Genomic DNA, 115,433 nt, shown 5'->3' with positions numbered 1-115,433 from the left:
GGGGTTGGTCTTTGAGAATTTTGGAAGGATCATGATAATTTCATTCTTGTAGAAATGCCACAGTTATAATTCACCTGACGTGAACTGTGCCACACAAAAAATGAACTTTTGGAGTTTTGTCAAATCTGTGTGAAGTAAATGTTAAGTGAAATTTCCAAAGAACTCCAGTTCTAGGCAAATATTATATATCATATAATATATGATAATATAATAACATTATAATATATGATAATATAATAATATTATAATATATAATATCATATTATTACTTGGCTTTATCTTAATTGTGCAGGATGGGCATAGGCTACTGCTTCCCACTTCTCTGAAACCTGTATCTTCTATTACCTCCTCTCTGCTGTCATCCAAGTGATTTTCTGGTAGTCAGAAGTGGGAGATGGCTAACAACAATACAAACTCAGTCACAGACAAACCCTCTGTGTGAGAAAAGACTTTACAAGATGACAACTTATAGTGGAGCAGTTGTTGACACCCGGATAAGTTTAGGAAGAAGAATTACGAGTTCTGCTACTCTACTCCTAGAATTGTAATAACATGTTTTATATTGATAAGTATTGTTGCTCTGCAAGCTTTGAGGCAAACAAGTTGAAAACAGTACCTTGATGTTAGGATGAAGTTAACCATGCGTTAATTGTGCCTGGGCCCTATAGTCATTGGGTGCAGAAGCAAATTGGTACTGGGTCAGATCGCAGGAATGACAATAGAATTGGGCCTTTTGCACTATTACAGAAAGTACCAGCTGCAGGATGTGAGCAGTCATTGATGTACTCTGCTGATGCCTGGTTACTGAATATTCAAGTTGTCTTGAAGCAATCCTCTTCACTGAAGAACCTCACAGTTCTGCTTACGAGATTGATTTTCTATAATGTTATTATTATGTATTATTATTGTTTAATGAGAAAGTCTTGCTTTATAGCTTTTACCCTGTGATTAAAAGCACAAACTCTACAAAGAGCCTCTGGTTTGTGGTTGTCTGTGCTGAGCTGCACCCACAGGTTTCCTTTGTGCAAGTTTCCATCTGACACTAATATCTGACATTCCTTGCAGTTCTTCCTCGGTCTCTCTGCCCCATGTCCTCTCTATATTGCACTATTGTCCTCCTTTTCACACTGCTAATCCTGTGATCAACTTTGTTTTTATTATCTCACAGGGTTGTTTTGCATCAAGCTTAATCAATGATAATTATAACCCTTCCAAGGTCATTCATTATGCATCACCTTTCTTATTATTTCAGCTGTAGGAATTAATTCCACCCCCCCCCCCTTGGGAAATAATTCCCCCCCCCCCCCCCCCCCATCTGTGACACTTCAAATATTTTCCTTTCCTAAATTCACTGTATATTTTTTTGACATTTGTCTTTTACTAGTACTTGCAGGTAGGATATAGGTTCTGTTGTATGCAGGTATAGATTATAGTCAAATTTAGTAGTCTTGTTTCATATGTAATTTTATAATGATTTTCTGTAAACCAAGTATAAATAAAAATCTTGTGTTTTTCTCTTTGTACTCATGATCTAGTGCTTGTTTCTAAGGTAGTTATCAGTGCTATTTCTGAATTGGCACCAGTTTTGCAATGCAACCCATCTTGATTTAGATCTGTACTTTGGATACAACTGAAAAAAATATTGTAATCTAGTTGCTTTCCTTTTTAACGCTGTTGTAGCAATTTCTCAAAGTACTCAGGTGATACCTGCCACGTCAAATTTCCCAAATATATGATGTGTTTTAGGTGTTTTCTTTCAAATACATATTAAATCAGCTTTCCTCCTCTCCTTTAAATCCTTTGCTTTCTTGCAGGAGCACAACTTTGGTAAATGACTATGTTTCCAGGGCAGTTTCACCTAATTAATTGTTCATTTTTTTCCTTCTCTTTAGAACCTGTTTTAAAGTAAGACCTAAACCTTCAGAAGAGCCATCACTGTGATTAAACATTTGTGGGATCCTAAGAGCCAGGTGCATTTGACATGGGGTAGATGATGGTATTCTCTCAGGACAGATCTTTGTTCAGAGACACAGACCTCAGGTGCTGTACAGGTACTCAGGAGACCTGTGCATCAAACCTAAGTGAAAGCTCTTGACTCTTTCAGGTATTCTGAATGACTCAATTTATATACACTTGTCCTTCACAAAAATAAACCCTCGTGAGGCTGCACAACAACACCTTGACCACGTGAAGAGAAGAAAATTGACAGAAAATAACAGAGTAGAAACTTTGAAAATGACCAGCTTAAATGAGCAGCTAAAGCAAAATCCATGGCCTTTGGAGAAGAGCATATTTGAGAGTCTACCTCCCAGACTTCGTAAAGGTGCATGCTTCAGGCTGTTTCCTGTAATTCTGAGTGGCAAACTTTTTTTTTTTTTTTTTTTTTAACATTAATTCTTAGATCTATTGCTTAGAAGTTCTGGATAGTGTGTTTTGTCCTGTGCCATGAGTCTGTGTTCCCATATTTTAAAATATCATAGAGAAAGTTTATGGTAAGAGTGCTCTGAGAATTTTTATTTAATTTTCTAACTGAGCCTTATTCAGTAACACTTGATAATGTTGACTGGATATTACAAAACTCTGAGAAAATTATTGAAACTGCTTTCAGATAGTGTAACATCTTTTCCCTAATAATTATTCTTAAGCACTGCAGGAAGCTTGTAAAGAACAGAATGGATTCTATGCTCAGTTCTCTAAACTCTTCCCCATGCGGGTGATATCCTACCTGATGTTGCCGTACACACTCCCAGTGGAGTCTGCTTACTCGGTTGCTTTACGGTAAGAAACTTGTAAAGAGCTCTTCTATAGAATTATCATCATTTTGGAAATGTACTCATTGAGAGCTTGTTCAGTGTTGGAGGCATTCTGGGACTCAATAATTCAAGTGGTAACTGTCAAAAGACCCTTATTTCTACCTATGTGATGCATCCTAAAGCCTATATAATCCAAGGCTAGATAAATAAACGTATTAAGAAGATTCTTAAATAACACACTCATGTTACTAAAAGCTACCTTGTTATTGCTCAAAAGAAGCAGCCTTAGTTGTGCTTTCCAGGAATACATTCTTCATTACTATATTCTACAGGGGTATCTGAACTCTCTTCACATCCTTCTTGTGCTTCTTTCTGAAGTCTGGAGTGAAATCCACTGTTTAATCACCATTTAAATTCTCAGTTTTGTTTAGGTTGACTGAAAGTTGTGCTCTTGAAGTAAGACTTAATTTGAGAAGTTTCAGTTCTTGTCAAGGAGAAGTTATGCTCTATGAATGCACCATGAATACTAAGCTTTGTGCTTGCTTAAGGGAATTCCAGTCCTTGAGCAGCAGATGTCATGACTGTCTTTAGAAAATCTTGAAAAAACAGTTCTGGTAATCAAACCATATAGAATTCCAATGAAGTATTTTGCTTCTGTGCCAGTGAATATGGCACTTCTGTGCCATTTTTGGTGGATAGGGAGGGAGCAGGTTTCTCCAGATGTCTCTGTGGGGTTTCCTCCTTGTCCCACTCTGATGTAGCTGACTCCTGTTAAGGGGTATCATAAGGAAAAAAAGTACATTTGCTACATTGTTCTTGTTTTGCCTTCTCTTTGTTCTTCCATTGTGCTTTTCTTTTGTTCTTCCTTCCTCTTCCACCTTGCTATAAACTGAGCAGAAAGTTCCTACCACAAAGGTCTTGGAGACAGGAATATTTTGCAGGAATGCACACACTGGTCAGCCACTGAGAGATGCAGTGATATGTGGTGCCTCTTCTCTTAGCTTGTAAAAGAGAGATGAAAAGGTTAGATGGGAATTCAGGGAGGTTGGGAAGAAATGGACACCTTGGTTAGGGGAGTTGGTTTGGGGAGAAAAAGCTGTTTTGGATGCGGGACAGGGTGTGTAAAAACATAACTGAGTTTAAATCTCCTGCTTGCCAAAGCTGTGTGTTGGTTTTGCCTGCAGGTTGATGAACTGGTTTCCTGACATGCCTGCTGATGTTCGATGGATGCAGGAGCAGCTTTTTCGGATTGCTGCAACAGTTTATGCCCAAGCTAAAAGCAAGCTGTTCTGTACAGCCAGGTAAAGTGCAGTGCTGCTGCATGCAAATGATGCAGTTTTAGAAATTCTCTCTTTTTCAAATCAGTTAGTCTTTTCTTCAATAACACTAGTTGGCTTTTGGGGCATCTCTCTGAGCAAAAATGTAGCTCTTGGTATACATTTGCTATTCATCCTACTGTCCTCTCCTCAGTTACTTGATAGCACACGTAATCCAGTGTCCTTTCTTCCTTCTTAGTGATATTTTTGATTCCTTTCCACAATATCTATAGGTTGGATAGTAGGAAAAAAGTTTTTCACGGAAAGAGTCATGAAGTTCTGGAATGGCCTGCCCAGGAGGTGGTGGAGTCGCTGTCCTTGGATGTGTTTAACAAAAGACTGGATGTGGCAGTCGGTGCCTTGGTTTAGCTGAGGTGTTAGGGCATGGGTTGGACTTGATGATCTTGAAGGTCTCTTCCAACCTAGTGATTCTGTGATTCTGTCAATAAATTTGGGGATTGCCACCTTCCTGCTTTTAACCCTTATTTAGCAGTCTCTCATATTCCAGTTTTACCAGTCTTGAGTCTCTTCATCTGAGACAGGCTTTGAGAAGACATAGAATGACATGTTTGTCTCAGAAATAATTTCTAAGAGGGGTTCTTTGCTCATTGCATCATGATTAAACAGAAACATGGTTTTCCTTGTGGAAAAGTAGCTCAAACAGTGTTGAAGTGTCTGTGTATGGCAAGTTGAGGTAGTTTTGCTTGTGAGAGGGGTTGTGGCATATTGTTTTGTTGGGTTTTTGTTGTTTGGAGTTGTTTTTTTTTCCCCAAAAGCACTGCAAGAGAGAAGAGAAAACTTAAAAAAAAATAGGATGTTCTTGGATAAAACTTTGTTTCCTGTTTCTCAAATTGAAAAGGGCTAACCTGGTGATTCAGGTGCTGGTTTAGAGTGTAGACAAGTTCTGTTCCAGTTATTCAGGTTGGTGATAACAAGCTGATTGTAAAGTGGAATGCAGAGATGGCCTTTGGGGAGGTAAACAACTGTATTTACTACTTGCAAACATGACAAAAATGCCATTGAAACACTAACAATCTCCTTTTCCTTCCTTCTTTTTTAAACAGGAAAGACAATTATGCATCACTAAGAAAATGTCAAACTGTCCCATCTACTGTGGAATTTCGTTCTTCATACTGCCACCTTAAAATGCCTCACTCTTCTGCACACATTGAGAGCTGGCTCTGGCAATCTTCATGCTTCATGCACTCAGCTATGAAAAATGCTCCTGCTGATGTCCAGGAGCAGTCTGACTTAAAGTTCTATCCTAATTTCCTCCCAAATCCTGATGAGTCTGCATTGGAAATAGATGTTGACTCTTCCTCAGAGACAAGTTTCCAAACTGCTCCAGAGTATTAATAGGAAAGTAGGTTCCACAGTTTCCATAATTGAAATTGGGCAGAGAAAATTAAAACCTAGACTAGGAATCATTTTGTTTGTTGCCAGTAAGTCTTGGCAAATTACTGTTTACAGCTTCCTGAGAAATCTGCCTTGGGACTCTTACTGTTTTAAGGATGATAAAAACAGTGGCTGCTATACTAAGTAACAGATTATAGCTCTGTCAAAGCACCAGCTCAATCAGCTGTACTAAGAATTGTAGTTAAACAGTGTCTCTCTGGAAATAAATCTTTTTAAAAATTACTTCCAGCATAAAAATGTAAATTCTGTAAACAGATTGTTAGACAAACAAGCATAGATAACAGAACGTTTTTAAAAATGTAATTCTTAACAATATTATGTGTTAGGATTAGTTTTATAGCACTTAAATGGAATTGGATTTTTACTCCCTTAAGAGGAATTGGATTTTTACTCCCTTAAACACAAGTGAGTTTCTTAGTGGCCTCCAGTGTCCATTTGCCTTATATTTAAACATACTTTTGTGTTTATGGAAAGTTGTCTGCAGAAGATACTGTGCAGTATCTTGTGGAGGAACAGTATTATTTTAGGTTGTTATATGTACTCTGCAGTTCCTGTTACCTTTCCTCTGTGTCTCTTTCTCTCCTGAAATACTTCAGGTGAAAATGGCATGAGAAATGGGACACCTTCCCCTGAAGTGTAAACAAGTACAGTTTCAGTGACTTCAGAGGACTCTTTTTTTTTTTTTTTTTTTTTTTTGGAACTTCAGATAAAGGCTTACTACTTGATCAAGTATTGAAAAGTCGGTAAAATAGTGACTGTGGTTAGTAGCAAGCAGTATGTGGAGAAGGTGTTAAACTTTACAGAAGATGTTAACAAAACTCAGTGTATAGCAAGTGGTCAATGATGTTTAGCAAGTGGTCAATGATGCTTAGGTTGTCTCTCTAATTGTTACCCGATCATTTTGGTTTTTGTTCCACTCCAGTTTCAGCGATTTTTCTTTCCTTCTTTCACTTCCCTGTTGCTAAAGAAAGAAAGGTGTCCCTCTGTCTCAGTGAGGTAGGATGACCCAAAGGAAGTTTCCCAAGATTGTCAGGCACAGCAAAAGCATAAGGCTTGGTGGAGGTGTCAGTATTCAAGGAGCTCTGCAGAGGTCTCAGATAATAGGTAGAAAATTTAGCCAAATCATACCTCTATTGAGAAATGGCAGCTTAAACCATTTCCACTACAAAGGTTCTGCATGATTTGAACAAAGACAATGCATTAGTGGATGAGGGCATCTGGGAAGGAAAGTGATGTTAGGATTAGTTCTGTTCTCATGGCTTATCAGGCCTTGTACAATTTTTGAGTAGAAGGAAACAATAATGGCTTTAAAATTGATTTGCACGTGTGACCTTGGGAAGCTTCTCATTCAAGAGAGGGAATTCTGTGCAACCCAAGGAGAGAGCTGCTTGAGGGCCTCTTGTCCAGGGAAAGCAGTTGGATTGTGTTGCTCAGGAGCTAGGATGTGGGAGTGTGAGCTTTGGGCAAAATTTAGCACTTCAGTTGGGCTTGCCTTTCAAACAGTCTCTCAGTTGTGATTTCCCTAAGCTTGGAGTGCTGCATTTTACAATATACAAATGGATTTCAGGTTGGGGAGGAAGTGCTGAGCTCTCTATTTCCATGCTCTACAAGGCTGGTGCTACTTTACTTCAACTCTTCTGTTCATTTTTTGGATGCATATATCATCAGACTTGCAAAAAAAAGAAGTTGGAATTGTTACTCTAACTACAATTAAAATACACAAAATCTCTTCTAAATTGTCTTCATTCATTAATTTACCAATGTTTTAGAATTAAATCAGGAATGCCAAGTTTTGCTTCTAGTCTTTGTTGGAATACTTCTATTAACTACACGTAAATCAACCTTAACCACTTTTTCTCTTGGGCACAGCTCCCATTTTGTCTCCTTTTTCTAAAATAAAAACCACAATCTCTGTTACCATGGTCTCTGAGCTTTCTTGAGTGTAATTCACCCTAGTGCAAGTTAAATCAGAATGTCTTGATGTCATTGATGGTTCTGAGGTGTTTTTTTTAAGAGTACTACTCTGAAGTTTGAGAGATGCTTGTGCATACTCCGGCTGGGCCTAAATGTCACCTCAGTTTGAAGTTCTGTGTTTTTCTGTCTTTTTTTTTGGTTTTTGATGGGATTTTTGCTTTCTGCAATCAGTTATTTTACAAATACCTTGTTGCATTTAAACCGAAATAATTAAAAACCAGAGAAAGTTGGGTGTGAAGGGAGAAAACAAAGGGTGCATTGTTTCTGAGCTAAAAACTAACTTAGCAGATAACTAAATATAAATAATATCATAATAACCTATTAAATAATTTGTTCTATGAATAATAGATGCGTTAAAATATTTATTTATATTTAATACAGATATTTTAAAACATATAAATATATCAGTTATGTAAAGTATAACTAATATATAGTAACTATACCATCTATAAATATATAATACAAATATAAAAATGAAACACAGAAATATCTAGAGATAATTTAATGCAATGTAAAATAATAGTAGTAGTAATAATAGGAATAATAATTACAATACCAACAATTTTAAGTAAGTTACAAGACAAGTTTTCAGTTTCAAGTGCCCAATCTGCTTCCCCGGGTTTGGGGTGAATTCCGTTTCGGCTGACAAACACACACGTGAGTTTGGGGTGAATTCATGGGATCTCGGTGAAACAAACACGTGGGTTTAGGTGAATCTCCTGCGTTTGGGTTGAATTCCCCGGGTTTAGGCTGAATCCCGCGGGTCCATGGTGAATTCCCTGGGTTTGTGCGGAATCCCGCAGCTCTATGGCGAACTCCCCGGGTTTCGGTGACCCCCGGCCGCAGGAAGCGCTCCCCTGGCCCTGCCCCTTCCGCCGTCTCGGCCAATGGGCGCCGGGTGGGGCCGCCTGTCATGGCCGTCCCCGCGCTGCGGCCCTGAGCGCCCCGAGCTCGTCGGAGCCGCCTAGGCCGCTCACGCGCCGCCGCCACCGCCACCATGGGCACCGTGCATGCCCGGGTGAGCGCCGGGGCCCTGGGGATCGGCCGGGGCGGGACCGCCGCGGGTGGGACCCGGGGCGGCTCGAAGGTCGCAGGGCCCCGCGCTCCTCGCCTCGACCTTCGGGCCGGGCACGGCGCGGCCGGGAACGGGGCTGGGGCTGCGATCGGGGGCCGTGTCCCGCCTCAGCCGCTCCGCGCCTCCGAGCCCGCCGATTGTGGCACAGTCGGGCCGGGGCAGAGAGAAGGGGTCGGAGCCCGTGTCGGTGCTCCGAGGCGCCTTCCCTTCCCAGCTCATTTCTGGTGGTTTTATAGAATCATTCATACTGGCGGCTCGGAAGCGGCCTTTATGGTCGTGTGGTGACACGTCCCCGCTCCCATGGGCAGGGACACCTTTCACTATCTCAGGTTGCTCCAAGCCCCATCCAGCCTTGCCTTGGACGCTTCCAGGGATGGAGCAGCCACAGCTGCTCTGGGCAATCTGTGCCAGGGCCTCAGCATCCTCCAAAGCAGATAAATTTCTTACTGATTTTCTTCCTATAGAATACCTGGGTCTTTTTCAGGTCTTTCCTGAGGCTTTCCCAGAGCTGACCTCCCCAGGGGGTGGGCTGGCAAGAACGATGCTGGGGGAAATGAAAATAGAATAAAAACGACTCAAACCAAACAAAACCCATAACCAAGCAGCTGTAAAAAACACGGTGCAAAGAGAAGCACCCCTGGTGAGACTTGGAGGCTGGAGCCTCGTATTACTTGGAGAGGCTGAGGGACCTCACATGCCTGAAATCATCATGAATAGATGCACAAATATCCAATCCAGCTACCAGTGCCTAAAGAAGAAACATAGAGGTCTAAGTGTTCAGTTTTAAGGCTGAAGAACAACTGCAGGGAGCTGCCTCCAGTTAAGGCTCTAGAGTATGTAAATACCGTGACTAATGTAATTTCTGTTTCAAGATTTTTTGCTTGCATTCTCTGTTTTGTGTCCATCTGTGGTGTGAACTGCTAGACAATATTGTGTGGAGACAGAGTGTTTCACACTTGTCTGAAATTTGTGGCAGTGGTAGAACCTTCTGTCTTCTTTTAAATGGATTTTGATGTGCAACAGCAATTTACTGCTCAGGAAAGCAGCTATTCTGATAAGTCTCCTTTTGGGACTCTTTCAGGTATAATAAACAAAGCCATGCTGTGTTTCATTAAAGTGTTTACCTCTGATAGTCAGAACCTGAGTTTCTCAAGACGTATTTGAAAAGAATAAGGCTTAAAATAAAAGAAATACTGAAATACAAAGGCAAATAAATACATGCAAAGCAAACTAACATTCTGAGAACACCCTTTTTATTTTACTGTTTGGCATTCATAGTTTTCTACCTACTAAAACCCAAACTAGAGAAGTGACAGCCTGAGCTTTTAGATTTTTTTTAAGAAGGTGGAATTCATCTTTTTACTCAAGAAGCCTGTATTCAAACTTAAGGCTATTTTTTGGAAGAATGCAGAGTATTTTTCAGAAATCATTCAATGTGGAAGCTATTTAGCTTTCATTAAAAATTTCAGCAAGCAGTTAGGTGTCACATGTTCTGGTAATTCCTTTCATTTTAGTTCTCTTTTGCTTTTTTCCCTTAGGATTGGATAAGCCTTCTGTTGAGAACCATGGGTTTTTCTTATTTACAAAAGCCACCAATCACAAATCTGCATACTGTATTAAATGCTGTTTTCCTTTATGCTTTCAGAGTTTGGAGCCTCTTCCAATGGCTGGGCCAGACTTTGGTGCCTTGGGAGAGGAAGCTGAACTGGTTGAAGTTGAACCTGAGAGCAAGCAGGAAATTCTTGAAAACAAAGATGTAAGTGCCTGACCAACATCCTGAATTTTTTTGAGAGAAATAAATGCCTTGGCAGTTTTTTCGGCAGTTGGCAGTAACAGAAGGTTGTTGTTATTTTGCTGTTGTATTATACATGAATACACAGAGTCATACAGATATTTCTGATAGAGTTATTATAATCTTCATAGTCTCTTTTACAGACTCTGGTATAGAATCATAGAATTGTTTAGGTTGGAAAAGACCTCTAAGATCACAGAGTCGTAACTGTTAACCCAGCACTGGCAAGTCGAGCACTAAACCATGTCCGAAGTGCCACATCCACATGGTTTTTAATCCCCGCAGGGGTGGTGACTGCCCTGGGCAGCCTATTCCAATCCTTGACAACTATTTGAAGCAGATTTTTTTTGACATTTACCCCTAAAATTATAATTCACTTATAAGATTGGAAAAATAAGGGAAATGCAATCACTGGACTCCGTTTGTACTGAGTAGTGTGGAAGGTGCTGTGATTTTTACAGTAAAATTGTCTCAGGTGATTATGTATCAAAATGAAAGTATAAAACCTCATAATGGGAGTGATTTTCAGCTGCATTTCAAACTGCACTGCTTCTGTGGTAGTGATGATTTTAAAAAAGAAGTAGCAAATAACTATGACTAACTACATAATTCTGTCTTATGTACTTACTACTTGTGTGATTTCTGCAGTTGCCTCTTTGTCCGTACAACATTTATAACTAAAACCCCAGCAGCTGCAGTCTATCAGTGTTTCTTCTGCTACAACCAGTGTTAACTTTGGTGTTAGAGATCTCTTTTCTTTCATTTTTGTGTTACGGGAACAATGTCCCAGAATCTTAGAAAGCAGTCATTTCTGATGATGTAGGTTAGCAGGAATTAGCCCTAGGAATCACCAGGGTTTCTCACAATAATTTTTATGCATTGGTGACCTTGATCCTCGTTATTAGATGCAAATCCAGTACTTGTGTGTAAAGATTTGTTGTGTTTAGGTGGTGGTTCAGCATGTGCACTTTGAGGGACTTGGAAGGACAAAAGATGACATCATCATGTATGAAATCTCTGATGTTTTCAAGGCAAAAAATCTCATTGATGTAAGTGTTGCAGCGAATAACAGACTTGCTGTTTAAAAGTTAATTAATTTTTTTTCTCTCTTTTTCTTGCTTTGGGCAACTCCCTTCAGACAAGGGGCAACTCTGTCAAGAGCAGGGGTCCTCTATAAGGTGTAACTACTGGAACCTATTTGAATAACTGTTTTACTATTAAAGTAATTAGGAAGCAAACTAACAAAAGGTATGAAGGTATTGAGCCAGATGCTCTGGCTTAAATGGTTTAAATTATTTCTGCAGATGCAAGTGTTAAAGTCGTTGTGTTCTGTTTTGAAGGTGCACATCTGTTTCTTTATATACAAAATCTGTGAATATTTTACAACTTAGCTGCATTTTAACTAATATATCCTCATTATTTTTTGTTAACCTGAAAGACTGAAAAGGACTAGATTATCTTGAAAGCCCCTTCCATCCCAAATATCCTCTGATTCTATGACTGAGCTACTTTTCTCATGCTGTAGGTGATGAGAAAATCTCATGAAGCTCGTGAGAAGTTGCTTCGTCTTGGAATCTTTAGACAGGTGGATGTTCTGATTGATACCTGCCAAGGTGTGTATTCCTTTCTTTATCCTCACCTTTATTCTCATATATTCATACCTGTAATATATAATTCCCTATGTAATAGGTTTGACATTTTTTGTGTGTGTAACTTAGTCTTGTATACCTTTACATATATTTTAGATGAACAGATGGGTGTGCTGTGGATACAAATGTATCTACATCAGTTATCCCTATGAAGGAAATCTGTTAGCATGTGTTTGCATATATGTGTATGTCCATGAGTGAATTTTCAGCACTTACAGTGATTACAGTAAACTTTCCTTAATCCACAGTTTCAAGGAATGTGTGAGGGGAAGCTTGAAAATGTGTCCTGTACTTGTATTGCATATCACATTGGCATGAAATTATTAAAGCCGTAATCCTGTGATTGGGTCAAATTCTGCACTTACATCCAAACATCCTTTTCTCAAGCCATTTCCCTTTGTAGCATGGACTTCTTTATGCCTTAACTCAGTTTTCAAATAATTCAAGTAACCTTCTGTCTGCAATTTTTAAAATGTCTGTTTACAGATAACATGCACTTCATTTATTTCTTTAGGAGATGATGCCCTTCCAAATGGTTTAGATGTGACCTTTGAGGTAACAGAATTGAGAAGGTTAACTGGGAGCTATAACACCATGGTTGGCAACAATGAAGGCAGCATGGTATGGATTACTTCAAATTATTAGTAATGCCTTTTGGTATTCCTCTTACTTTCAGTTTCAAGCCTGGCAAGGAATGTGGTGATCCAGTCTTGATCCAGCCTTACTAAGACTTTGTCGGGCCTTTGTGCCAGGCTTTTATTCAGCAAAAGCCTGTTTTGAGCTGGGGGGCAATGTTGTAGCTTCCAGCTCAGCATGTTAGTTTTTTAATTCTTGAAACTTCTTGAATTATTTCTTGCTACTATTTAAGATGTTTCATCTACTGGAGAGATTAGTAAGGAATTTGGCACTTTCTTTCTATAAGATATACTTGAAGTATTTTTCTTTTCAGCCAAAATGATTTATATTTGACTTTGAAATTTTTCTTGTTTTTCTTTTTTAGCCTGGTATGAATTATTCTGGGCTGTAGGTTTTCATGAATTCTACAAACTTTGGAACTTATTTTTGTATGACTCAATTGAGGATGCATCAGATTAAAATCTTGTATGAGCCAATATTTACCAATTGCCCCAGGAAGTACCAGCTGTACTGCTGGTCTGTGAATGTGCTTTTACCAGAAGTGCTGCTGTAAGCAGGTTGTGCTTGCAGGTGCTCATCCTGCCCCCTTTTTGCCTTCTCACTTGCACAGGGCAGCTGTGCCTGGGGCTGGTGGATAAGCCAGATCAAGGGGCTCATCCTTTTCCTCTTAGGGGTATTTTTAACCTGGATAAGATCCCGCATGACTCAGGTGATGGTGTTTTGCTTGTGCAAGAAGAGTTGGAACTGGTTGAGTTGAGAGCTGCTTATGCAGCTCCACTGCCAGGAGCCAGGTCCACGGTGTTGTGGCCTGAGGGAAGCCAGCAGGGAATCCTGCCTGTTGCTTCCAGTGCTGCTCAAAACTGACTGAAAGCTGCTTGGGTTTCTCTTTTTTTGCTCAGCTTCCTCTTCTGTTTGATTTTAATTTATCACAGAGCAGTAAAACTTGTGAATGCTCTTAAAAGCATTACTTGTATACACTGATATTGGCAACCCAGATTGTTTCCTTAAGAGTTGAATAGATTTATTTATTCTAATCCCTTTAATTCAGCTGAAGTTTATACATCTAGTACTTCATACTAAAAGCCTTTTCTTTTTATGGCATAATAGCCATCATTACAAAGCTCAGGTTACTGGTTTGCTTCCAACAGCTGTCAGACAAAGGCAGTCAGGATTTGGTAGTTTTTTAGTATTCTTTTCCAGTAGAACACACAACAATAGTACAGTAGTGGTGTCTGTGTTGGGAGGAAACCTACTTCATCTTTTCTGTCACAGTGCCAAGAGCTGCCTGAAGGATGCAAGGAATTTGTGTCAGAATAGGCAAAACTGTTTCAGCAGTTTCTGGAGAATTGCAGAATTGTGTTGTGTCATCATCAGGTCTGGTTGCAAAAGGATCTTGGTGCTCAAAACAAAACTACAGGGAAGTGGCTCCAAAGGGATAATTTTCCCTTGCTTTGGTTCTGATGAACCCTCCCTGACAGGAGTTTTTCCTGAGGATCAGTGGTAGAGTCTGCAGTTGCAGAGCAGCTGCTTGTTGTGCCAAAGATGTGTTCTCCAGGGCTTTGAGACGGGCTTGGAGATTTTGCTGGAAATAACATCAATACTGATGGCTCAGTGATTATGTCAGTAGCTACTAAACAGCAATAAAAATTGGATGTTTGATTGTAACTTGCACTGTTGGCTTTTGCTGCCAGTGCAGAGAGAAAACTAACAGAAAAAAAATGCATTCAGTTGCAAGTATTTTTAGATATCGTAATTTCTAATTCTTATGATGTCCCTGTCTTCAGCATATGATTTAGATTCAAGACAGCAAACAATATAAAATGTTATGGTGTGGGGACGTTTTTGTTTGTTTGTCTAGTATTTTGGGGGTTTTTTAAATTTATTTTCCGTAGGTGCTTGGGCTCAAGTTCCCAAATCTCCTTGGACGTGCAGAGAAGGTGACCTTCCAGTTCTCCTATGGAACAAAAGAAACTTCATATGGCCTGTCCTTCTTCAAACCACGGCCTGGAGACTTTGAAAGAAAGTAGGGGATGTGTTTTTCACTACTTCCTTTTTTTAGTGAAGGAATGTAAAACAATTAATAAGATCTTTCATTGAGTAAGAATTACATTTATTCTTTCCTGAGGGTCTGGTAATGATGTAGCAGAGCTGGTTTCTTAAATTTTTGTAGTTATTCAGAGCTGTACCTTAGATAGTTTCCCTTTCAAACCTGCCAGTAATGTTGTGTTTCAGTTTTTCAGTTAATGTATACAAAGTAACTGGACAGTTCCCTTGGAGCTCCCTTCGAGAAACAGACAGAGGAATATCAACAGATTTTAATGTGAGTGTAGCACAAGTGTAACACATGCTTCATTTACATTTCAGTTGGGCTCTTGGAAGTACTTGTTTTACTTTTTGAATAATTGAATAAGTCATGCACAGGGCTGACTTGACTTTATTTGAAAGAGGTCAGTGATTTGAAAATGACAGAGGTCGTGCATCTTGGGTTTTTTTGTTACAGTTCAGTCTCATTTTGGCTGTATAAAAATGCCAGTATGTTTTTCTTCAATTTTTTTAAAAGTATCATTTCAGAGAGGCAGCTAACTGCCTCATTTACTGTATCAGCTCAATTCAAGATATTTTTCATTTGGAATGGATTAATTAGTGTACATCTAACTCTCTTGGCTGGAGCAGAATTAGCATAACTCTGAAATGGAAAAGGGTTTCTCTCTGTTTCAAGAAGTTAGGAAAGAAAGCCATAGACTCAAATATAAAAAATACTTACTTTAATTTTGTAACAATTGTTTTAATGACTTTCTAAATTCTTTATTGTAGTTTCCCATCTGGAAGACCAATCACACAGTGAAGTGGGAAGTTGTGTGGAGGGAGCTTGGCTGCCTTGCTAGAACAGCATCCTTTTCTGTTCGAGAGGAAAGTGGACACTCTCTAAAATCTTCTCTCTCTGTAAGGCTTTTTCATGGTAATATTTTAAAAACACAGGACTTTGAGTCATCTCATACTTAGGAGTGATACCAAAGGAGCTTTTTGTCTTTGGAGGGAATGTGTTTTCCTTCAGACATCTTTTGCTGTGTCTGGTCATTGCCATGGAGTAATCCAGGAGGCCCAAAAGGAGAACAGGGAATTAAGGGAACTATAGTTGACTGTTAGGCTTTGGCTTGTTCTCCCTCTGTCTCACCTGCTATCTCTTTTTGCAGAATTGCTTTGTTTTGTAGCAGACAGGAAGAATTAAACTTCCTCATCTTAAGCCTTTTGTAAACATTCTCTCCGATGCCAGCTTCTGGTCTCTTGACATCTTTCACTTACAGCTTACAAACTGTAGGAGATAAGCTCTTTGCAGACTGGTGGGTTGCAGTTGGGCTGCTGTTCTGTTTCTGGTGCGTGCCATGGGCAGAAAATATAAATGTATGCATTTCATGTGGCCTGTAAATGTCAAACAAAGCCAGTCTGTAGGAGTATTGTTCCCAAATCCATGCAGCTACACTAATCTTAGCTGGAGCTGTGCTTGTGTTCCACTGTTTGCACGGTTTTGGAAGGAAAATAATGGTGTCACTCCGAGGCATTCAACAGATATAAGAACCTAACCCAAATTTTTTTTCTTCTTTTCAGCATGCCATGGTAATTGATTCCCGGAACTCCTCAATCTTGCCAAAACGAGGTGCTTTGCTGAAAATTAATCAGGTAGCTTAAAATCGCTTGTGCTATTGTTGGGGTTTATCTGTGTGTTCAAATAAATCTTAGTTTATCTAATTGACGTTCATGTTAAAAACGTCTAAAGTTAGAAATTAATCCAAAATTGACTAGAAGACAGTGCAGCCTGGTAATTACCTTTTCTGTTTACCCAGTGTGCCTTTTAAAATCATGAAACGTTTTTTTATGGTGGAAAATTTTCATTTGTATGGCATTAATCAAAGAGCACAGCCTCTCCATCAGCATTAAATTATTTCTTAGCTGAGAGATACTATCCCTGACAGTAGTTGCACTACACTTTCAGTGGGTATTAATCAGCCCTTCTTTTTTTAACACTGTCATGCACAGACTGCCAGGCTGTAGTCCTGTTGCTACTTACATAATTTCTAAGTCTGAGAGTTAAAAATGAAAGACTGGCTAAAAGTAACTCTCCAAGGCATATGCATGTATTATTTTGGCTGAGAAAATATTTTTCCCTCTTGTTACAGTCAGAGCCTTTCTAAAAGTTGGCTTTTCTGCTGTATGAGTAATACTTCAGAAGCATTAATTTCTCTAGTGCTTTAGAGGCAGATTTGAAATGCCACTGGAATTAAAAGTAAGCAGCAGTGAACTGTTGTGAATGAGAAAAGTGGTTGTAATTCAGGGTTAAGGTACTGTGTCATTTGTTAGATCCTGCCTCTAGCACTGATCATGAGAGCTGAAAATAACAAATTGTGTCATGCCCTTCTTCACCACATGAAATCTTCTCAGATCTAGGAAAATACAGTCTTGATTTTGGATGCTGTATTTTCCAGCTTTGTTCTGTCTTTTTTCTATCTTACCTTCATTTACAAAATGGCTTGGAAAGCAATAGATCGGTTTAAAGAAAAAAAATGCAGCTCATTATTCTGAGGCTCAGAGGTTCATGCATGGCTCAGTCCAAAAATCAGCTGCCTCACCATGCTAATGTTTCTGTTTTTCTTGTAAAGAAAAATACTGCCTGTGCTGATGCAGACATGCTGAACTTTTAAAGAAACATATAGTATCTGTTACAACTTCTATAAATTTATGTCTTTGCAGGAGTTGGCTGGCTATACAGGTGGAGATGTGAGCTTTCTGAAAGAGGATTTTGAATTTCAGTTGAATAAGCAACTTCTCTGGGATTCGGTAAACTTTTTAAAGATATTTTAGTAATTGACATGAGGTTTTTCTGGGGCTATTAAACCTATGTTTTATGATTATTTTCCACTATGGATTATGAATAAAATTGTGAAAAATGGCTGGAGTAGATAAATTGATTCTGTTTTCTGGGAAATGGACTATCTGTATTTTTAACTTTATGTTCGTGCTGTGCACAATCACTTGAATAGTGGGAATTTTGGAGAGAACTTGTTTCACAGTTAACCATAAAAATTATTTTCCTTCCAGAAGTGACATTGGTCATGTCTGTTCTTTGTGGTCTTCCTTAGGAGGGATTTTTCAAAAACCTTGGAAGTTTTTGAAAAACTTAAAAATTTTAAACCTTCATGAATATTCTGTATAATCTTGGTTTAATTTCCTTTTTAATTGAAATGTTGAATATATAACTATTCATCTTGGTATCATAACTTGTAATTGTTTCTTGTGTATAAGGTTATTGGGAAAAAATGGGTAGGCTGATTTCAACAGCATTGATTTAGTATTAGGTGGAAATAGGATTTTGAATTGAAATACTGAAAAACTGAAATAAGAATTTCAGCATATCCCAGGAATGTTTCTAACTGAATTTAGAAAGAAGTTTTTTATCACATGAAGATAGTGCAATAAATTCTTCCCAGAGCTGAATGGGGAAGTAAACAGCAACTTGCATCATGAAGATTTAAAAGTCAGGGGTTACAATAATTTCTATCCCAAAGGTATTGACAAGAGATGTCACTGTCTATCAGTAATACTTTTATCTGGCACACAGACAGCAAGCAAATTATTAAATCTATTTATTTCAGTGACTTGAATTGCAAGAATTACTTTTTATAGATAAAGAGTAACTCTGTAGTTTATTTGATATTAGTATAGTGAGTTGCAGGAGGTGTTTCACGTAATTATAATTTACAGACAGGTTACAATTGTACGTTTTTGGTAAGTGCTTGTTGGACACAGTATCCTGTGGGTTTCAAATTGCCAGGAATAATTGATGGCAGTGTTGTCTTAATTCAAGACATGAAAATTCTCAAGACAAGAAGTGCTGGATGAGGTTGAGTGCTCTCTTAAGCTGTTGTGGAAGCTATATTGACATTTTCAAGGCACAGCACTGCATAAAAGAAAGAGGGCGGCAGCCATCAAGAGTTTCCTGAAAATCCTGTTGCAAATCTGGCATACAGGGTGTGATATCCACAGGATGTGAGCAGCTGTAACTCTGGGAGACTGATGGGAGCGCTGCCTGAGGAATAAGTACTAATAAACAACTTGTTTTTCTCTCCAAAGGTTGTTTCAGCATCATTCTGGGGTGGAATGCTGGTACCTATTGGAGACAAGCCATCCAGTATAGCTGACAGGCAAGTTTTTTAAATATTTGGGGGTTTTTTTCCAGTCAAAAGAGGTATTGTGTATAGAAAACTCTGCAGAAAGTTTAGAGAGAAGAAAACAGTAGTAGTTCTGAGGAGAATAAAATGTTTGTAATTAGCTGTAATTGCATGTTCGTACTGAAGCCATTTTCGTATTGGGCTGGTAAAAATTTATAAATTGCTGTGTAGTAGCTCTGCCTGGTCATATTTATGGTTGCAAAATGGTATTTAATGCCTGCAAAATTCTGTAACAGGCATGGGTTTATTCAGACACAAAGCCATATTGTAACTCTGTAGCCAATTTTACCTTCTAATGCTGGTGTTTAAAGATCACATTACTAAACCTGTTACAAAATCACCTTTAAGTGAAGCATTAAATTAAATTTGTGTATTCACTAGGTTTTACCTTGGTGGACCAACAAGTGTGCGTGGATTCAGTATGTACAGCATTGGACCCCAGAGTGAAGGTCTGACACTTTTAAGTCCCCCTCCTCTGACAATACTGTAAATATTAGTGTTTCACAGAGAGTCCTTAAACCTTGTATAAGCTGAAAATAATTACACTCGTTCTCTACTTTTGAGAAGTGTTATGGCTTTGATATGTTGTTTACAGATCAGTTCACAATGGGATAAAATCAGGCAGTTCTTAGTTAAGCTGTGATTAATTACTAATTTTATAAACTGTGTGTGTGTGTGTGTTCAAACTTGCACACTTCCAGTGTGTCATTTTAATTCGTAAGCAACCTTCAGGCTGGAAAAGTTTCCAAAACGTGGTTATAGCAACAGTTTGTTTGATACAGCCTATGTTCAGGTAGCTTAAGGGAAAGATAATCTACTCAGCAGAGGTGTTTGGAGTGCCAGGAGCTTCCTCAGTTCTATGACTTACTCTGCAGTTATCAGTGGATTCAATATCCAGTATATCTTGAAATTTATAGTTCAATTGTATCAATTGCCCATTTTTATTACCAAGGGAAGTATTGCAAAGGTGGTCAGGAGTAATTCTCATGAACTGTCATGCTGTTCTCGTGAGGGAAGGAAGAAAAATGTATTTCCCTTGGAAGGTTTAAAGAAATGTGGAAGTTCGAATTTTTCAAACTAATAGTGGTGAGTTTGGAGTGAGTCGGAAGCAAATGGGAAGAGTTGTAAAGGGTAGAAGTGGAATATAAACTTACGGAATGTAAAACAACTTACGGATGTGTTTTTGTACCTTTAACAAGTGATTCCTTCCATATGTTCCACAGTAAATGAAAATGTTTATTCCAACATTATGCCCAAACAGGTGATTATTTGGGAGGAGAAGCCTACTGGGCTGGAGGGGTGCATCTCTACACCCCTCTTCCTTTCCGGCCTGGCCGCGAAGGATTTGGAGACCTTTTCCGAACACATTTCTTCCTTAATGCTGGAAATCTCTGCAACCTCAACTATGGTAAGACTCAACAGAATTAAAAAACCCTCTTCTCTTCTTATGAAAGCAAAAAGGAAAGTTGTTCTGTGTGTGTTCAGTCAGAGGCACTTTATTTACTACATATATTTTGGTGCCTGTCAAAAACCTGCTGCTTTTAACATATATTTGACAGATTGCCAGTAGTTTATTTAGCTCTCTCCATAATTTGCCGCACAATTTGCAGGAAAGAGAGCCAGGAGGGTAATGGTAGTGTTGATGAATAGGTGATGTTTGCAGACCAGTGTGTAACTAACACTTGCTATCTTACACCATTCTGAAGGGAGAATGAAAGATGATGTTTTAGTGGGGTTCTGGTGTTTACTGGGATGAACTATAGAAAAAGCAGCGGCATTAGATGAGGGTGTGGTAGCTGATGGGACTCTTTTTCCTCCCATGCCCTAACTCTATTCAGGATACATTTCAGTGTATTAATGTATGACTTTTCAATATGATTTCCGTCAGTTTTAGAATGTGATATTTGTGATATTTGATGTCTGCCTCACTAGATGTAAGAAAGGTGACATCTGTATGGGAGGGAGATGATTCAATCAACTTAAAAATAGTAGAGACCCACTAAATCATAGAATAGGGTCCCAGAATGGTTTGAGTTGAAAGGGACCTCAAAGCTCATCTTGTTCTCCCACCTGCCATGGGCAGGAACACCTTCCACTATCCCAGGTTTCTGCAAGCCACATCCAGCCAGGCCTTGGACAGTTCCAGGGATGGGGCAGCCACAGCTTCTCTGGTCAACCTGCGACAGGGCCTCAGCTCCCTCACAGGGAAGCATTTCTGTCTCATATCCAATCTAACCCTCCTCTGTCAGTGTGAAGCCATTCCCCCTTGTTCTGTCACTCCAGGCTTTTGTCAGTTAGTCTCTCTCCATTTTTCATGTGGGCTCCCTTCAAGTACTGGAAGAGAGAAGTAAAGACATTGAAGTCTTTAACACTCATTTCCTCCTTCTCGCTAGTAGGTGCCCTATAGTGGGACATAGAGGCCAGCCAACAGTGCAACTGAAATCACAGTATTTTTATTCTAGTTATGTTCTCTTGTTATGCTGCTCATCCATTGCTGTTTGAGTGCAGGTGACGGTCCCAGGGCACACCTGCAGAGACTGGCAGAGTGCATCCGCTGGTCCTATGGCACAGGAATAGTGTTGCGCCTGGGAAACATCGCCAGGCTCGAGCTCAACTACTGCTTCCCCATGGGAGTACAGGCTGGAGACAGGTTGGTTTGGTACACCAGCTTCTGCAGAGGTTCCTGCACTCCTGTCTGCTTTCTCAGAGAGAGTTGTGCTGTGTGGGTTTGTTTAGTCCATACCAACAGAGACATCTCAGTGCTGCTTTCCCAGCCCGCTTTATTCACTTTGGTTGCACAGTTGGGTTAAGACTTTGGCTCCCAATTGCTACAGTTCATTTACCTTGAAAGCAGCTCTTGATAAGTGCAAATACCTGTGCAGCAGCTTCATTTCTCATGGGGAAGTGATCACTTAAACAGCTTGTGGGGTGTTCTTAAGCCTTCTAAACCCAAATGATTGGATAAATACCTCATTTGCTGTCTTTGATAAATACTTAGTTTAATGTGTTTGCTTGAAAAACAAAAACAAGTTTATAGATAAAGAGAAAAGAAGAACAAATTCATTTGTTAGCAGCCAATTATCCTGCATCAAGCAAATACTATAATATGCAGTAAAAAGCTTCGGGAAGCCTTTTCTTGTCTGTGAGTATTGTGTGAGATATCCAGTCTTTCATACAGGAGGAGGATTGTTTCTGTGAGCAGTGTAAATATATAGTAGCAATTCAAAATTATGGGCTTTACTTGGAAATGTAAATGCTCCATGCAGATGACAAATTGTCACAACATTTATTTTAAAAAAAACTTTGTCAGCTAAAACCTTTGGAATTTGGGGATAGGGAGAATTTCTTTTCATTTCATTAGTAATTTATATATCACTTACATTGTTTATTGTTTGTTTCTTTTCAGGATATGTGATGGTGTTCAGTTTGGAGCAGGAATAAGATTTCTATAATACAGAAATATTTTACATCATGGAATGAAATTCTACTTTGGAGATGAAATCAAGACTATAACATAATTCAAAATGGTCCTTTTTCCTTGAAATGCAGATACACAGCTGAGTGATTTACCTCTTGGACTCCACAAGAAACTGTATTAAATAATTATGCTCTAAAGGTTCATTGTACTTCTGATTCTTATCCAAGATGGGAGAGTGTTTGTAGGAGTCTATCTTACAGCTTTTAGTTGTTAGTTTTTACTTGAAGTATTAGAGTTGTGTCAGATATTGGTTCTTGGATATAGTTCATATCATTAGAGTTTTATTGGTCTGCACAGCCTTCCCTCCCCCAACCACAAGTCCTTGAAAAAGCTGTTACAAGTCAAAAATTATACCATTTTAATGGTTCTAAATGAATCAAAATGTTCTGATTTGAATACATTTTCGTTATAAATAATTTCTGTTTAAATGCCTGAAATGTGAATTGCATACTATAAAAATTCAAGTCCTCTGTCTAGCATAGTAAATACTAAAATTAGAATTTTGAAAGGTTCAGGACTCTCAACTTTGAGTATTTTAATGCTCTCACCAAAGCTGTTGATTTATGTCTTGCAAAAGCAGCTTTTTGTAGCAGTTGCAAAAAGTGACTCCAGACATACAAACGTGTGGAACTACCTGGTTTCTCTTTGTGTCTTTCTCCTGGCTTGTTGAGATGCTAATTTCATCTCCAGGTCACCTCTGACTTTATCACTTGGGGTATAATCCACTTTATAAGGACAGACTTATTCACTACTTCAGTCCTACCATCTTTGGAGGTAGCTGCATACTGATTATTTTTATGTGTATCAATCTGTGTGGTCATGCTGCAAGAATATGAACTTGGGAGTGCACTTTCCCTGTATCTACATTCACTTTTGTTGTTAAGTGTTGGTAGGTTTAAAATCACAATACAAAGAAGATTCTGGGGGAGCAGAACATAAGTACAGGAGCTGTTAAACTCCTGGATTTTTTTTCTGCTCAGCTAAAGACAGCTTTGGACATGCTGGTGCTCTGCTTGAGTTTTCTGAATATATCAGGACTGCCATGAAAGCTCATTCCAATCAAGTCAGCACTCAAACTCTACCCTTTTTAAAGAGAACACAGTTTTATACATTGCTTTAGCATTGGTATGTGTTGCTGTTGGTGTAATGCAGTAACTAAATCTGGTTTAGTAGATAATTCTCTAAAATATGAAGGTTACATACTGGACTGTCTGAATTTGCAGAGCTCTGCTTGATTAAACATCCTTCCCCTCTTAGCAGCACTGGGCTTACAGATGTTCAAAATGGTATGAATGACAGAAGTCAGCTGTTTCAAATAGCAAAATTTAATCTAAAAAAACCATTTTCAGTGTGTTTTATCTAACAGATACTGTAGCAAGTACATATTTAACCTAGCATTTTTTGATGATTGTTTTGTTGTTATGAGATAAAATATGAAACTATGTTAAGAATGTCAACAAATGTTACTCATTTTTTCCAGCACTATCCACATTTTGACATATAAAAGTATTTTTAATGTGAATGTTTAGATACTAAAATACTGTTAGGGTTTTTTCCTCAGAGTTCAAAGTTATCTGCATTCTGCTGCCTTAAGAGTTCTATTTTGTGCGCACTGTGTTTTACTCAAGGCTGCTCAAGTGCCATACTTTATTATGACACAAGACCCTCAGCTCAGCTGGCTGCTTGAGAGGGCTCAGTAGTGTTCTGAGTTGAGCAGGCCTAGGGAGAGCCCCGAACTCAGTGTGCACACCACACACCAGCCAGGCCACAATGAAGCTTTGAGAGAGCTCTGTGGGCATCAAGGGAGGAATGGAAGAAACTGCTGAAGACTGAAGAGATCTTTTGAGCACATGTTCTGACAGACCTCACTGTGCCACTCACCAGAGAATTGTCCACTTGGACAACAAGAGCAAAATCATGTTCCATGAGGCTCCACCTGCAGCACTGCTTTCCTACTGGCATTGCACTTGGTTGAAAAGTAACATTTTCTCATGGCATACCACAAGTGCACAAAAGCTATCCAGTATAGCAAGTCCATCTGAATTCCTCTGGAAAAATCTGGATTATGTGGTTACTTCTATGGAATATTGTATGATTAATATATTTCCATTTAAATTTTGCTGCAGAGGCCCAGATACTTAAATGGATAAGGTAGGAATCAGAATGCCAGTAAAAGCTGCCATAGTGTTCAGTGGGAGAACAGCTTTGGGCAGATCTGAATCCATGTTCTTTATGGTTGTGTTTCTGGACAGAGTAGAAAGGATAAAAGGAGTAAGGCCTACAGTCAGAACTGTGATTCAGAAGCTTGGTGTTTGTTTAAATGGACAGTTTTGGATATTGGTTTACCTGTGGAGTAGTGAAGGTGCTCTTGCTTTTCAGGCATGCCACTGTTAGGGAGAGCAAGGTGGCAAGGAGTGTCCCCAAACTGCATACCGGGAATGTGCTTGTGGCCTCCTGGTTTCATGTGAGCAGTGCTGAGGCTGTAGGTCCCACCAGGCTGGCAGAGTCCCTTCAGCTGTGGTCTTAATTCACTATTTGCAGCCCTTTCTGGGAGCTGAGGGAGGCCTGGGGAGGAGAGGATTGTTTTGGAACAAGGTTTGAAGGGGTCTCAGTGATGTGTCAGGGCACCCACAAGCCTGTGAGAGGGTGGCAGTAGCATATCAGAAGTATGGGAAATATTTCCATCTCCACTTCTGAGACCGTGGGTGGTTTCCAGCTGTTCTGCTTATAGAAAAAAGTTGAAATTGCTCTTTATGGAAGATCTGGTGTTCTCAGGTACTGGTAATGAGTAAGTTTCTATAGGGTTTAGGTGAAGGTGGAAGAAGAAACTGGGAGGCTGTGAGAATGTATAAGGGGCAGGTTTGCTGCCATATTAAGGCCATAACTGTATTTGATTTGAAAATATAAGCTTTAAAAATAAATTCCAGTGCTGACCTCAATAATACAGAAGCGTGCTTCAGCATAAGTACCTTTGCTGTCACTCTGTGCCTTTTTTTCACGTGTGGCTGCTAGTCTTTGCAGAGGTGTAGCAACTAAGGTTTAGTACTTCCTACCTTTGCAAAACACCTGCTGGTTTTGTCAGGCATTTGTATAGAAACAACTGTCCCTGTCATGCTCTTCGAGAGAAGTGTCCCAAGACTTTCCCATGTGTGATCAAACACAGAAAAAGTGAGCGGAGGTCAGGTTGGCTCTCCCTTCTCTGGGCTGGGTGAGCACTCACATGAAAAAGTGTGAATTTTTACTGTGGTGTTAGGGGGAAAGAAAACACCAGGAGTCTTTGTGGGACTATTAAGAATTGGTCAGATAATAATCCCAAAATTACAGAAATTGAGTGTACACTACAGTTCTGCTATTCTTGACTTGTTTTCAAGAGGGCTGGAACTTGCAGCCACAGATTCAGTAGGAATCTTTTCCAGGAGAATTTTTTCACAGCTTCTCAACCATGGCAAACTTGTAGAGATAGTGGATGTGTGTTTTGTGAGAGCAGTGCTAAATCGCTGTTAGCAACTGCAATGCTGTTGGGTGATTTTACTGTAATTGGGATGAGACACTGTGCTGAATGTATCCTGTGCTTTCTTCTCATGTCAAGCAAAAAATGCAACCCAGAGCCAATGTCTGCATGGGATAAATGGTCTTTGTAGAAGCTTTTCAGTTAAATAGAATACATAATAGAAGGCGCCCTGAAGCAAATCAGTTGCATCAGTTAGGTGGTACATTCCTGCCTCAGTATTTAATAAATAACATTATTAACCCTGCCCCCCCCCTCCCCCACCAAAAACCCCAAACAACACACCAAACCCAAACACCAGTCACACCCCCAACACATTTTCATTTATGTGGCAGACCAGGAAGAAAAATTAACTGTGTCTTCTGTCTTTAAAGTTTATATCCAAAGTCAGTACAGGTGGTCTTAGAGCAAGACTTCAATGATTTGCTGTTTTAAGAAGTGGCTGGGTTTGCCTTCAATATCTGATGAAGAGAGACCATATATTCAATGTCACTGTTGTTTTGTGATATATCTAATTACAGTAACCTCAGGTGGTCTAAAATTTTGAAAGCAGTATAAAGTGCTATGAGATTAAAATAAAGGAAGCAACACCTCTATCAAAAAGGTGAGCAATGTTAAAATGAGCAGATGTGGATTCAGACTTTTCAGTGTTCAGCTAAATATTAAAGTAGCAGTTCAGTGCTGAAAATAAAAACAGATTTTAAACAAGGCATAGTTTTTTAGTGTAATTGTCTCACATTACACGTTTATGCTCTGGCAGGTTTTTTAATGAGAATATACTCATTATTGGAATATTGAATATATTCTTAAAGAAATACATAGGAATCTCATCCCTAATGGGAGGAAGGTACCAGAGAGAATTTTCTGGCTGCAGAGGGCTGGTATCTCATTCATTATGGAGAGTTTAAACCATGTAGCTGGGCTTGCTCTGAGCTGCAGGCCACTGACCTGGTGCAGCAGCGGCTGTGTCCCTGTTAGTGGCCGTTAGCCAGTTAAATCACTGCACACTAACACTGATCAAAGCAGGCGTGGAAGCTCTTCATTTCCTGTTTACAAGAGCCCTATTTATTTGATGAGTCTTTACAAGGCTCCAGATTTTGTTTTCTTGTTTCTGAAGTGTAATTTGACTTTTTGTTGCCATGGGCTGTCTATTGTCTCAAACAACTCCACCTCCCTTTTTACTTTGCAATAGGCTGAATGCTTTTTCTACTTAACTGTACATTGAAGCATTTTATAAATAGGACATCAAAGTCAGAGGTGAATGGATCTATCTGTGTGGCTTTATTTCAATTATTAAAATACCCTTTCTTTTAAGTAGTTACATCTTGAGTGCTGTACTGGAATCAGTAAAGTTTTATTTACCATTTGTTCCATCTATGTAAATTAACCAGTTTGCTTTCTTGCTCAACGTTTGCACTTGTACATTTTCTGATTGTAATTTCATTTTAAAAAATCTGGTATGAGAATGGATTGATTTTTATGGGCCTTTTTCCCCCCAGAAGTTGGATAAAATACCTTTTCCACACTGCCTTAAAGCTAAGGCTTCAGTATGCATTTTATGAAATGAAAATATCCACTCTACTAGTCCTGTTGGAGATCCACATTAATGTGTGGGTTTTCTATGAATTCAGGTTATTGATAAACTGAAAATGGACCTTGAACTTGTAAAAGATCTCATGTGGCTTATGCCAGGAGAATGCTGTTGATGTCCTTTCTAATTATTTAATTTTGCAAAGTGGTTTTGTAACTGGTATTGATCATACCCCTGGTAAATTCTCATTTGCAGTCTAAAAGCCTCTGCTACAGGCAACACACTGTTGTCACAGGAAATGAAATTTATTTGTTGTTCCAAAGGAGCAGTTTCAATAAAGTTCACAGAAGTGTGCACTGCCATTCAAAAGAGCCTTTCCAGCCTGGTTCTGTGTGCCCTCCACTTCCCTTCTGCTGGCACTTGCCTTTGGGTGACTTCATGCTCAGTCACACTGGAAAGCTTGGGCTGGGTGATTGTGGGTTTTGTTTGTTGGGTTTTTATTTTAGTTGCCAAAGTGACTGTAGAAAAGCAGCTGGCGGTGAGGGACACAGTGGGTCTGGGTGAGAGAGGGGATTGATTAGCTGGGGTTAGATCTCGAGTGAAACTCAGAAAATTGTCTCTGCAACATTCTGCTCTGCATGTGTCCTGCCTCTGTGTCAAGTCAAGCCTGCAAATCTGCCCCATATAAGCTGGGTGTGTGTGAGTGTCTGTCTGAAATTTCCTGCATTCTTTGCCTCTCAATCGTCATGAAAGCAACGCATTTTTTGTTATAGTTATTCAATAAAAAGTACTTTTGTTTTGATTTTACTGCAAATCCCCTTGTCGTGTCAGTTTTTGCACCCTGAGATCAATGAAAAGAACCTCCACGAATCTTGTCCTCTAGGATGGATCGTGACATAAATTGGCGTCACGGACAGTGTGCAGCTCCTGAGCCAAGCTGTGTTGGTTTGAATGCAGTCCTTTGTTGGGGCAAGGGCTGCCGACAGGGACACTGCTCGCAGGAGCACAAAGGTTGCATGTGACTTTGGGACCCAGCAGTCCCGTTAAAATCAGTGGGATCACTTCAGGGGCTTTAACAGGACCAGACCCTAACACTATAAACTCCTCAGGACCTGTTTTTAACGTGTATTCCACAACCCCCTTATCATGCTGCTGTGAAATTATACGGAATAAGAAAACTCTCCCTGTGGGATCACAACCGAGTGTCTGGTTTGGGGCGTTTCTGTGCACACACACCGTGCTGATGGCAGCAGCAGTGCGGGGACACCTGGGAGGTGGTGGTTTGGCAAACACAGAGCCTAAGACCCCTTCTCCTCGATCCTCCCACACAGGAGAGGTCAGACCTGACCAACCACATGCCAGGAGGAGAAGGCAGGCTGGTCTGACAGAAGAGGCGCATGGCTGCAAAATCAGGCGGCACACCTGAATGAAGCCAGCAAGGAATTGCGGTGCCCTGACAAATGGCACATGCTGAGCGTTTGCCTCCAGTTGTGTCCAATTGTTGCAAAATGTGGACTATAGAAAATTGTTCTTAAGAAAGGATGTCATTTCAAATTTGATCTTTGTGTACTTTCAAGTCTTACACCACTCCGGCTGCGGTGGGACCGGAGGCGTTGTTTTGCCGCAATTTTTACCCATTTTTCCTGGCACCCGCGTGGGTCCGCTGCACGTGAGGGCGCCGCCCACGTGGCCGCAGGTCATGCTCGGGTGGGCTCGGTGCCCGCCCCCGGCACCCGGGGGTGTCCGAGGCTCGGCCCGCCCCCGCCTCCCGCGGACTTCCCGGCCGTGGCAGGGCGCTGTGGCCGCGGCGACTCCCAGCCCGCCCCCAGTGCTGCGAGCACACACCGCGGTCTCGCCCCGCTCGCTCGAGCGAGTGATTCCCCGTTGCCGGACTTGGTTCGGCTCGGCGGGCCCCGCAGCCGCCGGCTGGGATCGGGCAGGGCCGGGCGGGCTCCGACGGCGAGCCACCGGCAGAGCCGATGTCCGCCGCGCCCGTCCGGTCCCCGACGCTGCGGCTGCACAGGATGAAGAAAGAGGAGTCTTTCCTGGGCAAGCTCGGCGGGACCCTGGCCAGGAAGAAGAAAGCCAAGGAGGGTGAGTTCGCCGGCGCGGGGGAAGGAAGGAACGTGCTCGGGGCCGGCGTGACTCGCGGCCACTCCGCCGTTCCGTTCCGCCCCGTCCCGTCCCGTCCCGTCCCGTCCCGTCCCGTTCCTCCGCGGGAGCAGCGGCGGAGCCTCCGAGCCGCGCTTTGTTCGGCGGCCCCGCGGAGCGGCCGTGCCCGCCCTCGAGAGTCACAACGCGGCTGGGGACGGGCGTGGGGGGCGGCTGGAGCGATGGGAAGCGGCTGGCCGGGATGGGGGAGACTGGAATCATGGGAGATGGATGGCAGCGATGGGGAGCGGCTGATAGCAGTGGGGGGAGGCTGGCAGCGATGGGGGAGACAAGTGATGGAGGGCGGGACATCAGCCCATGTCGCATGTCCGGGAAGGTAAGCCCAGCACCCGTTTCGTGCTATAAAATAAAATCCTGGTGACCAGCGAGACTGTGGCTGTCGTTTTCTTGTGGTCTGGGAGTTGAGGACTGGGAATGGTTAAATCCGCCCATGTTTAATTCCAGGTCTGCTTCATCCATAGTCTTTATGTTGGCTTAGGCACTGTGCCCAGAGACCAGACACACCCATCCCACCCACCTCACTCTGAAGGATTCTGAATGGGCACACACAGCCCCGCATGGCTGTACGAGTGTGTCCGTGTGGGATGTCACTGCTGGTGCTACCTGGGCAGGGAGACAAGAGCCTTCCCTTCACTACAGAGAACCTGGAGAAGCTCCCCAGCACGAGCCCAATGGACCAGCACCTATGCTGGGGAGCTCAGCCCGTTTCACACCCTGACCTGGGGCATGGGCACATTTGTGAGGCGTCCCCATAGTCGCCGGCCCTTGCCAGGGCTGTGCAGATAGCAGCCTTGTTGCTGTTGGAAAAGGGAGGTGTCTCATTGCTGGACTTGATAAAGCTGGCCCAGACCTGAATGCTCAAAGTGTGCCCTTCCTCTGAGTGCAGTGTCCTCTGGCGATGGTGTGTGCTGTTCCCCCCAGCTTCCCTGACTCACCAGTACTGGCTTCTGTGGAAAAGCTGTGTCCGTGTTATCCCCAGACTCCTGGCATCTGCCAGCAGGAAATATGTGTATCCTCACCCTATGGCTTAACAAAACTGTGATTTGATGGCTGGTTAAAACTGGCCTTGATTTTGTCCCATTGTCCCCTGTGTGCAGGGTAGGGATGTAATTCAAGTTTCAGCCTCCTTTCAGCTGGCTGTTGAGCATGTTTTGCCTATATTGAGTCTATGAATTGCCAGCAACATTCAGAAGACAGCTTTTTAATTTTTAAAAACACAATATTTGGCCTTGAAACCTGGTTCAAGGAAATTGCTTTCCTTCTGCTGCCTGTTTTGGTGTGGCTTACTGGCGTTTCCTTTATTATCTATTTTTAATCAAGTTTCCCTGACGTGGTTCTACTGAGGAGCAGCACAAGCAGTTGTGCCTTCCTGAGATGATCTCATTTGCTTCCAAAGGAAGATGGTGTAAAAAACTCATCTCTGGCACGGAGGCCAAGCACGTGCTCCAAAAAAGTTCATGTCAAAGGTGGCTTCAAAGCTGAAACAGGTTGGCAGCTTCCCTTCTTAGGCATTTCAGCATCACTAGGCCGTATTCTTGAGGTAACCACTTCCAGCAGGGGCCACCCACTGGTTTTGCTGAATTTGCCTGTGGTTTTACCTACTTGTGTGGCCACAGCTCCTGGTGGCAATGGAAGGGCCTCTTCTGGTCCCTGTGCCTGGTACTTAGTGGGGAACCACACTGATGCCTCCCAGCCCTGCTTCTGTTGGTGTGATGGGGGGAAGCTGCAACACAAGGGGCAGCTTTTTGTGAGAGCTTTCCATCCAGTCTGAAATGCCACTGTCTGCAAGCCTGAGGAGCCACTCAGGTGTGACATTCCCTAGTGCTGCAGGGGCCCAGCCCCTTTGTTGTGAAGGGAAATGGCTTTTTTCCCTTTGTGGAGCAGCTCTCCAGTGGAGGCTGTCCCAGCCATGCCTGTGCAATGAGAGTAGGCCAAGGGGTAAGAGTGATGAGCTGGGGGGTCTGCACCAGGGGGAGTAAGGCTGGAACATGGCTTGTGGAAGGACCTGGGTAGCCCCAGGAGCAAACTTCAGGGCTAGAAACTAAATTTTTTTTATGTGAGCGTGGAGCAGAAGTAAACTGGAAGGAGGTCGTATGAGTGGCGTTCCTTGAATGAGTTGGTAGGAGCAGACGTGGTCAGCGTTTCCCCATGTGCTCAGCCCTTGGGAATTCCTGGCCTGCCTCCAGGTTTCTGCTTGGTTTGCCTGAGGGGACCAGCAGAGGTCAGAACGATCTTCCCAGAGTCAATCCTGTCCTCTCCAGGGCAAATGAGAATGTTGAGGCTGCCACAGCCTGAAATCATCCTTGCCTCCTCTGCCTCCATCAGCTCCAAAAGCTCCAGCCTGAGGGCTCTTTATACCTTCTGCTTGCTTTCACTGCCTGCCTGTGTATTGCAGCTGTCACTGCCCCAGCTGTGCTCATACAGTGACCTTTAACGGGGTCTGTGTGAGAGCTAAAATCCACTTTTCCCTTTTGTGCACAATCCTTTTCCCTTTTGTGCACAACTTCTGAGCCACAGAGCTCAAAGCTACTTGTAATGATACTAAAAAAGTTCTCATTTGTGGTTTTCATTTCTTTAATCACAGGTTGTAAATAATCATGATGTGCGGCTGTTAACAATGAGCATCTAAATTAAAAAAAAAAATTGGTTAATTACTTCATAACTTGCTGCAATGTATTTTTGGGGAGAGTTTTTAGGCAGCCTTGACTTGAGAGAAAGAGCAGCTCGTGGGGAAGCCGTTTTTACCCTTGTTTCCTATGGAAGGCTGGTGAGTGATCTCAGTGTCTGGCTCCTCCCTTCCTCTTCCTTCCCAGGAACATTTTTAACCCCTAGTTTGGGTAAAAATGCTCCAGGGAGAAAAGTCTTGCTGATTATTAATGCCTGCAGGCTATGTCAAAATGGGTCGCCAGTGTGTATAGGAACACTTCAGTGGAGCTCTGCAGCAGGAAAACCAGCAGATGAACTCAGCCATACCATGATAGTACTAGGGAGCCCACAGGAGAGGGGTTTGGCCAGAGAAGGGAAAGGCCATGGGATAGCATGGAGGGAGATGAATGTTCCTAATGTTACAATCAGTCATGATGCACATAGAAAAGTGGGATGTGTCAGTTCCTGTGCTCTGCACTGCTTTGGTTTTTACTTCTCTCCCTGTTCCCCAGTTAGGCCACGGGGAAATCTGCAAATATCTAAATTTGCCTGATGTTTACTGTTCCACTGCTCTGTCTTGGCATATCTGAGGGTTACATTAGGCATTAGGAAGAAATTTTTCACCGTGAGGGTGGTGAGGCCCTGGCACAGGGTGCCCAGAGAAGCTGTGGCTGCCCCTTCCCTGGCACTGTCCAAGGCCAGGTTGGATGGGGCTCGGAGAAACCTGGGCTACTGGAAGGTGTCCCTGCCCATGCCAGGGACATGGAATGAGATGGTCTTTAAGGTCCCTTGCAACCCAGACCATTCAATGATTCTGTGATTTTGGTCTTTCAAAATGTGCCACCTGTTCAAGAGCTCCAAAATCTGCTTTAAATACCTTAGAAAACTGTTAGGGTGCTGGCAGGGCCCATAGAGGTTATGTTTTTTAAGCCAGATGATTCCTGAGCTTCCTTAGCTTCTTTTCAGATTTTGTAAAAGATACTGGTTCAGGTAGTACTGAATTTCAACTTAATCTGCAAAAGGAAATTGAAAAAATCTGCCCTTTCCTGTTTGTCAGAGTGATGCTGCTGTACTGAAATAAAGGAGGGGGCTTTGCTGCAAGCTTCACTCCCAGCCTCGTTGCAAAGCTTGGTTTTCTTTTCCTCATGACACGCTGTATGGAAGATCTGGGCGGCAGGTGTTTGGCTAAATAAGCTTTCTGTTACTGTATCTCTCTGTGTGTGCAGCCAGTATGGGGGAGTCAGTGAGAGAAATAAAACAGAGTCAATTGCTTAGTGCTGTGTCCCAGTGACATGATGGAGGGTGGGCGCAGGGGTGAGGAAACTGCCCTGGAAAAGTGCCATTCATTTGTGCCTGATGAAATCAGTAGGAGAGGGCAGTGAAAGAGAGGATGGCACTGCAGAGGGCAGGATAATTGCAACAGGAGCTGAATAAAGGGAAGGTTTTTTGCATCAAGGGAGGCTGAAGTGCTGTTCTTGGGATCCCTGTCTTGGTGTTACAGTGAGATGTCCTGACGGTGTCTCACCCCCTTCTTAATTTACTTTCTGCACTCACAGGATGTGGCAGTGAATTTTTAGGCAGATGGAGAGACAAATACAAAATGAGTGTGGTCTAATTCTTTTGTCTTGCTTCACTTGAGTACATTAGCTGCAGACTGAGAGGATGCTTGGCTGGAGAAGTGTGTCTGTGCATTGTGATGTGCTACTGCTGCTGAAATACCCCCACAGAAGATGAAATGAGTGCTGGTTAGGTAGAATTACTTGCTCTTTAAGAAAGGAATTTGCAATTCCTTTCTGCAGTAGTAGTAGTTATGTTAAAGCTACATACTGTTCCAGATATGTGTGTATATATATAAAGTCTGTGCAAACACATGTTGATTCATATTTCAACCTCGATTTATTATCCTTTCTACCACTGATTTAAACAGACCTAAACTTCCAGTTGGAACATGTATAGCCTGATTGCTGTTTCTTCTGTAGAGCTCAGGCCTGACCAGGTCTGGTTGCAGTCTTGGTAGAGCAGTGCTGGTTTGGGTTCTTTGTTCTATTCTGGCAAAAGCTGTACTGGGAATATATTTTGTGCCAATGTCTCAACTGAAATGAACTTTACATGCACAAGAACTGTGCTTTTAACAGTATCATAACCCCCACGTTTTTCTCCTGTAGCTGCACTTAGGCTAGGATGCTTCACCCAGTACAGCTTTAGGCACAGTCTCCTGGTGAGATAAGAGAGTTTGGAATTACAGCTCCAAGTTTTGTTCCAGACAGGATGCAGCAAGACACACAAAATAGCTCTGTAGTTCTTCAGTAGTGTTGAAGGAGTGCCTTGCCTTCCTTTAAGGAAACCAGACATTTAAAAGTAATTTTATTTCCAGAGTTGCAATCTTTAAAATAAGATTCATTGTAAGAATACTGTTGAACTTCATTCTAAAACCTTAGCAGGGTGGTTATCAACACTTCCAGTTTTCCAAAACCAGAATTCCAGTCCTTTTCTCCCTAAAGTCTACCCTTATTTCAGAGCAGTTATTCAATGATACCTGTTTTAATTTTGGATTTATTAATTATGACACTGGAGAGAGGCTTTTAGAAGGGGGCATCTGGCTGTGTCCAAGGAGTGTGTGGGTGAGCCCTGTGAGACTCTGATGTATTGCAGAGCTGCACATGGACTTGATGGGAATGGGGGAAGCTGCAAAGTCACAACTCACAAAAAGTCTGTATGAAGGAGAGACTCCTGATTTCACTGGTGAATCTGTGCAGGGACATCAGCCTGTCTTCTGCAGTGCATTATCATAAATACATTAATCCTACTGATTATGTGCTCATGTTTGTAAGAGTTGGGATATGTAGATCACTTCATTAATATACATGCATCCTACTGATGTGCACACTGGCAACAGGGCCGTCCAGAAGAGAGAGTATAGTTATGTATAACAGTGCTAAATGCCTTTTTATGTACTTCAAGGACTGTTACAGGCCAGCGGATCTGAGAACAGATGGAGCTGGTGGAGTTTTGCAATGCACTGCTTTGAGCTTTGGATTGTCCTTTGATGTTAGGAGATTTGGGAGATTAGCTGGCAAACTTTTTTCATTGCAAAGGCATGTCAGAACAACTTGCTGCTGAGGGATCCAGGCTTATGTGGTCTGAGGCAAACCCAGGGCAAGGCAGAGTCTGCGGGTTGCAGGAATTGGTGTTTCAGTAGCCACAGCTTTGCTGTTCAGCTGGAAGAAGCTTTGGTGTGTGTGCCTTGTGCACACAAGTTTCACCGTCACAGCTGAGGAGATTCAGGTTTGTATCTGTTGAAGTCCAGCAGAGCTGCTAGTTTAGAGCTGCCCATGTGGGATTTGGATGCCAAATTGCTGTCAGCTTTCAAATGCAGCCAGTCAAGTGTACAAATTTCTCGGGCAAATCACTAGAAATCTCAGCCTGCAAGATTCCTGAGGTTGTCTCTGTCAGGGTTCCTGGGATATGATGTCTCAAAGGGGAATGTGACCATACAGAGACACTGGCGTGTATCACAAGGAGAAGGAGTTTTCTGCCTCACCTGTACCATCATTGGTTTGTGATCCTTGTTACTACTGCAGTGCAGGAGGGGCTGTGTGTGCCTTCTCAGCCCTGGAGTCTTGTTCTCTTTTCAGCCCTCCAGCTCCTCTCAGCCCTTTCAGGAGACCTGGAGGTCAGCAAGGAAGAAGGAAAGGAAATTGACCATGTTTCTCAAAGGCTCCTCCTTGTGCTGACCTCTGATCATTAGAGCATTTGTAACTTCAGCACACCTCCAGGTTCTTTGAACTAACAGGATCCAGGTATTTTGTTAGAGAAGCAACTACCTTAAGGTCATGGAGGTGGCTCCAGAGAATGATCTGACCTGTGCCAGTGTCAGGATGAGGCTGATGGCACAGGCTCTGTTCTGCTGAGCTCTCACAATATCCACATGCGTTACTCTGCCCAACCTTGAGCTCTTCTGCATGGTGACCTTGGTAGTTGCTTATCCCCACCCTTGTACACTCACTGCCTGCTCTGTGAGATGTGCTGTGGACATGCACTGTCATTGATGAAGCTCAGCTTTTCTGCTCAGGGCACAGCCCAACTAACTGAGTTGTTAACTCTCACTCACAAGGGATAGTGTGGACTGGCCCTTGCTTTGCCTGGTGGAGGCCTTGTGTCCAGAGAAGGGCTACAAGAGGTGCAGGGCCTTGAGGGGAAGCCACATGAGGAGCAGCTGAGGGCACTGAGTCTTTTCAAGTGGAGGAGACTGAGGGCAGAGCTCACCAGGGGCTGCAGCTCCTCTTTAGGGGCAGCAGAGGGGCAGGCCCTGATCTCTGCTCTGTGTGACCAGGGACAGGACCCAGGGAATGGCTGGAGCTGTGTCAGGGAAGGATTAGGTTGGAGTTTAGGAAATTTTCTTCCCCCAGAGGGTGCTGGGGCACTGAACAGGCTCCCCAGGGAATGGTCACAGCCCCAAGGCTGCCAGAACTCCAGGAGAGTTTGGACAATGCTCTGAGGCACTGTCCAAAGGGTGGGATTGTTGGGATGTCTGTGCAGGGCCAGAGTTAGACTTTGATGCTTTGTGAGTCACTTCCATCTCAGGGTCTTCTGTGATTCTGTGGTAGCTATAGCATACCTGTCTCTGGTTGCTGTCAAAGGCGTCAGCACTTGTGCCCTGCTGAGGGAGGTGTGAATTGTTGTGAGGAGGATGGAGGTGGAAGGGCATGATGAGGAGTGTGACCAGTAGGACAGCACTGCTTATCCAGGGGTTCTGCCAGGCTGCCTTCAGGAGAAGTTCCTGAACCTGGATGCTGGAGCTCTGCTTAGGACAGGCTGCTCGGTGGCTGTGGGCAGGGGGTCTAAACCAGCAATTGTGTGTAAGCAAACCCTGTTTGCCTTTGGGAGTGGGGGAGAGGAGAACAGAAACCTCTGTGTTGCACAGCTAGTGGACCAGTGATCTGTGATCTCTCCAGGGTGAAGCATATTGTGCTCAGGTGTAGATTCCCTAATTTGTACTCTTCTGATGGCCAAGTAGAAAGCTGCAGCCTGAGATTTGTGACTTCTGTTGTGTATGTCTAGTTTGGCTGCAACAGGATGATGGAAAACATGTGGTGTCAGCCTTTTGTTACTTGAATCCGGTGAAGCCTTGCTCTGAAAACCAGATGTGGAGAGAACAGGCACACCTGGCAGCATGTCCTGGGAGCAGTGGATCTGTATACTCCGGGCCCTTAAATCACTGTCACTTCCTCCTGGAGGAACAATGGGGCTCCTAATTATAAATCCTGTACACTGATTTGTTTCCCTGCACTCTCTGCAGACCCGTCTCTTTCCAGAGGCCTTAGGCGGAGAGGGGAGGACATGGGATGAGAATCTCATTTTGGCTTTTCTGATGGTGAGAAAACTGGGAATTCAGTTCTGCCTCTGAATGATTGTTTCTCCAGGTCAAAAAAGGTTTCTTTATAATCCCCAAGACCTGTCTGGCAGTCAGATAGAGATTTTTATAAAAACTCTTTTCAATGTATGCTGCATGTTGGTTATAAAACAAGCAAACTGGTCTGGCTCCTGGAATCCCAGTTCTTTCTTTAGTACTACTTTTGTTGTGTGGTTGAATCATAATGAAATCCACTGAAAAAAGAAATAGTGTATTTTCCATTATAACTGCCATATGGCCTTACTGCTAATTTTTAATTAGCTGTGGGATGGTTGCATACACAGTTTATTTGGAGTAAGGAAGGAGACTGAGAGCTGGATGAGGAGATGTCTGTATAGAGGCATGGTGTCGTGTCTCTTTTAGTGCCTTTAAATAGAAGAATGTGTAATCCTCAGAAAGTGTTGCTCTACTAGGTCTGTTTGGCAGATGCATGCATTTGTGCATTAAACAGATGCAGACACTTCTGTCATTTTAAAATAGAATAGTGTTGTTTACTCTCTGGCTTGCCTAGTCCAGCAGATGGATCTGGAGGCTTTGCAAAACTGACAGGATTTTCTTCAAAAATTATAGGAAAAAGTAACTGCTTGCACTTCCCACTTAACGTTCTCCCACAGGAGCAGGCTTATGAAATTGTACCTCAGGATTCCTATTTGCCTTCTTTCCCATGTATGGCTCCCAGTATTGTTACAGGGAGTTGGTTCCACTGGAAATTTAGGCATGGTAACTCTACAGAATTTGGTCTGACAGGAATCTTGATGCTCTATTTAGAATTCTGGAGTTAAGTTGCAAAAGATCATAAAGTCCAATTGTTCCCCCAGCACTGCCAAGTCCATCCGTAAATCATGTTCCCAAGTACCACATATACAAATCTTGTAGGTACCTCAAGCAATGATGACTCCCAACACTTCCTAGGGAGCCTGTTCCAGTACTTGACAGCCCTTTCAGTGAAGAAATTTTTCCTCATATCCAACCTGAACCTCCTCTGGCACAACCTGAGGCCATTTTCTCTTTTTCATCATTTGTTCCCTGGGAGCAGAGCCCAATCCCCCCCAGCTGTCCCCTCCTGTCAGGGAGTTGTGCAGAGCCAGGAGGTCCCCCCTGAGCCTCCTTTTCTCCAAGCTGACACCCTCCGTCCCAACACCCCAGCTGCTCCTGGTGCTTGAGACCCTTCCCCAGCTCCTTTCCCTTCTCTGGACACATTCAATATCTTTTCTGCAATGATGGGCTCAAAACTGATTCCAGGATTTGATCTGTTCCCTGTCCCTGTCTTCCAGCTCAGGGACTGGGTACAAGGAGAACAACCAGTCTGACTGTTACGAGTGAGGCAGAGAAGGCATGAGTACCTCTGCCTTGTCTTCAGCCTTTTTCACTATGTGTCGCCATTGCATGCAATAAAAGGTGGGGCTTTTCCTTAGCAGATGCAGATGCATTTGTGGAAACATTTTTTTATTGTCCTTTACAGCAGTAACCAGATTAAGTTCTAGTTGGGCTTTGACCCCCTTAATTTTCTCACTGCATAACCTCATGGCATCCTTGTAGTCCTCCTGAGTTGCCTGCCCTCCTTCCAAGGTGATAAACTCTTTTCCTGAAGAATGTTCAACCTTTCTGAACCCATTTGCCTTTCAGAGTTGCCTCCCAAGAGACTTTGTCCCCCTTTGAGACGGATGTATCCCATCTGTCACCATAAGGCTTTGTGTCATGCAAACTGATCCATGATCAAAAAAATCCAAAATTCAAGACCCTAAGCAGACTTGGAGCCAAGTATTGATCTGCTGGCTCTTCCTGCTACTTCCCTTGTTGTTCTCTGAAACTGGAACGATAGGTGATGAAATTAGGTAATTAAATAAGCTTGTGTAATGGAGCCATATCATTGGGAAACTGGATTTTAATTACATCCAGGATGTCGTGCTGCAAAATGGCACTGCCGTGCCAGAAGCAAACCAGATGTGCTGCCTGTGAAGCAGATCTGATACTGTCTACCACACAAACTGTGGCTGGGTTTTATTTTTGCATGTGGAAGGGAAGAAGCTGTTGTGCCTGACCTAACCTAATGCAGCAACAGTCCAGCTTCAAGCTGAAGTTTTTTTAGGTCCTTCCAAGGAAGGTTTCTCTGATTATGTTCTCCTAGTTCCTGAGTTTCACTTTGTTTCTGAGTTTTTTGTGGGTCCCTTTTCAGAAAAAGAGACAGATGGTAATAAAGATGAGAGGGACTGGCCTTAGTGTCCACTCTCTGCTGTATGGTTGAGGGAGAAATTTATATATTTGTTTCCATCTGATAAAAGAAATTGTAACTTTTAGGGAGGGACTTTTCTTCTTGTGAATGGCATTAGGTATAGGTGCCATACTACCCTGAATCTTGGTGGAAGGCATCCTTAGTGGAGTGCTTCATTTGCTGTTGATCCAGTGGTTGGTAGGAAGTTTGTTTAGGACTGCAGAAAGAATTTGAAACTGTCTGAGCTGGGGAATTTCACTCTTGTGCTGAATGCACAGGAGATGGGCACTCTTGTTTCAGGGGGTTGGGTGGTTTAGCATGCTGCAGCGTAGTTGGCCAGGTGGCCAAGTGATTCTCTGTGGGGAATGTGATTCCATATCCATTCCATTCCATTCCATTCCATATCCATTGCAGTCATGGACAGAGTAAGAACAGATGCAAGAAGACGAGGGAAAAGATCCTCCTGGCTACACATGCACTGCGTGAGTTCTTTGTCTCATGTTTTGGGGTGTGTCCCATTCCCTGGTTTGGGACTGACCTGTAACTGAGCTTGAAAGTCTTCAAGATGTCCAGCACCACTGAAGCACCACCTTTTCTAGCTCACAGGGCCTGGTGTTACCAGTGCAAAAGCTTTGAAAGGGACTACAGAAAGCTCTAACTGCAAATCCTGTGAAACTTTGTGTGCTAAGTAAATGAATATAAACAGTGGCAGGTCTTTTTGATACTTTGTGAAATGTGCTTGTGCTTTGGACTTGTTTTGATTTGATTCTTTGGCTGGCTCTTGTTTCATGATTGCATTTGGATGTGCCTTGAGGGCTGTGCTTGGGAGACTAGACTGCAAAGTCAGCTGAAGGGCTCTACTCTTTCTATGTAGTCTTCAGTGGCTCCATTAGGAAATGCTGGGGCTATTTCTTACTTAAACCCAGCAGAGTTAAACATCTGAATGCTTTTATGGCAGCCACTATCTCCACTGTACCTTCCCTTCATGGACTGGCTTTTATCTGGTTGTGGGCTCTGAGTTCCAGGCTTTTACTGCGAGGTCTATAGTGCTTTTCACTGAAGTACTTGTCTTGGTAAGTACTTCTGCTCAAAGCAACAAGTAAAATAATTTCCCTCATATGACATGTCTGGAAACCACTGAGAAAACTCCCTTATATTTTGTAGCTTTTACTTACACAGATCTTTCATCTCAGTTCTAATACACTGCTTTACTGCCCTGAGTGCAGGGAGGACACAAGAAATGTAGAGCTGGACATGAGCAACCTCAGGATATGGTACACTGAAAACTCTGTGTTGAGCATTTAGGGTAAAGCTTCTGGTTTGGAGTATGGCCTGTCCCTCCATTGGTCCTCTGGTAGTTGCTAGCAAACTCTCAATGTGTGTGTTGCAAGTAGAGTTGCTGCATGTAAGTGTTTTTCAGGGTTTTCCTTGTCTTTCTGGGTGACATTTGGGCAACTGCAGCAATGAGGCAAGTGCACTTTTTGTGGTCTGCAGAACCATTTATCTTGGCTTGTTCTTCCTGTAGAATCATGTTCCACAAGCAAAATAGTTGCTTTTTTTGAAATGCAAGTCATATGTGTAGCCTCCTTTCCATTTCCCTGGAGTCTGGCTGTTGAGCTCTGTCCTGTCAGCTGTGGAAAACGGAGCCTTGCTGCTGCTCACCTGCCATCAGTGCCTTTAGAAGTGAGTCTGTTACTCTGTACTTCTCTTGGCATGTCCAGAAGAACAAACAGCATAAAATGTTCTCATATTTGCACAGTAGATTACTTGTGGTGGTGGTGGTGACCTTATCATTACTGGGCAAAGGATATGGGGAGAGCAGGAAGCTGAAGCAGGTGAAACTGGCATGGCAGATAACTAAGGGGTTCATTCACTTACCTACCTACAAATGAAGTGCCAAACCATGTGGAAGAGGTGGAAGAAATTTGGCAGAGGAATGGAAAACTGGTCACTTGTTAAACGTGCTAGCCTGAGCTGCAGTAGTGACGAGTGTTCTGCTTGATAATGTTTTCAGGGTTAGATGTGGAGGTGGGATCCAGAGGTAGAGCTTGTAGGAGGCTGTAAACTGAAGTGCCATTTTCTCCCAGATATGTTCAGATTTCTTCTTGCAGAAGATAAGGGTTGAATGAATGGGTTGGGTGTCTCTATTCCAGAGTAGTGCTGTTGGCTCTGCTTCTGACAGCTTCTGCTGTCTCTCCCTTGGTGGTTTGTTTTCACTGGACCCATTAAATGTGGATACCTTAAGCAGTGAGTTGATTCTGGTTTCTGAAGTTGCTTTTGGCTAAAGGAGCTTTGTTGGTGCTTGGCATCTTGTGGAAACCAACCTGCTTCATTTGGGATCTTGGACTGAGTTCCTAGACATGAAGGTGCTGTTCCTTCAGCTGCTCGTGGCCATCAGCTTTGGTTGTAGGAGTACACCAAAGCCTGAGAGAGTGCTAAGGACTTCCTAGGAGAGCACAGCTTTTCATGGAGAATGGATGGCAGTAAATTGAAAATGCCTTGATGGTTTTCTACTGGGAGTGGACACAAGACCAAAATCTCTTTCAGTCCTTTTTTTTTTCTTACCAGACTTTGTCTTTCCCTCTGCTCTCATATGTCAGATTTGGCTCCATACTCCCCCTTCTGCTGGAAGTTGTTCTGGTGCTCATGCAGTGTCCTTGGGAGAACATAACCCTCCAGCATTACTTCGTGGGGAGAAATGACCCTTTCTGTGTTGGGAGGGAATTATATCTGGGAGAGGCTGAAAGAGTACATTTTCCCCATTTTCAAGTAGAACTTTGGTGCAGGGGGAGGAGTGTAGCTTTCCCTGGCTGCTTTTAGGGTTCTTTTTAGCTTTAATTCCTGCCTAGCTTTTCCCAGTCAAAAAACTTTGGGATTGAAGCAATCTGTTCAGGACAGAGCAAGTGCATCTCCTGGAGTGTAGAAGCTATCTGCTCTGCATCCCTGAGGGTGTCCATCTATTATCTTTTTAAGTGTAACTTTACAAATACTTTAAAACATCATTCTTGTCCACACTGGTATTTCTGCTGTCTGGGGGTGGAGTGGGCTTTTTTGTTTGTTTGTTTGCTTTTTAGTTGGTTTTGGTTATGTTTTTGTTTGGTTGGGTTTTTTTGTTGGCTCTTTTCATTAATTTTGTCCAGCATTAATGTTTGTGTGTCTACACGGTGAAAATTAACTTTATATTTTCCCCCCTTTCTTATCTGGCTAGTTTTCAGGCACAGTTTCCCCACTGTGTGACATAATGTGACTTCCGGAACCAGTAAAAGGAAGGGGTGAGTGGCAGGTTGGGCTCAAGATGAAGTCTGAGTGCCTCTTTGCCATAAGGGATCTCTGCCTGATGAAGGCAGCAACATAACACCACCAAAAAAATGGAAATCCTCTTTCCACACACACACCTCAGACAACTTCCTAGAAAGAAAGGAATCTTCTAATTTGTGAAAATACAAAAGCAGTATTTCACCCACGCAAACAAAACAAAGCCCAAATTTCTTATAAATGTTCCCATCTGGCACAAGTGTTGAATATGCTGTTTTCATGCTAGATACATGTTTTACCTTTGGCAAAAGTAAAGGGGAGATCTTTTGGCAGTCACAGAATAGACCACTTACCTGTGTAAAGTTTAACACATCCATTTAAGCAAGTGTGGCCTGATCTTTGCAACTAAACCAAAAGCGTTATTACAGCCCTTTCCTAAAAGTTGCCTTTGGCTTTGCTTTTCTCTTTTCTTTTACACCTTCCCATTTCTTTATGGGTCTGGCCATTGCAAGTGCCTTGCATGCTGAGGTATATAAATAATCTGTTTTATTACCACAGTTCTGCTTTGAATGCAGTCCCTTGATACAGTGCCTTTATGTGCATTTGGTCAAGTCTTTGCCTTTGATCTGCCTGGAATTATTAATTCTCTATTATAGTTAATGGCCACTTTATCTTTCTCCTTCAGCCTCTATGAAAAGATCTCAGGGCCTTTTGTAAATGTGAAGTGATCAGTAGTCTGAGCTGTATGTGGTTTGTCTCTAGAAAAGAGTGCAGTGTAGCAGCATGTTTGGGCCTGGTTCTGAAACCTTTCAGTTTATAAGTTTTTCTTAGAAAATACAAGATTTAGCAAAACTACCTTTTGTTAAATGGGCCTAGAAAACTTGCAGGTTTCAAGACAACTTTTTGTAAGAGTTTTGGCTGTCAGGTGGAAATGTAGTTGTGGGCATGGCTGCCTGTGTTAATCTGTGATAGGCAGAGGAGCAAATTAAGAGGTTGGCACTGCAGTGTTCAGGGACTTGTTGCCTTCTGGTCTGACCTCCCCCATGGAAAGCAGGAGCTCCAGCTGATGTGGGTGGGTGGAATGTAGGAAAATAGAGATAGTGGTGAAGGTAATCTCACCCCTAAGGAGTTACAGCTGTGCTAATTATCAAGAATTAGGAACATGCCTGCCCTTAATAGGCCACAGCTAGATCCAATTAGGATGGGTATTGTAAAAGAGTAGGTTGGCTGGTGGAGAAGTTAGATAGAGTTTGTTGGCTGTGCTGAGAAGAAGGAGTCAGTGCTGTGAGGAGCTGCCCATGAGAAATCACCAAGAGGGTATGAAACCTTTGTAATAAGAGGGCAACAAGCTGATACCTTATCTTTTATGCGAGGGTTTGCTGCTTAACCAGGGAGGTTTGCCCTGTATCCACGTTCTCCTCTGAGATGTGAGAGAATGAGGGTTGTGTTGCTGCTCTCAAAGGGCCAAGAATGGTCCTGAATATGGGCTTTCTATTTTGCACATGGTGATCTGGACTATAAGGATATGAATGCAGACAGGTGAGTTGCTGTCTGAAAGAGTGCAGCTGGTCACAGTTTTGTCTCTGGTGAGAAGGAAGAAACTTGGGAAGCAGTAAGAACTTGAGGGCAGGAAGGCAGCTTCCTGTACAGTTTGAGTTACTTGGGCATTGCAAGTTTGCTGTCTGTGTGTTACTCCCACCAGAGAGGAGGACAAAGTTACCTGGACAGATCATCTGCAGGGACCATCATCATCCGAGGACCTCAAAAGCAGCCTGATAGCTTCCAAAGTTAGGATTGAATCATGAGATGGAAGTGCATCATGTAAAAGTTGTGGTCAGGCAGTGCTGCTGAGCCAGCTGGGCACTGGCTGAATGCAAAGGGAAGTACAGGAACACTGGGATTGGTGTCACAACAGCTGCTGCTTTCTGCAGGGTAGGATTTAGCCTTGCAGTCAGAAATAACTAGAGCTAAAATTAAGTAGAATTTTCCGTCTGTTTTTGTAAGATGCAGGGACTTGTGGTCAAATTTTTTCATAATAAGGCTGTGAATGGCAAAGACTGAAGTGACCTGGGCTGCTGCTGTTACCTTTTAAAATTACACTAAAATTAAGAGTGAAGGTAGAAAGCTGTTGATATCAGTTGACTTTCTTTTAAAAAGGAGAAAACTGGGACATCTTTTTATAGTGCTCCTGCTTTAAAGGCCATCTCTTGGATTTTGAGAAATCCTTGACAGCTCTGGTGGTACTTCCAACTTCCTGTATCTAATTGTTTGTGCTATGTGCAGCTTGCCTGTAATCCCATGTCTGAGACAGCCTGCTTGGCTTACAGATCTGGTGCTGTGTTCCATGTGTGTGTGATCAGATCATTCTATTAATTTGTTTGAAAGGCCAGCACAGCTTCCAGTGTGACTTAATCATGTTGACTACTGATACTGCCAGGAGGTTGTCAACAATATTGCAGAGCTTCCAGGAGCCCACAATGAGCAAACAGAGCATTTGTGGGTTCTCTTTTCTTTCCAGCTGCTTTCCTGGGGACCATTAGAGCATTGACCTTTTCATGTGAATTTAAATTTCTAGTTTAGGGGAAAACATAGGGTTTTTGCTGAAAGCCAGCCTAGACTAAGCTGTGCTCCTTCAGCCTGTTCTCAATGTCCTACCCCTTCGTGCTGCACGTTTGCTGTGACTGGTCTCTGAAATGGAATGATCAGGTTTTAGAAAAAGTTACTGTTTTACACTAGCATGGGGTAGGGAGCAAAAGACCTGTGCCATGACCACAGGGGAAGCTGCTGCCTGTGGGGAAGAGAAGGGGAAAAGAAGGAGCTCTGTGACTGGGCAGGCAAGGAGCAGTAATACCTCATGTGGGACCTATCATGACTATAACTTGTGCAAGCACAGCTCTGCTCTGCAGTCAATGCCTCTTGCATGGACAGCTCTGGTATAAACCTCATAGCAAAGCCACTGCTGCTGGTACTTGCCAATCTTTTAATATCCATAATCTTCTACAGTACCTTTTGGTATGTGAAGGCATGGGCTGAAAGCCATTCTTTGTTGTAAATTTGCATTAAAATACCTGTTGAGTTCTCAGGAATGTATCTGCTGCTCCATCCTGATTATTAACTGCCTCAGCTTGCTCATTTGTGGGTTCTCTTTTCTTTCCAGCATTGTGACTCTGTTTCCTTTCCTGCTTCTGTTTCTTTGCTCACCAGTGATAAGTGAATACTGCAGGCCGTGAGCAGGGAAAAAGTCCTCAACATTGTTCCAGCGCAGTGTGAAAGGCTTCTGGAGTGTTGCATGTGTGGGGAATACCCTGGAAAATTTGTGTTTCTGAGTGCAGGTGCCTGTCTGCATGCTGCCTCTGGGAACCTGTGTGTCCCTTGGGGCAAGCTGTGGAAACCCAGATGTGCCTTGACCAGAAGGTGCAGATGACTTGCTTGGAAATCTCCATGCACAGCAAACATTATCCCTAGGTGCCTGCCCTTAGGCAGCCAGGGTGGGCCAAGGCAGGTGCTGGGCTCTCTTGGGACAGGGAGGGATTTCTGGCTGGGACCATGGCCAAGTGCTGTGTCCTCCCTCCTGGCCCCTGTCCCTGGCAGCTGGGAGCTGATCTTAGTGCCTTCTCCCATGTCACCGTGCCCAAATTAGGGGCATTTGGCAGTCTGGAGGTGGCAGTGTCTTATCCAGTTGCTGACACTCTGTCAGCATTCAGACATCCCATGGGCTCTGTCTGTGACCTGTCCTTGCTGCTGGGGCCAGGATGGCCGGACTGCTGTGCAGGAGGCGCAAAAAAGGAGGTAGGAAACACTTCCTCTGTGGAAGGAATCTCTTCATGAGGACCTGGTGTGCTGGGCTCTCCCTGGGAGGCAGCTTTGGGAAGCTTTCTGTTAGCAGAGCCTTGCTTTGCTGGCAGAGGTGAAAGAGGATGTTTTGGTCGCATGGGATCTGGCACAGCTGCACACAGTCTGAAGACAAGTATGAAGGTTTTGTGTGGTTCTTCATGTCATGAGGGATGGGGGCTTAATACACACATTTGCATTAATGTTTTCTTCCATTTTAGTAAATTGCTCAGAAACTAGATGTTTTCATTAGAAAGAGCGGAGATAATTTTTATATTAAAATGAAAGCGTAAGTGCATCACCTTATTTGAACTTTTGGGAATAAATCTAGTTTAGCTGCACTTAGAAGTATTCTGGCTTGAAATGTATGCATCATTTTTCTTCATATACATACACTGTGCCATGCATTCACTGCCCAGAGGAACTTAGCAGCTCTCCTCTGCTTTTGCAGAGCACTGGGAACAGTGATGGCCTGAACTCACTGAACACTTGGCATTTCCAGAATGACAGCACTGTTGTGGTAATGAGGAGTGCTGCATCTAGAAATAAGGCTCATAGTTCCTAAATAAGTCTGACTTAATTGAAGTTTGGACACTTATAGTCTAGCAGGTTTTAAAAATCAAACTTCAGTTTTCACATGAATTGCCTTTCACATGAATTGTCTTGTGCCTCCTGGCAGCATCACAACGTAGGAGTTGTTGGGGTGAGAAAGATCCAGTTGGGAATAATGCAAACAGGGCTGGGTAAGGCGCGTTGTTAGAGCTGGTGTGATCTGTTGTATGAGGCCTTCTTGCTCCCTGACTTTTTTGTTTGTGGACTTTTTCAAGAAAATGAGAAGGAATGCTGAAAAGGGGAACTTAAGAATTTCTGTACCACCATCTTTATTCAGGAGGGGAAATCTTGGCCTGAGGATGTTGTGTTCTGTTTGCAGTGGGGAACCGTGGGGCATAAACCATCACGTCACAAAATACAAGAATGGGGTTTGTTGCTTGCATTCCATAATGAGAATTTCAGTGGTGCTCAGTACCATGCTGTTAACCAGAATTAAGTATCCTCTTGAGACTGCAATTAAGAAATGTGAGAACTTGTTTAAGCACCTGTTTGAATTTTCTGTGAAGGAAGGAGTGGGGATTGCAGTGTATTCTTCTTCCCTGTCTTCCTCTGTGGCAGTAGGATCTCTGTCTTTTCCACTTCTACGGGGCAGGAAAACAGCAAGTCCTGATCCAGGGTTTTGTAACCTTCACAGACTGCATGCTAATGTCAAGCCTGTGGAATGCTTTTTCAGTAGGAAAGGGGAATAATGGCTGCTCTTGAAGGGGAGAACTTGCAGGGGTACTGTGACCATTATTTAACTGTTCCTCCTTTTCTTTCCTGAGAAAAGTTTGCCAGCAAACCTTATTTATTTCAAAGTCCTTGCTTTCCCTGAAAAGAGTGTGGGACCCCTCCCAAAGGAGACTACACTACCACAAATGCTGCTGCAAGTCATTTTAGTTCATGCTTATGCAGAACTGTCACTGAAAATATGGGGCTGTTGTGGTTTCATGCCTTGTAATTAATGTCATCTGAGTTTAAGGGGAGATGTGCCTTGGAGGGTGTTAAAGTGTTACAGCAGTGCTGGTGCTTTTCTTACTGACAAGCTCTGGGAAAATACTGAAGAATGATTCAGTGTTTGTCCTCAATTTTAGTTCCTTCCTAATGGCAGGATGCAGGGAAGTATTTTAATATCAATTTTATTTACTGAGCTTCCCAATGAGAGTTATAAGTTTAGGACAGCTTGAAGTAAAAAAATTCCAATTTGTGTTCACCAGATCATGGCACATCTATTTTATCTAGTGGCAGCACTGGAATTAAATACATTTTCATCTCTATTTGGTGGGTCTGCCTGGGATTCTCTGAGGATTTAACAAGGCTAGTAGCTGCATGTTCTGCAGCTGGAAAGGGTGGTGATAAGTGGTCGTGCTGTAAGAAAAGGGGTTTGTTTTTACAATTTGATGTCTGCTCTAGGGTGGGGCCATCTTGCAGGCAAAGCTCACACCCCTTCCTTCTGGAAAACCGAGCACTCCGAGCTTGTTCTTACCACAGAATTGGTTTTCTTGCTAGAAGTTTCCAGCCACTTCTGTGGTAGTTCTGTTTAATAGGAAGCTATAAAAGGATGTTACTTGGATTTTGTTTTCCACTGTGGCTGCAGTTCTTCATGCCATAAACTGTGGTCCTGTTCTGAAATGGATCTAGCAGATGTTGTGTTATTGTGAACTGTCCCCAACCCCTATGTATACACCAACTCTGCATTTATTACACTCCTTCTGTTGTTTTTTTTTCTTCCACCCAGTGAGTGACCTCCAAGAGGAAGGTAAAAATGCCATCAATGCCCCAATGAACCCAAGCACTGTGGACATCCATCCAGAAGACACACTATTAGGTAAAGTTTTGTGCTGCAGGGATGGTTTGGGAAGGGGGCCACTGTGGCCCCCACATCATTGCTTCAGTGCTGAATGCAGATTGTCCTGTTGGAGCTGAGAGGATTGGAAGTGACAGTTGAAAAAGGCTGCATGTTACTTGTAGACTAGAAATTAAAAAGGCTAAATGGAGTTTGAAAAGCAGTGCCAAGCGAGGTAGTTTATGGACTCTCTCCCATGTCCATCCCCATTCCCTCACTCTGAGTCCCTACAAGAGAAACAGCATAATTTAATAGCAAAAAGTGTTAAAACTTGTTGAAATAAATGACTTTTGTCTTTCCTGGCCACATGTCTCTTAATCTACACAATTATTTGAAGCAAGCTAATTGTGAAAGAGTAAATCGAACATCAGGATAAATAACAAAATAGTAAATTAAGCTGAGAAAGTGTTATTAATTGGAATTTTCTGATTAGGAGAGTAGTAGGAAATGCAAAGAACTTCTTTCCTAAGATGTGGGTGAAGTGTTGGTCTGTGTTGATATGTCTGGACCAGGAGTGTCTCCAGTGATTTCTTCTGGATACCATTAAAGCTGGGTATGTCTTTAGAAGATGCAGGCCTATCCTGCAAAGACATGATCACCACGAGTTTTGTGGTATGTCATGTTCTGTTGTTGGTAAAGTCCTGTTCAGGGTTAATGTTTTGGGTGTGTAGTGGGTGTCACTTCCTTATGATAGACTGCCTGACTCACCCTAGGCAGTAATGAGGAAGTAAAGGAATGGGGTGGGAAAAAAGGCAGCAAAAAATTCATGTTTTATTCATTGGTTTGTGAAAATTTTTCAAGTGTGTTTAGGTAGCGTGGTCTTATTTTTTGATAAAAATGAAGAGCCCTGGAAAACACTGACCCCAAAATGTGGGGGTGAGGTCTACAGTAACCAGTCAGATACTGGTTACTAAATACTGTGTAGTCAGTCTTGTGTCCAGGATGTGTCATGTTTCCCATCTGACAGCAGCAAGGTCTGGCTCTGCAGTGGGAAGTCACTGTAGACTGGTCACTGCCAGGTTTTAGGGGTTCGCTGAGCAGTGTCACAATGGCCTGACCAAGGGTGATACCAAAACTTTGTTGTCCCGATAGGAAGAAAGAAAGCAATAGGAAAATTGGATTGTATATGGCCTGCCTTCTGGCCATTAGAGAGCACTTCTCACACATCTCATCAGCAGAAGAAATAGAAGACTTTATACATGTGAAATCTATTTTATGTTCTTCCCCCATGCACCAGCACAGCTGATACAAAGTGGGGTAATTTTATTTCATAAGCTTAATCAAAGGCTGAGGAGTTTCTGCACTCAGGAGTACTTATGTGACCAAGTTTTGGGGAACAAGAGGGTGGAGGCACAAACTCTCAGCCCAAATCTCAGCAGCTGCACTGATAACTTAATGCACTAGTGTAGTGCATTTAGCTCATTCTGTTCTCCCAGGTGCTGCAATTTGGGACAGGTGTTTTCAATTAGGAGTTAAATTCAAACTGAGGAGAAGGAGAAAAGTAGTTCACTGTGGTTTTTGTTGTGTTACTATCAATGTGCCCCACGTGAGGACAGGGATTTTCCTGAAGCATTCTGCATAGGGCAGGGCTAGAGCAGGGGAAGGTCAGGGAAGACAATCCTGGTTTAGGGAAGTGGGGCTGTGCTGTCTTTCTGTGTGTCTCTAAAACTGCCTGACACTGGGGTCATTGGACATCCCCTGGCTAAGAGGATGAGTAGGCACTGCCATTTCTCGGTCAGCTGACGAGCCCCTTCATGGTGTGGAATTGTTGCAGTTTCAGCAGTGCACATTTGAAGTGGATCTCACTAAGGTTTCCCCTCTTACTTGAACAGAGGAGAATGAGGAACGCACTATGATTGATCCTAATTCAAAAGAAGACCCCAAGTTCAAGGAGCTGATCAAGGTAGGAAATCAGACTTTGGTCCTGCTTCAAACCTTTAACTAGTGAGCTGGAGTAATTTGTAAGCTGGTCACCCAAGAGCACGGTTGATGAATGGCAACTTGTTACTGGAATGTAGCTGTGGAAACTGAGAGCAAGGTCAACAACAAGGTAAGGCTAAAAGTAACAATGAGAGGGACAAGGAAAGGCTGAATGTCAGGTGCCCATGAAGTCACAGAATTAAGTTCCACTGTCCATTTCTGTCTTTGTGATGATGACAGCAAGGATCACTCCTTGGCTTGAGTCTGTCTGCAGTCCCTATGCATAAAATATAGGTACCTTCTGTTTCTGAAAGCTGGGAAGGAGCTTTGCAAAGCATTAGTGAGGTTACAGGAGAAGAAAGAGTAGGACTGAAATGTTAGGGGACAAGGAAGGCACTTCTTGTGTCCTGGGAAAGTTGGAACTGAGGTTCTTCTTGCCCTGCATTCTGCCCTCAGTTTACCTGTGTGCTGGGTCAGGGATGGTGGTTCTGAGTCTGTCTCATCGCTGGACACAACTGCCCTAGGTGTTGATACAGTGTGCCCAGACGTGCTGATACATGAGACTTCCTGGCTCAGCAGTGCCCATGGTTCCTGCCTGGCATGACAGAGAGCTTGCTCTTGAAGGACTCATGTTTAGGAGAGTCTTTTCTATGCAGAAAGTTGTTGGGGTTAACACTATACTAGCTTGAGCATGAAGAGAAAGGATGGTGAGCTTGAACAAGTGAGATCTCTTTCAAAAAAGTATTGTTTTGGTGTTACACCACTTTTGCTTCATTTCTTTAAAATAATTGTAAAAATGACTTTGATGGAAATGACAATCCAGCTATATCTGTGTGGCTATGAAAACTTTGGATAGTGTATATAATTTCCTGAGAGGGGGCTGAGCTTGGGCATATTCCCTGCTGGAAACCTGGTGCACCCTGGCTGCACACACCCTGGGTGCTTCCCCAAAGTCAACTGCTTCAGCAAATGCCTCAGCAAACTGCTTACCTGATACATCTTTAAGACAAGCTCAGTGATCTGTTATTACCACTGCAGTAATGTGTTTAGCATCACAAAACCACATCAGTCTGAGTTTAGCAAGGAGCTGTGCTCAAATTTCTGTTATTCTAATTCACTGGGAGTATGTTGTGGTTTTAAATTAAGTGACTGAACATTCTTTCTTTGTTAGCACCTGAATCCATTAATAATCTTAAAGGTGCAGTGGTCTTGCATCACCATCTCGGAATGTAATGTGGTTTCTCTGCTAGTGCAGCAGATATTATCAGCTGAACAAGAGTCATTGCAGTGGAGGAACCAGATGTACTCTGTGATTCAGGAGACTTGATAAGGAGACTGCAATTGCTTTTAAATTATGAATTTTCCTGCTGAGGTTAATATGAGTGAGTCTTCCCTAGATGCTGTAGTCCAGCAAGGTTTGGGGTTTTTTTCGGATTAAAAATCTGAAAACCTCCAGGAGGAATGAAAACCAGGGCAAGAACAATGCTTGAGGATAATGTTTGAGTGCATTGCAGAATCAGGTTCAGGGTCACTAGGCCAGTTCACATTTGCACAAGGAGAGAGGTTCCAATGGAATGGCATCACCTGGTGCAGGGAGCCAGCATGGAACTGGAGATTTTTTCCTTGGGATCATCCCCGAAGGAGAGACGTGTTTTGTAGAGTGCCTGTTTAATTTGGGTAATTGCTAAAACTTGCATACCTCTCAGCTGTTAGAGTTTTTACAGAGATTCAGCAGTACTGGTGTGAATTAACACTGTGTTGGTGTCAGTCTGTAAGCCAAGGGGAGGTTTGAATTATGCTGGCAAAACTTGCTTTATACTATAGAGTTTGGATAATGCAAAAAAAGAGAGTAATTTATTCATTGTTTTCTGTTCTTTGGTGGTTAATGGCATTTTCCAGAGCCCCAGTGCTGGACGAGAATTGCTGTTCTTTAGAAACCCAGCCAGCAGAAAAGTGTCTGCCCTGCAGAGCCTGAAAGGAAAGCTCTCCATGGACTAGTGAGGAGTGGGAACTTGAATAGATGGAGGTTTTTATAGTTCCAAGTGGTTCCTTCTTTCTCTTTCCCCTCAGACAGGAATGTGCCAATAGCAGCAGCAGATCCTGGTGCCTTTTCAAAGCTGCCAGTGGGACTCAATTTCATTGCGGTCAGCCCAGATCTCTTTCAGCACGAGAGTTAGATGTGTTTCTGTCCTGCCAGTTGAATGCAGTGGGGTAAATGGATCTCAGTGCAAAGAAGCAGCAGAAATATCTGCTGCTGACGCTGCTTTAGTACCTCTTTGTCTCCACCAAATGTTGGTTTAATTTCTGCTAACCTCATGCCATAGGAATTACATGCAATGTGGATTGGGCATTTGGAAGTGATTTTGACAGAGCCTTTATAACTCTAGAGGGACAGACTGTGCAGCATTGTGGTAATACAGAGATCAGCAGATGAAAAACACAACAAAAAGCCTCATTCCTCTCTCATAGTGAAGCAAATATACAGAGAATCTCCTTGTTGAAGGCTGCTTACTTGGGGATTTGAAAATACCTGCTTTAAGTCTTCTTGCACATATGAAAACCATTATGCCTGTAAGTGTTGTATGCTATCACCATGGACAGTTTTCTAAAAATAGTCACAATTTGTCAGTATGAAGTGTTCAACAAAGTTCCCTCTCTGGCCAGCAGCTTTTTTTAACTCACTTCATTTGCCCTGTGTGTAATGAAAATTTGGTAGGTGATTGAACAGACCTAAAGCTGAAAATTCAGATCAGGGAAAGAAAGATGAGTTACTGCTATTATTTATATGTGTGTATAAATATTGCATTCACAACATGCTCTATTTTTAGTGTCTGAAATATGTGAGCTTCTTTTACTTGTTGTCCAATATTTACTCATTTTCTGTATTTCAGCAGGAAAAATATGAGCGAGCTTCTGCTAATTGAATGCAAAATTTTAGAACATCAGCTTGCAAGAGTTGGGTCCTGTCTGAAAGTGCCTTGATCACAGGCAGCAAGCCACAGTTGTAAGGTGGTTTTCTCCCTGCAAAGCTTTCTGTAAGATTGACTTATAACTGCAACAACTTCTAGCCTTTAAAAGACTCATCTAAACTTTATACAGACCCAAACACTGCTGCTCTGGACACTGTCTGAAAAGAGTAAACATTTTTATTTGTAGTAAAATACTCACTGTCCTGGAAGATACTGACTTTTCCCATCTCTGGTTTTATGGCTTTTTTTAGATTTACTGAGGTGAAGAGAACCAAAATAAGGCCACTGTCCTTTGACATGGTTTGTCATGTGTGACCAGATGAAACTGAGCTCCCTAAATGCTCTGTGATCTGCTTTTGGCAAGAAGAAGCTTTCCCCTTGCTTACAGGATGCCACGAGGCCTGAATATGAATTTTTGCTACTAATTTTTGTGTTCAGCCCTGAAGCCAGTTTCATACTTTTGATATCTGCTCCCTAATATCCCTAGAAGCTGAGGGGAAGTGGGTCATTGAAGCCAGGGTTTTCTTTCTGTGCTGTTTTTGGTGGCTGGGCTTCCTGTTTTCCCACTGTTGTTGTTTTGCATTTTTTCCACTACTGTCCAGTGGTGACTGTGGGGTCCTTATCCCCTTGAACTCTGAATATTTACAGCTACAAGTGCTGAGCTGCTGCCTGAGTTTCTCTACTCCCCCAGGCAGGGGAGGGGATTTCGCCGGCTGAGCTACAGGCAAGTGCATGTGTCTGAGGATTGGCCCAGTTCAAAAGTGCCTTAGATGAGTGCAGAGGTACAGGAAATGTCAGGCACAGTTGTGAGGACATCAGAATATCATATTAAAATTTTAAAACCACGCTACTAACCCCAAATATTGTGGAAGGCTATAGAAAAGCAGCTTTTTATGAGCCCAAAATGTAATATTGAGCTGTATGAAGTGCAAGCACAGGAAGGAAGGAATGGGTAGAGGAGTGTGATATCCAGACACATTGAGGTTAAGCATCTTTTCACATGTAGGAGAAGCTCTTGTCTGCTTCCCACCAAGCACCAACATGCCTGAGTGAGGCTGTTAAAATTTCGAGACATTCAGGTTATTTATTATTTGCTGCTTCTGCATTTTTATGAAGGAGAAATCACAAAGAACTGGAGAGAGCTGATGTTCTGTGAGCAGTCAGAAACTATTTCTGCACCTTCATCGTTCCAAATAAGCAATGTGGTGTTTCCTCTGTAAAAGTGAAAAAGAAAAAAATCTCTGCTGCAAAATTTTTCCAGGTTTCTAATTAAGACACAATCAAGAAAGGCTTGAGATTTTTTTCATTGCATTACTTTATAGTCTTCAACAGCTGTTGAAAAAAAACACCTGGATTTTTTTTTTTTTCCTTTGCAAACTCATTTTTTCTAGTGGCGCTGAAGTTGTAGTCTGAATAGTAGAGAAGTTAGAATGTTCTTTGGGATATTTTTCTTTGATTGGGGTACTAAACTGTTAAAATAATTAAGGCTAGACCTATTTTGTCTTTTTTGTAGGCTTTTTACTTAAAGTTTTTCAGTGCTAAATTTTTGTGAAACATTTAATTAGCACATAGTGTATGTGTTTTCCCTTTTTAAGACCCTGTACTGTGATTCCTGTGTATCTGCACTCTTGGAAATGGGATGTTGGATCTTACATTTTGATCTTCTATTTATAATTCCTTGGCATTTTCTAGATTCTGACTTCAATACCATTCAGAACAGGACAAACAAAATAAAATGTTTATTAATGGTTTCAAATAGTTGAGCATCCTGAGACTTCCTTTAACAAAGCTTTTGAGGGCTTCTTGAAATCCAGCCTCTTCTCATAAGGTCTGTAATGGGATCTGATTATTAAATATCTTCGGCTGAGCTTCAGATAATTTTTGAAAGTCTGTTCTGTAAATCTCACAGAAGACCTAAACCTTTTATGGTTTTGGTTTCTTCAGTTGATTTTTTTTTAATGGGTGTCCATTGTTTCATAATTATACAAGCTTGTTTCAAGCTTGTGTAATTATGGAATTAGGCAGTCACCTTTAAAAAAATCTCTTTCTAGATGATATCTTGTTATCTAGGACTGATTTTTCTGTATAACTGGTGAAGTTTTTGAGGTGAAAGATAGTATTGTGCTTCTCATTGGCTTCCAGCTGTGGTGATCCTTTGCTGACTTGTCCCAGGGGAGCAGTGGGGTGATGATGCTGCTGCTGATCTCATCCTTTTGTATCCATATATCTTCACTCACCTCCCCTCTTGTACTTGTGTGAGAGAAGATCACTTCTGACACAAGTTGCTGATATTGAATAGTGAATAACTTACCAGAAAACCTTTATTTTCAAAGACAGGTCTTTGGAAGAGTAATTTTTATTATTGAGGTTTTAATACTTCTGGACAGCTTAGAGGGCAAAGGTGATTTACCTAGGTGAGCATTGATGCTGATCCTTGCTTTTCATGGACTGAGTACTTGCCAAATCACTCAGCTAAAGCTTGCCACTTAGACACTGCCCCTATTTTTAGAGCTGACTTTCAGCTGTGTGTATTTTCAGCATGCTTTGGAAGTACTAAAGACATGGATTAGAGGTACATGAAGCATTAGTATTTCACGTTTGGGTTGTAAACCTTTTCACAGTCACTAAGCCTAGCCAGATTTATTTGGGGTTTTTAGGTTGAGTGAACATCAGCAGCCAGGCTGAATGTCCTTGTGCCCAACATATTCAAATGCTCTTGTTCCCTAGGATTCCCAGGGTGGGTGTTTTCCACTGCAAGCCTGCATATATTTTATTTGCTTTTTTTTTACGATCTCTTGGATAATAAAATCCCAGGATGTTGTTAGCCATCACAACTGCCAAGAAGAGCCAGAAATATGGGGTTTAATCAGAAAGTGAATTTAAAGAATCTCCAACTTTGTGTGATGCAAATTAAAGATTACAGAATCTTTAAATGAAGCTTATTGTTTCAGGTGGCTCTAATCAATGGATTTTTCATGTCTGTGATTGGCGATACTCTTATCTTATGGAACCTAGGAAGTAGCAGGAGCTAATGTTGTGTCTCTTTCCACAGAACTGTGTTATTTTTGTGAAAATAATTTAAATTTCCAAGTAATAAATTACCAGCTTCAAACAGTCAAGGCTTGTTTTCCTGTAACTGTTCAGAAATAATTGTCTTTGGCACCTGGGAAACTTAGCTCAGTTCCTTTTCTTTTTAAAGATTCTTTATGCTCATTCCAGTTTTACAGGTGACTGAATGATTTTCGTAGTTATGGTAGTCAGTATATGGGAACTGTTAAAATGGTAAAATTATTTTCAGACCATTTGACCAAGATTTTAATTCTGGACTTTTGTATTCTGCAGTAGCTGAGGATAAAATGCCTTGTCCTATTGTCAAGACCTGAATTAAAAGCAGTAGGGGACAATCGGATGCTTTTATTATGTATATATATTTTTAATTCAGGTCTCATCTCTGCAAATTGGAAATACATAAATATGCTTGCAGTTCATTTGTTTTATAGTCCTGATTACTGCCTTGAATGAAAGGAACGTATTTTGGTTGGTTTTAGATATTTGCCTCCTTTTTCTGTGCTTGCAGGTTCTAATTGACTGGATTAATGATGTGCTGGTGGAGGAGAGAATCATTGTCAAACAGCTTGAAGAGGATCTTTATGATGGGCAGGTGCTGCAAAAGCTGCTGGGTGAGTCTCCATCAGAGAAGGTGACCCCAAAGACTGGGAGGGCCCAAAATTAACCTCTCCCAAAGCTGCAGACTGTGCAGCTACTGAACATCTCGGCGAGATGGTTGATGTCACTGAAAGCTGCCTCAGCTTCTCCATCTGTTCTCCTCAGGCTGTCTGCTGAAAGGGGAGGAAATACAGATAATTCCTAGGAATCTGTTTCATGGACTAACTGTAGTCCAGGCAGCTGAAATGTGGGGTAGAAAAGGAGTGAAGAGATTTGTGTTTGTGATGCCAAGCAGAAGCCGTGTGGTCCAAAATTTTGTCGGTTTATTTTGCTTTTGAAAGCTTTTGGGCTGAGAGCTGTTTTGAGGTCCTGATTAAAAGTATTATTTTTTGGGGGGAAAAGAGAAAAAGATAATGCATGGCAGCACACATGTGCTCAAAATGTGCACTTCTGTGTGAATGACAAGTGAGAGGATACACTCTGTTGAGAATTTGGGATTTTGAAGTCCCCTTCCATCTTTGCAACGTGTGTGTTGATGCAGGAAGCACAGTGGAGAAGACTCAGAATAATCCAGTGATTTATGGGGATGCTTGTAGAAAATAAAGAGGCTTGAGGCTTCCAGTACCATGTAAATCCACACTTTTTCTTAGCCAGACTGATTTCCGCTCACTTCTGATGTGTTTTCAGGAGTGGGCTGGGCTATGGGGAGTGTGTGTGTCGCAGTGGGGCAGAAGGACCTAGTGCTCCTGGTTCCACTGGTTGCTGGATTTTCTGCACAGGCCCCTTAAATGTGAGGTGTTTTGATGTACATCCACAAGCTTTTAAAATTAGTTAATGACAATTAGCTTTGTGTGCAGTTGAAACTCCCCAAAAATAATAACTGAAGGAATGAAGCAAGAGTACTTTCAGCACTTCTGGGTTAGCCTGCAGCCAAGAGCCTCCAAATGTTGTATGGATCAGCAGGTAAACAGGTAATTTTAACTGGGAAGTATTTGCTTGAATCCAGTTGTTCTTCATAACTCTGTGGAGCTGGGGAAGGGGCTGGAGCATCAGGAGAGACTGAGGGAGCTGAGGGGCCTCAGCCTGCAGAAAAGGAGGCTCAGGGGGGACCTTCTGGCTCTGCACAACTCCCTGACAGGAGGGGACAGCTGGAGAAGGTTGGGCTCTGCTCTCAGGGAACAGGATGAAACAGTCTCAAGCTGTGCCAGGGGAGGTTCAGGCTGGATATTGGGAAAATTTTTGCACTGAAAGGGTGGTTAAGCCTTGGCACAGGCTACCCAGGATGGTGTTGAAGTTACCATCCCTGGAGGTGTTCAGAAATCATGCAGGTCTTGCACTTGGGGATGTGGTGTAGTGGTGGACTTGGCAGTGCTGGGTTAGTGCTGGGATGTTTTTTCCAGCCTTCCAAATGGTTCTATGGTTCTCTGTGTAGATCAGTCAGACTTAGCATATCTGACAGGAGGAAAGATGGACCTGGACATCTTGCAGCCAGAGATCTTTTACTGCACTGAGCTTTTACTCATTTCCTTCATTTTGGACCCCTGGCTGGAGAGCAGAGGTATCTCCCCTGACCTGGAGCTAGCATGTCTCAGCCCCAGTCTTGTGCTGTTCTTCAGCAGTGTCTTTGTTCCTTCCTTCACCTTCCTGGAAAAACTAACAATGTGTGGTCATTAAATTTTAAGTAGTAGTTAACCATTCCTTTTGAGTGAGAGGTGTTTTGTCTTGATAGCCAGGCCCCCCCAAAAAAGGGTGAAAGACAACAGTTTGTTACTGGGCTTATGCTGAAGTGGTTTGAAGCAAGATACTAGTAAATGACTGATGGAGGTGGAGCCCCTTGTTTAGTTAATTTTATCAAGGTGCAAGCAGTGCCACTCACAGAAGATGGAATGGCCTGGTACACACAATGTTGGTGTGAAAGGAAATAGATTTGTTTGCTGACTGATAGGTAACCTGGACTGAGAACAGGCAGAAGCCCTAACATGTGACTGAAAAATTATTTTGCTTGTTTTGATAATCTTGATAAAATAATATTGATTTTAAAAATCCCTACTTTAGATTGCTAGAAACAGTCAAGATGTTCAAAGTATTTGTTAGTTGATAACCTCCAAGTCTTTTCTCTTTGGGTTACTAGAGTACTTTTGTATTGCTGCCACTAAAAAAAAAATTAAAAAAAAAATCTTCAGCTAGATAAAACATCCAGAAGAAGCATACTCTTGAACCTGAGAGCAGAAATATCTCCATTATAGGAAAAAGAGGAATTTTGACAACTCTGAAGTATTTCTGAAAGAGTCTTCAGATTCTTTAGAATCTCATTTTCTGGAAACAGTTTTGGTGAAGTATGTTTTCTGTTTTAGAGAGTGGAATAGTATATAATTGGAATATGGCCAACCAGTCCTGATGTCCTGGACAGATCAGCACAGTGAGTTTGGCCACATTTTTTTATGGGTGTGGAGGGAGAACAGATATCAGCTGTTCCCATTGCTCTGATGGCTGGAGGACTCTACCCCACCTTCCTCAGCTGCCTGGTTTTTCTTTGTTTTAGAATTTTAGCTCCTGTCTCTTTTGCAAGGGCCACAACACAGAGGAAAAGAAGAATGAGTTGTCTGTGACTTTGGTGACAAATAGTTATATTACATAAGCAGAACTGAAATTTTAGTAATGGAATTTTGCACATTCTCATGCTTTATTTCATTTTGGATGTAATCAACTATGATGTGACAATGTCAACAACATGACAAGATTGTACCAACTTACTTTTTAAATTAGTTCTACTGAGCTAATCCTGGGACATATGAGTCTTGAGGGTTTGAGGATGCAAAATGTGCTTTAGCTTAAACTCATACCTTCAGCTGACTTGAAATAAAGCTTGTCAAGCTGAAGTAAATGTTCACACAAAATATTTCCCATTTATTGTCCTAAATCAGCTTTAAAAAAGTCCTTTACACCTGTGCAGATTCCTTGTGCAGTGAAGGCTGTGTTGTGCCAAATGCTTTTCTGCAGTGAAAGAAATTGGGAGGTATAATTAATATTGCTGCTAGCTTGATGTCTAGCTGAAAGTTGTTACATATTTTGGCACCTGGTTGATGAGCATGTTCAGCCAGACTTTACCAGTTTTGTCACATTTTTATTGGAATTGACATACTCTTGTGAAAGTTTTACTTTCAGCTATTTTTCCTTCCAAGGAAAGTAATTCTCTTAGAAAAGTTGGACTAGTCTGGAGTCTAGTGGACTCCAGTGGTCTGTGCTTATTTCCACACAGTATAATCTGGTTTTGTCTGTCCTTTTTATTTATTTATTTTGTTTGTTTTTCAAATGCAGAAAAATTGGCTGACCGTAAACTGAATGTGGCAGAGGTGACACAATCTGAAATTGGTCAGAAGCAGAAGTTGCAGACGGTCTTGGAAGCTGTCCATGATTTACTCCGACCCCATGGCTGGACAATCAAGTGGAATGTTGACTGTAAGGACTTTTATTATATTTTCTGTCTCAGTAAGTGTGTTATCACTTAGGAAGTCTGCTAAGAGCATTTTTCCCCAGTATCCTCCAGTGCAATGAAAAGCAAGTGATTGAGTCTGCCTGTCTGTGATCAGAGGGGGCTGGGACTTGTAAATTATCCTTAAAGGAAGGGATGAATCTAGGCTTTGCTACCTGTGAAGTTACATTGTAGGCCTTACTAATTCAGGAAGAAGAGGAAGAAGGGTAAAAAGACTGTGTTGACCAAAAGCATTTTTCACTGCCTTTTTTCCCCGGAGCTGTTTGTTTAAAATAACACCTCAGTGTCCTTTCATTTTTTTCATTTCCCTTGTTCTCTGCAGCCATCCATGGCAAGAATTTGATTTCCATCCTGCACCTTCTGGTGGCTTTGGCCATGCATTTCCGAGCTCCCATCCGGCTGCCTGAGCATGTGTCTGTGCAGGTGGTGGTTGTACGGGTGAGTACCAGCTCCTGGGAGGAGCAGAGGGGATTCTGCACTGCTGGGCTGCTCCCACCCATTGCCTCCCATCTCTTGTCATTCAGAAAACGTGTGTCCCACTTGTTTGGTGAATCCCATGCCTGGGAATGCATTTTTGGGTTGCATGTGCTTAAATGAGACCCCAAGGACAGCACATCTTTGGTAGGTTTGGGGCCACCCTTTGCTATTGCAATAACAAGCTCAAAGCATGCAATGGGATTTTGCATGAGGGAGCATTGGGCTTGTAATTTCTGTCACTGCAGTACATTTTTTTTTGCCATGCGTTTTTTGCAGAGAAGCCATTGAAACCTAAACAGCACAGGAAGGAGTTTCAGCACATAAAATCTCCCCAGTCTGGAATGCCTGTTAGCAGTGCTGTTTTTCCCCCAGTGACTTCATGTGCAGACTTAGATATGTTGCTTTCCTTGGCAGGCCTGATAGACTTTGATAATTTCTTTCACCGTCCTGTGTTTTTGTTAGCTTTCCTTAGATATTGGGGAGAGATCTGACCTAAGGAACCTGACTGCTTCCCCCCTGCCCTAGATACTGCTCTGGTTATTTCTTTCTCTGCTTTGTGTCGACCTTTCCCTGTAAAAAGGCTTTACTTTCAAGCATCTGCAGCTCTTCTTTTTCCTTGCCTTATATCCCAGTGAAAGCTTCCCATGGGAACCCAGTTTTTCTCCTAACTGCTGGGCCCCAGGAAGATGTGTTCCAGCTGGCACTCTGCCTGTTTGCTGTGGCACTCACTCTGGAAGTGCTATTTACTGTTCCAGCTATGAGTTTTGTTTCAAGAGTGAAGAAGATAAAGTGATCCCACACTTTGTTTTACAAACCTGGATCCCCTCACAAGATGCAGGATGGTTGATTATGTGAGCTTCATTTTGATTTATATTTAAGTAATGGTGCTTTCCAGTTTGCCTGCCTGGATGCTCTAGACATGCAGGGTGTGATGTAAATGAGAAATTGATGGATGCTCCCTGGTTCATAATAAATGTGTGTATTATCTATAGGAGGTGATTTTGAACTGATTTAGTTCTTTCAGAACTAAAGTCAGAATTTAAGAACAGTGAGTTAGTTATAAAGTAACATGATTGTAAATAGGAGACTGATTTATTTTTAGATTTCTTTTGTCTGTCTTGGAAACATAAGGAGGAATATATAAATATAAGCTGGTCAGCAGCTCTCTCACACCCTGATGTGAAAAACCTCCTTTTGCTCAGTACAGTGAAGTGTCTTCTATAACTGCTAAGGCAGAAAAAAAATGAGGTAGAGGGATAAAGCCTCCCTTTCCTTGTCTTTAGTTCAAGCTTCAGAACCATCCGCCTGTACTGCACAGAGAAGGCTGTGGAGAAGGTTTTCACTTCTTTTGCTATTGGAGGGATATAGAGGAGACTCCATCTGGTTCATCAGAGTTCCTGGGTCTTGAGACTAGATCAAGGATGACATAAAGGCTGACAAGAAACTAGGCAGGAAAGAGAGCAACACCTGTGTCCCCAAGGAGTCAGGTATAGTGGGAGTTTAGTAAAATCCTAGAGGCTCTTGCTCTTGGATCTAGAGCCTGGAGTCCTGGAGCTGGCCCTGTGCCAGAGGAGGCTTCTCTCAATCCCTAGCCCAGTGCTAGGAAAAGCTTGCAACTCTTCATCTTTGTTTATTTAAATGGAAAGTGAGGGGTGGTATGAAAACAGCATGTTTGTTCTGGAAAAAAAAAAACTTCTGCCTTCCAGTTTGGTAAACTGAATTTTTGTAGCTCAGCATCCGTAATCTAGTCTAAAAATACATGCTGGTTCAGTAACACAGATCTCTTTAAATGGACTTTGTTTAGCCTCTCTTATTCTAATGACAAACAGAATGGTGATGAGGTGAATATTGTTCCTAATCCAAACAAGAAAACTACTATTAAGGTTATTATTGCTGCTGTTACCAATTTGAAGTGATCTCTTGTTACATATTCCAGCAATGAACAGGGTTCTGTCAAGCTAGATCAGAGTTAACATAAGGTGTTAACTAAGAGGTTTTCATTTAAATGCCTCTTTTTGCTTGGATATACATTTGAGGGGGTAAATAAACAGTTTAAGTGACTTCTGTTCAAGTCTTTCAGAACTGACCCTTCAGCAAGAAAGCCATGCAAGATGCTGTGGAGTATGGTGCAGAACACACCCACACTGAAATTTTCAAAACTAGCTAAGTCTCATTTTCATGGGTGACTTTGATTATCCACTTGTTGAGCTGTCCTCACACTGTGCACATCCCTGAGGTTCTTCTTCCCCAAAAGGACTATGCTTACATCATGAAAATAAAGTGGTTTAGCAAGTGACTGCTCAGCCAAGAGGCGTGCATTTCCACAGCCCATCCCAGACCAATGCAGAGCTTGTGTAAGTGCTATAGGCTCTTTTTTCCTCTTACTTTCAGTGTCCTAATCCACAAAGTGAGATAATATTATGACAGCACTGTGCTACATGGAAGGTAGCGCATTTTATCCAGATCTCCACAGTTCCATGGTGATTCTGCCCTTCCATTAAATCCTTCTCTTCCTTTAGCATCTTGAGGTGACAGACTGAGACTTTCTTAAGGTGTTGCATATGTTTTTTAAATTAAAAATAACTGATTTAGAGTCTGAGAAATCTCTGTAGGTCAATTTGGGTCTGTCAAACAATGCACTATCCTTTTTTGATCCTGCACGGTTAGTTTGCTCAGAAACGTGCAAGCATTTTGGAGATGACTTTGTTTTACCTTCCTTGGTGGGAAGAACCTTTAGCTATCTATCTATCTTTCCATATTATATGGAACAACTACAAGACCAATCCAGCAGAAAACCACTTTTCTTTTTATTATTTCATAATGGCCTCCATGTCATAGCCCCTCTCAAGAGCAGAGTTCCTGAAACAGTTACTTGGAAGTAACTTGAAAACCTTTTTTCAATCAACCTCCAGAATTTGTTTTCTTGCTGGTTTGTTTGTGTGAAATAGGAAACTGGGGAACCATGGCAATGTATGCCCAAGTTATTCAAGAAGGGTCCTGGCAGAGCAAGAGTTCAGGTGGGCCTTCTAGTTCAATTCTGTGAGCAGCTGCTCTAAGTGCTGAGTTAAGAGTCTAGGGTGATACATGCTTTGATGCTGGTGTCACTCAACATGTGCCTGTCACTCCAGCCCTCCTCAGTGAGGGCAGGGAGGAGAGAAACTCTGTTGGTTTTGGCGGTGCTTCCAGTGAGGAGTGAAAATACTGAGGTTTTCCAGCTGACTAGACTGCCTGCTATTCTAAATGCAAGCTTGCATGGTGAAGAAATACCCTAATTCAGGAAAACAAAAAAGTTCTCAGAATTAAGTGGAAAATTTGTCCTTAAGGCTCACTGTATTGGTTATTTTTGCAAAGCTCAGGAATTGTTACCTTATATGCTTAGCTTGCCTCAGCCTCATTCTTAAAATTGCAGCATGTCCCACCTTGGTGCTGCTGGGAGATCTGGGGTATTTTCACAGTAATTCCCTTTTAGTCTGAGTTGCAGACTGAAAGGTCAGAGTCAAGGCAGGATGAAGAATAAATATGTCTGGTGCCAGTGCGGGAAGGAATCAACATTTTTTCAAGGAATGGCATTTGCTTTTGGATTGCAAGGTCAGGAGACCTAGGCTTGCTGTGAGAGCAGCATGCTGGGCTGCCTGGGAGGGGGAGCAGTGCTTCCTTTTCCACCAGCTGGGGAACCAGTGCTGGAATCCATTCCTCTTTCTTATCAGGCACTTGGAGACATTACTCATGAGTCATCACTTACTGGGGTTTTGTTCACAGGTTACACCATCTTCTCCCTGGGGTTCCGGGGTGCCTGGAAGGTCCTGAGCCCTGTGTTAATAAAGCAGAGACGTGGTGGGATGGAATAAAGGCAGCATTGTTTTGTATGCAGGAAAACAGTGCCCTGTCAGATGCCTCTTCATTTTTCCATCCATGCTGTCATGCTGGCTTTTCCCCCAAAGCTCCTGGTGCTGTTCCCATGGCTCCCTCAGGGGAGCAGGATGAGATAGGAGTGTGATAGGGAAGTGAGGGCTGTGGAGACATGGCCAGCTGGCAGCACAAAGCCCAGGGCCCCCGGCAGGCATGGAGCTGTTACAGCTCCCCCCATGCCTCCAGCCAGGCTCCCTCCCTTCCAGCAGCTCTGCCTACCTTCATTTCTTCAGTAGGGGGTGGAGGGGTAGGAGCTGCTCTTACAGGGTTTTAGATTTCAATTCTCATTTCTCAAACTGCTTCTGGAGAAGGATGTGTTTCTCCTCAAAGCTGTTCTCCCTAATAAGTTCTTGCTTGAGGTTGGACTGGGATGGTAAAGATGTACAGAGCTTGTGCCTGGGGGCGTTGTTTCCCTTAACCCTCCCCGATGTCATTCTGATAGACCTGGTTGCTACATGGCTGCTGAGATTTGAGCTCTTTCTGTCAGCTTTTTGAGCACACAGAAGGGAGGAAAGAAATTTCTCCACTCAGGCATAGTTTTGAAAGGAGATGCTAAGTGAGTTTTTTCACTCAGGTGAAGGCACTTCCACCCTCTGAGGTATTTTGAAACTGTCTCAACACATGCTATTTCTCTTGGGTAGAGACTCCTTATTCATGCAGAAAATTATGCCAAGGAGAGGCAACCTGGTATCAGGGAAGTGCTGTTCATTGTGAAATCATTAGCTGAGCTTTTTGTGCTCCCTGGGTTTCCTTGGAGGATGTGTGTGTCCCTGTCAGGTGTGTGGCAGTGGCCCCAGTGCCATGCCTTCTCTAGGAGAGCTGTGCCAGCACTCTGGAAGCCTGGCCTGGGAACAGCCATCTGTGTCATTTCTGTCCCAGAACAGTCAGGCTGCCAGATGTGACAAGCTGCTGGTTGGCACTGTGACATTACCAGCTGCCCTGCGGGGATCTAAGGTGGGGCTGACAAACTCCAGATGATGTTGACTGTGTTCTGAGGAAGATTGTTAGTGAGGCAGTTAGCTGCAAATATAGATAGGTGTAAACATACATTTCCCAAACATCCCTTTGGCTGTCAGCCTGATCAATGCCACTGTTCTGTGTCGGCTGTTTCACCTTTGCCTCTGTGAAACTTAGTAAATTCATCCAGTTCTGTCCTCTGGTGCTCTGAAAGATGCTGAATGAGACCCTGATGAGCTGCTTCTTTGCTAATTCCATCTTCCTTTCCAGAAACGTGAAGGCCTCCTTCAGACCACTCATGTTTCAGAGGAGCTGACGACCACAACAGAGTAAGCACAAAACACTCCTGTGCAGGATGTGAGACCATTTCTAAGCATGAGAGAAGTTTAATCATCCCCCATCCTTGCTAAATTAATGAAATCCTTTCATGTGGTGCTTTTTTAACTATATAGAAATTACTTGGTCTCTGAAAATATGCTACAAGGGAGAAGTGTCCTCTGGAAATTCTTGTGTCTTAGAAGCTTTTAACTGAAAGTGACTTTTGGGAGCCTTTTTTCCCCCCCCCGCCTACTGGATGTAGCTATGTATATCTGCTTTCTGCTTAGTGCTGTTTTCTCTATTAAGTGAAGGACTAACGTATATATTTTGGGGGAGAATTAGTTTGAAAAAAGGCAATTATTTGACATAGCTCTCTAAACTGAAGTGATACACTTAAAACTGTAAGGAGAGAAGAGCTCAGCAAAAATAAATAAATAAACCTCTTCCCTCTCCAGTTTTTGTACCAGCTTACTTTGCTGTACGTTTTTACAGTCCTTTTTGTAAGAAGGCTAGACAAGCATTTTGGCTTCAGCTGAAAGCTGAGGTTTTCCTTCACATGGCCTGAAGGCAGCTTTTCTAAGAGGGGCTTACATGAGCCCTCCTTCAGTTTATCAGTGCATTGGCTTCCTGTAGAGTTGGCTCAGCTTCCCATGGCTTTGAACATAAATGAAGCACCATGTGGTGCTTAGTGGGGAAGATCTTTCAGATGGAAGGGTTCAGAAATGAGATCATAATGTCTTTGTGTGGACATTAAAGATCTCATAGTGGTTTTTGTAGGATCAGAGCTCTGGCTCAGGTTTGTGGGCCAAAATTCCTCCCCTCTCTCCTGTGCCCTTGAACAATGCAGTGAGCTTGTACTCTCCCTCCAGATGTGGTTTGCAAGATGTGATCTGCAGGCTGGGGCTTGGATGTTTTTTAGCAAGAAAGATGTTTGCAGATTTTCCTTTGTGTTTATACATATATTTTATGGAGCTAATTAATATTACACAGTATTAAGAGATTACTGCTTAATGTGTTGCATATCCAGTCAGAAGTACACCTGTGGAAAATGCAGTGATCAGCCGAATCCAACATTCACTGAATATTTTCCAATTCCTCTGGGCAAATCAGGGCCTGATTATCAGCTGATAAACATCTGCATATGTCTGGTGATGTCATTGGCTATGTATGTATTTCATATGTGATAGTTTTATTTACATTATATTCACATAGAAGGTGTTTTCTTCAGAGAAATCAGGTTAAAGTGAGATAGATGGCTTTGGTTCTTGTAAGATGTGTGGTTTAGATTATATTTGTGGAAATACACACACAAGCACTTTTAGTCATTCACCCTTCATCATAAAAAGTATGGATAAGAAGTCATAATTGTGTGCAAAATGTAATTAAGCATTTCCATTCATTTCAAATGGATTTCCCTGACTTCACTGGTGCTCTGCTGGGGGCATTCCTGCAGCACCTTGAGTCTGCTCTGTGATGTGCTCAGACTCCTGAGTTTGCACAAATTCTTGGCCCTCTGCATATTGAAGGACAACTCCTTTTAGGGCCATTCTCTTGTCTTCTGAAACTGATTATTCATGAACTAACTCCATGTTTTTGAATTCTCTGACTTGCAGGATGATGATGGGAAGATTTGGTAAGTAACAAACTTGACTCTGAATTTTTTGTGTGTTTGATTTGTGTCAGACACAGAACTCTGGTCATTTTTTCTTTCAGCAGACCAAGACAATGGGTTGAGCAATTCTATGAGGTTGGAATGTGTTGTGGGGACAGGTTTTGTTACTCCATGCAGACATGGAGCATAATGGGTAGGACCAGATCTAATTCCTTTGCGTGGAGAATCTTATCTCTTTTGCATTTTCTAGACTTTGAAGTTTAGGCCTTACCAACTGTATGTCTGGTCTTCTAAACAAAACCCATTTCTTTTGGTGTTGCTGCCAAGACAATTCCCTTTGTGCATTTATTTTTTTTAGTGGCATTAAGTCATTTCTTATTTTAAGATGTATGCTCCTGTAAAGGGTGAAAAGAAGTAATTTATTTTCTTTATTTTCCCACTATAATATGTTAAAACTATCATTTCTCCTCTTGCAGCATATCTACATTAAATACTAATAAGGCACTGGAAAATAAGTACTGTCAGGGAGCTATAGGGGCTAAATAAAGTATCTTCAGATACCAAAGGAATTTAGATAATAAATATGTTTGTTTATTTGACAGTAGAAAACTATTAAAATGTGTTCTGTAAATAAAAAGTATTTGATAATGGAAAAGCTGTTAAAAATGATGCTGAAAACAGATTTGATTAGATATTGATAGTGCTTTGAAGGTAGAAACATAATTTAAATCTTTATGGTGTCTGTACACTTTGCTCTTCATACACTGCTGAATCAGAATTCACTTGAGTTCAGTTCTAAACATTACTGATTTCAAGGGTACTACCAGTAATGTTAAATTAACCAAATTAATGTCTGAATTTGACACTGAATATTGATGCAACCATAGCTGTTTAAGTTAGAATTGAGGTATAGTCAGAATTTGTTTCATTTTAATTTTTCTTTCACCCACGTATTTTGTGTACCACTTTTGAACGGCAGAAAAGGGAAATCAGTGAATGTTTGTTTTCACTTACCTCTAAAATTCACAGAGCAGTTTGCTCTGGCATATAGCCAGACGCCAGAATAGGGTGCTGACTTTTAGCTTGGGTCTCTGTTAGATGACTTTCTGAGGAGAAAAACCTTTGTTTTGGACAGGAAACCTGCTTCCCACACTTGTGCTGTTGGAGGTGATTTTAATTTTTTAAATTTTTTTTTCCCCCAAAACAGAGCGCGATGCCTTTGACACTCTTTTTGATCATGCACCAGACAAGCTCAGCGTAGTCAAAAAGGTAAAAAGCAAAATCCTAGCTTTATTTTCCACATTGCATTTTCTTTGTGCTTTTGGAAAGATATTCAGAAGCATCCAGCAAATAAGAGAAGAGGAGTTTGAAGTAGTGAAAAGGGTGTTTATCCCCAGGGATCACTGTGTCAAAGCCAGGTGATGTTTTCCAAACATTAAAATGTGATTCACCCATAAAGACGTTTCCTGAATATAAAGGTTTTATGAAAGAGCTGCTTTGCCCAGGTGCTAAGCACTTATTCCTATGGTCCCTTGCTTTGTCCTTTAAAGCTGAGCATCATTGCACAACACGTCCATCCAGAGATATTTTTGGCAAGGCTTTGTGTTAGAGCAGAGGGGTAATGTAGCTGTTTATCTCTCCCTGCCAGCTCCTGCTGCTTTGGGGCAATATATGAGACTCCATGTAGTTCCATCAGATAGTTCCAGCCTGGCTGTTAAACTGCTTATTAGGAGAGCAGTATGTGAAGATCAGTGTTGAAAATTGTCCCTTCCCCTTGTGTGAAGTAAAGGATGTGTGCTTTTAAAATAATGCTTTGAAGTCTCAAGAGGATTTTTATCTTTCCAGCCTGAAATGTCTTTTCTAAAAGTCCTTTCAAGTGGAAAAAGAACTAACTTAACTATTTCCACATAATAAAAGTGGTAACACTCTGCTCTGTGTCCCTTCTGTAAGTGGTGTAAGTGAGCTGACAGATCTGTGTTTCAATCCATTAGCACAGGTCTGGTTTGTAATGGCAGGATTTGCATCTGGAATAGAAATCCCAGACCTGGGCTACATCCTGGCTGTAATCTGTGTGCTAACTGCACATCCCTCCAGGAACAGAGTTGTGTGCACACCACTGTGCTATTGGCACCTTCAAGAACCTGAAAAAAATCAGTGGGGAGAGTAAATGCACCTACTGCTCGCTTCATCTTCAGGCACCGATGTCATCACAGTGTTCTCCCAGGCCACTGAAGTTTGCTTGGTGTGCTGGGAGAGCTGCATGTAACAGCACCATCTGCTGAGTTCTGGCATCTGGTACAAACAAATAAGTCCTGCGGACTTATTTGTGCAGAGCAGGCAGCAAACATGCCTATTCTGTTTTTAAAAATGTCTTTAAAGGCTATGCTAACCCTTTCACATCAGCACGGAGTGTAGTGTCTGACATCGCTGTTTCTGCTGGGTTTTTTTTAATAGTCTCTGATCACCTTTGTGAACAAACACTTGAATAAACTGAATTTGGAAGTAACGGAGTTGGAAACCCAGGTAGGAGGCTTTGTCTTCTTGGATGTAATCTGTGTAAATTGCAAATTTTCAGACATGGCTTGGCCAAGAAGAGACAGACCTTCTTTCCAAAGTTTACTGAGCCATGAGAGGTGGTTATCTTATTGTCTCGGCAAAATGATAAGCACAGTATCCAGAGAATGATACCAGGAGTATGGGTAATTCATTTGAGCCTGGCTTGGTGTAATACCAGTCATTCATTCACTGCTATATTACAGCTTTGCTGAAATAAATGGGTGACTGGATCTGATCTGTCACAAGAAACTGTTGCCTTAGCCATACCCAAGAATTTATTTTTTAGAGGATGTCACGTGTGCCATATCATGATCGCAAGTGGGAAGTCTTAGAACTGTTATCCCCCTTAGCCAGTCAGTAGCCATCTGGTCTGGTAGGAACACTGAATAGGGTGGCTGAAAATATGTAGGATATTATTTAGTGTTTTCTGAAACCATAAACAATCTATTTTTACTTGGGGGAAAAAATTCTTTTATGAAATTCAACTTCCTACCTGTGACAGGGGAGACTTATTTTCAAGTTTTGATTAAGGAGAAAGATTTGAATGTCTAACACACACAACTTAAGAGGGATTGTGGTTGAAATGACCTGATACTGTAGCAGTAGGACTGGGGGTATATAATGTGCCCTGGGAAGTTTGGGGTTTTTTTTAATACTGCTGTGAAGTTAGCAGCATTCCTCAAGCAAATTAAATGAACATGAGGAAAGCAAGAAAAGACTCCTGAACCATCTCACACTTCTGTGCTAGCAAAAAAAAAAAAAAAAAAAAAAATAAAAATACATAATTGGGGCCAAGCATTCTTTCTTCTTGTTTATGAATGCTGATTTACAAAACAGATGCTTTCTCCTCATATTTCTCTTTAGTTTGCAGATGGTGTTTACTTGATTTTGCTCATGGGTCTCCTTGAGGACTATTTTGTTCCACTTCACAACTTCTACTTAACACCTGAAAATTTTGATCAAAAGGTGGGTAGAAACTCCAGGTTATGCTCTTTCTGCATTATTATCACATTGTTTTTTTCCAATTGTTTTATCTTTTCTCCTTGTGCCAGGTGAAACAGAAGCTGGTATATTTTCTTCAGGAGATCTAGCAAAGAGGTTGTGGCACTTGATGGTTAAAACCACTAAAAATTGTGAAATGAATGGGTAAATTCCTCATAGTTAAGGAAGAAAGGTACTCTGTTCCTGGCATCAGACAACACATAAAGCTCACAAATATCTGGGGTGAATAAATAAAATGAGTGCTCTGTACTGTATAGTACTTTGCGTAACCAAAGTAATTTTTTAGATTGTAGTACTGCCTGTAGCGTTCTTGTGTGTAGGTCTCTTGCTCTCAGCCCCATACTTGCTCCATTGTCCTGTGTCCCTCCTTATGCTCACAGTGACAAAAGCATTTAGGCTGTGTTTTAATGTCACAACCAAAAGTTTGCCTCTGCAGTTGTTCCCAGACCTGCACATGCATCTGTGTGTATTTGGTGATGGTATATCAGAATACCCTGAACCTGGTCCTGATGCAGTCCTGCAGGTGCCCCTGCTTTTCATTTTGGCAGATTCTGCAGGGCAGAGGACAGGTTTTGTGTTGTCTGAGCTGCAGCAGGAGGGGGCTAGGTCAAAAGTGGAAACATTGGCTAAAGTTAAAAGATGGAATGCTTTGTGAGTGCTGTTTAAAATGGGATTTTCATAATGGCTCCTGCACAGGTTGTTGCTGTCAGCCCCTCAGCAAAGGTGTATCTCTGGGGGGATGGTTCTCTACTATGTCTCACACGTCCTTTATAGCTTTCTCTTGCTTTTTTTCTTTGCCCTATTATCTTAAATTCTTACTCTTGTAGAAATGCAGGGTACTGAGTTGCAGCCAGCATCTGTTTGGTTACAATTTTATTATTAATGGTTGGAATTGATAAAGATTACCCAGTATTCCAGAAGTCACAGTGTGGTTTTGTGTGGAGACTTAGCCTTGAGGAATGGGGATTTGTAAATTGAAGAAGGAGAGGCAGGCATTGTTGTTTTGGGGGGAAAAAATACCACGTTGAAAGTGATTTGGTTTGTTGCAATGAATGAGGAGGAACTGCAGCAGGTAAAAGAGATTATTAATAGAGTCCTGACTAATAAACTGTGTACCTCCAGAACTGTCATATGCAGTGATAAAACTGCACAGAATTCATAATGTTAATTACCTTGCCTGAATTTCAGTAAGTGTGGACAAGAAATCTGCTATGCAGATCTCTTTAAATTGTAATTTTTGTTTCTCAAAGGAGAGATTAAATGAAGACACCCACCTTCTTTTACTTTCCCTTTTTGTCCATTTTCTTTCCTCTAAATTTATACTCCTGTGTGATCTCTGGGGGCTTGTTCAGAAACTCTTTATGAACAGTTGTGCTTAGCTTATTTTGCAGATTCTCTGCACAGCCTGCCCAGGAACTGCTGTCACCAAGCACTTTATGGTTCTGCTATGCTTAATTGTGTAAATGTTTAATATTGATTTAAATAGAATTATGAAGTACAGAGAGAATAAAGCATCTAAAAATTTTTGATTAAAGGCTTTTGATAACTATATAACTGTGAGATTCTAAACCCTTTGTCTTTCAGGTGCACAATGTTTCTTTTGCTTTTGAGTTGATGCAAGATGGAGGCCTGAAGAAGCCAAAAGCTCGCCCTGAAGGTATGGATGTGGCTTTAAACTGTGTATAAAGTCATCAGAGCAGGTGTATTTCAAGTGCAATTCCATTCGAAGTAGCAATAGTACCACAAAGTGGAGCTGTGAATGGGCCCCTTGAGGGTTTTTCACTGTCGGTGCCTGGGGTGTATCCTGCCCATGCTTCTTGTCTAGAGCAGATTCACTGAGGTGTTCAAGTGGAGCTTTAGTGAGTCATTCAAGAGCTGTTCTGTGCTACACGATAAATTCAGCTGGTGTTTCCAATAACAATCCAAGCAGAAAGCTTTTCATGGTCTAATTCTTGTAATTCTTGCAGCTGGTGCTAGTCTGGACTCCTGTGATTGGATTTCAGTGACAGATAACTTGAAGGCTTTAGGGGATTTTTTAGGAGAACCAGTAGCAAACAATCTTCTTGATTTATGTGGATGTAGAGGTCAGAACTAAAAAGTGTAAAACCTAGGTTTTCCCTTTTAAGTCTCTGAACTTTAAAATTAAGTATTGATGAGGTCTGCATTGTTTCTTGCACTAGGGATAAAGAGGAATTAAAACTATGACTGCTAAATGAGCAATTTTTATTCCTGGTGTTACAGGAATATGTATGTGTTGCAAGCTTCTGCATAACAAAGAAAATGAGGACTCCCTCAAGAAACATTTGTTCTGACTTAAAATGAGAAAAAGTGGTGGTAATAAATAGATTAACAAACAGTGGAGATGGTTATAGAGAGGGAAAAGGCAGAAGACATTATTAAATGGCTTATACATGCTGTCAGTACATTGTTGTAAACTGGGGGGTGAAAAGTGCTTCTGAAGAATGCTGAAAAGAATGATGAAAGTCTCATGAAAAGGTAACCTTTTCTAGTTTTCTTACATCCTTATGCTATCATGAATGGCAAAACACTATAGCAGATCTTGATTGTGGAGATTCAATGAGGAGCAAAATATGATTTTAAGTGTTTTACTGATTGAAAATGCAATTAATATAAGCTGGAGAGCCAAATTAGCTCATACAACATTCCTTTTTTGGTTTTTTTGCTGCTGCAAGGTGTACCATCTCTTGTGTGTTTTCCTTCCTCTTCTCTGTGTGTGGCCATTTCTGGCAGCAGCTCCGAGCTCTTGGAGTGAGTGTGCTTGTGTAGTTATCTGTGAAACTGACTGTGGCTCCTGAAAAACTGCTCCCTTGGAGAGGACAGTCACATCTTGAGACTGGCTTGTCACAGTAGTGTCATTTCTAAGATCTTGTCAGTCATGTATTGCAATATGTGTTTCACAGAACACTAATTCATTTTGACAGAGAATCTGAAGCTCTGCCAAAGAATTCTGTGTATAGTTACGCTCTGTTAATGCCACACTTTGATCCATTGTTTGGTCATCAGTAGGCTGGGAAGCCTGTCAGGTAAATCCATGCCCTTTAGCATGAATTGGGTAGTAAATGCCTCTTGGATTAGAATCACAGAATTGCTAAGGTTGGAAAAGACCTCTAAACCATCGAGTTCAAGCATTAACCCAGAACCATTTTGTTCACTACTAAGCCACATCTCCAAGTGCCACATCTACACAGCTTCTAAATTCCCTCAGGGATGGAGACTGTACCACTTCCCTGGGCAGCCTGTTTTGATGCTTGACAACCCTTTTGCTGAAGAAATTTTCACAATTCCCAGTTGGGGAAACCTGCCCTGATACAACTTGAGGCTGTTTCATCCCATCCCTTGTTCCCTGGGAGCAGAGCGTGACCCCTCCCTGGCTGTCCCCTCCTGTCAGGGAGTTGTGCAGAGCCAGAAGGTCCCCCCTGAGCCTCCTTTTCTCCAAGCTGACCCCCAGCTCCCTCAGCCCCTCCTGGTGCTCCAGCTCTATTTCCCAGCTCTGTTCCCTTCTCTGGACATGCTCCAGCTCCTCAGTGTCTTTTCTGATGTGAGATTCCTATAACTTCCAGGATTTGAGGTGGTGGGCCTGGCTGTCCAACCAGTTTAATTAGTTGTAGGATTTAAGGAAAAAGGTTGTCTAGGGAAGAACATAATTTTTATCCCTGTAGTCCATGCTTTCTGCAGTGCTTGCAAAAAGTAGGTCTTGTTAAATCTTGTAGTGTGTCTGTGCACAGGTGTAAACAAAAATAGGACCATAGAGGTCATCTCCTCTTCTCTGTTCTTCCAGCCAATTCAGTGGATTGGGCCAGCAGCAGAACTTGGTGCTGAGTTATTGCAGCAGAACTACATTGTATTAATTACATTGGATTAATTTAATATCCTCTAATAAGTTTGTTATGGACTGTGAGAGTTTTAAATTAATGGAATATTTTAAAGTAATTTTAGGGTGTATGGCCACTTTCAGTTAACATTTTATTAGTAGTTGTTGTTGGTAAGTTATAGCTGTGCATGTTTTATCTTATAAGAAGCAGGAGGCTGAGAATATGTTTATTCCTGGAAATACCTGTTAGACAATGATCAATAAGGAACACTGCAGTTGCCCACACAGAGAGGATGCACTGCACACTCTGTAGTCTAATGCAGCAGTTAAAGAGATAACAAGGTCTGAAAGTTAGGAAGATGGTAAACTGGAATTACAATATAACTTTTGCAGCAGTGGTTATTAACCATTGTTCTGCATTGTGAAGGAATGGAGATGGAATTTCCACCACTGAAAGACAGAAAAAAAAGAAAAATAAGAAAACATTCAGCATTATGCCTATGTTTTAATTTGAGTTGGCTTGTTTTAATTTGGGTATCAACTTTCTGTGATCCCTGGAAAAATTAGGAGTTTTGTGTTTCAGTTTTCCCAATAGGACATTTCTTTTTTCAGGATGCATAACTTCACAGCAATTAGGATGTTTTCTTTGGGGCAGGAGAAGATTCTTCTGCAAATGTGAACTGAAAATCATAAATGAAATATGTAAAATAATACAGGCAAAAAGGGCAGAAAGAATATTTGAGAATACCAGATGAAGTGTGGGGATTAGAGTGGTATCTAGTGTGGGGTGGGAGGGAAGGGTGGAGAGGTCCTGGCAATGAGTCTTCAAAGCAGGTCCTGTGGACCTCACATTAATTGTGCTTGGTCTGTTAACAGTTTGCTGTCTTTCTAGGACTTCTGATGATTTTTTAATTATCTGTTCTTCCTCACTTCTGCTTCCATATATACTGTGTATTTTTTGCTGCTTCCTACTCATTTCTGACGTGTTATATCCAAACTTTCTTTCTACCTCTTCAGCCTTCTCTGTGCTGTGCCTCCCCCCAGAATCCCTGCATTCTTCGCATTTTATTGTAGTATAGGTGGAGAGGTGCTAACAGGAAAGCTTTTTCTTGAGAGCTGTTCCAAACCTGTTCCCTGGCCTAGCATGATAAGAAGGGTTATTAAATAATAAAAATCTTGGAGTCTGCTAAGAATTCAGGCTTTGTTAATTCATGGACCATATCATTGCAGAGCTATGGATGTGGTTCAGTACCTCAGGATGTGTGTGACTGCTTGTTCACTGCTTCTGTTGCCCAGGAAGTCATCTGGAGTATTTCCCAAAGCCTTTATCCCAGGTCTCTGACAGAAGCAGACTTTTAGCCAATTTTAGCTGGGGAAGGGAATTATCTTCCTGTTTCCCAGAAAGAAGTTAGCTGTGACTGTATGATTGTAAAGCTGTTTTGAAACACATTGTGCGGTACATTTAAAAGGCTTGGGGAGATCAGAACTTTGTGGATTTTATTTTTTTTTATTCACAATTCCATCAGCTCAGACAGGTGGGGACTTCTGTTCCTGTCAGGACAAATGAGGGAAAACACAATGCAAATAAAGGATTTCTCCTTTTCTTCCACAGATGTTGTCAACTTGGACCTGAAGTCTACGCTCAGGGTTCTGTACAACCTTTTCACCAAGTACAAGAATGTTGAGTGATCCTGGAAGCTGCTGAGGTCTCTTCATCCTTCAACCTCCCCAGGCAGAAGTTACAATAAACACGCCCTCTGCATGGTCCCATTGTGCCTTATGCTATGTACTTCATGCATTCTTCCTACAGCTGATGTGTTCTCTCTGTAGCTGTTTGTAAGACAATCCCACTATAAATAATGCATGTGTATTCTCTAGGTCACTTGAAAATGTGTAGGTATTTCACACTTCTGCCAAATGGATCTGTTGTTTGCTATAACCCACAAATGATCTTTTGAGAAAGGAAACATACTGCTAACTACTTTAATAAGCAGGGAAAATATGAGACTTTCCTCATGGCTCAAGAGTCTTTACTTCTGCAGAAGACTTTGTTTTGCATACTCCTTGGTTGCTACTGGCATTTGATGATTTTCCAGGCTTAGAGTGTTAACAATAGAAAATCACCATTGGAATTTATTTAGAAGCTGAGCCTTTTCTGTTAACTAAAGGTTTGTGTGTTCTGTTGGTGGCTTGGGCTGAGGGGAATTACAGGCACTGTCTGAAGCTAATGGCAAAAGCTTCAGTTTTTATGTTCACCTCTTTCTACTCAGTGTTACTTCCATTCAGTGTTTACACAGAATAAGTCTTTCAATGGGATGACCAACTAATCTTTTGGTGTCTGTTTTTTATTTAATCTCTTTTCTAGGAGAAAATTAGTTTGCTAGGGCCACTGTCATCCGTTAGGCAGCTTCAATCAGGTTGGTCCAGAGCTGGTCACACAGGCACAGGCTGGATTAGTGCATTTTCCCCTGTCCTTCTTGAAACTAACATAGGGAATGTGCTGGAACAGGAGACATCTGAGTGGATTTTTGAGGAGAGCTTTGTGGAGGAAATGGGATTGGCATTTCCAGAGTTAATGATATGTGGAATATGCATTCAATATCACCCTTTTCCTTTGAGCACACAGAGGAGAGATTTGATTGCTACTTTTATGTATCACAGCAACAGCTTTTGTCTTCTGGGCATCCATTCCTTTGTCTGAAACACTAGGCAGAGTGCCCTGAAGGAGAGCAGGTGCAATTGCTCTGCTCCATGGGCTCACTTGAGTCCTGTTGTAAGTCAGTGTCTTCTTTCCCTAAATAGCAGTTATTTTACACCAAACATTATTTGCCTTTGAGCTCAGATTCAAGAGGAGACATGCTATTTGAATGGTATAATTTTACAGTTGGGATTTTCTACTTCCCTTCTCAAACAGCTTTTCACCTCAGAGGGAGAGAAATGAGCTTCTGCTTCTTTGCATTGTATTTTTGGGTTACGAGTTCTAGTATTTGGATTACTTGGATCACCTCCCCTTACACTGCTACAAAAAAAAAGAAAGATGGAAGGAAGTTGTGCCTTTTTTGCATGAAAAATTAACATCTCCTCTGCTCTGCAAGGCTCTCTGGGGAATCTTTGCATGCCCTGTGCTTTAGGAAGGAGCTGATCTCTCACTGTTTATACTGAACCAGGAACAAGGATGTGCAGTTCAGATGTGGCCACTAAACTCCACCACAGCACCAAGAGTGGAGGCTTGCACAGGTGCCAAGGCCTGGTGGACAGCTCTCCTGGCAGGTGAAGGAAAGTGGTCTAACTTTTGTGCTGAGAAATAAAGGTATCACGAGGCTGGAAGGTCATTGAGCTGAGAGGTCTCTCGAACTTTTAGTTTAATGCAGGGTTATTTGCAGGAAGCAAGTCTGTTAAAGAGTTGTTATTCCATCCTCCTTCCTTCAGGTGATGTGGGGGTGCCAACTCTGTTTATATTCTCTGAGTTGTTGGGAAAGACCTCCAGAGAGTGTAGTTTTTGAAATTGCAAGCAGTATTAATATCAAAAGCAAACAGAAGATAAGAGATGGGTGAGGGTGATTTGGCTTTGGAAAGGGGAATGGCTGTTTCTGAGCTGGGATCATAGAGCTGGCATCTTCAGGGCACATAAGCAGAGGTGAGCAGGTTATGACAAGTTATAAAAGAGTGTCTGTTTTGTTGAATTCTGTGTTTCTGGTCTCCTTGCTACAACCATGGGTCTCCTTTAGCATTCCTTCTGTTAATATCCCTGTCAGCCAGGCCTGCTTCCTGGATCAGGAGTCACAGCCTGTTCTGTTGTGGTCTTGTTTGTTGGTAGATGTTGAACAGGGAAAAGACTTTTTTCATTCCTTGGCTCCTGGCTGTCTGGCCAGCTCACTGTTCTGAAGACACTGTATTGTTAACCAGATTTGTGAGCAGGGCAGATGGAACTGAAGTGTAGCTTCATCCCAGTCATCCCAATTTCCAGAAGGAGCCATGTAGGTAAAGCTTCTCTAAAACCTGCTTTTGTCATGTTTTTCTATGACACATGCACCATAATTTTTTGCCTCTCAGAAAGCTGAGTCAGTGTTAAAAATGTTATTCATGGTATCTTTGTGTTACTGGGGTTTTACATATGGGTACCAGTCTGAATCCTGTTGAGTTCATCTGGAATGCTGAATGCACTGCAGCATAAAAGCTCCCACATTTGTAAGTACTTAATGAATGTCTGTCTTCTACAGTCCAAACTTGACTTTTAGGTGCATTTACTTGACACACAGCTACAGTGAGCTGTATTGCCACAGAAAAAGCTCATGTAGTCCTCAGCTGCATTCTGTTTTTCAAGATGAAAAATGGACAGTGGCAGTTTTTTTAAAATCAATTTAAACCTTATAGGATTTCTTACTCCTCTTCCCCACACCCCCATGCTTTCAGTATTAATGTGTTTTTTAAGAGTCTCTTCTACTGTTTTTAACAGTGTTTACTCTGGATTTCTAACTACTAAAAACCAGCCTTGCAGATAAAATTCTGGATTTGTTATATGTTGGAGATATCCATCTTTGTGATAAGAGTTGTGTACTGTAAGCAAGTTACAATGCAATGCTATGTTTGCTAAAATTTACAGCAGAAGTGTTTATGCATGGTTTTTGACAGTTGAACTATTTATTCAAATAAACAAATGTTTCCTGCTTTTTTTTCTCAATGGAAATATCTGTGGGAAGAATTTATGGATGGTGAGATTCCCTTTGCTCTGGTGTGCAGAGAATGTTGAGTGGCTCTCTTAATACAGCAGGGCTGTGTGAAGGAGCAGGAAAATGCATTATCAGGACTTGTTATTGCTGTTGAATCCTTGAATTGTTGTTCTTCAGTTGCTATTTTCCTGTGAGGGCCAAGTGTTTGTGGTGGGGGTGTGTGCATGAGATGTGCTTTGAGAACTTATAGAAACACCCACCCTGGTCAGGCCCTTGGAGCTGGTCCAGGGACTTCTATGCCCTATTTTCTTGTGATGTCTCCTCAGATTCTGGTTGCAAAACAAAATGTCCTTGTTAGAGGCTCTCTTCTTGAGAATAAGACTCAACAGAATTTCAGCAATGTTAAAAGGGATTGCTTATTACTCTAAAACCTAAGAGCAAGGGTAGGAAAATTTTAGGAACTATATAACCATGTATTAACAGTCATCTGCAAAACTACAAATACATGAAAAATGTATAAAAAGCAAAACATCTTTAGGCAACATAGGCATGAAATCAAATGCAACTCATACAGGATTGACTCCTGCTGTTCTACAGAAGTCTGGATACTCCATGCACTGGTCACTACACCAGGTTTTGGAGGAAAATAGGTGTGTTAATAAATGCAACTCACACCTGCAGGAAATGTCCAGGGAAGGTGGTTTCTGTAGGGAGCTCCTCCTCTTTAATCAGTGATGTGAAAGGGGGAGGTAGAGCAGCAGCACCGCCTGCTGGAGACAACTCATGTCTCATGCCAGGGTTTTTGGCCCTGTTGTGGCTAACTTCCTCTCTAAGGATTAAATTAATTTTCTAAGTTTCTCCATCTGGTGGGTAGGTAGAGTGGTGCTGTTCTGCTTTATAAAATACTCAAAGGAGCATGAGGAAAAGGTGTATTGGAACATGCTCTTGTCTAGTTTTTTATTATATACAAAGCACAAGTGCTCTGTGAGTCATCCCAGAGTCAGAGCAGCCCAGTCATGTTGGGCAGTGCTATCCAAGAACAATATCTTTTTAATACTTTCTGGTGCTTCAGGAGTTGCAGGGCTGCATGTTTCCTGCACTTGTGCTCCTGGTTATTTCAGTCTCTGCCGTAGGGACCACACACAATTAAGTTCCGGATGGGACCATGGTTTTGTTTTTAAGAGCAGAGCACTGTGGCACAACTTCCCCTTTGTGTGCTTTGTGCTGCCCTGCGTGGGAGACCTCCAAGCCTGGGCTCAACCCTCTCACCCAGAAATTGCATCCTTACAGCTGGGACAAGGTCTTGGAAGAGCTTCTGGAGAGTTACTGAAGGAGAAAATAGTAAGTCTAGAAAATGGGGCTCTTTTGGGCACTTTTTTCATAATTAGTGTTCTTAACTGGAAGATTTTCTGCCTCTCTGTGGATTGTTCTTACTAAGATAACATCTGTTCTGATGCTTATGAGCAAAGATGGCTCCTGAAAAGGTACTACACAGGGAAGTGAAACTAAGTTTTAGACTGTGTTCACAATGTGCATTCTTTTTTCCCCCTTATTTATTTTTTAATTCTGGTTTCCCAAAGGTGGAAATATTACTATTAACATTCCCATTTGGTTTTTTCCTTCTTCTCCTTTGTGTGATCTACTTATTTGAGCTAGGCAGAGTAGGGCTTTTGTCTTTTCAAACAGGAAATGAAACAAGTTCAAGAGTCTGGTAGGATTGGAAAGTGCCTTGTGAGTATTCTACAGCTAATTTATAAGCCAGAGACCCCCATTAGTGCTTTGTGTGGTGCCTTGGGGATATCTGGGAGCCAGACCCTGTGAAGACTCATGGAGGAAAAGTGAGCTCTGACCCAGCTTGAGAATTAGCTGTTTATCAGTAGTTGCGACATTGCAAGTTTGTACAATAGCCTAGCTCCTGACCTAAGAACAGTGCCCTTCCTGGCAGCCACTGCTGGTGGCACAGAAGAAATCAAACACCCCTTGGGTTTAAAGGAAATCCTGTATATCCATGTCATTCTCAGAGAATGAGCATTTTATTCAGAGAATGCCATTTCCTTTGAATAGCCCATAATTAAGCAGCTATTTTATTTAAAGATGTCGTAATGAAATGCCTGTACAGTCAGTATTCAAGCAGTTGTCTCTTACAATGTATTCCAAGTACTGATAAAAAAAACTTGTGCAGGAGGATGTGGACTGGAAAACCAGCATGTCAGCCACAGCTCTGAGCAGCAAATTTAACTGATGGGTGGCAGGGGCTGGTTGCAGCAAATATGGAAATTTGCATGTGAGAACCAACTCTTCTGACCTTTCCTGTTTTTCATTAAACAGCTCACCCAAGGAGGTGTCCCAGCCCTGACATGTTCCATTTTGTGTTGTTCCTGCAGTATGTTATTCTCTGAAAGGCTGTTGCCTGGGACCAGGCCTCACCAATATGCTGCCCAGCCACATGAAGGGCTGCTCGTGGATGCTAATTATGAGTAATAAGCAATGGGTCTATTAAATGCTGGAGAACTGCAGTTGTCAGGCTCTGAAATGCCTGTGGGAAATCAATACTGATAAATGTGAGCTGAAATACAATAAATGATGGGTTCTCAATGGTGTGTTGCTATGTAGGAATAAGATCTTGGAGATCTAATAGATAACTCCCAATAAAGGGTCAGCAGGATGAAAAAAGCAAGCAGGACTTAGGAGGAGAGGAGCAGAGACCACTGTGAATGCTGCAGTGCACCCTTCTAAATCTGGGCAGGTCTCGTTCCTAGCACTTCCAAAAGGCTGTGATCATGCTGGAGGAAGCTCAGAAAAGAGCACTGAGGATGAGCAGCTGGTTTTCCAGGGAAGAGCAACTGTCAGCTGTCTTAGCTCAGTTTTGGAAAGACATGGACAGGGAGGCTTTGGGTTTGTAGGGCAGGAGTGACGTGGAACATTAACAGTAGTGTGAAATTGTGGATCAGTTGGCCTTTGCCTTCAGGGACAGCTGGTGGGTCAGAGCAAGAAACAGGAGATGGGGCTTCAGGTGATGTAGGGCCACACTGCACTCCTTGCTGCTGAGGGCTGAGAGAGACAGACATGTTCGAGGGATGAGCAGGGAGTTCATGGGGAGTAAATGTGTTGACAGCTCCTAGTGACCTGCTTAGCTTTAGGAAGGCTGAACTGCAGACTGTTAAGGGGGACACTGGAGGGGAAGTGTCTCTGTATCCTTACACTGCTTATAGATTTTGGGGTTCTGTTTTTTTTCCCTAAAGTACTGAAAGGGGGGGACTGGATACCAGGCAAGTTAATCTTACCCAGGGGAGCAATTTTAACTCTGACTGACACACAGGACTCAGGTCCTAGAGGATATTATGCTACCTTATTACAAATGCTGAATTTCAGGCCTTTCCTTACAGGTTTCCAAATTTTAGAGTGGCTTCTGATGTTCAGGTTCCTTGGCCAAAAAGGGCCCAGGGGTGTGGCAGGCAACCACACACCACTTTGATAGTTGAAGAAAGTAGAAGATACACAAATGGAATATTGCAAAGCTGAGTGAGAGTTAAGTTGTGGTTTACACAGACCATTTCTGTTATAAGCTGGACTTCCCCAAGGCATCACCGCTGTCAGAAACCTAATTTAAAAATAAGTTGTCCTTTGGGTTGCTCTCTGTTAATTAACTTCTCAGTTAATTTCATCTGGGCAGTCTTATCTCACACAGTTCAGTTGTTCCTCAGGCACTACACCATTCAATTTTTCCTATCTTTTTTTTAACAAGCACCTTTTTACAGATAGCATTCAGTTTTGCTGCCACCATAATGAAATGAATTCTCCTGTGACCCTTTCTCCTAGTGCCTTGCTGGCAATTTTGTACCAATTGGTTTTACCAGATTGATGTGTAAAAGCATCCAACTGCTATTTTCTATGGATATTCCCTCAACTTTGGCAAAATCTCTGTTAAAACACATGTTCATAACGTACTGACCGGTGCCTGTAAGAAATATGTGCTTCCTTCAGAGCAGCACTGTGCTGTTTGGTGTATAAAGCTATCAAGCAGAAGAATGTCACTTTGGAGATGTTCTGTGCCACAGCATTTTCAGCAGGTACCTTGTTCTGGATGGTGGGAGAACCTCACTTCAGGCACCTGCAGCACCAGCCAGGGCTGTCTCTGGTAACAGAATGGAGGGAACTCCATTCCTAAAACTAGGATTAGCCACTCATTTAAATGCTCTGGATTGTTTTTAAAAGTGCCATTCTCACTCATTTCACAGGAAGAGTTAAGAAACAGAGCTCTCAATGTGGGCACCCCAGGTAGGGAGTGGAAGAACTCTCCTGCAGGAACCTCTGAAGCATGCAATTTTTTGTTAGAAAAAGCACAAAACCAGTCAGCATCCCCTCTCCTACAGTGGCCCAGCAGTAAAAGTCTGGTCATGACATCTGCTCTGCTCTGACTTCCAGAGATTTTTGGACTGTTGGGAAGGATGAGTTCACTTACTTGTGCTATAACCATATTCTGCTCTAAGTGTCCGGAGCCCTCATCCTCCTGTAATTTCTTTCACCTCTGCAGGCCACAGTACGGTTGCAGTTTGTAGTTCTGATTTCTGGCACTTAAATCAGTGTGCATTTAGTTTATGATGAAGAACCATTTTGCTTCTTGCATGTCTGGAAGGCTGGGCCCAGAGAGCAGTGGGGAATGGAGTCGAATCCAGATGGTGACCAGTCCCGAGGAGTCCCCAGGGTTCAGCACTGGGGCCAGTCCTGTTTAATGTCTTCATTGATGATCTGGACAAGGGGATCGAGGCCACACCCAGTCAGTTCATGGACAGCACCCAGCTAGGTGGGAGTGTGGATCTGCTGGAGGGCAGGAAGGCTCTGCAGAGGGATCTGGACAGGCTGGATCCATGGGCCCAGGCCAGTGCTCTGAGACTCCACAAGGCCAAGGGCCTGGTCCTGCCTTGATGAGAGGAAATGGCCTCAAGCTGTGCCAGGGGAGGGTCAGGTTGGACATGAGGGAAAAATTTTGCACTGCAAGGGCACTCAGGCACTGGAAGGGGCTGCCCAGGGAAGTGTTGGAGTCAGCATCCCTGAAAAGATACAAAAGCAATGCAGATGTGGCACTTGGGAACACAATTTAGCGGTGGGTGAGGAGTTGGGACTCAATGATCTCAGAGGTTTTTTTCCAATTTAATTGATTCTATGACTCTATACTAGAATTTGTAAGAGAGACTATTCAGATGCCAATAACTGTCCTTGTCTCTCCAAATCTGTACCAGCTGGTCCAATAAAAGAAGCTGCTTATATTTAGTATCTTATCTTAGTAATTTAACTACTGAATTCTTGATTTAATGCTCCTTAAGTAGTGGTAATTTTTAAATTTTCTAGCAGATATCCATGAATACTTAGGGACTGAAAGCTTGTTTTTCACTTCAGTTGAAATATGATTTTACTTATCTAATACAGGGAAAATACAATTAGATGTGATTAAAACAAGTTTTAGTTCAGGACTTCAGGTCTTTTTTTCCTACATTCTATGATTAACACAAAAAATGAAAATTGTTTTTAACTTCTTTTTCTTTGCACACATTGAATATATTTTCAGATTTTTTTAAAAGCAGCTAGTGATGAAATAGTAACTGATAAAAAGATAAAAACCCCCTTTCAGTTTGTTTGTTTTCTTAGCACTAATTTTCATCTTTATGTCCCTTTACTCATGTTCCCTTTGCCCCAATGTTTTTTTACTGGTTTACCAGGAGCGATTAAAGACAATGGATCCAGACTTTTTAAATTCATTTATACAGCCTTCTACACTTGATCGATTCCTAGCTGAGGATGTCATCGTGAAAGGTATGTGCTTTATGAACCAGGACAGAAAAAAGGCCAAAGAACCACCTGAAGGGCCAAACAGAAAATGTGCTGTACAAATGAAAATTGTATATTTTTCAGCAGTGATCCCATGGCTGTATCAGAAATTAGTAAACTCTCTGTGTGTAACTTGGCTGCTGACTCTTTGGGGGCAGATCATGAAGAAGCAACATAAAGTCCAACTAGTTCTTTAACTGAAATTTAAGTTTCACACATGTGGATCTGACGAAGTGTGTTTTCCTCTTTCTAGAATTGTCCATCTAGATTTTACTCATTTGAAGTACGCTGAAGCATAATTTCCAACAGCAGGCTTAGTAGTCTGCTATACCAGTTTCTTGCTCATAAGGAATTAGCTAAAATGAAAAGTAAATGTTTCTATATCAGGCAATTAGCCATATTTGGAATATCAAACTCATAGCAGATTTAGCTGCACAGTTGCTTTAGTCATATCTGATAACTGTGATGGATCTTGTTTGCTTCCTTCCACAGGGGAGAAGAGGAAACTCATAAAACCGACCCCAGGCAAAAACCTCAAACTGGAAGAATTGAAACTGGTACCACTTCTTTTACTGCATTGTTTAACCCTCACCTCAAGTTGTGCTAAAGCAAACAAAGGTTCTTTAACCTCTTTCAGCCCTGTAAATTGCCCAGCCCTCTGACCCCAGTCCCCCACTCTCTACAGATGAGAATGAGCTCTGCTTTTGGCATTTGGGCTTCACAAAAAGGAAGCCAAACTTTTGTTCCAGCACAGCATCAGGGTGGCTGGGACCATACAGGATCAAGCTTCCAATGCAGTGAGCACTGCTGGGTGTGGAATGCAGATACAAACCTGAGTGGCTTCTGATGTGACACCTCTCCTAACCTGGGCTGTGTGGGCGAGTCACACCAGAAGCACCCAGTTGCTCTTTCATTGTGATGGTAAGGTAACAGCTACAAGAATCCAGGGATTCTTGGGAATCTTGGAACCTCAAGCAGACCCATGTCAGCATTTGCTGTGACTAAAGAGTGATACAGTGCAGGTTTGCTGCACTGATCCCATGGTAACTTTTAGGAGTGCTCTACTGATTTGCAGCAAGCCTTCACCAGCAGCTGGCTCAGCTGGCAAGGTTAGCAGAGAGCAGAAGGGGGATGGGCTGAAAAGTATCCAAGTCACCAGGAATTCGGGATGAAAGCTTTCAGGCTCTTGTATGGTAACTGTGAAGGATGAGTCCTATTCCACATGCAAGTGCTTTATTTCCATCTCATTTTGAAAGTCTTCCCAGTGTTTTTGATCATTATTTCAATTTCTCTAATGGCACAGTCCACATAATGAAACTTCCTGGAAGAAAAGTGGCCTGTGTCTTATGAGACCAGCAATCCTTGCATTATAGAGGTGCTGAAATTGTTATAAAAATTATGAAAAGCAGCTTAAGATATGTGTTGTTGTTTGTATTTTGTATCATTTATAAACATGTAAGTAGGTGTGTTTCTATATTAGGTATTCATGCACATTTGATCAAAAAGATTTGATTTTGTGTCAGGTTTTCATGATGTTGTTATACCAAAGTCTGAAAAGTGATGCTGCAAAATGCAATTATGTTGTGTATAGAAAGACTGGATTTGTTATTTTGAGACTGCCAAAAATGAAGAGTTTTCCTCAGTTATGAAAATTCTGTGAGCTTCAGTGCTTAATTCATTTCCTGTCAGAGATTCCTGAAATGGTGTTCATCACTGTCTAATGTCTTTTCTTGGGGTGATGAGGAGATGGAAATTGTGTCCTGAGGGAGACAAAGTCCTCTGGGTTCCCATCAGTGCCCCTTGATTGTCTTCTTAATCTAAAGATTTGATGGCTTCTCTAGAGAAACATTTGGGATGGAGACGGGGACAGGGAGGAATCTTCAAGGGAAGAACAAAGGAAGTAAAGAAACTCACTGGGGGGAGAGACTTTCACTGCATTTTCATTTTGAGGTGGCTTTGGAGAACTGGGAAATACGAAATGGCTCCCTGTAGTTGCTATAAATATCCAGCTGCATGTAAAATAGAAGATGGTTACACTCAGAAGCCAGCAGCAAGCTTCTCAAAGCATTCCTTTTCTACTTTCCCTGTTTGCTCATTTGTAGACATAAGGCTCTGCTCTGCAGCTGAGTGGAGCCCCCACAACTGGGCAGAAAGCAGAACTGTGTGAGCTGCAGGCTGTGCATGTAGCTGGGTGAGCAAAGGAGGGGATGCAGGATGTGTCGAGCTGGGAGAGCAAAGGAGGGATGCCATAGGGGTGCTCAGCAGTGCTTGCTGCTTTTCTGACTTCCCTCTGGCTGGACTGTTGTGTTTGGAGTTCTGCTCTACCCCTTACACATCCAAAGTGTCACCAAGCATCAGCTGAAGACCACAGCTTTCTGATCTTGTTACTTCTTAGCTGAGGTGCATTTTACAGTTTGACAGCTTCCCAGTTCAGGCTTTTTTATTTCTTGTGCAGTTTCAAGCTTCTCAGAGACTTTTCTTTTCAAACCCTTCTTACATTGTTGTTAATGTTGGCAAGCTTACAGGAATCTGGTACAAATTTTCTCCTCTGTTTACAGCAAGTGAGAAGGATTGACACTCACTCATAATAATCACAGCAATAAAAGCACTACCCTTCCCTCTTACAAGAGGGATCTTCATGTTGGCAGCCAGCTGGTGGTACTGCTTTTCTGTTCAGCTTCACCAGGTCATATTCCCTTTCCCTCAACACATGTGAATAAAACACATGCTTGGAGAAGCACTGAGGAGCTGCTTTGTTCTTCCATCTAGGAGCACATGTGGTTCCTCCCCTTTTGTAGCCAGACCTTGGCTTCCTGAGCAGCTTCCCCTTTGCAAAGGCAGAAGAGATATTGGAAGGCCAGTGGGAGGACTGCCACATAAGGAAGTTCCAAGGAGGTATTTGGGGATTGAGTGCAGAAATATTGCAGAAAGAAAAAGAAAACAAAACCAGGAGATGAGAGGGAGGAGTGCTAATAGTGTGGACGAGTACAAGAAACTACCCACAGAATGAGCCAAGCCTCTTTTCTTACAGACTTCTGCCTGGCAGTTGAATTTGTGTGAATTCTGTGGTGTGGGATGAAGACAGGGAATGGGAAGTGTACTGTGCAGCCTTTTCCCTGGTGGAAGTGGGAGGAGGGCCCGAGATGTATAACATAATTCCTCGGAATATAAGTAGCAAGATGTCTGTCTCACTTGATAATTAGGAAAAATTAACCCTTTAGAAAACAACCAAAAAGCACAAAGGAAGTGGAGATTGAAAGCAAACCAAGATCTGAGATAAGGGACTGAAGAGAGAGGTGAAACAGAATATAGCACTGAGTGCTGTGCTGCCTGAACAGCAGGGTTCTAATTGCTTTGTTTTCCCCTGCAGTTCTTGACTGAGTGGATCAACAGAGTTCTGAAAGAGGAACACATAGTAGTTAAAAGTCTGGAGGAAGACCTGTATGATGGGCTGGTACTTCATCATCTCCTGGGTGAGCTGCTCCTTTGAGTTTAGTTCTTGCGGACATCTCATGGAGGAACATTCTAATCAATAAACCTCAGGAATCGCAGTAGCAGGGACCTGTCATCTCTTCTCACTGCACTGGGGGCCAGCTGTGAAAATCACAATTCTGAACAAATTCCCACTATTGTTTTGCATGGTTATTTTACTTCTAAGAAATTCTTAATACCTGCTAGTTGACATAATGAAAAGGTTAACTATGAAGTGTGAAATTCCATGCTTCTGAAATGAAGGAGGAACACAAACCAGGAACACAAAGGTGGCTTGTGGTGCTATTAGAAACATTGGATGGAATCAGCACTGTAGTATATGTTTTTCTACCTTAAAAAAAGAAAAAAGAAAAGAAATATTTAAAAGCTCTAGGTCCAAATAACTGTTTTGGTTCTGGAACTGGTAAAAATCTAAGAGGCTTTTGGCTTTATGTGGTGCTTGTATAAAGATGTGACCCCCTGGAGCAGCCTGTTACCTATTTATATTTCTCCATCTCTCCTGTCCCTAATACATTTTTCTTTCCCTTTTCACTCTCCTTGGGGACATCTTTTACATATATTTCCTTTCCATGAAGGCTGAGAGCAGCAGTGTGAGCAGGACTGGCTGATTTTTCATAGTTTACTTGCCTGAGCAATGAATTCAGAGTTCTTCTATATATGAGTTGATATCAACTTTGTGCATTATCTACAGGAAAGAGTCACCCCTTGGATTTCTGTAGAAGAAATTGAAAGAGCTAGGGCTGGGGGATAACACTACAAGGAGTGAGTTGAGTCCTCTCCCTTTTGCAGCGCTCTTAAATGATACTGAACATTTAAAACAAGACTTTGTGTGCTCTGCTGTCATTTTATGTTTCTAATTATTTTCTTTTCCCCTACAATGATGTTAAAATACATCCTTCTTCTTCCCATGGAACCTCTGTAAAAGAAAACTTAGGATCTCTCAAGCTGGATGTTGAGAAGATTGCATTAACAGAAAAAAAACAGCGACAGAAACTCTCTGTGATTCTGGAAGTTGTGGCCAAGTGTTTGCAACTGGAAGAAAGTCAGCTGAAATGGAGTGTGGAATGTAGGTGCAGAAGTGAAATCAAAGAAAATTATCCATCACAGGCTTCTTGTGCTGTACAGCTGCTGTGAGGCAATGTGCGGCCAAACCAGTAATTAAACAACCTGTTTTCAATTACTAGTTGAATCAAAAGTGAGACAGAAATATCTGAGCCCACCTGGGTCTGCCGCCTCTAAGTGTGTGACTTGTGGATCACTTAAGAGCTCTCAACATCCATGTATGTCGCTCTTTTAAGCTGTGCTATTGCTAAATTTTGATATTATACAAACCCCAATCTGGTGTTCCACCAGCGTTATGGCCCTCCATGACTATGGAGTTCTCTGCGCAGGGAGAATTCATGATGTTAAAGGGAAATTCACATGTTTTGCACACTTGAGCATTTTCTTCCTTTATAGCTATCTTGGCAAAGGACTTACTGAGCACACTGCATCTTCTGGTTGCAATAGCAAAGCACTTTGAACCCACCCTGGCTCTGCCTCCAAATGTTCAAGTGGAGACAATCACCATCGAGGTATTTGTAGTTTCAGTATTTGTTACAGTAGATCCTAAAGTCCTTTCACAAGGCTAACCTGCTTAGAATGAGACAAATGTGTGTTCAGCTGGGAAAGACATAGTGGTATTTTCTGTGAACCACACTTTTCAATTTCTGAGTTTGTTGGATTAGATTGAGTATTCAGTTTGGACACTCTGTCTTTAAAAGGGGAAAAGCACTATGCTGTTCTTCTTCCTCAGCCAAACACGGGAATGGTCCAAACTGAAAGCAGATGTTGTTGATCTCTGTAAAGAAGAAAATGAAGAAATTCTGCTGTTACTGTCTCTAAATATTTTAACATAGAAGATTGTATTCATAAATGATGAAGTTTTTTTAATGCTGAATATTTCTTTCTTTAGGCGACGGGAGTTTTTACTCCCCTTCTGTAAGGGTCACATTTTGGTATTTTTCTCTACAAGAATATCTGCATGTTTTATTCCTCTATTTTGTTTCTTAAAATCAATTCTGAGACTGTAGGAGAAGATTTATTTATTATATATTTACTTATTTTATGATTATATTTTATTCATTTTATAATATTTATTTATTTTGTATTTATTTACAATTTATAATTGCAAAAATTAGCACCACCAGTGTATGTAAACACAGAATGTTTTTCACTGCATGAAAGGGAAGAGAAGCAAACACCAAGGACTTCTTCTGATGGGGAAGTAAGAGATTTCCTGTTTGAAACTGAAGAGAGCAGAAGGAAGCAGAAATCTCTCAAAGTACCTGTACTAATTGTACTGGAGTTATTGAATAAATTCCCTCTGATAGTAATTTATGGCAGCAAACAGGTCATGAAAGCTTGTCTTTTTGTGACAAACCCAACATTGTTTATTGTCCTTTCAACAGACTACCTCCAGAGGATTAAAGACATCAAATGTGGTGGAATATATCACAGAAAACAAGTAAGAGGGGATATATCTGGCTTTTACACTGTCAATAAGAAAAGAAACATTGTGGGTGTGTTCCCCCTCACAAAAATTAGCTGGGATTGTGATGATGAACGAGATGTAAGCCCAGGCATGTATATGCATGTGAGTTGTTTCTCTGATTTTTTTCCCTTTTTTTTTATTCCCCTCTTCCAGTTTGGTATTGTAGTGCAATACCTTTATTTATTCTATATATAAAACAATATGCATGATTATTCCTTAAGCTTAGCATTTGTTATTGCCATGGAATTTCATAGCAAATACAGTAATAAAATTCCAGTACTGTAAATTTACCTGTGTGAAACTAAACTGGAAATTTTCTGAAGCCACAAAGATTTAAATCTACTTTAAATTTGCCACTGTTTTGTTTTTAAATAAAGGCAAAGAGGCATTTCTTTTCTTATTTTACTGTGAAAGAAATGTTTTAGCTTGCTGAGTGTGTGAGCTACTGCCATTATTAAAGCAGTTTAGTGGGATACCATTTATATACCAAAAAACCACGCACATCATTCTAAGAACTAGAAACAGTTTTTCCTACTATCATTTTTATATGCCAAAACATATAAATTTCTTTTAAAAGAAAACAAAATTCTTCAAGCTCTAATATCATGAGCAGCTTATTGGAAGAGAATATTGAGGATTGTGCTTGTAAAATAAATGCTCATTGGTGTGTGGGCCAGTTAAAATCTCATATGCTTCCAAGACCCTACTTTAAAGAATCTACTTTAAAATGCCTTTTGGAAAGTCACTCTGACATAAAGTTGATGCCACTTTGACCTCTATCTCCTGCTTTACAGGATAGCAGATAAGCAAAGCTTATGAATAAGATCAGCTCTGCTGAATCATTTTTCTAATTCTTGCTTTTTATTGCACTTCCAGAGAGAATATAGAAGCGCAGTCAAGTAAGTGCTGGCATTGCCAAGTTCAGTGTTTCATTATGTGCTTTTATACACCATGTCCTGATCCATTTTTACCCCATGATAAAATCAGTATGATCCCACTAAAGTTAATGGAGATTCATGGATTTTTTTCCTGGTGTTTTTCTCCAAATGTCTTGTTAATGCTTGTTCATACCAACAGAATACAGCTTGGTAAATGGGTGGTCACTTTGCCTGTGGGCTACAGGCAACAGGTGGGAGAGGAGACAGGGCATGAAGGTGGCTTGATGACCCAAAAAAGAAACCTGCCTGGAGGCAAAATGCCAGCTTGGATTTGTGCATGGACCATAGTTACTGTTGGAACTATTTATAAAGGCTTCAGAACTATGTTCTTGTTGCTACCAGTTTTTGTACTTTCCCTCCCACAGTTTTCAAATGAGATTTTGAAATCCACTGGTACTAGGTCGTGGATGGCAGCTCAGCCAAACATCCCCAGAGCTTTCACCCATAGGGCTTTCGAGGGCTGGCAAATACTTGAGGTGAAAAGTGTCCCCGTGGGCAAAGCCTGGAGAAGGTCTGGGAATTGCTCTGGCTTCAGTGTGAGCTGCTCTTCCCTGCTGCAAAGGAGCACACTGCACCCCTAGAGAACCAAGGCAACTGTTTAAATTCTCTGCTGTGTCCTTTATTTTGGCATTTTCATCCTTTACAGGGGTGCAAATGATATAACTTAATATCTTACTTATTCCACTGAGTGTTCTATAGTGGGAGCTGAAATAGTGAAAAAAACCTTCAACTTTCACCCCCTGCCCCAAGCAAAAAAACCCCAAACAAACAAACACCCCCACCCACCAAAAAAAAAAAAAAAAAAAGGAAGGAAGGAAAAAAACCCCCACCCATAAGTAGGTGTTTCTTTTAGTAGGCTGATTCTGCTGGGAAGAGAAATCTGCAATTCACTCTTCAAGATGTTCTCTCTCTATTTTTGACACAGCTTTCTTAGCAAAGAGAGAAATCCCGAAGCGTGGCTCCAGAAGAGGGCTCTCTCTGATTCGTTTGATGGATTCACCTATTCCCTGACATTGCTCCCGCAGCAACCCCCAACAGGCAGAACAGAGAAACCTGAGGAATCCCTTTCACAAAGAAGGCTTCTCTGTCGCTGTCTTTTGGGAGGAATTTCCCTTAAGCAAAGCTGCCTCTGCTTTCCTGTGCTGTAGAAGCTGATTCTCCATTTAACTGAGCTGCCAGAATGCCTCTCCTCGCTCGGGGTGTTTCAAATATTTTGCTCATGCTTGAACCACAGCTGGGTTGTGGCTGGGTGAGGAGACGGATCCTGCTTTTGCTGCACCAGGGCAGAAAGGGGAGGTGAGGGTGGGACCTGGATCTAATTTCCTTGGAAGTTTTAGAGTCCTGCTAGTTCTCTGACACAGCTCTGCTGGCACCAGATTCTTGCCCACTTTAAACTGGGTGGCAGCACTGGCCACTTTTGAGGTCTGAGTTTTCAGAGGAAGGGCAGAGTCTCCATATCTTGCTTGTGGTTTTTTGAAGGAAGGAGGCTGCTTTTTTTCTGCAAATTTGGTGTAACTGACATTTCTATTTGAGGAGAGCAGTAAAACACACAGTTCTTCTGCTCCCTGCATTTTATCCCAGAAGTTCAGAGTAAAAAAAAAACCTAAATGAAAAGAAATAAACTGTAGTAATGTGAAATTTAGCCAGTGCTCAGACTGGTGGCAGCACAAACTGAGAATCTCTGCAGGTGAAAATTACAGAGCTGAATGAAGTAAATTGTTTTCTCTGATGTGGTCAGGCTGAAGGGAAGCCTGTCATCCTGTCCTCTGATAAATCTAAAAGCAGCATCTTTCTCTGCCTCCCTGCTACTATTTTCTTCCTTAGATTGTAAGGTGCAAATACCTTTCTCCTTCTGTAGCCACACTAAAGCTCTAATATCTCAGTTATTAAAAATGAAACCAATTAATGTTGTTTTGATACAGAAGATGATGCCTTTGATGAATTATTTAGCTGTGCTCCAGATAAATGCCATGCTGTAAAAAAGGTAATTTACTTTTTTAGTAGACATCAAAATCTGTTAGGCTGAGCTTAAATACTGAAAAAGTTATTTTTTCCTTTCTTCCTTTTCTTTTCTTTCTTTAGGCACTTCTGCAATTTGTTGACCAGCATGTTGGAAAATTAGGATTAAATGTGAAAGACATCGAATCTCAGGTAGCATGCTCCAAGCTGCATGGTACCCATGTTTTGTCAGAGGGTGTTTCCTCTCACCATTAGGAATTCTCCTTTTTATTACAGTAAATTTGAAATTTGGCAACATAATGATTTCCAGGTTTAGGTTAAGCTATCAAGCTTTGGTCTCTGAAGTTTCTGAAGCTAATAATTAATGAAAAAATACAGCCTTTGTATTGAATGCTGCCCTTGTAATGCTACAGGGAGTGATTTTCAGAGTCTGCCCAGCTCCTAAGGGTGCTCTCTTTGTCAGGATGGAAATAAAGGTCTCCTGAACATTAAAATGAAAATCAAGTGAATTGCTGTATTTAGTGATTGTTTATGATGCATTTGCTTCATGGTATGAAGGTCTTATTTTCATCACATTTCAAAGTCTCATCCTCTGACTTTAGAGTTTCTTTAGTGTATGAAATTGCAAGAGAATTTGGGCTGAGCACCCTGGACTCTGGTGAACGGAGTGCTCTTCTGGATTTTTCCAGTGGGCAACTGTAAGAAAAGAAGGTTTTCAAGTGTTTTGTCATACATAACTAGGCACAATTTTCTATTATTTATAGTTATGCATTTGTGTTCATCTGAAGTGTTTTCCTATCTGGAATAGTTTATTTTAATATCTGTCCTTTTAGAAGGTTGTATTTCTACAAATATGAATTTGGGAGCCTTATCTAACTAAATACGAAGTTCACTGTGGAAGAGGTTGAGGGAGCTGGGTCATTAGACTGTCTGCTTGCCTGAGTAACATTTAAATTCTTTTATTGCTAGAATGGCTTTTACTGCAATAGCTTACTAAAGCCAAATAATTTTCAGGTAATTCTTATCTAGTTTTCAGATGGGGTTATCTTACTTCTCCTAATTGGACAACTAGAGGGCTACTTTCTGAATTTAAGGAATTTCTTCCTGACTCCGGCCAGCACCATGGAAATGGTAGGTTGTTCTGTAATTATTTAGAGCTTGAGCCATAAAACTGCTGTGTGTGCTGCCTCTTGCTTGCACTGCCGCTGCTGTGTGTGAAGTCCCATGCCCACAGTGTTTGCAGGAGGGGGGTTTGGGGCATTGCCAACACAGGCACTCAGTGCTGTCAGAATATCTCAGAACAGGTTGGTGTCCTCTTCAAAATAAGCATCTCATGGGAGGCAGACACCTGTTACTTGCATTTGTTTGGCATTGGCCATGCTTCTGCAGCCTTCTGGTGAATTCCAGGACTCTGTGCTGTGAAATGGGTGTGTTCTCTTCTACCAGTCTGTCCTGCAAACAGGATTTGAAGAGGATGACACGTCTTGCATAGCAGAACTGGATCCCTGTGAGTTCCTTTATGCTGCCCTAAAAATATACCTTAATCAAGACATGGCCAGAACATTTTGAAGGCCCCTTCTGTGTTTGGGTAGCTCTTCGTTTCCTCCCCCAAGGCTGGGGGCTGTAACATACTCAGCCAGACCTGCTTGCACCTTTTTCCACCTCTACCAGGCAGATTTCATCTGTGCTTTAAAAGTAAAAGCTGTCACCAGCCAGAAGGAAGTGTGTGCTGGGCTGCCTCCTCCACAGGTCTGGAATGTTGATATATTTTGAGATATTTGAAGTATTTTCAGATTGTCTCTGGTGCGAGTAGGCTTTTATTCATTTGGGTCTCTGAGTAGCTCTGAAAATCTTGAAACTCTAGCTATTTTTCCTGTTTTGTGCTCAAATCTTTGGAAGTGAAATGTGTCAGATCTTTTTTGCTTGAGAGCTGCCAGAGAAGAAAATCACTCCTCTGGCACAGTTTGCATTACGGCTTCCCTGCACAGATGAAGCTTTCATCTTTTTCCCAACCTTGACACAGTTAATGTCCCTGGGCAATATTTATTTGCTATGAAAATTCTCAGAGGTCCTATATTAACAAATAAACATTCCCATGGAGCTTTTAATCAGAAAGTTTAAAAGCACAATTGTTTGACACCTCGGTTCAAATGTTGTCAAAATTTTTCATTGCTGTCAGTTGGTAACTGTTTAAAGTATTAGGAAAAAAATGAAAATGTGTTGGTGTTGGTTTTTTTTGGTTTTTTTTTTTTTTTTTTTTTTTTTTTTTTAGTCCAAGAACATCTATTTTGAAGCATCAAATCTGACATAATCAAAGCATTTCCTTAGAGTTATTTTTCTTCCCTTTTTCTTCCACTCAGTTTTCAAAATTGTTTGGTCTGTTCCCATTGAGTTGAACAGAAATTTTAAACATTCCCATTAGCTTTATTCAGAGGAAGCCACTGAACATTTTCTTATTTAAAAACTCATAAATAACCATTTTCCTTTTGGTTCAGCCCTATTCTAGCCTCACAGATGTCTTTCTAGAAATGAGAACTCTAAAATTCTGCTACAAATCAAAGCTCAGACTTCCTAGTTCTCACCCTGCCCGTCACAGGCATCAGAGAAGAGTAGAAAGGGGTTGGGTACTGCTTCAGTATAATTCTTTACATAAAATGTACTACGTTTACAAAATGTAGTAATTTCATTTTAGCAAAGTTACTCCCAAGGACTGGACTTGCTGTTGAACAGTTTGCCAAAGTGATATTTCCAATTTGTTTCTCCTGTGATGCTCATTACACAATGAAAAGCAACATGACAACTAAAAATATCGATCAACCATAGTTCAGCTGTCATTTGTACATAAAACATGTCTTTCAATTCCCCTGTGCTTTCTAACTCCCTGTTATTTTAGACATTAATTGGTGCAGTAAAGTATAAAGACGTAGCCTCTACTGGGATTTAAAAGATCTAATTTGTTCTTGGAAGAGTGACAACCACATGCACTGTTGGGATCAGTGTGGTGAATCCACCTTATGGTTCCTTCTAATGAAAACAAATTCATGACAGAAATTTAGGAGGTGATCAATTTTGAAGTGCAAGAATCTAACACTGCATGTAGGCAGGTTTGCTGCAGGGTTTTTTGAGGTGTTTATTGCTAAAAAAATAAAAGGCAATTACAAGTAACTGTAAAGTGCAGCTCTGGGTGCTCCTGAATGTAGAAAGGTGTATGTTTTCTGAGACAAAGAATATGATCACAAAATAGTTCAGGCTGAAAATAGGGGCGTTATCTGTGCAGTCATGAGATGAAGATGATGATGGAGGGCTCGTGTGCTTGTCAAAACTGTGTGAATTTGGTTCTTTTGCCAAAACAGGCCCAGAGCTGAAAGTTCTTTTGCCAAAACAGGCCTAGATGTCCTGGCTGCTGTCCAGTTGTAGACTCTAGAAAACTGTCCAGCTTTTTTGAGTCAGAATGCACAGCTGGACAAAGCACCTTATTTTCAAGGCTTCCCTTTCTTGGGTAATTATTGGTATTTCTGTCTGAAGATGCTTTTTGAAATGCACATGTTGCCATTCCTTGGAAATCCCTGATGTATTAGAGAGAGGGAAATGTGCTCTTTTTGCCTGCACTGGTTCACTGAGGAAACATTTGATTTATTCATTCCAATCAGCAAAGTGTGTAGAACTGCATGGTCTTAAACTCTCCTGTCTGCTGACTATCAAAGGAAGAAAACAAACCTGAATCTGAACAGGCAGCCTCAGTTACTTGCAAACCAGAAAACCAGGTGAAACACAAATCTGTTGCTTCACTTCAGAGCACAGGGGTTTTGCTTGGCTTATGCAGGGAGGGACTCCTGTGCTTATTGTCAAAACATAACAGGGAACAGCAGCCTCCCAAAGGATAAATTGCCCAGTAGCTCAGGGAAGACAGGAAGAGAAAATCTGAAGTTCATTCAGGTCTTGTTACTCCTTTAGAGGAAGGGAATTTGCTAATTACCAGCCAAGTAAACAACTACCCTTAAGCTGTTAGAAGGGGATATTACTTTAAAAAAATCGATTACAACTACTGCTTATGTGTGTGATGCTGCTTTTATGTGGGGAAGGGACAGAAAAAGCAGTGACGAAAAATGAGAAAAAAACCTCTCTCTTCATTCATAGACGTGGGCTTCATTTCTGATGAGTGTTATTGAGGATATCATCACTACTATTAATGTAAATAGACACTTTAGAAGTACAGCAGAAACTTCTACCTAACAATTATACCTGATTTTTGCAATTCTGAAGGAAATATAGAGAACTTTTCCCTTTTCATTTGTTCCAAGTGTGGTAAGCATATGGGCATTGTTTAAAAATACCCAGAAATAGACTCCATGCATCCATTAGATCCAGTTAGGAATCTAGCCTGTTTTCCCCATTAACACAAGTCTTTCACATGCAAGGTCTATTTTTAAATAAACGGATTCTTCTGCCCACCTCATGGGATATGTTTTGCTGGAGACGGATTTTACATCTAATTTTATATGATAATTAGTAAAAATTCTGAAGAGCACTTCATCAAAACTAAGGAGAGGAATATGAGTACATATTTATGAATCAACATCTTCAGCTACTAGAGAAATACTTTTTAAAATCTTCTGTTGATTAGAAAATATTTTCAGCTATATTAATATCTGTCTCTCTCCAACAGCTGCACAATGTTAACCTGGCACTGGAGTTGCTAGCAGAGGGAGGCCTTCTGAATTTTCCTGTGAATTCTGAAGGTGAGTCATAACATGCAAACTTACCTGGAATAGAATTGCTAACATCCCAGCTTAGCAAAAGTTTGAGTAATTGCAGCAAGCAGGTTCTGGAAATGACACTGGCACATTTCATTATATGGCTGCCCTACAGCTTCTCATGCAGAATGAACTATAGAGGTATAAGACCTTGTTTTTGAAAAATCATTATTTCTGTACTAAAAAAGTTGAATTATTATAAGTTTAGTAACTTTACACTAAACTTAAACTGTTTAGTAATTCAGAATTTGTTAAAATTTAAACCAGTGACAGCTCCTAGGGAAATTACAGCAGCTGAGCTGGAGGCAAAGCTATTTTCCTGTCTCATAAAAACTTTCAGTGCATTAAAAGCAAGCTTGTTTCTGTGGGAAGATACCTTGAAGAATTTCTCTGGGTAATCAGAAACACTGATCACTCTATTCAAACTCAGAAGAGTGGTGGGTCAGTCTCTTGAATATGAAAGTTTATATTTCTCATATAAAAATATGAAATATTTTTAGTGGCTGTTATGCTTGGTTCAGACTTGGGAGCTGAATCTTGATCTCCTTCATTCAAGGGAATGCTTCCATCACTGAATCAATGTACATGCATGCTCCTCTTTCTTCCTCCACCACAAAAGCAAACAAACAAGCTCCATTTGGATGAGTCCAGTTTTCCAATTAAAGTACTCCACAGAAAAATTTGGTGACAGCTCTTGATGGGAGGAGGGATGTGGTTAATTAATGGGTGGTGCTGTGGTTGCAAAGTCTGACCTCTTGCAGGGCACATAATCCCTGCATTCCTCTACAAACTTTTTGCTGAAAAAGGAAGTAAAATCTTTATTAAAAATAAAAAGTATTATTCCAGTTCTAGCTCCCTGTTACTTATTTATGAGTGGGTTGGGTACATGTGTTGGGTACATAATACATGGTAACATGGAGAGGGAAAGAGAGGATTTAGGGCTTCCTTTGTTTTCCCTTATGTTCTCTCTTCCCACTACTGCTTTGGTGATGTCAGCAGTTTGCATGCTGCGCATTCACAAACTGTGGGCTTTTTGCTGTGCTGCACAGAGCTAGGAGCCTGGAAAGCTAAAGATCTTTTATTTATGTTAACATTAACAGAGTAATGTGTGTGGGCTCAGGTCTCCATGCCGAGATCCACCTTTTGTGTAAAAAGAAATAAATCTGTTCTTTTCTTCCTCCCCTCTGGCTGTTCTGCACAGTCTCAAACACAGAGCTGATCACTATAAGAAATACTGGTGCCATCATTCCCAAGTTCTTTACCTTCACTGGGGAAATCCTCAGCTAGTGAGTGAATTTAATATTATTTAGGAGTCATTGCTAGAGCTATGCTATATAGACTCTTCAAGGATCTAATTTTACTGGTTTTTCTTTGTTAGTCTTTCTCCCAGTGATTTACAGTACCATAAGAAGAACAGAAACCCCTCTGAATCCATTACTCCCTTCCACTGCAATTTTTAAATACAAGAGCAGTTTATATAGCAAAGAAGAAAAAAGCTGAAAAATAAATGAAAAAAACCCCAAACAACAGAAACAAAACAAAACCAAAAATCCAATAAAAGACAACGCATCAAATGGCAGCAAAACATGATGGAAATATTACAACAAAAAAAATAAAGTGTCAACAAAAAAGTGTACAACAAAGTGCACAACAAAAAAATGATGATTCTTGACACAGAATAATCATAAAAACCTCAAGACATAAAGCCCTATTAAATTATCTACTCTGCTCTTTGCTAGTGAATTTCTTACTCTGCATTATTTGCCCTTATTTGTCTTCCAGCAGCAGAAGTCCCTTTTCTTCATGTTAATTTAATAAATTATTAGTTTCTACCTCTGTAGTTCCTATTTTGCTTCCTGTTGCAATTCGATTGTCCAAGTTCACATTATAATTGGGGAAATGTGGGAGACTCTCTTTGGCAGGTGCAGTCTCATCCTGTTCCGGGGACTGCTAATACTTCCCATCTGGTTTTGTTGTCTCTGGTTTGTGTATCCACAGATATTGTGAATGGAGACATGAAGGCTATAATACGAGTTCTGTATTGCTTGTATTCCAAATACAGAACCAAAGAAGCATGAAGAACAAGGCCAAGAGCATGAGCTGCCTTTTTTTTTTTTGTTTGTTTGTTTTTCTTTTTTTTTCTATTTTGGGTTGGGTTTTTTGTTTTGTTTTGTCTCTAGCAGACCATGGTGTGGTTTTTGGATTCCCAGCTCTGTTTGCCCCTGCTTCTGGGCATGCACTGGCGTTTGACACTTGCTGTGTTAACACTGTATAGCAAATATGTTGTTCATGCAAGGTTTGACATACACAGCCTGAGCAAGTGCAAATGTGTGTCCACAGCTGATGAAATTCTAGGGCTGTAGCTTTTGTTCCAGATCCTGCCTTCTGTATTCTCTGAGCCCCCCAATGCTGCAAGGAAATTAAATGTGTGTTTATTCTGGGCCCTGTATTCTTTGCTCCTGAAGGTGACTTTGAAAGTTGTTGCATCCTCTCTATTTTCCTGCTTCTGGAAGTCATTTGGAGAACTAGAGAGGAGAAAGACCCACCAGAGGGGGAGGACTGAGACACACCTGAAGTTCAAAACTTGCTTTAGGGAGGTGGCCAGTGCTGTCAGACTGAGGATATGAACTGGATGACAAATGAATAGTTTGCAAAAATGAAATGTGAACTTACCAAGTGTTCTATAAAAGTGCTCATTTGCTCAAAAATGGAAAAGGCACTCAGCACGATATGCTGGTGTGAGACTGGGCAGGAACAGGGGGTTCTCCTGCACAGCTGTAGAAGGATGCCCCTATTTCCTTGCTAAGCCAATGCCAAACCATGTCCAGCTCCAATTGCAGCCCTGACACCAACTCTGGCTAGCAGGAATGCCAATCCTTGTCCTGCATGTTGTGAGAGGGAGACACACATCTGCACTTTGCAGTAAGAAGTGGGCAGATGCTGGCTGAGCTCTGCAGTTGGTGGAGCTAGAGGCCACTACGGGTGGGAGCAGTGAATTCAGCTTCCCAGCACCTCTGACAGCTGAATCATCTCAAACTCCTCAGGCTCCTAGGTGAATTTGTCCAGCCTCCATCCCCAGCCTCCCAGCAGTTTCCTCTGTGTGCATCCAGGTAGCCATGATTTATTAATGATCACCCTCGATCTTCCTTGGGGGATTTAAATCAGAACTCCGTTCAAAACCTCCATCTACTCTCTTGACTTTAAATTTATGTCATGTTGCATAAAACTAGAGATATAATTAGAAAAAAAAAAGCTTCAGTATTTTTTTTTGCTTCCATCTAAACTGAATAAATTTCCTGCCGTGGGTAACTCTGATGTTTGATCTCTGGTCTGATCCTCCATCTGTGTGTTAATGGGAAAGCAGAGCTTGCTGGGTGTGAGTGTTGACATTTACAGAGGATAATTTGTTGTGTCTATGTCTGGATCATTCAGCCCAGGGAAGATCCTTAGATAGCAATGCTGATAAGTCTTTTGGAAATGGTAACAGTGCACAGCTGCTGGGGAACAGAGCTGTGCAAACTGCCCTGAGACCAATCCCTTCTGCACCAAGAATTAGCTTGTGACATTTTTACAGAGAAAAATACAATCTTTGGTTCCAATGAGCTACCAAGATCACGTGATTCTCCAGCAAATATTAGTTGTGTGTGCTGATCTGGACAACTTAAGTAAAGAATACTTGGTTCTTTCATTTCCAAGTCCCCATAGGCATCTTGCTTGATTCCTTAATGGGCTTCCAAGAATCAAGTGGGAGACCTGAGAAGTTTATTCTTCCTTTGCAAAATTTTGTAACACTGCACATAGAATATGCATTCATTGTAGAATGAATTGCTGTTGAGCAGATAAACCCAGGATGTGGCTTGTGGAGAGCAGGGGTGAGGGGGCAGGAGGGCTTGGGCAGTGATTTAGTAGCAGTGTGGCCTTTTCCTCCTGGGAAGCTGTCCGGAACCTCTTGCCCTGTGCTGGTGATCAGAATTCAGTTCCAGTGTGTGACTCCAGGCATATGACCTGGGTTAGGAAAAAGCCACCAGTGCTAGGAGGATTAGCTAGTGCTGCTCTGGTTAGATGGCTATTACTGCTCAAGGAAACTGCTGAATTTTAATCCTTGTGTTCTGAGTTTTGTGTTCCACTCCTCTGACATAAATAAATCCAGTGCTTGTACTTCCAACAGGAGAAGTCTAGACCTTGATATTTAATAAAAGAAAGGGTCATATTCCCTTTCCAACACCAGCTTGCCTACACCTGTTATAAACAAGTAATTCTTTTGAAAACCTACAGAGGAGAAAAGATGGTTAATGTACTTGAATCAAAAACATGCTGAGACTAAAAATTAATGTTTTAATCTGCTTTTTATGGTGAGAGCAAATTTATAATACATTTCATGTGTCTGACTGTAGCCATGATATTATGAAAAATCCTTTGCTGGGTCTGACCTCTTTGATAAAGGCTCTGTGTTTGATTCCTAAAACATGCTGTGGAATTTTACTAATCCATCATTCAGACACCCACTCCATAAATTGGTGTAGTATACAAGTGCACTATTTACACTTGAGATGTAGCCACAGCCTTGGCACCATTTTAGTGATAAAGTGACAGAGTCAAAAAGAATATGCCAACAGCTGCTTTAGTGGAAGGTGCCCCTGCCCGAGGAGGAGTGTGGGAACTGGACAATCTTTAAGGTCCCTTCCAAAGCCCTACAGGAGCTTCTATTGCTTTCCATGTCCCCTAGGCCAGTGGTGTGGTGGCTTTGGGTCACAGCAGTAGCTGGGAAGTGGGACAGATCTGAAGGGTTCCCTACTCCTGCTTGCTGTCATCTTTCCATCATCTACTCTTTCCAAAATACCCAGACTCATCCATAAAAATACATATTTCTGGAGGTGGAGTGGCAAGGCTGTGTGGAGAGGACTGCAGGTGGAAGGTGTAGAGTTACCAGGGTGACTTTAAGGGAATGCAGATGCACAGAAGTTTTCATTAATAGGATCAAGCCACTGACTGAGATTGGTACTGCCTGTAAAGTCTGAGGGAATTGGAGAGCTGTCCCTGCTGTCAAACTTCCTTCTCCTCCTTGGGAACTGGTCCTGTCAGGATCACACTGATATTTTTGTCACCCCAATCATGTGGTTACAGCTCTGGAGCCAGGCCCTTGCTGCCTTGCAATGGGGCAGGGGAACTCCAGATGGAAAATTCTGGCAGCCTTCACCTGCTTGATGGGTGGGAGTGCCAGTTCTTAATGTTTGTCCTTTCCTTCCCTCTCATTTTCCCCCTTCCTTTATTCTTTTCCAATTGTTTCTCTTGTGTTGTTTCTTGCAGGGAGCCATCCTCACAGTGGCTGCTGTAAGACTCTTTGGCAATTAGGTTTTCAAACCATGAAAGCAGCTCATTCAAATTCTTCTTCTCCATGACCTCTCCATGACCTGTGTTTGTGTCTGTACGAAGGGACCTTGCTGTTATTTCTCTTACAGGCTGCTAAAATTTCCCCAAAGAGTAAAAGCCATTGTCAGCTTTTCACAAGTGATTTTTTTTTTCTAGTCAATTGATATTTTAATAAAGACTGGATGAAAGTGTTACTTTGGAGGAAACAAATGAGTGTATATGAACCTTTCTGCTCACTGTGGAGATGGATGTGTTTCCTCTGCCATTCAACATTTTCTAGGATGGTGAGATTGTGAACAGGATGTAAAGACTGAGGTATGGAGAGATGAGTTTTGAGACAAGTGATAATGAAATCAGGACAGCAATACTGTGGACTGGCACATATCTGCTGTCCTAGCCTCTCTGTCGACCAACTGTACTTTCTAAAGCTTAAAAATTAGGAAAAAACACCCCAAACACAACAAACCACCTCTGTTTTTTTTTGCATCTTGTTTTCAACACAGTGCAACATCAGGGTACCTTTGCAGTTCACTTCCCCCTTTAGTTTTCTAAGCCTTTTACCCCATGTCATTCCTTTATTACCAGAGTCTCCCAAGTCATTCTGCTCTAGCCACTGGCTAAAATTAAGGTTACTAAGGATTTTTCTATTGGTGCCCTCTCTCAGCTTGCACATAACTAATTTCACACCCCTCAGCAAGGAGCCAATAAAATAATACAGAATAGCAGCTAAATATTAGAGGAGAATGGAGTAGCTTAGTCAGAAACTGATTAGTTTTATCTGTAGAACTGTAACTGGATGCTTAGATGGGAGTGTGGGGGGATAGAATATAAGAAAATAAAGATAGTGCAGAAAGTAATCTCACCCCTAAGGAGTTGCAGCTGGGCCAATCACCAAAGATTAGGAACAGGCCTGACTTTAACAGGTCACAGCTGTAAGCAATGAGAAGAAGAGTGCTATAAAAGAGTGGGTTGGCTGGTTGAGAAGGGAACTGGAGTCAGTTGGCTACTTTGTGAGGAAGAAAGAGTGCTCTGAAGAGCTGCCCACGAGAAAACACCAAGAAGATATGAAACCTTTGCAATAAGGAGACAACAGTATGGAACTTTTGCAATATGATGACAACATGGGAGCTCCCCATATGTACTCTCATTAAATGCTTGGGAATTGCAGTTGGGGTGCTTCATGCTGTTCCCTGCACTCTGTTGTAGGTGCCATTGGGATTTACCTGCTCCAGAGAGCTGTAGCCTGCACTGAGCTTATCCTAGGGCTGCAGGGAGCACACACCCTGTGGCAGTGGGGTGCTTCAGCTTTCTTTGGAGAATAGAGCCCAGCTACAGGGTTATGCCCATGCTGGTAAATGGGAAGTTGAAATATATGATCTGAAATGGCAGTGGTGTAATGAAAATGTGATCTGACCCTAAACACAACTAAAAAACCACAATTCTGTTATAAAATAGGAAAAAGTCCAGATAGTTTGGGCCACATTAAGTTATACTAGTGTCATAGTAAGATAAAGACTCCTAGTGGAGTCAGATACTTGTATTTTGACAGCTATTCTGCAGACACACCAACTAAAATTATGGAAGAAATGAATAAACCTCAATTTACAGCCTCATTTGTTGTAGTGTATTTTCTTTATTTGGCATGTTTTACTGTTTAATTTGTGGTTTGGAAATCCCTCTATATTTTCTTCCCCCTGCTTCTGGAGTGGCATGGGTTCCCCATTTTGTATCTTGGGCTTCTAAATTTAGACTCGGTCCCTCATTGTTATTCAGTTTGGTTAACTGTCAGTCCTTCTGTTTGTTGCCTGGCCATTCCCAGCCAAGTTGTCAATCCCTCCTGTCCCTACCCTCTTCCCCAAAAACCTTGCCTGCTCCTCCCCTGCTCAGATGTCAGTCCTTCCCCGAACTTGCCCCTTCCTCTAGAAACTTCCCTGTCAGTTAAAAAAACCCCATTTTTTAACTTAAGATCCTCCATTGTTTTACAGATTGTATTTCCCCGCCCTCTGTTCCACCCCCAGTTCTCCCGATTGGTTAAAAATTGTATCCTCCCCTGAGACCTCCCCTGTTTATTTAGTGCCTGCGCTTGGTTCAGGCTCTTGGGACCTTGGTCCCAGGGAGTTTGCCATTGAATAGAGTTACCCCAGTTCCACCCCAAGACCCGTGCTGCTGCTTTTTGTCCCTGGGCTGAACCTCCTTGGTAGCTGGAATCGTGCACAGCTTAAAGGGGGGAGCTGTGGCACCCCTGTTGTCTCCTAGCCGCGACTTAACGCACCACGACACTCATTCTAGCATCCAGTTTTTCTATATGTGCTTCCCCCTACATATTTCAGTATTTTGACATTCTAACTCCTTGTCCACCCCAATTTTCCTCCCTTTTGTGCCCCCTTTGTGGTGCTGGTATAGGTGGTCCAACAGCTCCTTCTCCTCTTCTTACTCTGAGCTGCCAGGATGTCACTGGGAAGTATCTGGTAGAGAAGCTGTATTTGAAATGCAAAAAGCTGTATAAAAACCTCTGGAAACAGCAGCTGGCTGCTGTGTATAAGAATTTAAAATATTTCTCAGTGGTTCAAGAAGAATTTCTTTATGCTTCCTCCAACATTAAAATAATATCAAAGATAGCAGATAACATTTTGACTGAGCCAGTGTGTTAGGGATCCAGAAGTACAGCCAGATCCAGTAATGAGCTAATTTTCCTTCCCACTTTTACCTTTTGATGCAAGGCAGCTGAGAGATGTGTCTGTGTGTAGTTTTCCTGGTTGTGTTTCCTTTTTTGGCAGGAAAATGTTGAATAGGGAGGGTTTGAAATTTTTGGAGTGTTTGAGAACTCCAACAGGTCAGCCTCTTCCAGTACAGTTGTTGTATCCTGGGTTTTTTTGTGGTTGTATAGGGGATTTCTGGATGCCCATGTGTGGGAATTGTGTGTGCAGCAGTGTAGCTTCTCCTGGGTGTGTCAGGTTGGCAGTGAGCAGGTGAAAATAGACTGGGGGAAGGGATTTTCCTGGATCTCGGACACCAAGCCAAGAGGGCAAGAGCTGTTGATAGATTTTCTTGTAGGGGATCCCCACTGTGGAAATGTTGGCTCTGGCTTGCTGCTGAGTTTAGAGCCATGTAAAACATGTACCCTGGACTTTATACAGAGCAGATGGTCCAACAGGCTTTACTGGTTAGAATGTGTCAAATAACAGATTGCCTAGAAAAGTTTGCTTGCTTTTGGCAGACAATTTAATTCAGCACATAGTATGTTACTGAAGTTCACTGTGCATCTCTGCAGAAGTGGGCAGCTAACACATTTTGTGTCATCTGCTATATCAAAAGGTTTTTTAATAATAAAAAAAAAAAAAAAAAAAGAAAAAACCAAGTAGAAGTTATGTCCTTACTTGTTCTCTTGAGTGGAGGTGGGAAAAGGCAGCTCCAGTGTGTGAGTAGAAAATGAAATCCAGAAAATTGATTCATATTCCAAAGGCACAATCTCCTTCAAGCTGGTACAACATTTTTTTTTTTTTCATTCTCTTTTAATATGCCCTTTGAAATAATTCCTCCCTTTATTTTAGAATCAGGAAAACATAAAAGTCTCAGGGTTTATTGCAAAAAAACCAGAAATAGATTCTGCTAACTTTTGACACCTATACAGAGTTGTACATCTACACAGAGTTGTAAGAGCCATGATGAGAGATGCGGGACTCCAGGCGGCTCTTCAAAATGCAGGTTTATTACATCCAAGATATTACAGCAGTCCAGGGTCGTGGGTGACAGAGCCTGTGCCTACAGCTGTCAGCTCCAGCTGCAGGCAGGCCTGGAGACCCTTAGTTTAGGTCACAAATGCATTATGTACTTTTCTTTATTGAGCATCTTAGTACAGTAGAAGCGATCTATACCTTAACCTTTATCTATAACCTATCATAGCTATTATAATTACCATACTCATGTTACTATTCTCCAATCACTAAAAGTTAGTACATTACAGTTTAAGCTAGAAGTTGTTTTTAAGTTTTCTTGCAGTGGAAAATTCTGAGACCTTTTTTCTGCTTGCAACATCTGCTAACTTGTTTGCCTGTGTTATTTTTCTGCTTGGCAAAACATCTTCTTGTTTGAGGTGTATTTATCCTTTGCTCTAAGTTATAAAAACCCCCTTCTAACTAACATACCCTTTGCCTCCTTGGTTATCCAGTAAGACTGGCTCAGCAATTCTTTTCTTCTATATCAAAACTTGCTTCTATCTCTATTCCTTCTTCAGATTCTACATTCAAAATCTTTCTGCTAAGCATACATATCTGTGAGACTTTTTTGTCAAACTTTCATCCTTCCCAACAGAGAGTAGGCTACTAAGTGTAGTACCAGCTATCACCAGGTTCAATAAACCCAAGTAATGTTTAATGAGAAGTGAGCATACACAAACATGAATGTTAAAGTACTGATAAAGCTACCAGCTTGATCACATTAAGGATGATCATCTTATGAAAGGTTCCTTGGAAGAACTGGATTCTTCAGGTCCCTTTAGGTAAAAGTCATATTTTTCTCATCTTTGAAGCAATTTATTGAAAACATTATAGTGTAATCCAGGCAAAAGCACCCTGTTGAGCTGTCTCACCTGGACTGGTCTGTTATGCTCAGCAGGCATGGCAAGGCTTTACATCCAAGTGATTTTCTGTGGCAATGCTCTTTTAGCTTTTTCTGATGTGTGACAGTGTGAAACTACTGTCCAGTTACCTCCTTGCTATTTAGCTGAGCTGATACATTGAGCACCCCAAAGACCTTGCCTGAGACAGTGTTTACAGGTGATACCTGAGGAGCATAAAGTCCTGCAGACTGTGCTTGTATGTGATCCAAAGGGGTGTCTTTAAAATGGCTTTTTCTCTAATAAATATATCTGTAGCTATGAATCACTGCCCATGTTTTACGTGTCAGTGCCTCACTGCACATCTTGAAGGTGAAATCCCTTTGCCAAGGTGTGTCTTCTGTGAACCCATCTGTGCTCAGGCTGGGAGTCATTAAGATCAGTGAGTTCTTCAGTGTAAGCCCTAAAACCCAGTCTTTTCCCTTCTGCAGACCATTACTCCAGTGACTGCCTTGTCCTAATGGGTGGCCAGCAGTGTGTCAGGTGCTGTGACTGGTCTGTAGGTGCAGGGTGGGACTTTTGTTGACAAGGACGAGGGTGGGGGGACGCCCTCACTCTCCACAATTCCTGCACATTTTTCCAGACCCAGACGACAGCAGGCTTCCTCCGTGCAAATCCTGCCCTGCTGACAGACCATGCTGTTGCCAGCTGGCACGGTTTCATTATGACTTTATTATTAATCAGGATTTGTCAGTTTTCTATTGCTCAGCTTGTCTCGTTCTCAGCAGTGGAGCTGCCAAAGCCCCCAATGGGGTGAGGCGATTATAATTTTCTGTACCTCTTTTCCACAGTAATTTGCTATCTCCTAGGGAGAGCAAATCCTACCCATTGCCTCAAGCTCCATGGGTGAGGGAATGTGGCAGTATCTCTGAGGAAGTGGCCTGTGAGGAGGGGCAGCAAATTCACAGAATTCACAAAATCACTAGGTTGGAAGAGACCTTCAAGATCATAGAGTCCAACCCATGCCCTAATATCTCAAGTAAACCATGACACTGTGTACCACATCCAGTCTTTTTTTAAACTCATCCAGGGAAGGTGACTCCACCACCCTGGCCAGACATTTCCAGTACTTTATCACTATTTCTGTAAAAAAATTTTTTCCTAATATCCAACCTATATTTCCCTTGGCACAGCCTAAGACTGTGTCCTCTGGTTCTGTCAGTTGCTGCCTGGAGAAAGAGACCGACCCCCACCTGACTACACCCACCTTTCAGGTGGCTGTAGAGATTGATAAGGTCACCCTGAGTCTCCCTTTCTCCAGGCTAAACACCTCCAGCTCCCTCAGTCATTCCTCATAGGGCTTGTGTTCCAAGCCCCTCACCGGCCTTGTTGGCCTCCTCTGGACGCACTCCGGTGTCTCAATGTCCTTCCCAAACTGAAGGGCCCAGAACTGGACACAGCACTCAAAGTGTGGCCTCACTAGTACAGGTGAGGGCCAAGTACAGGGGAAGAATGACCTCCCTGCTCCTGCTGGCCACACTATTCCTGATACAGGCTAAGATGCCATGCTGTTGGCCTTCTTGGCCACCAGGGCACACTGCTGGCTCATGTTCAGCCAGCTGTCGACAGTTGTGAGTTAGTAGGGCAAGAAAGGAAGTGGATTTGAGTTTTACCTGGAGGAGGAGAGCAAGCAGGCACAGGTAACCTGGAGGAGGAAGAAACTTGGCTGGTACTGAGGGGATAGCTGGAGGGTACACAGGGAAGGTTTATATTTTCTCAACAGCCTCACAGTTCTCCTTGTCTTATCTTCCAAGAAGATGCTGACAGCAGAAGGGCAGAGTAACACAGACGAGAAAACACAATCCTGATGAATAGTTGGGAACCTTCAGGTCTGTGTCCCTTAGAGGAAAGGGCTCGGTGACCAGCAAGCTGAGTATGGTGTGCTTTTAATGCCAGCTCTGAGGTCCCAGCTTGTGCTGCTTCTGATGGTGCAGAGCCTGAGACAGGTGGCCTGAGTCTTTGCTGGTGCCCAACTGCATGTAAGCTGTCACATAAATGTTCAGGACAATACCCACTGGGGAGATGCTGGCAGGCAGACAGTACTTCCAAAGAGAGTTTTTAATGGCTCAGTAATCAAGTGTATCAAAATCCATCAGCAAACAACCTCACTGAGCATGCTGGAAAATTCTCTCCTCTCTGACTTCTCAATGCCTTGGTCTTGTGAGGTTATTCCTACAAAACTGAGTATGAGATGCTGCCAGCACTGGTGGTAATACATGGGTGGAAGTGACCACATAGCTCTGAGGGCAGAAGAATAAAGTTCTTTCAGAGGTGACTGTGTGTGAGGAGATGTGGAATGTGTGCCAGGCAGGCAGTGCCTTCCCTCCTACGTCCTCTACCCAGAGGAGGCATTGATACTGTCCAAAAATGGTGCTTTCTCTGGCCCGTGGGTGTTCTTTTTTTGAAGACTCCCACCACTGACTTAGCTGTGAATTCAGTGAGAGTTAAACCAAATTAGAGCATGTTGGAAAATCCTTTTCAAAATACATAGTCTGCCATCGTGGGGATGCTGCATGGATGCCTTCCAGAGCCGCTCCTAGACCAAGCAGGATTGTCACGGAGTGCTTGTGAGAGTGACAGACTCCACCCATGGGACACAAATGGAAGGCAGGGTGGGAGGAGTGTGGGCACCTGGGTGCTGACCCGTTATGGGGAGACACACGGACATGCATATGGGAGGCGATCCCACCTCCTCCTCCTCACAACTTTCCTCTGGAACAAAATCTATCACAAACTTGGTGGCTCCAGAAAATCTGTTGCTGGCTTAGAGCCAGTGCAATCAAGAAAGCCTCCTTTGCAATCCTAGTAGCAGCATGAAATGCTCACTCTGGTTTTGCTCATAAGCTATTTTGGATTAGCTGCAGATAATTGTGCTGACTGTTCAGTGGCAGCCTCTCTGCATACTTAGCCATACTTTCTAATATTTTTGATTTCCTCTCATCCAAGCACTGAAGCAAATCCAGCATGAGTGGTTTAAGAATTAATTGTCTATCGGGGAGCTAAAGCAAGTTTATGGAAATCCTGCTTGCATTATCTTTGGAGAAATGGCTGTGGATAACCAGTAGTTTCCAAGCAAGGGGTTTGTTTTTTAAGTGATTGGTAATCAGGCATGGCAAAATCCATCAGCAAATAGCCTGAATTAGTGTACTGGAAAATTAACTAATAGCTGGAGGTATGCTCCTGTCTGAAATTATTCTTTCTGTGATTTGACAGCTCTAGTAATCCAATTGCTGTGAGTTTAATTTAATATTTATCTTTCTGAGTGGATGTGTTTTAATGCTTGTATTAGTTTGCTGCCTTCTAATGAAGATTATTTATTTAAAAAAATAAAAGGAGGGTGCTTTGCAAACTAGATTGATCTCATAGCAAGGAAAGCCAGGGTAAGGTGCTCCTCATGCCATGTGCTGGAAGCAGGGCAGGGGTGGCCAAGGGTGGTCTTCACAGGGAAACATCCCACTACCCATCCATGGCAGGGGCAGGTACTGCTCCTGCAGAGGGAAAGGGACTCTGGGGAGATGTTGCTGCATAACCTGTTTTTCAGGTTTTTTTTAGGCCCTGTTACTATTCATGTTACAATGCTGTTTCGCAGCTCTCTGTAGTTTCTGACTGTGTATGGAGGGTGTGTGTGTGTGTACTCATCTGCCTTCCTGCATGAGAAAACCTGTATAAAATTCCCTTTCGAGATGCCCAATTGAACATAATGACTAAATGGTGAATAATCCAGTAAATGAAACATTTCAGGAATCATTTTATGATATGAGAAGTTGAAAATCTGAACAAACACATGCTGAATTAAAGAACTTTCCATGAGGGTGGGGGTTTGCCAGAAATACTATAGTTACATGCAAATCTGTGTTTCTCTATGATTACAAATCAAGGCAGAGATATCCTTTAATTTGCAAATGGAAAGAAAAAAGCACTGATGTAAACCAGCGCCTTTAACAGAGCTGCTCTGTGCTAGAACCTTGGAGGATGGCTCTGTTATGAATATGAACGAGACCAAACTTTCTCAGGAGAAAGAGGTTTGTGTTTATTTAAATAGCTGCAAGGAACAGAGTGCCCAGGATAGGCTCGAGCACTCACACAGTGACTCAAAAAAACAAAACAGTACGTGTTCCCGAACATACTGGGTTCCAAAAAGAACCAAGTTTCCAAAAAGAACCAAGCTAAATTGAACTTCCCCTTTTTATAGCCCCCTTAGAGTCCAGGATTGGTGGATTTTGTATCCGCACAGTGATTGATCCGCTTCCAGGCCTCTCATTGGTCTTTAATTCATTCTGGACCAAATAATTTCTGCAGGGCGTCGAATGATTGGTCAGATCCTCCATCCAATCTTCTTCATTCTCGCTCTGCCCGCTAGACTGCCCCTCCACCAAACCTTCGACCCTTCTTCCAGAACATTCTAACTCATAATATAATTAATACAATATAATTGAATTCTAATCTAATTTAACATAACTTTTACTTATAACAGCTCTGCTTGGGTAGAATCTCCTGCCTGGCTGTGATGGAGGGGCTGTGCACTGGGACTACCTTATGTGTGGCTGCAGCTCTCTTCACAGAGAGCAGCAGGCACAACTTTCCCAGGAAGAGAGAGCAGTGATTGTCCTCCCCCATGGGGCACTGGTGAGGCTATACCACAAATACTGCATTAACTTTTGGTCCCCTCATGGCAAGAAAGACATGAATGTGCTTGACTGTGTCAACAGAAGTGAAATGGAGCTGAGGAACAGTCTGAAGCACAAGTCTGATGGAGAAGGCCTGAGGGAAGTGGAAGTGTCCAGCACAGAGCAAAAGTGCCTGGGGCAGACCTTATAGTTGCCTGCAGCTCCCTGAAGGGAGACTGTTACCAGGGTGGAGTCAATGTATCAGAAGAGGGAACAAACAGCAAGACCAGAGAAAATTACCTTAAGTTGTGCCACAGAAGCTTTAGAATGGATTATTTAGAAAAAAAAGGACATCAAGCTTGTGAAGAGGTTGACCAGAGAAATGACAGAGTCAACATCCTCAGAGAGATTTAAAAGTCATGTGGATGTAGCATTTTGGGCCCTGACTGATGAGTGGAGCAGGTAGTCTTAAATTTGCAGTTGGACTGTGTGATTTCAGGGTCTTCTCCAAGCTTGATGACTCAGAGATTTCACTGTAGCCCAGAATGGACTCGAGGCTTAGACTCAAGCATGCCTTCCAAGACGAATATCTATGAGATTGCCAGTGAGGGCAGCTGATAAGAAAGACAAGAGAAAGAGG

General features: G+C 42.0%; 4 protein-coding genes across 7 annotated transcripts in view; all 4 read left to right on the top strand.

Annotated features, from left to right (window-relative positions):
• LOC121351902 (patatin-like phospholipase domain-containing protein 2) overlaps positions 1–7,371 on the top strand; it is a 17,068-nt gene extending 9,697 nt beyond the window's left edge. For both annotated transcript variants that reach the window (XM_041464340.1, XM_041464341.1), the window contains exons 6-9: positions 2,105–2,323; positions 2,646–2,778; positions 3,938–4,054; positions 5,134–7,371. In XM_041464340.1, the coding sequence (XP_041320274.1) occupies positions 2,105–2,323; positions 2,646–2,778; positions 3,938–4,054; positions 5,134–5,425 (761 nt within the window). In that variant the 3' untranslated portion in view covers positions 5,426–7,371. The remainder of the gene's footprint in view (positions 1–2,104; positions 2,324–2,645; positions 2,779–3,937; positions 4,055–5,133) is intronic.
• Positions 7,372–8,349: 978 nt separating this feature from the next.
• Positions 8,350–22,450, top strand: SAMM50 (SAMM50 sorting and assembly machinery component). Of its 2 annotated transcripts, XM_041464322.1 has the most exons (15): positions 8,350–8,477; positions 10,180–10,290; positions 11,274–11,375; positions 11,852–11,939; positions 12,490–12,596; positions 14,504–14,634; positions 14,844–14,931; positions 15,426–15,554; positions 16,218–16,289; positions 17,358–17,444; positions 18,738–18,808; positions 19,217–19,284; positions 20,097–20,243; positions 21,344–21,485; positions 22,242–22,450. In XM_041464322.1, exons 1-15 carry the CDS (start codon positions 8,457–8,459, stop codon positions 22,285–22,287), a joined length of 1,410 nt encoding a protein of 469 aa, XP_041320256.1. In that variant the 5' UTR covers positions 8,350–8,456; the 3' UTR covers positions 22,288–22,450. The 2 variants fall into 2 exon arrangements, with proteins under 2 accessions (XP_041320256.1, XP_041320257.1); XM_041464323.1 differs by lacking the exon at positions 11,274–11,375.
• A 6,676-nt stretch (positions 22,451–29,126) lies between these two features.
• PARVB (parvin beta) lies at positions 29,127–80,697 on the top strand. Of its 2 annotated transcripts, none has more exons than XM_041464327.1 (13): positions 29,127–29,446; positions 49,211–49,300; positions 51,151–51,221; positions 57,785–57,887; positions 61,192–61,332; positions 61,689–61,804; positions 66,980–67,038; positions 68,641–68,660; positions 69,847–69,908; positions 71,094–71,162; positions 72,060–72,161; positions 73,782–73,854; positions 77,642–80,697. In XM_041464327.1, the coding sequence occupies exons 1-13, from the start codon at positions 29,332–29,334 to the stop codon at positions 77,716–77,718; spliced, it is 1,098 nt and encodes a 365-aa protein (XP_041320261.1). In that variant the 5' UTR covers positions 29,127–29,331; the 3' UTR covers positions 77,719–80,697. The 2 variants fall into 2 exon arrangements, with proteins under 2 accessions (XP_041320261.1, XP_041320262.1); XM_041464328.1 differs by lacking the exon at positions 29,127–29,446 and adding an exon at positions 46,721–46,839.
• A 1,168-nt stretch (positions 80,698–81,865) lies between these two features.
• On the top strand, positions 81,866–104,358 carry PARVG (parvin gamma). Its single transcript, XM_041464339.1, has 13 exons — positions 81,866–82,040; positions 86,417–86,510; positions 87,018–87,082; positions 89,896–89,998; positions 90,943–91,083; positions 91,476–91,591; positions 92,468–92,523; positions 93,427–93,449; positions 95,411–95,472; positions 95,571–95,639; positions 96,477–96,578; positions 100,114–100,186; positions 102,200–104,358. The coding sequence occupies exons 2-13, from the start codon at positions 86,432–86,434 to the stop codon at positions 102,277–102,279; spliced, it is 969 nt and encodes a 322-aa protein (XP_041320273.1). The 5' UTR covers positions 81,866–82,040; positions 86,417–86,431; the 3' UTR covers positions 102,280–104,358.
• The last annotated feature ends 11,075 nt before the right edge of the window (positions 104,359–115,433 follow it).

The sequence above is a fragment of the Pyrgilauda ruficollis genome, unplaced genomic scaffold (assembly GCF_017590135.1).
Source record: "Pyrgilauda ruficollis isolate IOZ18807 unplaced genomic scaffold, ASM1759013v1 scaffold179, whole genome shotgun sequence".
Classification (NCBI taxonomy): Eukaryota; Metazoa; Chordata; class Aves; order Passeriformes; family Passeridae; genus Pyrgilauda; species Pyrgilauda ruficollis.
The sequence above is the reverse complement of the archived record's forward strand: the minus strand, read 5'-3'. Positions and strand labels throughout refer to the sequence as shown.

What these genes read in the sequence shown, in the direction of transcription:
- PARVG (XM_041464339.1), top strand. Translation starts at nt 86,432, where the DNA reads ATGGATCCAGACTTTTTAAATTCATTTATACAGCCTTCTACACTTGAT. An exon ending in TGAGGATGTCATCGTGAAAG is followed by an intron (nt 86,511 to 87,017) that starts GTATGTGCTTTA and finishes TTCCTTCCACAG; the next exon opens with GGGAGAAGAGGAAACTCATA. An exon ending in GAATATATCACAGAAAACAA is followed by an intron (nt 92,524 to 93,426) that starts GTAAGAGGGGAT and finishes TTGCACTTCCAG; the next exon opens with AGAGAATATAGAAGCGCAGT.
- PARVB (XM_041464327.1), top strand. Translation starts at nt 29,332, where the DNA reads ATGTCCGCCGCGCCCGTCCGGTCCCCGACGCTGCGGCTGCACAGGATG. An exon ending in AGTTCAAGGAGCTGATCAAG is followed by an intron (nt 51,222 to 57,784) that starts GTAGGAAATCAG and finishes CTGTGCTTGCAG; the next exon opens with GTTCTAATTGACTGGATTAA. An exon ending in GAGCTGACGACCACAACAGA is followed by an intron (nt 67,039 to 68,640) that starts GTAAGCACAAAA and finishes TCTGACTTGCAG; the next exon opens with GATGATGATGGGAAGATTTG.
- SAMM50 (XM_041464322.1), top strand. Translation starts at nt 8,457, where the DNA reads ATGGGCACCGTGCATGCCCGG. An exon ending in AGGCAAAAAATCTCATTGAT is followed by an intron (nt 11,376 to 11,851) that starts GTAAGTGTTGCA and finishes CTCATGCTGTAG; the next exon opens with GTGATGAGAAAATCTCATGA. An exon ending in CCTGGAGACTTTGAAAGAAA is followed by an intron (nt 14,635 to 14,843) that starts GTAGGGGATGTG and finishes GTTGTGTTTCAG; the next exon opens with TTTTTCAGTTAATGTATACA.